This window comes from Typopeltis vanoorti, chromosome 9 (assembly GCF_054136105.1).
Source record: "Typopeltis vanoorti isolate ZY-2024b chromosome 9, IOZ_Tvanoo_1.0, whole genome shotgun sequence".
Classification (NCBI taxonomy): domain Eukaryota; kingdom Metazoa; phylum Arthropoda; class Arachnida; order Uropygi; family Thelyphonidae; genus Typopeltis; species Typopeltis vanoorti.
In genome coordinates, this window is record NC_143557.1 from 138,085,970 (window position 1) to 138,230,148 (window position 144,179).

Genomic DNA, 144,179 nt, shown 5'->3' on the forward strand with positions numbered 1-144,179 from the left:
CAGCAAAGTATTTCCTAAAAATGTTCTACACATCTCAATCCACTGGTGCAGCAAACTGCTGACTATGATGAAACGGATCTGTACAAACACAAAAAGCCTAAAGCCTTTTCAAGAAATGATCTATAATCCCCCTGTCCTCTCAGGGCGAGCATATTGCTCATAAACGTTTTCCTTCACTGTATCCATTTCAGACAGCGGGGAATATGAAAAGCATCTTGCTTCACCCTTGGCGTCAGTAAAGTTGAAGGAACGTGATGAAGGCCATTTTAAATGTATGAAAATTCATCGAAAGAGAAATTTATCGAACAGAAATCGCCGACAGTTTTCGATGAATCCCTGTAAAATCCAACAAAATAGTTATTTTGTTATGAAATACTATTTTAACATTTCTAAGAGTAGGTAATATTACCTAATATGCACCTGAGAAATTAGAGTTAGTAACTTCCGTGGGCCAATCATCGTTTGTAAACTTAGTAACATGATATTATGTGCTGAGTCTGACTTATATAAGCTCTTCATGAAATATTATAATGCTCAAAATCTTTATTAGTGACACGCTATGATCTAACAAATAAATAAAAATAAAAACAAGGAAAGAAACTATAATCATAAAAAATCGGATAATTATATTAAAAAAAAAGATGTTTTGTGATCGTATTCGTGTACAGAGATGTCATCAGTTTCACAAAATGTAAACATCGAGTCGGCTAACTTCATCATCATCATCATGCGTATCAAGGATTTAGGCATAGCGTGGCCTGTTCCGACCTTTGAAGTCATCGTTTAAGAGGACGTCCTGGTTTTCTTCTTCCTAATGGCTTGTACTTTAAGGCTTGTTTTGGTAATCTTTCTGTTTTCATTCTTTGAACGTGTTCCATCCATTTATGTTTATATTTTTTAATTTTTTCAATTACTGGTTCTTGGCTTAATTCTTTCATAATATCTTCGTTTCTTTTGTGATCAAATAGGGTATACTTTGCAGTTTTTCTCATAAACTTCATTTCTGCTGTTGTTAATCTTTGTTTGTCTTTTTTTTTTATTGTCCAGATTTCGCTTCCATACATTAAGACTGGTAGGGTTAATGTATTGTATACTTTTAGCCTGGTTTGTTTTTGAACTAGATTTGGTTTAAATATAGAGTTAATTACACCTGTTTTTTTAAATATTTTGCAATTTTTATGTTTATATCTTTTTCATATGTGATCTTACATCCTAGATAGTTGAATGAACTCACCTGTTCTAAGATCTTGTTATCTATTACTATTTTAGTTCTTGCTGGATCTTGTCCTTTATAGGCCATCCTCTTTGACTTTTCCGTTGATATTATCATACCATAATCTTTGGATATCTCATTTAGATCTAAAATAGCTTTCTGTGAGTTATCTTCATAATTTGTAATTATTATTTGGTCGTCGGCAAAGAGGAAAATGTTTAAGTTTACTGTAGGAGAAAGTTTAATTCCTTGATGTAAACTTTTATTCCATTTTATTATTATTTCATTTAAGTGAATATTAAAAAGAGTTGCTGAGAAGGGACATTCCTGTCGGACCCCTTGGTTTATTTCTCTCCTATATGATAGCTCGTGATTTAATGTCATTTGTATTTGATTATTTTCATACATACTTGTGATAGCTTTTAGGATATTATTTGGTATTTATCTTTCTTTTAATATGTTAATTAATATGTGTCTTTTAACTTTGTCAACTGCTTTCTCAAAGTCAATTATGTAAAACAGTCGGCTAACTTCACTTTGCCTTTATACATCACTGAGGTAGATTCTTCCAGAAGAGTGCCTTAATATTTAAATGACGATTAGATAAATTAACTGAATGTTAAATTTTCTCAGCTATCTGGATTCAGAACTTTGTCCAGTATTGGATGACAAAGGGATGGGAAAAGCCAGCATATTGAGATAGCTCCAAGATTATCTGAAAGATTCAAAAAATGGTAAGAAGGCAGCACTAGCAGTAACTCCACTCAAATATGGCGGACTTTTTTTTAAATATGTTTCTCGCATTCCTGGCAAGAATGTACTCTGAAACCCAAGCTTGCGGTTACGAGGTCTTCTTTGCTTGGGTCAAAGTCTCCAAGTACAATCACACAAGTCAGTGTATCTTCCAGCGCTTGTATAAGTGTTTCATAGCCAGACCGATGTCAGATTACACCACGTAGAAGGTTAAACTAAACAACGACTAGGCCGTGTAGGTCCCGAACTACGTCAATTGAGAAGTTATTGAAAGGAATTTCTAGGTTTATAATTTAGAAAGCCCTGTGGATATGGCGTTTGTTTCACAGAACTAGAGGCAATTCATGTTGGTTTGTTCTTCAGCCTATTCGGAGTTTGCACAAGCAAACTCCGAATAGGCTGAAGAACAAACCAACATGAATTACTGTTTTTTAATACGAAAGGTGTTTTTAATTCACAATATAAAATAATAATTTACCATAGAAATCAGACATTATACGTATATACCTGTTAGGGTTTAGAAGTACAATATGGCGGTACTTATTGACTTATCTATATCTATGAGCATTAGAGTTATATAAATTCTTTCGAATATGTAATTATTGTTTGTATCTGTTAACTTAACCCTGGTTATACTATGCAATAGAAATATACTGCAGCATCATTTGGTTTCATGAAATCATTTCTCAATATATTTTTAAATATATAATCCGTTTCAGATTTTATGTCTTCAGCTAAATCATTACAGTTGCTGGTGGTTATATAGCGAGAGGATTTGTGGAATATCTCTTCGTTTGCTTTGAGTATAAACCACACGATTCCTCCAATAGCACTGATCATAATCCACGTTATATTACATAGGAAATGTTTGCATGCTATCCTAACATTCGTAATGAGCTGTATATATGTGTAATTTCTTTAATTGTATGAGATATCAAGGATGGCATACAGTTTTTCGGTATGGTACTGCTGGATAGGAAATGAGAATTGCTCTTTATTATTATAATTATATTATTATCATTATATTTATTATTATAAAAATTAGAATCTATTTATTATTATTTATTTATTTATTTATTTATTTATTCACATAATTGATACACAATCAAAACAGGATATCATATAAACAACAGTTTGACTGGTGACAAAGAACAATTCAGATTCTACCCAAGAATCTAAGAATAGTCTGTCAGATAGTGTCGTAAAATATGGACTGTCCCAAGTAACGCTGTTTTTTGTAGGTCATATGGGGTCACTTCGTTGATGTTTAATTGCTGTAAATAGTTGGAGAGCTTCTTTGAAGTTGCACCAAGTGCACCGATAACCATTGGGATGACTTTGGTGTGTTTAAGCCACAGTCGGCCAACTTCGATTGCCAGAACTCGATATTTAGTAATTTTTTTCCCCAGTCCTTTGTTGTTGATGTTGCTATCACTGGGTACTGCGATATCGATAATCTAAACCTGTCGATGTTCGATAATTGTGATGTCAGGTCTATTGTGTTCCAAATGTCGATCAGTTTGTATTCTAAAGTCCCAGAGAATTTTTGTTGTTTCGTTTTCCAGTACGGTCTCTATTTTATGCTGCCACCAGTTATCAGAAGTAGGAAAGCCACATTTTTTGCATACATGCCGATGAATTATTTTGGACACTTGATCATGGCGGTATTTATAATCAATTTGAGCTGTTTTGCTGCAGGCAGTGAGTAGATGTTCTACACTCTCATCTTTCTGATCGCATAATCTGCATTTGCTGTTATTATTGATGTTCAAAATTTTTGCTTTCATTGGGTGATTAGGTTGTAATGCCTGTTCTTGAGCTGCTAGAATAAACCCTTCTGTTTATTTTTTAATATATCCATATTGTAGCCAATATGGATATACTGGCTACAATATGGATATATTAAAATATGGATATATAATATCCATAATACATCCATTACCACGTCTTGTTCACGTCAATTTTGTCCTCAGTATCTCGAAGAAATTGGCCATGCAAGGGGTGGTTTATTTTTCCAGATACGTTGTTGAATCATTTATTGAGCACTACTCTCAAGTCATGTCATTAAGTAGTCTATAAGCAGATTTTGAGCGATTCTTGAGCTGATCTATTTCCCTGTTCACTCCTATCAATGATATCAATGATACAGTGATTGATAGAAGTAAACAGAACTAAGGTAGTTTTCTTTTGCATATACGCATTTTCGGTCATAGTTATTGACAGAAAAGCAATAAAGCTTTTCTGTTATTATTGTATTGTTTTAAAAAAATTGTCATTAATCCAATATTTTTAGATGGGAGATGAATTTCGCGACTTGGTGTGATAAAATCACCCTGCTCATTGGAGGTATAAAAGTAGCCTGAAAAGTTTTTTGTTTGGCTTCTAGAGCAGAGTTTCTGGGCTAGCTAAAAATTAAATAAAAGTATAAAAAATATATAAAATTAATTTTAAAATAGGAAAAAAATAATAATATTACTCACGGTACTAACGTCCTATAGGTTTAATACTTTAAAACTTAAAATTTAATAAAGTAAATTTCAACTTCTTCGAACCTTATTGGTAAGTAAATATCTGAATTTTACGCTGTAGGAAACTTAAATAATTTAAGGCTGTTGAAACATCTTTTTCGCCTAAAATAAACCCTGGTTATGAATATTTACATGAAATTTTAGTTACAGTATTTCGAGCTTTGAGTTTAAATGAATGTTATAGGTCAAAATTTGTGCTTCTTTTGCCAGCTATTATTACATGATCTTGAGTTAGAGAACGAGAGGAATGTGATTTTGAGAAGTGAAGGAATTTTTGTGGAATTATAAGGCAACTGATTGTTTTGCAGACAAGGATGAATAAAACCATAGGTGGATTAAATAGATTCACCATAGATGAATAAAACATCGAAGATGGTCAGGCATATTTGCAGCAGAAGATTGAAGTATATTTAGGTGAAAAAGATTTATTAAAAAAATTTGAGGTGGAATTTCTCAGAAAAGAAAGCTTATGGGAAACATTAAAACGCATAAAGATTGGTATCAAATACATACAAGAAGATTATGAAATTCCAGTTATACATGGCTAGGTAACTGATAACCCACTCATACACGGATAGGTAAACCAAAGGTTTAACTTCGAAGCCTGTATTCATCAGATAGCAGAACTAAAAAAATTATACGAAAAAATAAAAGGTGTATTAATAAAACTCATAAAATATTGAGGAAATTTTCAAATATTTTGAAGAATTCAAATTAATTTGTAATTTTGTTACTAATTTATATTATATTATATATAATTTGCTCTTCGGCGTTAGATTTAATAACTTTTCATTGCAACCGAGAGTCTTGAATTTGTATAAATCTAATTTATGCTGTTCGAGGTGATTGATTACCCTTCTACGTAGTCTGTTCATTTTTAAACTAATCTAGGAATATATTTACAAAATTATCAAAAAGAAATATACAATTCAGAGATAGATAAAGTTTCGACAGCTTGGAATTAATTTCATAGGGGAAAAATTGAGGAATTTGATAAAACACTGGTTATGATGGGTCCCAGAGTTACATATGTTTCGGCTTTTGGATTCTACTGCGTACTCAAAAATTCATTAATTTTATATTATGGAAATACGTAATACAGAAAGAGTACCCACCATAGAACTCAAAATATTTCAAACAATATCAGTATTATAGTTTAGGATCACTAGATGGCGGCAATTAATCTCTCTCCCCGATGTATTCGAAATCATTAATAGCCATGGGCGCAGTCTCGATGATGGTTAAAGATGGAGCGTCCATCAAAAAGTGAGAGAAATTGTACAGCTGACAGAGAGACTACTTCTGCGAAATGAAAAAAAAAAAAAAAAAAAAACATTTATTTTTTAAAAATAAAATTTGCGTATATCATATTATAACAAAAGAAAATAATACTACCCCGAATTGTTCATACTTTAAAAATAATTACTAAAATTCCAAACACCTGTCATTTTTACGATTGAAGTAATACTGGCGATTCCTGGAAAACTGTGAAAAAAGGAGCTGATTCTATCGTTTGAACTTGTTTTATAAGAAACAGGCAAGACCACCGTGAGGGGAGTTCACAGAATTCAGAAATTAAAAAAGAAAAGAACATTACATTAAATTACTGAGGTTATTTAAAAAAAAAAAAAAGAAAGAAAGAATGAAAAACGTTACGAGCGCATCCAGTAAGCAGTATTGGATGTGCTCTGTAATTATCCATATTCATGTATACTTGATTAGATTATTGGTGTTCCGATGCATTCAAATAGAACATATACAAGTTTTTTTACTTAAATATCTCTTTTCTTCATCTGAACGACAGAATCATACACTCTTTGTCCAAAAAGAAACTTAAGTTTTCGAAAATAGAAGAAACTAGTGGCGCCACCTGTTGTATCTTTTTGTTGTCGAAAGCGGCAACCTTCATTAGTTTTGTGTCAACTGTTTATGACATTTGTTTCATTAGAAGCCGAGTTATAGTGCCAAGAGTGACAGTGTGTTTTGACAAACGATCTATCATCATGATATTCATGCCGTACGCGACGAATTCTCGCTATCTATCGCTTGAAAACTTCGAGATACAACTCACCATTGACCGTTTGGCCAGGTGGAACGAATTCTTTGCGGATAATGCCCTTGGAATCGTAGAAACAAATCAGCATTGTCTTTACTTTTGACTTCTCCAAGTGACTTCGGATGCCCCTCTTCTGGTGGTCTCCATTCAGCACGCTGGAGTTTTGTTTCAGGCTCATACTCAAAACACCACGTTTCGTCACCAGTAACGATCGTTTCAAGGAAATTTTAGTGTCCTTAAGAGCGGTTTTAATGAGGTCCTTGCAGTGCTCAACTCGATACATTTTTTGGTCGTCGGTCAATTTGTGGGGAACAAATCGCGAATTCAATTTACGAAGGCCAAAACTCTCTATGAAAATGTTGTGCACAGTTGATTTTGGAATCTCCAATTCATCTTCAATCAATCTCACGGATGATTTCGGATTTTCTTTGATGAAATCAGGCACTTTTAGGATGTTAACTTCGCTCAGTCCAGTTTTTGGACGGCCTGTCTTTTCATCGTCCTCAAGCGTCTCACGACCACTTTGAAATCGCTTAAACCACTCGTAGACTTGATTACGGGATAATCATTCATCACAGTATGCTTTCTGAAGCATTTGATGCGTTTCGGTAAAACTTTTGCCAAGTTTAACACAAAAGTTAATCGCAGCTCTCTGTTTGAAACTCATTTTCCGACCGTTCGTCAAAACACACTGTCACTCTTGGCTTATAACTCAGCTTCTAATGAAACAAATGTCATAAACAGTTGACACAACACTAATGAAGGTTGCCGCTTTCGACAACGAAAAGATACAACAGGTGGCGCCACTAGTTTCTTCTATTTTCTAAAAGTTCGCCTTTTTTTTGGACAGAAGGTGTATAAAGAAATAACACAAATGAAGAAGATTTTGACTTCAATAGAGATACCACTAAATTGTTAACACATTGTATTCTAGAAAGTCCAAATCTCAAAGAGCCTCTGTAACTCGGTCGGTATAGGCTAACGCTAACCCCTTTGGTTGAAAAGTCATGAGTTCGAATGTCATCTACGACGTGAAGGACCTTTATCATGGCTTTTCAACTGAAAGTGGGTTAGTCGGTCTCATGCGGGTGTGGTAGGGTTTCCTTAGGGAAATTCAGGTTTATCGTCTGACAATCAGGCAAACCAGCCAGTAGAATACATGCAATTTATATAAAGCTTGTAAGCATAGGACAAAGAATGCTTATAGGTATAGGGCTAATCAACTTATCCTGCAGTTATGGTTACGATTTTCAAGGATGCTTAAGGCCCTATTAGAACCACTGATGATGATGATGATGATGATGATGCAAGTCTCAGGTTGCAATCAGCTATTTAGCAATGCTCAACAGAAATTTGCCATTATTAATTGCTTTGCCAAATTTTCCAAAAAAAGTGGAAGGGAATTATTTGAGTTAGAGAAGGCAGATGACACAAAGAAAAAGATGATTCATATGAAAGATCCAGTAATTTCCCATGATGCTGTTTAGATCTCGCATAAGGACCATCTTTTTTCTTTTTCTTTGTATTATCTGCCTTCTGTAACTCAAAAAATTCCCTTATTACTTTATCCCTTATTTCCCTTATTACCTTATCATTCAACTAATTACTTAAATGAACGATTCTGTGACACCACAAATGAGCTTCAATGTCAGCTTTCCCCATTTTGTAATATGTCCTTTGTATAACCAATCTGGGTTCATTGTTTCATGGGGGTTCCAGCCAAATTCTCTGCCTATTGTCGGTACAGAACAAGGTTCACAAGCAACTCGTCCAACCACATGACTTTTTTTCCAGGCTTCCGGTATCCAGTCACTGTGTTCCTGACACCACTGTAGACGAACTTTCCGGTTCTTTGCAGAAATCAGTGGTTTCAGAGGATACACAATCTCAGTATTCAATGATTCATTTAAACATTTGCTCACGTCATTCTACATCAAATTTCCTGCAGTTCGATGTCTATCTTTGTGTTTATTGTCAATTACTATACCTACTCGCTTTTTGACAAAATCACCGTTTTTTGAATATAATAACTACACATACCGGTCACTGAATTAGAAACGTTTATTTAGTACCGTGTTGGACCACCTTTAGCCTGAATTACAGCCCCTATGCGGTTACCACAGATTCCACAAGGTATTGGATTGCCATCTACGTCTACAACATCCCAGGCAAAAAGTGGCTCAGATTTCATGCAAAAAGACTTTGCTCCCGGATCTGTTTTTCTAACATGTCCCATATATTCTCAATGAAGTTCAGATCCGTGTTTTATGGAAGAGAGTGGAAAAGTGGAAGTGGCTGGCCATGAAAGAGAGTGGAAGTCGCTGTCATGCTCGCTGAATTGTCGAACATTTTTTTGCGATGGGCAGTAGCATTGTAGCCACTGAAACACCAGTCACCTGCTTGATAAAAAGTCAACATTGCAGGATGGACTTGATCAGCAACAATGTTCTGATATTCCTTGGAGGACACCCGACCTTCCAGCGATATCAGGGGTTCCATTTCGTATCAACAGAACATGCCCCACACCATAACACCACCTTCAGAACCTTCAGTTGTGTTTACAAGGAAATCTGGGTTTATTGGGGTTCCCGCCAAGCTCTCTGCCTATCGTCGGTACAGAACAGGGTGCACAGTGACTCGTCGTACCACATGACTTTTTTCAAGGCTTCCGGTATCCAGTCACGGTGTGTCTGACACCACTGTAGACGAACTTTCAGCTTCTTCGCAGAAATCAGTGGTTTCAAAGGATCCTCTTCAATTTCCTCCATATAGTTCAGTGAGATATGAGTCAAGAACAGCCTTTATTCAATGCTTCGGTTCAATTTCTTCACACAGGAAGTTCTGTTTGTCCTTTTCAGACTACGGCGATTTCGTTCCTGACAGACTTATCTTAGGACCACAGTTACGCCTCTTAGACAAGCAAAGTGAGATATTTTTCGACTGATTAAACACCCGGGATATCTCACCTTTTAAGAAACCAGCCCTGTTGTTTTCAAAATCGTGGCTCGAGCGAGATGGCCCCCACAATAAGCCTTATATCGAACTCCGAAAGATTCTTTTCTTATTGTGATCAACACTATTGACGATTACTGGCTTTCTTAAATAGTTGCCTAGAACATGTGGTGATGCGCACGCACACGCACACACGCACACACGCACACAATGTGTGTACCTACATGTCTGAAATAGTGTCAGTTGTAATTCCTTTTTTTGAGTTCGGGGAATTAAATACCAGAGTTCTAGTATAAATAATTCAAGTGGATATAAGCCTTAATTGTCTTACATCCACTTCAATTTGTTACAATTTTTATATATATATATATTTTTTAAATGACCAACAGTATCTGTTTAGGAGTACGTGACGCACACTGTAGAGAGAATATAAGTTTAAAATGTTGAAAGCATTTTAAACTCATATTCTCATTACAGAGTGCGGTAATCATCGAAAAATTTGAAATATGTTTCATTTTTTGAAACAAGAAAACATGCTGTAATGCAATTTCATTATTTTATTGATCTAAACATAACTTATATAGATCTTGTTAGCTTAAAGCACAATCACTTCAAATGTATTTACAAAATGTCCATCAATACACAAATGCTAAAATCAATAAACATACTTCGATAATATATGAACAAAATTTCATTCTCTACATTATATTCGTCTGTTAACGGACATATGATTAAAATAGTTCAGTTAATTTATTCAAAATATTTTATAATGCTTGCAGAAGAACACCAGAGTTATAAAGTAAATTCTGAAAACTTGTGTGTTGAGGTTCATGTCTCTATGAAATGAATTTGTAATTTATTAAAATAATTTTTTTTCATGAGAAATTATGTCGGTGAAAGTATTTTCTGTGTGGTTTCTTTATGTTTTTATTTATCCATGACATAAGGATTACTGACATAAGGGGGTGAAGCAAAAGCTTTTCATATTCCCCGCTATCTTGAGAGAAACTATGAGTGGGGAAAGTTAATGAGCTAATTGCTCGCCCTGAGTGGGCTAGGAGATTAGTCCTCAGTGTTAAAGTTTAGGATGGCTTTAGGTCTTTCATGTTTAAAATAATCCATTGCGTCATAATCTGCAGCCAGTTGGATCAGTTTGTTAGGGTGCACAGATGCTTTTGAGAACAATTTGAATGCTATAGTCTGCATGAAAGTGTATATATAGGGGGATATCTGTGTCCTGTTGCAGCTGGACAGTTCGGATGAACCATGGAGCGCCCAGGATCATTCTGAGACATTTATTCTGGATACGTTGTAATTTGAGAATATTAGTATTTGAAGTATGACTCCAGGCCGGTGAAGCATAGATGAGTATTGGATGAGCCATCAGTTTGTATATGAGAAATTTGATTCTGGTGCTCAGCTTACTGTTTCTGTTAATTAGTTGGTAGAGCTGGGCTATGGTTTTTGATGTGGTTGCATAGAGAGTCTTGATATGGGAGCTGAATGTCAGTTTTCTGTCTAATATTACTCTAAGATATTTGATCTCAGTTTTCCACGGGATTTTAATGTTGAAAAGGAGGATATCTTCTTTAGGAAGCACTGATCTTCTAGAGAATAGGACGGCTACGCTCTTCAGGGGATTCACTTGGAGTCGCCATTTGGTGAAATATTGTTCGATTAGCAGTAGGGTTTCTTGCAGTTTCTTGATGGCTAGGTGCAGCTTTAAAGATCTGGCCAATATCGCTGTATCATCTGCGTACAGAGCTTTAATGAAGATAATGGGTTGTGCGGTATATCATACAAGTATAAGGAGAATAGGATTGGTGCTAAAGGATCCTTGTGGAACTCCAGCCAAGATGTGTTTTTGTGTCGAGACTATCCCACATATCCTGATTTGTATGTGCCTATCGTAGAGGTATGCCTTTATAAGATGAATGATTCCGATTGGTACACCAGATGATATCAGTTTATATAGCAAACCATAACAAAACTTCCAGACACTCGAAAAACTGTTTGAAACAAACTACCGACCTATATGTAATTTCAAGGTTTTTTTTTAATATACGAAACTCATATTCATAAAATGTATCATGATGATTCTCTTTTCACATATAAATTCTAAAAATTCTAAAAATGTGTAAAATTAATTCTTATTCTAGAAATAAATATAATAAATGTGTTTTTATTCAAAGAATCTAAAAAAAACGACAAAAAATTACACAAATACTGAAAACAATAACTGACACCGCACTGAAACATACTTCTATGAGTGAAAATATTAATAATTGCAGTTTAAGACTTGAAACAACAACAAAAACGTAGTTAGTCAACAGTAGCGCCATCATAAAACACTTAAAGCTTCACATAGTTATTAATCAGCATAACACCTGCAATGGTAACTATGGAAACCGACAGTAGTACTATTGTTTATAGGTTTTATAGCAGGTTATAGCGCCACCACCATAAACCAGTGAGTTAATCAAGCCAAGAACCTGAAAAGAAAAATAAACTCTATTAGGTTAAATATAATAATAATAATGATATAATATTTTTAACAATTTATTATCTTTCAAAAATTACATACATACACTGTAAAAAATTTACAACACAACTACATTTTATTCTAAGTGATTCACTACTGATTATTAGTAATTAACATAATAATTTAAGTAATGATGATGTAAGTCTTACGACGCACGAAACTTGTCGGGTTTTAATCGCTTATTTTTTAATAAACTCCTTATTTATATTACAATGTGGTCTCAATACCGAAAACTTCTCACAGAACTGCTTGCCTATTCTCCTGTAGGGAGCATGAAAGGACGATTTAGCCTTACCTAACTTTTCTAGACTGACAGGGGTAGTTTCAATCTCCACCAGTAGCAAATTAGAGATAGGTGGCACAATACTATCACTAATTAAAAATGGCATTTGATGAAGAGCCGACTAACAAGTGTTGCCATCTCGTGGTTCCTAATCCTAATACTACATTTATTGTCAGAAATAGTGTGGGTTCTATAGTCAATTTTCTTGAATTAGTTTTTTTCCAGTGTCCAGTCACTACGGTACAGCACTGTACACAAACTTTCCAGTTCGCAGAAATCATAGGTTTCCGTGCAAACTTTCTAATGACAATACTGATCCTCTTCAAATTCCCTGTGCATAGTTTGATGATGTGCCTTCATTAAATGCTTTGCTCAATTACTGCACAAGAAAGTTCTGTTTGTCCATGCGGGCCTTCTCACGCCGGCAAACTCATTCCAGACAGACTGTCCTTGGACCACAGTTACGACTTTTAGACAAGCAAAATGGGTTATTTTTCCACTGATTAAACACCCGCGATATCTTACCTTTTGAGAAGCCAGTCAGCTGTGCTGTTTTCAAAATCATGGCTTCAGCCAGACGGGCACCCACAATATACGCTTTATCGAACTTCGAAAGATCCTTTGTTTTTCTTATTGTGATGAACACCTGCCAATCACTGATCAGTTCTAGTTGCCTAGAACACGTGGTGATGCATGTCACCAAATATTTGGCATATATGCTGCATAAGTGACATACACCTGCATAAAGATTTATAATTCAGCGGTCAATATGTGAAAGTGTTGTAAAATTACTAATGTTTTAATATTCTAGAATTGTTTAGAGGTTTTCGACTATGTGGAAAATTGCTAAGTAGTTTCAGTATGAGATGCTTGCTTAGAGCTACACCCTATAAGTTGTTATTCTTCCTAGTTGTGTATGGGGATATGGTCATTCGTGTTATGCAATACGTTTCTGTTGTTAGAGTAAGTATTATTGAAATAAAATCTCAGTAATAGTAAATAGCAGCTTACATCTTTTTATGCTAGGATTTTGTGTTTTGCCATAGAGGATTAAGCCTCGAATGCACAGCATTAACTATTTTTCGAGTAGTTTTTTCTAAATTTAATTGGTAACTTTTAGCTATTTGCAAAAAATCAGCTAACCTTTTATTATAGGGAGTAGGCACCTTGCCGCTTTAGCACTATCTAAATTTTGGAGACTGAGGGGGAGGTCCAGTCTCCACCGGTAGCCAATCAGAGATAGCTGGCCCAGGACTATCACTAATTATACAAAGCACCAGTGACGTGATGCAGCCAGTTTGATTTCTATGGTCTAATTTCTTAAGTTTATGGGACGAAAAACCCGAGTTAAAAACTCTGCTTATCAGTTCCAGAGATCGACTAACTGGGAACCGGTGGAAAACGGCTTAGTAAAAGTTCTCTAGTCTGCGACTAGAATAGAATTTGCGATGCTTTTCCTTCTGGCGGTCTAGCACCGTGGATGGCACACGCCACTTCCACTGAGCTACATAGGCTTCGTTATATTGGCATAGAAAGTTATATCGTACCTGAATATTCTTTCAAAATTATGTGATTTATGAGTTTTTATTTATTTTTATTTCATATTAGTTTATTTAAAGTGGCTATTTATATAAAGACCGAGGTATTAAACATGTCATGGTTAAGGCAGTGGTAGATGACTGTATATCGTCAGTGATATTAGGTACATGCTTCTTAGGTTGTTTATAATTAGCATTTGCGTTTTAGTGTTATCTACTATAATTTGCTGTGGTAGAAGTGGATGATTATTTTGTTTAAATCATGTGCGTTGGGGAGAGCATTGTTAATATTCATGTGGACCGTTAGTAATGCAGCATCCTCTGCGTACTGATATATTTGATTGTGTGGCCAAGTTGTGAATGCTGTTTATGTATTCGTTGAACAGAGTTGGTGATAATATTGCTCCTTGAGGGACCCGTGTTGTATCACATATAGTTTATTTTATCTTTTTAATTATTTATTATTATCTTAAGAGTTCAATTACAGTTATCGTTTTGCCCCTATTCATATATGCATAATTAATCAGTTTTCATTATCGATTCTGACCCCCCCACACCCAGAGTATCGATTCTTTGAAGGATAAATGAGCAGTTAAATTAATTCCTTGCTAAGAAGATGAATGTTTACCAATGAACAGTGAAAAATCTAGAGTTCGGACAGGTTGGAAAACAACAAGTGAGGATTTCTTTATAAGATATTTGAAATGTGAAAACAATTACAACATATTAATTTGCAATATTATCACAGGCAAGTGGTAAAACAGAAAACGATTTCCGTAACATCCCTCATAAAACCATTCGCTCAGCAGCACTTTTTTTTTTTAAAAGGAGAGAAAAAACACGTGTCCTTAAACAGAGCATCCACTTTCCCTCTAAAAATAAAGTTATCCCACAGCTACAGTGGTTGGGGAATCGTGCTGACAAATGTCGACACGGTTTCCCAACCATATCGACATTAAAGTAACCTTGCCAAAATATAGGATAAAACATACATGCGTGCAGAGAAGAAAGAAAACTAAATAAATATCTTTTTATTTAAACAGAAATGCTGGTAACTAAATTGAGCACAACTCTTGCAACATACTCAACCAACCAATTATTATTTCATTGTGAAGTCTTCAAAATCATCGATAACCATAAACCTAACTGTCAGTGATGACTAGGGAGAGAAATGACTTATCCTCAACTTCCAAAAAGTTAATTAGAGCTGTTTACATCCATATCTAACAACCAACCTGCGAATATACGACTAGTTTTTCTTAATAGAAATTGAAATATCTGCTTCTCCAGTCATCATTCATCTCACTTTGCTCAATTACACTCTTGACTCTTCGTCTCAAATGCGACTTTGTGCATATGCTCTTTCTGATCGGATATCTCATGTCAGTAAGTGCTTGAGTTAGAGCCAGCTCTTTATCTTTTTTTTTTGTTGTTGTTAAAAATATGCTTATCGCCTTCCCTTGTTGAATACATATTGATCATTCTTCAAATACCACCAACTATTTATCTTTTCTTTAAATTCCTGCTTTTTGTTTTTTAATAGCAGAGCTGCCTACAGAATTTACGTTCATAATAACAAGTCATCAGTAGGAAATTATTTGGCATCTTTAACTATCTCACATCAAAATAAAAGTATATCCACAGATCCAGCAAAAAATTATATCATCAAAAAAATATCAACTTGAAATACCTTTTAATCTCCTCGTCGCGAATGACTATTCTAAGTATTTCAAAATATGGTTGTTGTTCTACACGTTTTGTATCCCTCAGAACTTTACACTTTCATATAATACAAATATTACGGGTAAAAAGATCCAATTTAAATGTGTCAGAGACAAAATATCGCAAAACACTGGGATTTATCAAAATAATTGAAATACCTACAATGTTTTTGGAGAATTTTTATTAATAAGCTGTAGGCCCACCTGGGGCTGTTAAAGCCCCTTGAATTCGACATGGAATAGACTGATACAAGTTATGTACATAAGATAATGGAATTCGGAACCATTCCTCCTGAAAAATATATCCCAACTGTGCCAGTGATGTTGCAGGCGAAAAATTGGATCGATCCTTGGAGAACCGATTGGAGACAACGCCTTGCACACCCTGTCATAATCTTCTATACCAAGGTTTCCCAAACTTACTTTTTTTCCCGTGGCCGGGTTATTTTAATCCTTCATCTTCGTGACACACTAAAATTTTTATGGCCAATAGGTAAAATAAACAGATTTGAATGTTCATAGAGTTTTCATTTATTTTTATTGTTATAATAAAGAAGCATTTACTCTTACAAAAATATAAAGAAATTAAACTAAAGTCAAGTAATTTATTAATGAGAAGTGTGATGCTGTTGTTTGTTAACGTAAGAAACTCCAGGTTTGGAAGAAAGATGATAACATTATTCTTAAATCCGGTTCGACTTCCAATCGGTTTCTATATTTATTTTTTAGAAAAATCAGTGTTGAAAAGCCTGTCTCACACTTCTTGGTTGTGACAAAAGGCATTAGAAATTTTATCGCTTTTTCTGCTAAAACTGGGTACTCCTGACGGAAAGACAGCCAAAAATCCATCAGGGGTATTGTGTTGAAGATGTGTTTGAGTGCCGTATCACACGACAGTTCAATTACAGATTCAATATCTGAATCTGGCAATTCTCTCTCAGATTCTGGGTTCACTGTAACTTTACCGCGAACAAAGAGACTGTGAAATGGCGACGCAGACGTGGACGGAGCGTTTTTCGTCTTTATTAATTAAATTATTTATTTATTAGTCCCGATTAAACGCTATTTACTTGTATTTTAGAGTTTCGTGAAAAAAAGAAAACCCCAAAACGAAACACATAGGTTTCGAGAGTTTTTTTTTAGGAGACAGGGCATTTATTATTGTTCTCCACGTTTCGTATCCATCAGACTTCCATATAAACAATTCTTACAAGTAAATCGAGCCCAATTAGATGTGTCGGAGACAAAAACCTCAAAAATTTCACGCGTATCAGAAATGTAGATGATGCTGTTTCCATCTCCTCGACAAAGGATACTTCCATTTATAATCATCATTCCACACTATTTATTTATTTTTTTAACTGAAGCTCAACCAGTTTTAACTCCCTTCACCGCTCATTATTTTTTTGTTAGCATCATTAATTAATCTCATAAATACATAATGCTTATAGATCGAGTAATCCTGGATATGCTTTTGAGATGGTGAAATTTAGCAGAGCTGAAAAAAAAAAAATTTGCATGCTTCGCCTGTCTTTATTAGTTATACAGAACCATCCAGAGCTTCATTAAAATTTCAAAATTTAATATTTTTGAAAATCTCAAATCCCAAATCCCAGTCGCTTGCAATGTCTGGGATTTCAAAAATGTTAAATTTCCTGTCGTTATTGTGATTTCGCTGTCTGTGTTGAGCACTGGAATGGCCATGCTATCATTTATGGTGTACAAAATTAAATTCCTTTTGCATTCTTAACGTTCTCAACAGAAGAAATGTTTGCATGCACTGTGACTTTATTCTTAACATGGAAGTTAATTTTGTTCGCTGTTAAGAAGGATTACAAGCTAGATTTTTCTCTTGCGGAGTAGTGAGTGAGTGGAACAGTTTGCAGTTGACGTGGTGAGTGCATCTATCAACCTCTGTCATTGAGTTCTTGACTCCCTGGAGATCTCAGATACTACTTCTACCATTACTGCTGGTAATAATAATAATACTTTAGTTTTAAATGGATTTATATAATAAATATACATTATAAAAGGGATGTGTATCTTTGTGGAAATGATGTTTGCATCCATAGCACTAGGCCATCCAAAATGAAATCATTCGAAGTTCGAGTCTAGTCGCCAAATAAAGAAACATTTTAAAGCCTTTATTAGATTGGTTCCCGAGTTAGTCGATTTCTTACATGTACATGTGGACGTTTTCCACCGGAAACTCGGGTTTTTTCAATCTGCAAACTCAACAAAATGGACTACACAACTCATGATTTCAGACAATTATATACGGTGGTGCCATTTGTCTGCAGTACTCTTCTCCCAGGATGCCAATCAAAATCGCCAATAGTCTCAGCTGGGCTATTCTGTGATTGGCTAAGGGTGGAGGACTTTTATCCCCCCTAATTCCTTGAGGAAATAAAATGCATTAGCTAATTTATTAATTATTTATTTTTATAGAAATAAATTTATTGTTCATCACAAATAAAGTTGTTGCTTTTGTAATTAATAGACGACTCTGAATAGTTGCAGCTGAAAATCAAGAGAATACCATCACTGACGTTGGAAAATCCTTGAGAAATATTCGTTAACGATGAAAACTAAAATGCCAATCATCCTCACATTGCAAACCTTGTATTGATGATACATTCCAAGCGCTGAGATCTTCCACCACTTATGCCTTAAACACTGATCTCCTTGTCATTCTACAATAGAATGTTAAAAACTTTTCCATCTTCACTGCTTCCAAAACGCGGTTTTGTATTATTTCTAATAATAAACATCATACTTTCGTGAATTATTAATAATATCGAGATGTCCAGACTTTTTGGCTTGAAGTTTAAGATTGTTGCTTTTATTATTATTATTGCTATTGCATTAATCATGAAAGCTGCCACTTTTCCTAAATCACAACCGTAACACACACTAAATACTTTGGTTTATACATTGACAATCACTTTAAATGGGATAAACACATGGAATACTTTCATAACAAACTATGCAGTATTGCTGCAAACATCATATCTTTGTCCCCAGGAGGGACAAAGATATAATGCCGACCAAAGTAACAAAACTCATGCATCATGGAATTTATGAAGCAATATTAAGGTACGGCATAACTGTCTATGCAAACTAGCAAACAGTTACTTATCAAATTTAGAAAAACTTCATCGAAGAATCGTTTCAACGGTGTTTTGGAGACCCAATACACACCACGAAATAACCGAACCCCTAAAAACACAACACAGAATCCTGAGTATAAATAATCTAAGACACTACGTACTATTACTATGGCACCATTTCAATAACGCTTACCATAATAACAAAGAAATATATCGCATAACCACAGACCAAACACAACTCTCTACACAACTAGACGCTATATTAATTTGTATGGAGGGGCCAGGAGGGACCATCTTATACCCACACTACTCAACAACTTCTCATATAATGTAAATCATCTGAGCAATTACAAAACATGAAAACACAAACTGTCGAAATTGTTTTACAGCATGCTTAGTACTGCAAAGGTTTCCATACGTGTCTCAAAATAGGTAATCGTTAATCGCACTAAAGTCTTGAATTTTAAATGCAAGACCTTAGCTTCAAAGTCAGTGGGATTACTCAGCCTCCATCCATTTACTGCTAAATATTAGCACCCAACTCATTTTCATAAATACAGTCTGTCAAAAAATGCATACACGCTTTAACAGATATCATCTGTGGACGTTTTTCGAAGTTGGATCGAATTATGTTAGCGATGTGTAGTATGATGTTCTCTCAAAAGATGTCGTTACTCACATGAATACTAGCATCAACACGTGATCGGTAGAACAGTCAAACAAAATGGCCGAGGCACGATTGTCATTCAAGGAATGCAAAGAGCATTTTAAAGTGGCATTTCAAATTTGAGAATGTTGGTGAAGTTCATCGACTATGAAGGCGTGAGTTTGCAACACAATCTCTAAGCCTGATAATTGCACGTATTCGTTTGTGTTTACTCAAGAAAATCCGAGCGTTCATGTGGACAAGTCAGTAAATTTACCAGGGCTCAATGTCTGGTGTGGATTGTCATCTAGGGGGTTTAATAGGATCATTCTTGAAGGTACTCTTACTGGTCGACCTAGACATGATATTTGCATCTATTTTACTTGCATTCATGCACTTTATGGGAATGATCAATTTCCCTTCCAACCAGATGGCACACCACCACCACCACACTACCATTGAGACTCGAGAGCTTACCTCTATGAGAGTTTGCAGAAACAATGGATAGGACTAAGAGGTGCAGTTGAGGTCCCCACATTCTTATAACACCTTTGGTCTTCTACCTATGGGGACTCTAAAGGATATAGTGTATCGTAGAAAACCAGCTACACTGGTGGCCCTTCTGAAAGAAATTGAAACGGCGTGCGCAGCAATCCCAGTGCACATTTTGGCCAGCGTTGCCCAAGCAGTAGTTCGCCGTAATAATAAGTGTCTGGACGTTAACGGCAGCCACTTTGAGTACCTCGTAATTGAAGTCAAAGGTAACTTGTATTCATCCCTTGATGTCTGTATTAATTTTATACACGGTTTTTTTTTGCTAAAGTGTATACATTTTTTTGAAGGGCTCTGTGTATTATTTCCATTCCTTTGGGTTATCCTATGCATATGACACACACACACACACACACACACACACACACACACACACACACACACACACACACACACACACACACACACACACACACACACACACACACACACACACACACACACACACACACACACACACACAAAAATATTCTTAATTCCTCAAATAAAGTTCATAATCTTTTATAAACCTTATTTGAAATGAACAAAAAAAAACACGATTTATTGCAAAAAACATAATTAAATTAATACTAGTATTAAAATTACTAAATGCAATGTAATAATATCATTATGTAATATATGAATATTACTATGTATTACACTTTCTTAAACTTTGAAAAAAAAATGCGAACTGCAACATGTAATAATATTATTTATCTTCGGTACCTATAAATTATATAATTGCAAATTATTATTGCTATTATTAATAATAATACACGAATGATTATTTTATACAATTACATATTATACAAATTATATGGATATTATTTAAAATTGTACGGAACAACATTCAATAAAATTTAATATTGTTGTCTAAACTGTACAGGGTATATGCATGTCATTTAGTTGAGATAAGTTGTAGGTGTTGGAGACGGAGAACTGTGGAGCAGGTGCCCTCCCTCGATGAGTCTTTGGACTCCCTGGAGGTATCACATAATAATAATAATAAAATAATAATAATAATAATAATAATAATAAAGTGTGTATTATTATTAAAAAATATCATAAAAAATGAGCTGATTCCTTTTGTTCCTGGATGGGGAGTAGGCGTTTTCGTCCTATCTAAATTTTGGACACTGAGGGGACAGTTCAATCTCTACCGATAACCAATCAGAGATAGTGGGCCCAAAACTATCAATAATTATACATGGCGTCTGGTGAAGAGAGGCAACTCTCAAGTGTCACCATTTTGTGGTCCCTAATTCTAACACACTATGTTTACTGTCGGAAAATAGTGTAGGTTCTAGGGTCGATTTTCTTGAGTTTACGGGAGGAGAAACCCAGGTTTTCAGGAGAAAAACCTCCCCGATTACCCGTGCTAGAGATCGTCTATCTCGGGGGCTGGTAGAAAAAAGGCTTCGTAAAAGTTCTGTAATAATTTACATCTAATGCATTATTGTAATAACTTCTTTATTCTTTATAGCAGTGTGCTTTTGCTTTCGTAACCTTACTTACTTATTCTATTGCATACTATGCTTATCCACCTTTCGTATTTACTGGTCATATGCTTATGAACACTGGAAAATTTATTTGTTAAGACTGCACCACCAGTATTTCTATATCGACATAAAACTCAGTAAAAAGTCCAGTAGATCTCTCTCTCTCTCTCTCTCTCTCTCTCTCTCTATCCACTATCCATCCATCCATCTATCTATCTGTAAAATAAAAGATTAGGCGCCACTCAATTGACATATAATTAAAACACGTTTATTTACATTAACAACAAAGTACATTAATTAAACGATAGGGAAGTTACTCTCTCTACCTATCCGCTAGGCTTTTAGCATAAAGAAACAAACTTTCCCTTTTCAATATTAAATGACTATACAATATATTTACTCAATTACCTCTCTGCTTATTAAATGAAATTATTGAAACTCTAATTTACTCACAAAGAGGTTAGCTAGCTATGCCAAGTTAGCTCCCAAGTTACATTTCAATTAATAACAAATCAGAGGACTGTCTTATAGATACGTCTTATTACTATTTCTTATCAGTCCATCTATAATGTATCTCCTGGATTACAAAAGGAATCTACACTAAAAGATGGAACAAACTTACAGAGGCTCTGTGTCGCACACTCATCCAAAGGTCCTGCACTCAAGTCCCTATGCTTTTCCTTTCATCTCGGGCTTTAGACTTCCGTCTGGAGAGTCTTGCTTCAGGGGGCGATTCGTCGGGATTTTGACGAACTTGGGACTGCAATTTTTCCGGTACGCGAAAAGCTCAAGTAAGAGGTTTCAGCATATGGGCTTGAAGATCGCTCTGTGGCTTTTGGCTTCGGTTGACCTCCCGTGGCAAAAGGACATCCGACCAACACTTGGCTCGAGAATTTACATCGGCTGTTCTCTCGTCATTCCCATTCTTCTCTTCTGGCATAGGTTCGCCATAACGTCCGGTCCTCTGGATCCTATTTCTGGAACTTCTGCCTCTAACTGCGGAATCCGATAACTCTGACTGCTGATGACTCTGACTGCCGATTGCCTCTGTTACTAACTGCCCCTCGATGTTCGGCTCAGTCCCTTTTATTTCGCGTTCTCCAGGACCTTGCATCAAGGGTTGTAACCATCGAAGAATTCGGCACGACTCCTTGATCTTCTGTTAAGACCGACCCATTCTTTCTTCTCCTCCTTTAATCCTATCTTGTTGGGCAGCAGAAACTTGTCTGAACGTTGCTGAGTGTTTATACGCAGAGCTCGCAACCAACTTTCTCATACACTTAAATCGTAAACAACTTTCTTGTGGCCTTATACATAGCTAGTATACAAAGTTCCAGTGGCAAAGCATTGCCTTTGTTTTTTACATTCTAAAAGTTTGATTAAAGCAGTAAGTACAGTCAATTCCCATAGGGTTATTTACAGTAATATTTAGCATAAAACATATAGAGACAAACAAGGTTATTTTTGTAACATTCTCATGGGACTTGACCTCTGTAAAAATCGATGTAAAGCGTTTTGGTACTTCCAAGCTACATCGAGTTTTACAGTTCCTCTAGTCGTCGACTAGAATTGAACTTACGACTCTCTTTCTTCGGCTGATCTGGCGTCATGGACGGCACTTCCACTTCCACTGAGCTGTCAGTAATTTTATTTTTATACTGTATCTTTGTAATGATAGAAAAACGTAAAAATAATATTTTAATTGTATATATGAAAGTATACTGTATAATCATAAATTTTGATACTGATTGAAAAAAAAAATATTGGAAAAACAGGAAGATGGTTTCAGACAACCAGAGGCACAAGATAGGAGGAGGCAAAATCTGTGGAAAAGAACAACGAATGTAATTAAGAAAAATATGAGGAGAATTCAGTTTGAGGTATAAGATTTACAGATGATCCAGTAATTATTCAAGAAGATGAAGAAGAAGTAGAAAAGCAGTGCTGAAGTTAAATTAGATATAGCTTGATAATGAGCACTGAAAAAACTAAAAGAATGGTATTTGGAGAGTAGAGGATGAAGAAATGATTAAAGGTCGATGAACATGAGGTGAGAAGAGGTTACAAACTTCACATACCTAGCGAGAAAAATGACTGACGATTTAGAGTGCAAAAAGGAGATAAAATCTCGGATAACAGAAGTGAAAGTAAGCCTACAAGCAATGGATAAGATATGGAAAAGGAAAGCCCGAGCCTTGACAAAAGATTCCACGAATGGGATGGACGCAAAATGTAACGAAACAAAGAACTCTTATAGAAACGTAAATTGGAAAGAGAATCTAAAGCAGAAAATAATTAGAAGGGAACAACCTTTTTTTGAGCATACCTGGATGATGGATAATAGCAGAAAGACCAAAATCTTATTTATTTTTTTATTTTTTGGTATAATGAACGGTAAACGTTTCAGCCGCGTATGGAATTGCTAACTTCGACTTCAATTGAAAAAAGTTCATATAAAGATTCATTTCCTCAGGAGTTTCGAACTAAGGTCTTTTGTTGTTCTAACTGTGCTACGATGACGCATCGTTATTTAAGTAATAGTTAAACAAATGACTAAAGAAATTTGGTTTTTGTTTAAATGTAATCATACGGAATTTTAAATAGAAAATTAACTCTTACAAAAACTGCATACAATATTATAAATGCAAAGGATTAATGATTAATCAAAGACATAGAGAAAACAGATTGGAGGATTAAAAAAAATAAGTGGCTATAAAATTTACGAAAATGACAATATGTGAAATATTACTAAAATGCTCTTTTTATACTGATTAAAAAATGTTAGTTTTAAATTAATACATTAAAAATTGCATTAAATAAATGGCAAAGGAAAACTTAAAAGCATTTTTAAACACCTTTATTATTATTATTTATTTATTTATTTTTTTTTATTATTATTCGTAGTAACCGGATTTTTTCTGTAAATAAATCCGCACGCAGACAGAAAAAATTTTAGGATTATTATTATTTATTTATTTTATTCTATTATATTTTTTACATTTCTCTAGTTCGATTAACATAAAAAAAATGAAAACAAGGAAGTAATTAAAATTGTTTTGCAAATGACGAAATAACTAAGGAACGAAGGTGGCGAATATAAATAGTGCAGCGCCATCTTTTTTTTTTTTTTTTCTCTTCTTCTTTTTTTAATTTTATTGTTGACGACTTCCAGCAAATGCATCGAATGCAGGAAGTAGGATTACTGTGGAGAATGTAACTTTGTTGCTAGCCTTGAAGTAAAGGTCGTGTTGCGACATAGTGGCTTCCATGGAATTGAGGGCTTGGTTTTGGTAAATGTAGCTGCATATAAATTACTATCATGTTACAAACTGACCTCCATATAATTATTGTAATAAGCCAGAAAAACAGCTGGCCTACGTTACGTCAGTTTCTGTTTTTATTGGTACAGATGCGCTATCCAAGGAAGTCGCGAACAAGTTGTTTTTAAAAAAAAATATGACAGCTGCTTTCGTTATTTTCTTTTAAAGAATATATACATATATTTAAATAATATTATTTTTAGAGCTTCTTGAACTACTACAACTTAGATAAAGTGTTTATTGATTGCTTCTGGTTTTTGAGTTTCAGATAATAATGCCTAGTTATCGATTGATATTTCCTGGTTTCTAAATTTATACTAATACGAGTATGTTTATTTTCTTCATATCATACCATGCAACAGCCAATCTTTTTTCGTTATACTTGTCACATGTTTTTCTATCCAATCATATGCCTTATTTGTTAGGCAAAGTAACTCCATTTTAAATTATTCATTTAAAATTTACTTTTAAATACGGTTAACGTATATAATATATGTTTTATATGTACTGAGCATATTTATGGATAAATAATATTTAATATACATCGAAAAAATCATTATTTAAAAGAATCTAAAGCTTATATAGAATTCAAATAAAACTTATATTCTTAGAACCTCGCGTATTGGTAAACGAACTTCCTAGTATTTCTCGAAAGTCATGATCTGTGAAGATCGTGTTTCCTTATGTAAGCTTTAAAAATTCATTTCTGTTATACATAATTACATAACATGTATTATTTAATATGTTACTTAAAACTGAAAATTGAAACTTTTAAATAGTTTCAAATATTTTATAAAATTTCAAAAATATGCGATACACCTTTAATTCTTTAATATCATAATATTACAACAATTTTATGAAATTTTTTTAAGATGTGGATATGGTAGTGATGCTGTCATTGTGTCAATGGAAGCTCGCATTGCACTGGAACTAACACAGTTCGTGACCTACTATCTCCCCCTCTGTATGAAATATGCAGAGGTCTAATGGCTGGCAGGTCCCATCCGCAATGAGGACCAGTGGTGGTTGAATGGTTTTTTAGGGAGGTAGGTCGCTGCGCTGTGTCCAAGTAAGTTCCCGAAACTCCTTTTTCCTCGTTTTTAGAATAATCACATATAACAAACTAACTTTTTGCTGGTAGACGCTTACTCTAAGCTGTCTACGGGATTTGCTAGTAGACTCCCAGTCTACAGGATTACCCGGGAAATTGCTATTTTCTCTCAGTCCAAACTATGGACTCTCCATACGATGAACTTGATTTCAAGCAGCTATTGGCAATCTTTAAGCATGTAGGAGGTCAACTACAAAGGAAATGGCCAGGAAAGGTGGCAATCCACCAAATAGAAGAGGTTGAAATAGAGGACTGTCAATCCCCTGATCCTCTCCCCAGCACTTCTCAGGATAACACTAGAGAGATTATGTCACCGGTTAACGACCAGCCCATAGTGGACCCAGATAACTCTACAGACTGTCAGGTTGCCAGCAGAAAGAAGCGTAAGAGGGGTTCGCCAGCAGCAGATCCTGAAATAATACATCAACCCTTGGAAAAAAACAACTCCAATGGACTTAACAGCACAACCTGATGAAAGAATAGAGACTGACTCCAGGGCACAACCCAAAGAGAGGATTCCACCTGTAATTTTAAGAACAAAAGAAAAATGGTCTTCTATTACAGCGACGATGAAGAACGCAAACATCAAATTTACATCAGCCAAGAGTACAGATGAAGGAATCCAGATTCAACCAGAAGGAATTTCGGACTACCGCCAGCTCACCAGACTTATGGATGAAACTAAAAGTCTCATATCATACGTTTCAGCCTAAAAGCGAAAAAAATTTAAAGGTGGTAATCAGAGGGCTGGCTGAGACCATACCAGCAGAAGAAATAGCTACTGACCTCAGATCACAAGGCCTTGAGCCGATTAAGATATCGCGCATGTACCGAGCAGACAAACGCCCCATGCCTCTAGTCTTGGTCGAGATCAGTAAAGTCCACAGAGAAATTTACGACCTTAAAATAGTTTGCAGCTTAATCATCAAGACCGAACTTCTCAGAAGAAAGGCTTCAGCTGTCAATGCTATTGCTGCCAAAAGTATGGGCATGCGCAGAAACTCTGTAGGGCGGAATACAAATGTGTGAAGTGCGGAAATGATCATCCCTTGCACACATGTGCCAAACCAAGAACCACTCCTGCTAAGTGTGCCAATTGTGGCCGCCCACATCCAGCTAATTACAAGGGCTGTTCACTCCACCCATCTAACCTGACAAGGACTAGGGGGGGGTAGTAACCCCGCCCACTCAGAAGCGAGTCACACACCTTAAATCGGAAATTAAAGTGCGGAATACTACACCTGATAAATCATATACCTCTAGTTTCCTCATGCAACAAACCGGCAGAATCCACACCAAGCAGCCAAAACTGCTGCAATGCTTGCTGCCACTTTGGGAGAAATGCTATCAGCTTTTAGCAAATCAAATCCAAACCAGGATGACACAAATAGATTTCTTAAAAATACCCAAGTCATATTCTCGTTGATTAATGGATAATTCGGCCATCATAATAAATTCTATACAGGTTGCATTTTGGAATGCTAATGGACTCAGCAACAACATTCTAGAACTCCATGAATTTGTTACTCACTACAAAATTGATATCATGTTAGTTAATGAGACCCATCTGCGGCCATGTGATAATTCCAAACTAAGAAATTACTCGTTAATTAGAAACGACAGACCTAATGCCAGAGGTGGAGGTATGCAATCTTTATCAAAAAAAACATCCGCTATAATGAGATAAAAAAGATTCCTACAACTAATCTTTTTTAAGTTGCCTGCATTAATGGCATAGAAAATTACACCATTAATGCAGGCAACTTAAAAATATATTCTCTTTATAACCCTCCAGGCGGAACTCTGTTATCCTCTGATCTTTCTCAGTTGCTTGACACTACTGAAGCAACAATAGTAGCAGGTGATCTAAACTCAAAACACCCCTTATGGAATTGCAGGTGTACCAATTACAACGGAAAAATCCTTTCCAATTTTGCTAAGTTGAGAAATATTATCATCGCAGGCCCGATTGAACCAATGCACTATGGATCACATGGCAGGCCAGATGTATTAGATATAGCCATATTCAAAAACACATCTCATAAATTCCAGCTGCAAGTAGTTAACGACCTCAGTTCGGACTACAGCCCGGTACTTCTAAAACTGGGTGAGGATCCGGAACTTATTCCCAGTCAGTCATTTACTAATTTCATAAAATTCAAGGCTACAATCAACACTATCATGGATTCAGTGCAGAATATCTCCACTTGTGAAGAAATTGACGCAGCAGTCAACAACCTGGAAAGAAAAATTCAATCTAGCTTAACTGCAGCCTCTTCTATCTCCACTCCAGCTCAAATAAACCAATTTCCAGAAGAAATCCTTGCTCTAATCAAAAACAAAAATAAAATCAAGCGTCGCTTTCATAACACGCTGTCTCCTCAAGATCGCCAAGAGCTGAACAGATCATCAAACTTACTTCGCTGTGCACTAAAAGATCACAGAAATTTGCAATGGGAAAGAAAACTTTGTTCCCTGAAAACTGAAGATAATTCCTTGTGGAAGTTGGCAAAGGCTATCCGTACGGACCGTTCCAACATCCACTCCATTCACTGAGAAAGAGGTATAGTTTATAGGGACGATGAAAAAAGCAGAAGCCCTTGCTGAAGCTCTTCAACTTCAGTGCAGTCCTAATTATGCGCATGGAGATTTGGTCTTCATAAAGAAAATTCACCGTCGAGTCCGTACTGCGCTCCACCAGCCTAACAACTGCGAAAATATCTGTCCCACTTCACCTAAAGAGGTCCTCAATCATTAGGAAGCTCAACAACAAAAAAGCCCCTCGCCCAGATGAAATTAACAACAAAACAATCAAAGCCCCTCCGCACAAAGCTCTCATGCAATGCTCAGACTAAACTATTTTCCAACCCGATGGAAACAAGCAGATATAGTTCTCATTCATAAGCCGGGAAAAGCACCTCAGTTGCCGCAAAATTACAGACCCATCAGTCTCCTTTCATGCTTGGGAAAAATTGCAGAAAAAATCGTCCTCAATCGACTTCAGGATGTGGTGAATGATAACAACACAGTACCGAAGGAGCAGTTTGGGTTTAGAACCGGACATAGTACTACACATAAAGTTCACAGACTGGTTGAATTCATCACTACTGGATTCAATTGGAGACAACATACAGGTGCTGTTTTTCTGGATGTAGCAAAAGCCTTTGACAAGGTTTGGCACAAAGGCCTCATCTATAAATTATTTATGGCCAACGTTCCGCTCCACCTTATCAAACTTATCGATTCCTTTCTAAAAAACCGGAAATTTCAGGTCAAGTTGAGAGGACTCAAATCCTCTTTGAAAAGAATCACTGCAGGTGTTCCTCAAGGCTCGTTGCTCTCCCCCACTGCTTTTTAACATCTTCGTTGCTGACGCTCCTATCACGACGTCAACCACCACAGCTTGCTATGTGGATGACATGGCAATTTTGAGTAGATCTCTCAGGCCATACTTAGCTACACAGCGCTTGCAGACTGCAGCAGCAAACCTGGAAAGATATCTCAGGAAATGGAGAATATCTGTGAATGCTGACAAAAGTATTGCCATTCTCTTCACAAGAAGGAAGGCATCACAATACGGAGAAGTCAAACTTTTCAACACAACTATTCCATGGAAATCCAGCACCAAGTATTTAGGTATTCAACTAGACAGCCGCCTCAACTTTAACTCTCACATCTCTCATGCCTGCAACAAAGCAAACTCAGCAATTGCTCAACTCTCCTCTACTCAACCGTAAAAGCAAAGTCTGCCCAGAAAACAAATTAAGAATATACAAGGCAATCATCAGACCCATACTGTCCTATGGTTCACCAGCGTGGAGCCACACCTCTCCTAGCAACATCAAAAAATTACAACTAATCCAAACTAAATGCCTCCGAATGATCTTCGATGCCCCGTGGTTTGTAAGGAACACCTTCCTCCATGAAGACGGAAACCTGTCAGACATACCTACATTTCTCCTCCAGATAGCAACCAAGTACTTTACTCAAGCATCACTCCATCCCAACCTACTCATTCGTGAGTTATCAGATTACGATGAAAAAGACAGATGGAAACATAAACGCCCAAAGGCGGCCCTGGTCACTGATTGAAGTCTTTCAACACAGCCCTAAATAGGGAGAGCCAAGTGCTCAAAACTTTCTTCCTTTAAACCGAGAATCATTCATAGTGATGAAGGGATCAATGTCCACGGGACTGATATTCATCGAAACCACATCAGTTAACAGTTTTTAAGGTGTGTGTCTACATCTTATTCAGGTATATTTACTTACTTGGGTAGAGAGAGTTTATGGCGATTTATGGCGATATAGAACATAGAACAGAGTTTGAAATGTAAAGAAATAAAAGATATATAATTATAATACAAGACGATATGAATGCAAAAATCGGAAGAGAGGAATATATTATTGGACTATATGGATTGGGAGTGAGAAATGAAAGAGGAGATATACTGTTGGATTTCTGTAGAAAACGTGATTCAGCAGTTATGAATACTTGGTTTAAGAAACATCCAAGAAGATTCTATACATGGTAAACCCCAGGGGAGGATATAAATAGTAGAAGAAATCAGATAGATTATGTTTTGATAAACAAAAGATATAGAAACATTATTAAAGATGTGACAACATATCCAGGAGCAGAGCGTGATACAGATCATATATTGCTGTCAAGTAAGATGAGAGATCTAAAAAATGCAACTGCAGGGAAACGGAACAAACGTGGAACGGCTGAAGATACCAAGTACGGCGAATGAATTCGAAAAGAAAGTAGAGGAAGAAATGAATGAGAGAAATATACAAAAAAGTGACGATGTAAGTCCAAAATGGATGATTCTGAACGAAATGCTACAGAGTTACATTTAGCCAAAAAAGAAGAGGAAAGAGAGAAAAGAAAGAAACCATGGATGACGGAAAATATTTTGAGGAAAATAACAGAAAGAAGAAAGTTAGTTAACAGTAAAAAAAAGGAGGAAAAAAAGCAGTATAAAGATTTGAGTAGGGAGATACAAAGAGAGATAAGAAGGAAGAGTGGTTAGACGAAATAAGTAGATACAAACAACAAAGGCAGAAAGAATTGACATAAAAGGTGTTCATAAAAACATTAATATGATGACAGGAAAGAGAAACATGCAAAGAACTGGAGCGGTGAAATTCTGTTAGAAAAAGAGAAGATATTACAGAGATGGGAAGAATGTGTAAGTAAACTTTATGAAGAAGAGAAAGAGGAGAAATTCAAATGAAAGAACATCGTGGGAAGAGGCTGTACATCATGAGGGAGGAATTGAATCTAGCAATTCAAAAGATGAAAGAAGGAAAATCCCCAGGAATAGATGGTATACAGAACTTATAAGGAATATTGGTGAAAAGGTATGGAAGTGTTATGGCAAATTATTAACAGAATTTATGAGGGACAGGAATTACCAGAGGAATTTAGAAGATCAATTTTTATCCCCATTCCAAAAAAAAAAAAAAAAAAAGGGAGTTTTAGACTGTAACAATTTTAGAACGATAAGTCTTATAACTGACACAGCAAAAATTCTGGCGCAAATAATTTTAGAGAGAATTAGGAATAAAATAGAAAAAGAAACGAATGAGGAACAGTTTGGATTCAGAACCAACAGAGGAACTAGAGAAGCTATAACTTGTCTGAGAATTATTGGGGAGAAAACACTAAACCATGGAAAGTTGTTTTGGGGATTTCTAGATTTTGAAAAGGTATTTAATACAGTGAGATATAAAAGGCTTTTTGACATTCGAGAAAATATTAATATTGACGCTTATGACTTGGAAATGTTAAAGAGATTATATTGGGCACAAACAGCGTGTATGTGTAAATGGAGAGGAAACAGGAGAATTTCCGGTGGAGAGAGAGAGGAGTTAGACAAGGATGCAAGTTATCATCATTATTGTTTAACCTTTATAGTGAAGATGCTTAGAGAAGCACTTGAGAATGTAGAAGGAATAAAAATAAATGGAAGAATCATTAATAACTTAAGATATGCGGATGATGTAGTGGTGATGGCAGAAAGTGAAAATGGATTACAACAAATTGTTCAAAGAATTGAAAAACTCTTGTAAAGAGTACGGACTAAGCATTAACACAAAGAAGACCAAGATAATGATAATGGGCAGGAAAATAGAAGATAATGTAAAGGAAAGAGTTTAGAAGACGTGAATAGATTTCAATATTTACGCAGCTGGATCTCAGAGAAAGGAACTTCAGAGTTTGACATTAGAAACAGAATAGGCAAAGCTAAATCGGCATTTATGGAAATGAAGAAAATTTTAATAAACAAGAATATTAAAATAGGTGTTAGAGTTGGAATAGTTCAAGCAACAGTTTGGAGTATTGCTAGTTTATGAAAGTGAGCCATGGACACTCAGAAAGAGAGATAAGGAAAGAATTAATGCATTGGAAATGTGGTGTTATAGAAGGATGGAAAATATTAGCTATACAGAGAGAATATCAAATCAAGAATTTTTAAGAAGAGTTGGGATGGAAAAAACACTGCTCAAGAATATTATGCAAAGGAAGACCAGATTTTCCAGGACATCTTCGGAGAGGTTCTTCGGGACACCTGACAAGAACTATATTACAAGGGAAAGTTGAGGGGAAGAGACCAACTAGAGTGTGGTTCAGTGACATCGCGGAATGGACTGGTTTAAGAATGACGGAGGCGACAAACAGAGAGAAATGGAGAAGAGCTGCTCATCTGCTGCAATCCTCTTGCTGGAGGATGCTACCCGATGACGACCACGACGATCTACATCTGCGTTTTTAACATATTACTAGCACTGTTATTTCGAAATTTGTATTTTTCTCTAATTTCAGACCTGAAATAATATTGAATTGTGTTAATCTGTTATATCCTATCAAATTTATTGCGGTAATTTAATTAAAAAAATTAACGTATTTATTTGCTATAGGACTTATGGTCTCTCGTGTATGGAATCTCGTTATGTCGTCACCATTTGGTGGGTGACGCACGTAAGAATAAACCGATTACTGATTATGATCTCTTCTTTTTACAGCGTTCCATTCATTCACCTCGTGTCTTTATTTTATTATTAACATTTTCGTATTTTATTTTAAAGTTTACAAAAGATCGTATAATATACCAGTTGCATACGTGAGTAATTGTTTAAGGTAAAAGAAAGAACCTTTGGATGTGCTTCTCGAAGAGGTCGTGATCATTGATAAAAGTGTGTGGAATGCTCTTCCATAGAACAGGAGTAAGTGGAATATGGAGGTCGGCAAGTAGCTGCTTCTGCTTTTAGAGAAACTCGCCCATTTCTTTTTGAGATTGACCAACACACTTTTTAGCTGAAAAGCTTCCATGAAGGCTTTTTCGCGTTTTAGGCGGAATTTGAACCAAAGTCTTTTCAAACAAAAGACGTCATCGTTACCGACTAAGCTACGGAGTTTCTTCCTGGAAGAAACACCCCATCTTCACACGAGACATGATTATTTGCCTTCAGTTTAAAAACAACTAAATAAAGATTCCTTGAGGCCTAGACGGCAGTTGAATGAATATTTCCACTCAGAGGGGGGTGCTGAGGCTTCGCCAGCGGAAGATTTTGTTGTTAAAATGCAAAAAAGTAAATGAATTAAAAAATCGAAATTAAATATGGCATTTACTGCTGAAAATGTTAACTAATTTCTTTGTATAAGTGATCAATATTGTTTCCAAAATGGCCTTGTAAGCTACTTAAAGACGTTGTACAGATTCGTGTTTAGGTATAATCCATCTGCTCCAGTACATTACCTTCTCTTTTAGAGTTTCGATGCAGCAGAAGATGAGTGTTAGTTGCTCAACATCTGCTTCAAGCCGCTGAATTATCACTTGGCCATAAGTTGGTAACATCAACTAATTTGAGAAGATGGTACATTTACAGTTGAGGCGAATTAAAATTTTAGAGAAGAATCAACCATTTGTTTTTAACCCCGCTTTATTAAAACAGAAATGTGAAACAATGAGAGGGGGAGAGAGAGAGAGAGATGAAATACTTACTCCAGCAGCGATCTTTGCATTGTAGCCCTTCTCTGTAACGTAAGACATATGTTTGTTTCTTTGCACCACCAAAACAATCAGAGAAATGCTCACAGTAAAATACAGAAGGCAGGACAGCGCAGTGTATAAGAGTTCCTGGAGGAAATAAAAAAAAAAAAAGAAGATTTATTAGATTCCTACTGAATGTACACAGAAATTGGTTATCATACTTGGTTACTATAACATAATGGATACTTCATTGGCAACATAAGTCTAAGATAAAATATAAAGTAGACTAAATCCAAAGAGTAGAGCTTCAAAAAGATGCATCGCATAGATAATATGCATCATACTAATTGCTGTAACGCGAGTGCAGCATTTGTGACTCTGCCTTCCCATTTGCAGACTCGATTCAAATCTCATCACTGGCATGGATATATACGAAAGTGGTATAGATGATTAGCAGAAGACTGCTTTCATCCTAATGAAAAAATCGCCATCTTCTTTGTTGGATCTAAGTGGTTTGAAATGAATTTCCACCTTTGATCTCTAGAATTGAGTTTCTCGATTATTTAACCCACTCTACTAAGGCGCTATAGGTTTATAACCTTTCGTGGGATTGAAATTCTAAGCTGCCGTCCATCCGATAACAATCTGTCATTCTCGCTTCTCCTTACAGTAGCTTAAACCTAAAAAAAGGTGGATGACTGGAAACTGCTACTTTGGAGCGACGAATCTTTCGCTACGCTTCGGGTTAGGGAACGAGAAACTGAATCCGCGGAAACCCAACGAACGAAGAAGCGGGATTGCACTGGCTCAGCTTGGTGACGAACACCATGTTGGTGTGGAAGTTTTTGGTATGAAATGTATCCACTAGTTTGGTCGAATGTTTTCCTCGAAGAATGAAGTCTGCTGTGATTTCGTTTGAGGAAACAAGGAACCTTCAGTAGATTGGCTATTCCAGAGCTCTGATCTAAACACAAAGAATAAGAATCATGACCGAGGACTTGCTGGTATGACCAGTGACACCAAATAGCCTTTCTTTGCAGGATTCTCTTTTACATTATAAATTTTCGCTCTTGTTAGAAGTACGTAGAAAGATTCTCAAGGACTAATTTCTGTAATACAGAAACAGCAAGAAATAACATTTCCAAAAGCCGAAAATGTTATGTTCCAGGCCGCTGGTGTTTCAAGACCAATTTCGCATTCTTAGATGTGAGGGAATCGCTATCAAACAAATGGACAGCCGCTGCTCAGGATGTTGATACAAGTAGTTGCGTCAGTGAAGTCATGCGAAGAAATAAAAGAGATATTTCTAAAGCTTGTTACAACATTCAATATTTAATCAGTATAAAGTTCTAATGCGTTTCGAGGGTAGTGAGAATAGAAGGTCCGTATTGCAGACCCTACTTTGCCAAAGCCTTCGTACTCCAGAAACAACAGACTGGTCGGTAATGAGATCCCTCTCTTATGAAAGTCCCTTTTAGGTGGTCCGATTTCTCCCTTTCCACTTATTCGGGACCTTTCCAGTTGCTGTACTTTCATTGAACAACCAACTAAGTTAACTCCTTATCTCATTTAAAACACGATGTGCGACCTTTCGTTCCATCCTATTTCTTAACTGATATCGCAGACACTTTCCACATACCAAACACATTCTTTTGCTTCCAATGCTGTCATCATCTTCTTCTTCTTGTATACTCGCTCCCGATTCCAACATATTCTCTCTAACATGAAACACGCTCACAAATTGGTGATAAAATGTTTCTTCTGTTGTATTCGCGTTGTTCATCTTCTTAGTGATTCTTGTGTAAGTCACTCTTTCTTTTACTGGATTACACAAGGATTGAGTCTCCGTAGCTCAGTCGGTATAGACGAAGCCCTTTGGTCGGAAACACCTCGGTTCGATTCTCGTCAGTGACGTGAGGAACCTTGATCTGGTCTCTTTCGACTAAAGGTGAGTTAGCCGGTCTCAGTGGGTTTTTCTCGCGGAAATTCGGGTTCCCCCCCCCAGAACAGGCAAACTGTCCCCGTGAACACACACGAATCTACAATCATAAAATACATACTTAGAAGGGCACAACCTCAACCTTCTCCCTTAGGGAACCGATGGGGAAAATTAGAAGGGGGGGGGGAAGAACCGCAACAACGAACATTACTCAAGGATTCCACCGTTACACTCCTTTCATATTCTAATTTGCTCTTTCTTACTAGACGTGTCCCTTTCCCAGCCTGTCCTTTTTATATTTACGTTGCTGACCCGCTTCCTGTCGCTTCCAGTAATGCATTTTGTTGTTATAAGGTTCCCGCCGAATTTCATTAATCATCTCTTTGCATTCACTCTGTTCACCCTCCTAAATCTCGTATCCGTGGGCAGTTTTTCAAGCACTAGGAATTTCCTTTCCAACAAGTACCTCATGCCATCGAATGTTATCAAGTTGTTTCCTGAGTCTCTCATAGTTTCCTGCTCTGTCCTAATTGTAACAGACATGCGCCTCCCTCTTCCCCCAATTCCACGCCATCACTCCCTTATCAAAGGCGGCACGGAAATTCCATTCACTATCACATTTTGCGATATATTCACTAAGCCTGATACACGAGATCGTAGTATTCCCTTCCATGCATACTGGGTTCAATGGGAGGTTTCAGCGCCGAAGAAACCTATTTTTCCTTCTGTCTCACGTGATCTAAATCAATGCTTCTGCAATAAAAATTTCTCATCGTTGTATTTCAATGTTGCATCTTTTACCTTCACTTCATTCCGTATAAAGCAAATAGAAACAAGTCATCTGCCCATTAATGCGAGCATTACTGACTGCATTGTTAGGACCTCCTTGAAATCTGTAGACAGATGAAGATGCGAAAAGTAATCCTTCACAGAAAGCGCGGATTTATAGCTGCATAGAACTGTTACGTGCTTCCGAATGGTGATCTGCCATTGAAGATTCAACACTCAGGTAATAACAATACTGAAAACTTGTGCAAAATAATATAGGGTGGCCATAAAATAACTTCCCTTCTTTGCAGGCATCTGTAAACCAATAAACAGAATGAGACCAAATTTTATATTGAGACTTTTGAAGGCATGGAGAGGTGAATTCCGCGAAAAAAAGATTTAGTACCAAAAGTCGCCTATAGAGGAAATTTTGGCGCTGGCGGAGCCATAAACAAGGCGGATAATTACATTAGAGGCAGATAGAACGGAATAATAACATTTCGAACAGACACAGAAATTAATATAGTGATTGAACTCACAGGAAATAATGTTTTATTCATCAGAATCAGGGTCTCCTGGACCACATACACGATTTTCAATGTGCTGACCTTTCTTGTGTACAACAAATTGCATCCAGTGTGCAACATGCTCTACAGCTCAGCATAAGGAGTCAGATTGGATGTTCATAACAGCCCGTTTAAAATTCGCATAGTCCTTTTTACCTGCCTTTACTGCAAATATTTGACAGCTTTCGGCTCCACCAGCGCCAAAATTTCCCCTGTCGGCAACTTTTGGTACTAAATCTTTTTTTCGTGGAAATCATCTCCTCATGCCTTCAAAAGTCTCAATATAAAATTTGGTCTCATTTCGTTTATTGGTTTTAGCTACAGATGCCTCCAAAGAGGAAAATTATTTTATGGCCGCCCTGTATATACGTAAACACCACCCACCCACAAAGATATATTAATGTCATGCGACTACTTACGAACAATGATTTGGCTAGTATAGATGAGGTAGAGTCTTGCGCTATCGAAGAAACCAACATCAGAAAAGTGGTCAACATGCATCCGTACGATACCAGGAAGAAGGCCGCATCCACATGAAGCAAAGCTACTCCAATACTTTTTCCTGATGCGTCTGTTACACTGGAATAGTGTACAATGAGGGCCAAGCAGATGACGTTCAGAATCTACGGAATAATAAAAGAGCAGGCTTTCATTTGGAGGTAGTTTGAAAAGCAAAGTTTCTAAACATAAAAACGAAATCCTGGGTTTTAAATTTAAGTATTTTTTTCTCTTAACGAAAAATAACTTAAATATTAATGAATTTTACAAGCGACGAATTTTAAAATGAGATATAAAGTAGAACATTTATTTATGCGCGCTAAATAACGAATAAAAAAATCAAGGTAGATTATATTGTTCTATCGTTTATAACCCTTTCTCCGCTTTAATTGTTTTAGGTGCGTTTCGCAGTATTATGTATGCTGCTTTCACATTTTTTTTGCGTACACCGCAGTTCATTTTGACTGGACGAATTTTAATGAAATTTAGTTATATCTGCAATTTGTGGAGTCATCTCAAGTTTTATACCTCTTTTGGATAGCACAGGGTGGTCCGCTATCACATTTTCAAGCACTAAGGAGGCAGTGCTTGAAAATGTGATAGTGGAGGAAAACGACTTTATCCACCATCCGATTATATCCGATGAGGCTCTAGCTAAGGTCCCCCCAAAATTAGGGCCAATTTAAGGGCCCCAAACAATGAGGGGAAGGGCCTAGGAGCACTCTAGTGCCTCGGGAAAAGTGTATGGGGGTTACCTGAAGGAAAAGGTGTATGTGAACAACCCACCCGACAATCCAACAGCTGAAGGAAAACATTTGTGCAGAAATGAGGGCGCTGCAGTCAGAAACATTAACAGTTGTCATCGAACAGGACCCATCTTTGTGAAGCCGAAAATGGAAAGCGTTTACGTGATGTGGTTTTTTATGACTAATAAAGATCTCCAAATTCTGTGTTTCATCATAACAAAAAAAAAAAAAAGATAATAAAATAATTAATAAAGAAAAGTTATTAAATGTCTCAACCCTTCCTGACTTACGGGCCACCCCGTGTACGTTTCGTTTATTTGTTATTTGTAACATGACTCTAACCCTGTTGACATTTGATTAGCTCAAAGAGGCATTCACCTTGATACGAAAATACAACTAACTTATTGTATGGGTCAAGTTTACTCAGACAACAACCACCTTTCGTCGAAAAAAAAAAAAAAATCCCACTTGAATTTCATTATTGATTCCTCTGAATGGAATCTGGTTCAGGTTAGAGCTAGAAATCGTCATTAATTGTCCCAAGCGAGTGTTGAAGTTATATGAGAGATATTTTTAAAATTAATTATTTGAATTTTGTTATTTCGCAAAATAAAATCAGCTTTAGATCATAAATCTGGTAAAAATCGGATGAATTGGATGTTTCATCTGCAATCGGTGGAGCATCGACAACAGCAAATCAATAAGCAACGACGTGGAGCAATTCATGATTGGCTAGAGTGCTAACATGAATCCAATTCGATTCAAAAGACTTGAAGAATCGAAACCAAACTCCAATAAAGAGTTCCTTTTATGAGGACTCAAAAACTTCATTACGACAATCTATTTGCATTTTAATATTGCGTTGAATGTTTCGTTGAGATCCATCGGTTACAGCATGTGCATTTATATTAATCTATTACATTTTATTAATTTCAAAATGAATGCCATTTTTGAATTAATTATGTCCACCCATCCACAATTGAACACGCCCAGTTTATCACATTATAAAGGTACATATAACACCACACCAGCATTACGTAGATGGGTACGTGTTGTACCAACTTCATTGTTCAAGTGGACATCATGAGAAAATATGACGATTTTACGGAGTTCCCAAAGAGCGTGATCCTCGGGGGGGGGGGGAACCGTGCACGCCTCTGTTTTGGATATGTGAGCAACCTACTATTGTCGGTTGCACGCCAAGCAAGTAAAACAACCCCCACAAGCAAAACAGAAGCACAGAAAGTGGATGAAGGGGTGCATTTCCTCTCAAGGGATGTACTAATACAGTATAATGCAATATCAGTTGGTGGAAAACGTTATAATGCAGCAAGAAAGATGTCGGAACGATACCAAAGGCTAACAACGCATCTTCTCCCCATCTTCATCGAAAGCTGCTACTGTGATATTAGCAGACAACTCCTTGAACACTGCAGGAATGGAAACAGATGTGAAAATAGACGTCAAAGCATAGGTAACAAACAGCGCAAGTAGATGGACGTCTCATGCATAGCTTCCGCCATTCCATGGTTCTAGGTCAATGGATGTGGTGTAGAACGAAGCATGCTTTGCTGTTAAGAATGCTCACCACTGATGCCAGTTAACTAACTATAAAACAGTAACCACAAATTATTTGCAAAAATAGTTGTGCATCTTTCATAAGACAGTGTGAAATGTTAGTGAAGCAACTTTCTTCTCCACTAGGTCCATGACTAAATCCTGCAGGTGGAATTAAATTTGTGTGTACAGTGGTATCTGTGTCATATACAACAAGTTCGGTTGGATGTGTTTTTCGTAAGGGAATATCCTAATAACTTCAGAGGTCTTGGAATTTAAATAAGTGATGCCAAGGAAGCAATACGATGAATTTTAGCAGTTGAACCAATAATGGATTGTGCTCCTTGAAGAGTTGGTTTTAGCACCGACTTTTAGAAGCAAGACTTTGAGTATTCAAGCCCATCACTCAGGCAAGACAATGAGATGAGATGAAAGTCGGATAAAAGAATCACTTTTCTATTCTGTCATGTTAGATGATGCATAAAAAGAACAAAGCAGATATTCTTCACTACTGCACTACTCAATGTATGTAGATACAACGCGCCATATTCTGATCTGTTTTTTGAAGGAAGCACTGTCCCAATATCCTTCTTTTAATGAAAATAAAAACACAGATATAACATCGCGCTCAGAATGTTGGCTTCCCCTTAATTATCCAAATGTTGTAAAACTGTTGTACATGGTTTAGAGTGCTAAGATGTGCATTTACGAGCTCCTACGCAACAAGGAAGTTGCTAAAACTCTGACGTACTTAAATCCAAGGTCGTTCATTTCCTACAGATGAGTTTCATTTTTTCTAATTTTTAACGTAAACTAAATTACATTAAAATTTTAACCCAATGAATTTTAGGCCAATAAGAGATAGCGGGATTATTTTTAAATAAATGGCCGAGCCTTTGGTTGTTAAGTAATTTTAATTTTTAGCTTTAAAGAAACATTCTTCTTACCGTTTGGACCGCTTTTAATAATCCGGGAAGTGAGTTCTGCACACCCATATTCCCACTCGCTCTGATGCACTGTTGTGGAGATGCGTCTCTTGATGGGGTGGGGTTCGATGTCAGCTAAAAGGAACAAGAGTCCCGCTATAGGAACAAGGTATTGACTTGACGCACAGCTCCGCACTATCCTTCTGACAATCTTGGGTTAAACATCAAAAGGTTCTTCTTGCGCTGTGAATTAATCTTCTCATTTGACAAATCCAACAGTTCATCTGGATGCAGGAGGAACGCCTACACTGGCCTTGGTTATAATTAGCACTCTCCTTACCGAGAAGCCATAGGCTTTCCTCGGATGAAGGGTCTGCTCTTAAATAGTGCTGGCAGAATTAATGGTGACGTCTAAACCTTCAGCCAATCAACAACTTCTTCCCCTCTCTTTTTCTTGTGATTTAATGCTGGTCAGAGGATAAATACACAGAATAATGTTATCTGACGAATGCCAACACAGGAAACTGAAGCTACGCTTTCAAAAATACGTAAAACGTAGGATTGACATTTCCAAGAAATAATCGGTATCAACACTTCCACCAGGAAGTCCTGAGGAAACACATTTTAGTAGAGATGTGCATTGGATGCAATTATTTAATGATAGACATATTCAGTCTGTTTTTAACGAAATTAGTGGTGTTATCATTTTAAAAATGATCACATCAGAAATTTGAATGTACCGTATTAATTGCTGTAATCTTGCTTTCTCTTATAAATTCAATGCTGTTTATTTTTGTCACATGATGGCTAATGTTATACGTTTATTAATTAATTGCATGTTTTTAAGTGGGAGATACAATGGAATTTCAAGAGAAAACAAGAGGTAAACATTTTAAAATAAATGTCTGTGGCTCCATCTCTTGGACGTTATTGGAAATAGTGTTTTTTTTTTTTTCCTCCTAGGGATTAATAAGAGTATGGCTTTATTACTACTGTATTGCAATCTTTACTTCCCATGAATATTTGTTCTAAAAGACATTGAAAAATTATGAACAAAATTCTTTATTTTCTCTTTATATACAATATATATGGAAATCATGCGAATAACTGTACGTCTCACGTGATGTGAAGTTATATGGTATAAGGCCGACATTTTTTTTAATATAATAATAATAATAATAATAATAATAATTTTTTTTTAAAACATTTTATTATGTCTCAGTATAAATTACATACAATAATAATATTTACAATATTTACAATAAGGTTTATACAGAATTTTTGAATTTAGAATATAATAATAATAATAATAATAATAATAATAATTATTATTATTTTATTTTTATTATTTTTATTTTTTTTATATTTTATAAACGACTTATTTGTTTTTACAATGAAAATGATAAGGTTTACTATCACACAAAGTATCTGCACACACACAATGAAAAGCATATTATCTTTTCTGTACAGTACGAAAATTCGATATACAAAATGCAGAGTACATTTTATAAATATGAATATACATTTTTTTAAACTAGCTAAATATGGATTGGCACCAATGTGCACACAATTCACGATGCAATGCAGTAATGCAGCATACACACACTATTCAATAATAATAATAATAATTTTTTTTTTTTTTTTTTACATTTTATTATGTCTCAATATAAGTTACATACAATAATAATATTTACAGTATTTACAATAAGGATTATACAGAATTTTTTTTTTTTTTTTTTTATGTCTCAGATGAATTGCATACATTGTTGCTGTAGTAATTATATGTATATAATATTTATAACGCATTACAAGTGTGTATAACAGATACTTGCAAGTTAGTAATTTTCTTCCTCGAAGCTTAGCAGAGCTTATCTGAGGAAGATAATAGATGACAGAGGGTGGTGGTTTCATGGTTGTCTTCCTATAGTGGTTCCTATAATTTTTTTTTTATGTCTCAGTATAAATTACATACAATAATAATATTTACAATATTTAAAATAAGGTTTATACAGAATTTTTGAATTTAGAATATAATAATAATAATTTTTTTTTTTTTTTATAAACGACTTATTTGTTTTTGTTTTTACAATGAAAATGATAAGGTTTACTATCACACAGAGTATCTGCACACACACAATGAAAAACATATTATCTTTTCTGTACAGTACGAAAATTTGATATACAAAATGCAGTGTACATTTTATAAATATGAGTATACATTTTTTTTTTAAACTAGCTAAATATGGATTGGCATCAATGTGCACTCAATTCACGATACAATGCAGTAATGCAGCATACACTCACAATTCAATAGTAATAATAATAATACTTTTTTTTTTACATTTCATTATGTCTCAGTATAAGTCACATACAATAATAATATTTACAGTATTTACAATATGGATTATATACATTTTTTTTTTTTTTTTTTTTTATGTCTCAGATGAATTGCATACATAGTTGCTGTAGTAATTATATGTATATAATATTTATAACGCATTACAAGTGTGTATAACAGATACTTGCAAGTTAGTAATTTTCTTCCTCGAAGCTTAGCAGAGCTTATCTGAGGAAGATAATAGATGACAGAGGGTGGTGGTTTTATGGTTGTGTTCCTATAGTGGTCACAAGCCAGGTGTTGATTTTACTGTTTGTTGGTACATGCTTAAGACTTGGACTGCTATTACAGTTTTACTTTTTTTTTTTTTTTTTTTTTTTTGTGAAAATAGGGTTGGATTTAGACATGGTGTGTTTGTTGCTTTGTGTTCTTGTAGTGATAGTTTTTGGAGAGGGGGGGGTTGTCATAGGTTTTTTTTTGTGTGTGTGTGTGTGTGTGTGTGTGTGTGTGTGTGTGTGTGTGTGTGTGTGGTGGGGGAGAGAGAAACAGGAATTGCTCTAATTTTCATTCTCACTATAATATTTATATAGTGCCTGTTTCAGCTCTCTGTATGTTCCTAGGTTTCTGTTGTCGAACGGCAGTTTGTTTATCATGTCAGGTACGTAGAAGTTTCGGGTGGCTTTGCCGTGATGATTGTTATACTTATATGTTATGTAGTTTGTTGACTGTGGTCTTGTTATTTGATATGTTGTTTTGGTTACTCTATATGTTGGACTGTAGTAGTGTTTTAACATGACTGTGTAGTGGCGTAATTGTTTCACCTTAAATATTTTGTGTTTTGTCCGTGCTTCGTGCATAAGAGTGGGTTGTTCCCAGAATATCAGTTTTATCATTTTATCTTGCAACCATTGTAGCCTGTTAAGTCTGTAGTCTGCGCAGAATGCGTATGATGTGATTGCATATCTTAAAATGTTTTCACATAATGCTTTATAGATTAGTATTTTTATGTGGGTTGGGGCAATGTCTTTTAATCTGTATAGTTTGCTTGCTATTATCCTAAGCTTGGTATGTAGGTAGTTTGTATGGCTATTCCAACTTTGATCAGCATCGAAGTGAAGTCCGCGATAGCGTGTTGTTTTCACCTGCGTGATGGTTGTGATTTTACGGTCTGCACTTTGTGTATAGGAGGATGAATGTTTGATAGTGAGATATTTTGTTTCTATGGGCAGGGTTTGGGGGTTTTTGAATATCATTAGCTTTGTTTTTCCAGGGTTTATATATATGCCGTTTTCGGTTAACCAGTTAGTGATTTGATTGATGTCGTGTTGCATATTTTTGTAAGCGATTTTTGCAGTGTTGTGAATGGATACTATGGCAGTGTCGTCTGCATACTGGAAGATTTTACTTTTTAGGGGGAGTTGGCTTATGTCGTGTGTGTATATGTTAAATAGAATGGGAGATAGGACAGCTCCTTGCGGTACTCCACAGGTTACTTGTACCTCTTTGCTGTGTGCTGATCCTATACGTGTGATGTGCTTTCTGTTTTTCGTGTATGCTTTAAACCACTGGAGTAGACGACCTCCAATTCCGATATGGGTAAGTTTCGTTAACAAGGTTTTATGTGTTAGTGTGTCAAATGCTTTTGTTAGGTCAATGAATACCACTAATGTTATTCTGTTTTTATCCAATGCAGAGTTTATTAGATCTGTGAAATCTTCCAGGAGTGTTGCTGTTCCTTTTTGAAAGCCATATTGTGTTTTGGGTATGATTTGAAATTTTTCAACGTATGTGGAGAGTTTCTGATGTACAATGCGCTCCATGATTTGGTTGATTACAGGCAGCGTGGCGATAGGTCTGTAATTACTTATTATGTTTCTTTTTCCCTGTTTGTGTATGGGTGTGATTAGTGCAGTCTTCAGTGTTTCAGGTATGTGTCCCGTTTCGAAGATTTTATTTAACAGTTTTTGTATAACTGGGAGTAGAATTATTAATAATAATAATAATAATAATAATAATAATAATAATAATAATAATAATAAAACTAAATAAAAATAATAATAATAAAACATAATAATAATAATAATAATAATATTTTTTTTTATTGATCTCTCAAATATTTACATATGTATAATTATCATCTTGAGTAAAATTCAGTATATTATTTTACAAGATTCATCACTGAGTGCTACATATAATGAGATTTCGATAATATTGATGATAACATAGTATTTGCTATTTTTTAAAATTATTACAGTAATAATTTACAATTATATAGTTACAGAGTTACACAAGTTAAATAATATTACATGTTGTAGTTTACTTTTTTTTTTCTAAGTTTGAGAATGTGATTATACACAGCATTTACACATATGCAATTAAAATATTATATTTCCTAATTCTCACAAATGTATAATGTATAACTCATTATTTACATAATTTTTTAATAATAATAATAATGTTTTATTACATTATTTTTCTTGTTACATAGTAATATTATATTAATGATGTTATCACACAATAATATGTGATAATATTGTGTTTCATTAAGTTTGTATGGTATTTTGGGTGCGTGTTTCTTGTTCGTAGTATGTCCTTAGAGCTCTTTTCAGGCTATTGTAGTTTGTAAGGTTTCTGTATTCAAAAGGTAATTTGATTATCATGTCTGGGATGTAGAAGTTTCGCGTGGCCTTTCCGTAGTGATTATTGTATTTATATGTGATATAATTAGTAGTCTGAGTTCTTGTTATACGGTATGTATTTCTGACTGTCCTGTAGTTGGCATCGAAATAATGTTTTAGCAAGGCTGCATAGTACTGACAGCAATGTTTTGCTGTCAGTATTTTGTGTTCTGCCATTGCAATGTCTATAAGGCCGTGATTTTCTCTTTGTTCCCAAAAGATCAGTTTTGTCATTTTGTACTGTAGCGACATTAATCCATTTGATTTGTAGGGTGCACAAAAAGCATACGTTGTTATAGCGTATCTTAGTATATTTTGGCATAGTGCTTTGTATATTAGTGTTTTTAGGCGTATGGGAACTATGTCTTTTAACCTGTAGAACTTGCCACTTATTGTTCGGAGTTTGTTGTGTAGATGGTTTATGTGGCTCTTCCAGTTCATATCTGCATCGAAGTAAACTCCAAGGTATCGTATTGTTTCCACCTGAGTGATTGTAGTGGTTTTGCTGTTCTGTGTGTTTTTTATGTTGGAAAGTGGATGTTGGATGGTTATGTATTTGTTATCAACTGGTCGGGTCAGTAGATTTCTGAATATCATTAATTTTGTCTTTTCTGAGTTTAGGTGTATGGAGTTTTTCGTGAGCCAGTCGATGATCAGATTTATATCATGTTGCATATTTGTTTGGGCTATGCTTGCGTTATTGTGAATGGATATTATTGCTGTATCGTCTGCGTATTGGAATATTTACCTTTGAATGGTAACTGATTAATATCATGCGTGTAAATGCTGAATAGAGTTGGGGAGAGTAGCTCCCTGTGGCACTCCACAGGTTACTGGTAGCTCTCTGCTTCGGTTTGACCCGATACGTGTGATATGCTTTCTATTTTTGAAGGTAGTTTGTAAACCACCTGTGAAGAGGCCCGACTATTCCAACATGCCTCAGCTTTTCTAACAAGGTTTCATGTGTAAGTGTATCGAATGCTTTAGTTAGATCAATAAAGACTACCATGGCAATTTTGTTTTTGTCTAAGGCTGTATTAATTACGTCTGTAAAGTCTTCCAAGAGAGATGTTGTTCCCTTATTTTTCTGAAAACTATATTGTGTTTTGGGGATAATATGAAAGATCTCAGTGTATGCTGTGAGTTTCTTCAGTATGATCCGCTCCATAATTTGATTGATAATTAGTAGTGTTGCTATGGGTCTGTAATTGCTGATTAAATTTCTTTTTCCATGTTTGTATATGCGTGTGATTATGGCGGTCTTTAGCATACTTGGTATCTGTCCTGTTTTAAATATTTTATTTATTAGTTTTAGTAGGATAGGACTTAAACTAGTTGCAATAAAAAAAAAATAATAATTTTTTGATAATATTTATTGATTGCTAAAATGTTTATACATACAATAGACATCTTGAGTGACATTGCATCTTATAAATTTACAGAGTTCAGCACTAAGTGCTACAATTCCTACATGAGATTTCAATTAAAAATTTTAATTATACTTTTTTGCCATTATATATTATGTATTTACAACACATGTTCTTCTAATATTAACCATGAAGATTCTATAGAATTTTTTGTATAATTTTTTATTTTATTTTTATTTATTATTATTATTATTATTATTATTATTATTATTATTATTATTATTATTATTATTATTATTATTATTATTATCTGACATGATAAACAAATTACCTTTTGAATACAGAAACCTTACAAACCACAATAGTCTGAAAAGAGCTCTAAGGACATACTATGAACAAGAAACACGCACCCAAAATACCTTACAAACTTAATGAAACACAATATATTCGCTCAGTCTTCCAGTTCAGCGACGCATCAGTACATTCCAATTTATTGTGTGGGGGGGGGTTGCGCGCACGCGTGTGTGTGTGCGTGCGTGTGTGTGCGTTTGAGTGCGCGCGCGCGAATTTCTCAATCATAGATTCCGTAGCATCTTAACACAGCAAAAAAAAAAAAAAAAAAACAATACATAATAACCAACTGGTGTCATCCTCAGATAAGCTTACATTTAAGCTTCGAGGATGAAAGGGAAAAAAAAATTAGTTCTCATCCAAGATGTATCATATGTAACCAAATACATGTAATGTACGTATCACAAGAAAACCAATGTATGTATTATATGTAAACCAATGTACGTAATGTAAATATCACATGTAAACAAATGTAAAGTAATGTATCATATGTAAACAAATGAATATAATGTATATAATAACTGTAACAAATGTATGCAATACACAAATGTAAAATAATATACTGAATAGATGATCATTGTACATATGTAAATATCTGAAAGAGCAATAAAAAAATTATTATTATTTTTATTTTTATTTATTTTATTTTTTATGTTTGAGAAAGAATGATTATACATACAAATTTCTGCATTTGCTTATAAGTATTATTTGTAGATGAGTGAGGCAAGTTAATCCCACCTACTTCGAAGCTTGGGTTAGCTTTTATGAAGAGAGTGGGCTTTAGCCTTCACTGTTTGTGTTGTTGCTACTGTTTATGTATGGAATGTAGACATTGGATGCTATTGATTTGTGATGTGTATATTAGTGTTAATGGTTTCTTAACTGTGTTGGTATATTTTCCAGAGTTCGTTTTTTTAATGTTCTGTAGTTATCTACGTGTTTTAACTTTCTTGGTAGGTTGTTGAATTGCGTGGGTATATGATGTGATCTCACAAAAGAACCGTATGTGTTGTTGAAGGGTGTGGGGATGTAGAGAGTTGTTGTAGGTCGTGTTATACGATATGTTTTTCTGTTGTTTCGATAGATGATGTTGAAGTAATTCCTTGTTATGTAGTGTTTCAGGTTTTTAATGCTCAGAATTTTGTGTATCGCCATGTACTTGTCGGATATTGGTTGTTGCGTGTAAGGTGTCCAGATCACTGTTGACACGATTTTCCTGTGTAGTGTTTCTAATTTTGTTAGGTGGCTGTTTGATGTATTTGTATACTGTTATTCCTTATCTGAGTAGGGATTCGCAGATACCGTGATATAGGAGTTTTTTTTATGTTTGGTGGAATAATGTCTTTAACTTGGAAGAGTTTTGCTGCGATGATCCGCAGTTTGGTGTGTAGGTATTCTATATGTTTTGTCCATTTAAGGTGGGAATCTATATAGAGACCGAGGTATTTTGCGTGTGTTGCAGGTTTGATTTCGGAACATTGGCAGGTATTTTTGTTGTTAATGCAGCGGTATGTGTGACAATGTATCGATAGTGATGCGGGTCGTATGATTCTTGGGTTGTGTATTATCAACATCTGTGTTTTGGTACCGTTGATTAGAACTGCGTTTTGGTGGAAGTATGTTGTGATTTCGTTTAGGTCTTGTTGTTGTGCTTTGCAGAGAGCTGTGTTTATGTCTGTGTGGACTGCTAGTAGTGCAGTGTCATCTGCGTATTGAAATATTTGACTTCTTATGGATATGTTATGAACATCGTTAATGTATATGTTGAATAGAGTGGGTGATAATATGGCACCTTGAGGTACACCGTGTTTTACTTGTATACTCCGACTGTGACATGTACCTATTTTTGTTACTTGTGTTCTGTTTGAGAGATAGTTCTTGAACCATGTATGCAGTGTTCCTCTTATACCTATTGAGTATAGTTTGGTGAGTAGTATGTCATGTTCAAGTGTATCAAATGCTTTGGTTAAGTCAAGCAGTATAAGGACGGCGTACTTGTTTTTATCGAGAGCTTTGTTTATTGTGTCGGCGATGTCTTCTAATAAAGTAATGGTGCTTTTTGTTTTCTGAAAGCCATATTGGTTTTGTGAGATGATGTTGTACTTCTGTAAATAGTTCTGTAGTCTGGTGAGTGTTATTTTTTCTAGAATTTTTGAGATGACTGGTAGTGTAGCTATTGGTCTGTAGTTCTGAGTATCGTTTCTATTGCCGTGTTTGTATATTGGCGTAATTACTGCAGTTTTTAGTTGTTGTGGAATAATGCCTGTATCGAATATTATGTTCACGAGTTTCAAAAGTATTGGATTTATTTGTTCAAAGTGTGTTATAAGGTCTGTGAGTCTTATTTTGTCTATTCCTGGAGTGGTCTTTGGTTTTAGTTGTAGAATTGCTTCTTTCAGTTCCTGTTTTGTTACTGGTGGAAGATGTATAGTTTGTTGTTGACTTTGTGTCGGTAATATTTTGTTGATCGTTGGTAGTTTGTCTTTTTTGAGTTGTGTGATGTTTGTGAAAGCATGGCTGAATGAGTCTGCTAGATCCTCTTGGTTTGTGTCCTGACCGAAGCTTTTTGCAATAAAATCTTGTGCTGAAGTTTTCTTTTTTCGGGTTACTAATTCGTTCAGTGTAGCCCATGTTTGCTTAATGTTGTCGTTATATGCCATGAATTTTTGGAAGTAATAGCGTCTTTTTGCCCTACGAATTTTTGTTGTTAGTTGATTTCTTGTGTTTTTGTATAAGGTTTATAAATGTGTGTTACTGGGTGACTTTTTAAGTTTTTTCCATAGATTTTCTTTTTCAGTAATAGTATTTAGTATGTTGTCATTTATCCATGGATTGTTGTCTGTTTGTTGCCTCGTTTGTGTAGGATTTGTTGTTTTTTTGTATATTTCTGTGAACTTTAGTTGAAAATTCTCGTATAATGTTACAGGATCGTTTATTTTAAGTAGGGAATTCCAGTCTGTATTTTTTACTTGGTTATCGACAATGCTCTTTAGTATGATCGAGTTTTGCCGACTTTTGTGGTGGTGGAAGGGGGGGGGGGGTAGGAAGCGTAATAAAACGAAGTTGAGACAAAGTAGTGATCGGCAATTTTTACGTTAATTACTGATGATGTATATGTATGGATGGGAGCCCGTATGTTGATATGATCAATGCATGATTGTGTTAGTGAGTTATTGAGTATTTCTTCTCGTGTTGGGGAATTAATGGTAGGGTTTATGTTGTACTGACTTAGTATATCAAGATATGTGTTAGTGGTTGAAGAAACGTGGTCAAGTGTATTTATGTTAATGTCTCCTATTACGATGAGCCTGTGTGTTGTACGCGGTTCGATGCCGCTTAGTCAAGTTTCTAACTCGTGAAGTAAACTGAGTGGATTATTATCTGGGGGTTTGTATATTGTGTTTATTGTGTATTTGATACTATTGTGGCTATTTGTGAGTTCCAAAATTAGTGTTTCCGCATGTTCGAAAGTTTGTTTTTCTGTCACATTGTATTTTTCTTTGATAAATGCCACCTCCTCGTTTGTTTGGTCTGCATAAGTTGTAGGTTTGATAATTATTTATGTTGTATACGTAAATTTCTGTGTCGTTTATTGGAACTTCGGTTAGTATTAGCCAATCTATGTTTATCATGGTATAATTGAGCTGTGTTATCAATGTAAGCCAGTGTTTTTTTATACTTCTTATGTTTGTGTGTATGATAGTGAAGTTGGTGTTGGTGGAAATGTTGTCTGACCATTTCTTCAAAGAGTCAAAGACGTTGAAGTTTATGTTGTCTGACTGGATATGTTCGCCGATGGTTGAAATCTCCATTATGTAGTTTTTAAATGAGTTCTAGTCTTATTCTTAAGGATGTAAAGAGTTAGTGTATATATAATAATAATAATTATTATATAATAATAATAATTATTATATAATAATAATAATAATAAAAATAAAAATAATTATAAAAAAGTATATAATAATAATAAAAATAATAATAATTATAAAAAAGTATATAATAATAATAATAATAATAATAATAATAATAATAATAATATCTTGTAATGTATTATAATATCATAGACGTTACCTAGAGTCATGTAAGTCACCACGCAGGTCTGAAATTATAGAATTTTTATCTCTGAAGCTGGTATCTTTAACCTAGCGATTAAAATATTTACTGGAATTTACAGCATTTCATGTAGTAATAATAGTTATGTTTATGAACACGAGATGGTGGAAGTTGTTTACAAATCGTTCGTAGAAATGGAAAAAACCAACTACCAGTGATTGTGAGGGTGGAACCTTTTGCTTACCAATTTCCAAATGATAGATAGATAGAGCCAATAGATTTGCACCAACTTTCTTTGCGGAATAAAAAGGCGTTATACAAGTTTTTTATTTTCTGATAATAAAAATACTTAATAAGTACATTAGGTTGTATTTACTGCAATCACGTTGGGCTTACAGAATTTGAATTTAAAAATAATATTAACTGAGGATTCAATAAGCCATATTTAGTTATAAAAGTCATCTGTGCATTTATAAATTATTATTGTTATTATAGACATAATAAAATGTTAAAATTATTGTTACTATACTCTATATTGCATTCGAAATTATAAAGCTTATGAAATTCTTTTTAATTTAAAAAATTTTAAAGTACCTGTACCTTAGGTACTTTAAAATTCAAGTTTTTATTGCATCTGGCATAAACTGGTCAGAAAACTTTTTTTTTTTTTTTTTACTGGCTTTTCCACTTGTCAGCAGCTGTTCTCTGGCTCTCTGTAACCCCTAGAGGGCGCGTCCTTCTGGTGAAGGACGGTGGTCCGAATGCATTGAATAAGGATCCTTGGACCAACAAGTGAAACAGATGGCTATCGACTGGAAAGAAAGTGAAGTGGGTTTCCCATGGTTATCAAGCTGGGTCTGGTCTTAATCTGACACCGAGCGACAGATGACTTTAAGAAATATTTACGCTCTAGCGGAATTCATTCCCCCATAGGCTGTTAGCAGAAGGGTGGATACGCCATTCACTTGGCAATCCAGGCTATCACACGATGTGACACCCGATACTGTGAAGAAACGGAATGATAAGACAAGCTGAAGGTTTTAATAGTTTCTTATTTTATAATTTTATAGAAATTCAATAATTTTTCAATCTGTGGTCAGAGGGAAAGAAAGAAAGAGAGAGAGAGAGAGAGATACTGATTTTTCTTGTAATGAATGAGTCGCAGAGACCTTCTTTTCAATGTTCCTTCCATCGCAGACATGCTATGAGATAGAACGGACTTCCGTAAGGAGTCCTAATATTTAATTTTTAACGCGTATTTAAAGTCTCAAACACATTCACTGATTTTCCCTTAAATTATGTAGAGCCATCAAATAGTAGTTCTTAATATTAATTATCATAACAGAACATAATTATAATTTAAATTGTATTCTCCTAGTAAGATGTAAGCAAGTATACTTGAAAAGAATTGTGGAAGAAAAGCTTGGTGAAGAACAAGCTGGATTCGGGCCAAATAGATGCTGTCAGGATCAGATCTTCACTTTACAACAAATAGTCGAGAAAGCGTGGGAATATAACAGAGATCTGTATTTAAGTTTTGTCGATTTGGAAAAGGCATATGACAAAGTGCCAAGAGAGAAGCTATTCAATACGCTGCAGTTATATGGTGTCAATGGGGCATTATATCAAGCAATACTTAGTCTTGATTTGAGTTGTAAGTCAGCAGTTAGAATTGAAGGAAGTACAGGGATCATAAGAAACCCTGTACTTATGATCCCTGTACTTCCTATGATCGTAAGATAATACGAAGTACAGGGATCATAATAAAGATGGAAATGGAGCGCAAGAAGCTGGATATATTGGGAATAAGTGAACATAGATGGACAGGAATGGCCCATTTTCAGTCAGGGGACTATATGGTGTATTACTCAGGTAATACACCATATAGTCTGAGTAAAAAATATCCTGAGTAAGAAAGATACTCCATTTGTAAAAATGGAGAATCTTTCTTAAGGTTTATGCGCGTACTACAGAGGCACCAGAAGAAGACATTGAAGAATTTTATGGCAAGTTACAAGAAGTGATAGATGCAACACCAAAGTATGATTTATGGCTACTTATCGGAAATTGGAATGCAAATGTGGGAAAGACTGAGGAACAAGGAATAACAGGTCGTTTTGGTTTAGGTATTCGTAACACTAATTGAGGAAAGAGACTAGTTGAGTTTTGTGCAGAGAATTCTTTATTCGTTGCTAACACCTGTTTTAAACAGCACAAAAGAAGATTGTACACGTGGATATCGCCTGATTGACAATACAGAAATCAAATTGACTATATACTTGGACAAAGAAGATGGAGAAGTGCAATTCAGTCTCTCAAGACTCTTCCAAGTGCAGACCGTGGAACAGACCATGAGTTATTAGTGGCTACGATACATGTGAAACTACGGAAACTGAAAACAACACAAATGTCTATCAGATATGATCTTGGAAACATATCAGCTGAATACAGTATTAGAACAGGTAGGTATTCAAAAATCCGGCAACCTCTGGACCTGAAGGGTGTCGGATTTTTGAAAATTCCGGATTTCGGATGGTTATATACGCTGTATATTTTTAACAGAAAATGACTACCTGTACAGTCCATTAAAGAAAGAAAATTCAACACTAAATGAAAAACTTATGAAATTTTAATGTTCACCAACTAAATATAACGGTTCTACAGAATTTTAGTTCAACTGAATAAAATAGTTCCTCAGGATTTTAAATAATAAAATGTTGATGGTGGTGACAGCACATCTGGTTGACTTGAAGTTAATGGCAGTGGATTATCAAGTGTGGACACCACTGCTGCTTCTTCCTGCTTCCTAGCTATTTTCTTGAATATATCGTGCAGTGTCTGCTGCTTCATATATCTGCTTCATATAAACTTATTTCTCTAATAAGTTTATCTTGGAGCAAGTAAACATTCATGATTTCTTGTTCACTTACAAAACTTCGTTGCTCAAGTCCAGCCTGCAGTTCAATTGTCAACGTAATTAACCTGTCAATAGAGATTCTTTCTCTCACATTTTCCTCATTTTCGTCGCTGCTTTCATCTTCATCACTATCTGTAGAGCCATTGTACACTTGTTCAGGACTTAAATCTTTATCACTAACTAACTTTGCAAATTCATCTACACATGCATTAGCAGCATCTTTGTCTGCTGAACCTTTTCCCCCCACACACGGCACGAAACTGTAAGCCATGTCGCGACTTGAAACGATGCAGCCAACCTTCTGAATATTCACACTTGTGTTGCAATCCCAGCTCTTCATGAAACATTTTGGCTTCTTCCTTTTAATAAATCACCCAGAAATTTCCACACCTTCACTTACACGAAAATTAAACCAGGATGAGAACTTGATCCAGTTCTGAACTTTTTCCCTCCCTCATTGACTTCCTTACAAACATTTGCTTTTTTTTAATACACTGTCAGAAAAGAACTTTAACAGTTTTTTTATGTTTTTTAATATCTTCATTAATGTCGTATGTTTCAAAAATGGTTCGCACAGATACGCCGCTATCAAGTTTTTTTTAGCACTTCCACTCTCTCTGCGAGCGACAACGCACGACGTTTGCGTTTTACGCCACCTCTCCTTTCTTTGCTGAATCCATAATGGGGCTATACAGCAGCAAATAAATGATAAAATGAGAAGGAATAAGCAGGTTATCGCAATGCTTATCGACTACAGCGCCATCAAAACATAAACATAAACAGAAAACAATGGCGCGCCAACGCGGTAAATTTGAAAATGAGCGCTCCGAAATCCATGCTGGAGATCTGAAGGAACCGGATTATCGATGGCCGGATTTTTGAATGCCTACCTCTTTACAGAACAGATTCAAAACAATTCAAAGCAAGTAAAGTCGTACTTAAGGTCATTCAGAAAAGACTGGAACCATTCATGAAGAGAGAATGCCAGATGAACAGGCAGGATTTCGAAAAGGCAGAGGAACAAGAGATCAAATTGCTAATGTGAGATGGATAATAGAAAGAGCACACGAATATCAAAAGAGTGTTTAGCTTTGTTTCCTTGACTATAGCAAGGATTTTGACTCTGTAGATCATGTGAAACTGTGGAATATTTTAAGAACAATGGGAGTCCCAGAGCATTTCATTATCCTTCTGAGGAATCTTTATTATGAACAAGAAGCTACTGTCTGAACAGATCTTAGAGAAACTGAGTATTTCACGATGGGTAAAGGGGTGCGACAAGAATGTATTTTATCTCTGCGCCTGTTTAACTTGTACAGCGAATACATTTTAAGAATGGCAGGGCTGGAGGAGTCTTCAGTTGGAATTAAAATTGGTGGAAGAAATATTAATAATTTGAGGTATGCAGATGATACCAACTTGCTAGTAGAACGCAAAGAAGATTTGGAGGAACTTATTATGAAAGTTAAAGAAGAAAGTGCTAAATATGGTCTTAAACTTAACCTCAAAAAGACAAAAGTTATGGCAAAAGTGAACTTAATGATTTTGAAGTAGATGGGGAGAAAATGGAAGCAGTTAACAATTTTGTGTTCCTAGGATCCCAAATTGATCAAGATGGTTATTGTATTGAAGAAGTTAGAAGAAGATTATTACTCGGAAAGAAAGCGATGACAAATTTAAGCAAGATCTTTAAAGATTTAAAGATAAAGATATCAGCCTCGCAACAAAAATCAGAATCGTGAAAGCAATGGTATGTGAAAATTGACCCTGAGAAAGAGTGAAAGAAGGAAGATAGATGCATTTGAATGATGGATTTGGAGACGCTTACTAAGAATACCATGGCCTGCAAAGCAAACAAATAAATCAGTGAGAGACAGAATAAAGCAAGATTGCTTCCTCGAAGCTATGATCATCAAGCAAAATTGCCATCCTTCGGACATATTATGCGAGCAAATGACAGTCTGGAGAAGATGATGATGCTTGCTAAAGTTGATGGAAGCAGGAGAAGAGGAAGACCAAGAATTAGATGGGTGGATGGAGTTAAAGAAGCAACTGGAATGCGCTTGGAAATTCTGAACGATATGACCAAGGACTGATCTGAGTGGAGAGTGTATGTTCATGGAGTCCCCAGGAGTCGAAAACGACTCGATGGAACATAACAACAAACAAAAGGGAGGTGGTTTAATGTTAAATCTGGTGTCAGACAATGATGTACATTATCCCATCTGTTATTCATTATCTGTATCGATCACATTATAAAAGAAATAAACCTGATATTTGTCAAAATTGGAGGTGTTAATCTCGGTTCTTTGCTTTATGCGGATGATGTTATACTTCTAAATAAATCTGCTACAAGTTTGCCAAATTCCCTGACTAAATTGAATAACTGTTGTAATAGATATTGTATGAAGGTCAGCAATAAAAAGACACAGACAATGAAAATAGGTAGAATTGTTGAAAATGTCAACTGCATTGTGAACGGAGAACCTGTGGAACAAGTAAAACATTTCAGCTACTTAGGCACAATTTTTACTGAAGATGGTAAACTAAATATAGAAATAGACAACAGAATCAACAAAGCTGGTATGGTGGGAAGTCAATTGAATAAATTCATATGGAATAAGAGAGAAATTAGTCAGAATACTAAAGCTGTATACAAGACAGTGTTCAAACCAGTTTTAACTTATGGATCCGAGTGCTGGATCAGAAGTAAAACACTTGACCAAAGACTAGAGACCGCAGATATGCGAGTTCTGAGAAAGATTAGAGGCGTGAAGAGATGGCATCAATGGCAATATCATATTAAAAATGAGGATATTAGGAAAGAACTTGACATTGTCAGCATCCAGGAATGCGTTAGCAGAGCTAATCTCAGATGGTATGGTCACTTAAATAGAATGGGAGAGGAAAGATTAGCAAAACAAGTGTTCTCTGCTAACGACCCAGAGGAAGACCAAGATATAGGTGGATTGATACGGTACAAAGTGCCTTAGACGATAGAAATATAAGATCTGATAATGTTGGAGTCTTGACAAGTAACAGACTGATTTGGAGGAAAATTGTAGATAGGAAGTTAGTTATGATGTAAAATTTTCATGTAGTACTATCATTATTATCATAACATCCTGTACATTCCTTGAGGGAACATGGCAGGAATTGATGATGATGATGTTATTCTCCAAAGTATTCGGTATTTCACCAAAGATATGGTGATAAGGTATAAAGTTAATTTCATTTTTTTTTTTTTTTTGGTTATGGAAGTTCTTCTAATAGTAATCAATTAAGACAATGAGAAGGATTTATGGCTAAACCTGTTGACTTAACCAAATGCATTTAAGACATAGTGCATTCTTAGAACAAGTATTGTAGCGAGCCTAGTACTCTTATTACAAGAATAATGCCCTACTCTCCTTATAAGTCAAATATTACTTTTATTCCACAGGTTATTCGCGTGCTAAATGCAGTCAGTGAAAAATTTAGACCTACGTTGTGTTATATGTGTACCGTAATTTGCTGGATTAACTAATAACACGTATAAACGCATAGTATGATAGCAAGGATAAATGATAAAGCTACGCATATTGCGTATCAGCGTTGGGTATGAATCACTGCAAAATTCGCACAGTTAGATTCACCTTGCTTCACGTGACGCACTTCGCTTGTTTTTGTTACAACCCATTTAATAACTTCGTGTGCTATTTTTAGATAGAATAACACGCGCTGTTACCAGAATTCGAGAAACCAAGCGCAGATTTCATGAATAATAAGAACGGACTGCAAATTTTTGTAGAATACCTACTCATGTCTCCCTTTAAAGAACTGTTTGTAGGTTTTAATTTTTTTTTTTTTTTTGTTAGCTTAAAATTGTGATTATTCATCTTTAGTGGGGTGAATCATAATTTGGCTCTTAGGTTGCCTAAGACGAATTTTATTCTGTCCTAGAGACTGAAACTTGGTTGCTTTGAGGTTGTTTTGAGTCATACTTGTTTACCTGTATTGACTGTAATAAGAGCATCGTGCAGAAATCACGACTTATACGAATAGGGCAGTTCTCGTTTTTTTTTTTTTTTTTTTTCGTGCTTGATTGTAAAGAACACATTGACGTCACTTCGCCATCAAACAAAAGGGAAAAAATACCATAAAAAGCAACAAATTAATTAACGATAACAAAACATAAATGTCTATATGTTTTGTTATCGTTAATAATCTCGTAGAAAATATTCACTCCCACGATGTCTAGTGTGTGAATGATGGATCTCCCACGATGAGTCTTCCGATTCCATGGAGATACCTGCAGAATAATAATGATAATTCTCCACGGCGTTCGCATTCCCAGTTCCATTGTCCATCTCTGGTAGTCGATGGCCGGACAATGAGTGGATTCAGTAATTCATTATAAGGCCGTTGTAAACTGGATGAATTCATTGAAATTAACAACAAAACTTTGGCCTAATTAAACAGCATAATGAGAAGGAAGCTGTGTCACACCATTTCCGAAATAAATAATAGAAGTTTCATTTACCATACAAACTGGCATGTTGTCGACCACTGCTGTAAATGCAACTGTCCTTATTTTGTAATTAAAACATTATCAAATCATGAACTAAAACTAGTTTTCCCCTCCACTCCGTTACTGGAGGGTGGGGGAAAAACAAATTCGTGAAACTGTTTAGTTAAGTCGCAACCTACGGGCGTGTCCATGCGATTCTTGAGTTCAAAAAACTATTCGTATCTTTCTTTGCTGTTAATGTGAATGGCTGCAACTGAAATAATGATATTTTTCAACGAATACGTTCAGTTCCATGTATGCTGATAACCTACACATTAAACTAGCGAGTGAACTTCACAATTATCATAATTAAAGAAAATACAAAAATTAATGTGTATCTTCTGCTTATTATTATTATTATAAGCAAAAGATTGCATTAATAAGTCAACCTGGTTAGAATCCCAACGCGAGAAAGTATAAAATAAAGTACAGAATTGTTCAAGTAATTCTTAAAATTTTACACATATTGAAAAATAATATCAATTTTTCTTATTAGCATTAATCTATTAATTAATATATTAATGTTTATATTAGCATTATTCTAGCACAAATTAATAAAATATTTTTATGTATAGTTCAAAGTGATATTTACTCATAATCGAGAACAAGTGAGAACAGCACACATTACTTGTTAAGTTTTGATAAATCATTAAAAGGTATTTTTAAAATAAAATATTCTAACTTGGATATACTATTATATCCAAGTTATTATTATTATTTATTATTTTTGACACATTTTTTCACTTTAAGAATGAGCTGACAAACAACCAAATAAAACGCTCCTTACTTTAATAACACCACAATAATACTTTTATAAGAGTTTTATATAAAAGTTACATTTTAAAAGCAAAGATATCATGTTTCATGTTGGCAATTAGCAGTCTCTTTTATTATCGGAAGGACTTGTAGCAGAACACAGCGCCAATAGCGTAAGCTATAGAATTGAGGAAACCAAGACCCTAAAGAAATGAAAGGAATGAAATAAGGATGTTAAATACATAAAAAAAATCGAAAGCAATGTTTTGCCATTACAAATACAATATTTAGCATTAAACACCATCATTATATAATGTAATATCATTAATGAGATGACATTTAGAGTACTGTAGCAGTATCTTTGCAATTAAGGAAAAAACTGAGATTCATTCTACACTCAAGAATTTAATTCCAGCCACTATCTTAAACTCTGCGTAAGCACTAAAAAGATTTCTCACCAGGAAATTCAGACCTAAACACATTTGACTATTTCCCCGGACATGCAAATGTTCCTATACTTCCTTCGTTTCTTTGCACAGGATTCCCTGGGATAGATTTTCTCCAACTTTATCCATCCTCACGCTATTAAAATCGCTGCTATCAATTCTTCTTCACTGTCTAAATGTTCTCCACAGGGAAAGTTGGGGAGAAAATGAGAGAGACTGGGTTGTGTCGTTACTCCTGCCCATATCTTTGACAGCTTTTATGCTATCGGAATCTCTATTAGAATATAGTCTGTGAGAATATCCTAACGGAAGATGCGTGTTGGCTAACGTTTTCTCCATTGATTTTATTTCTTTAGTAAACACCTCAAGTCACCTTGCTACATATCACGCTAAATAAATCCCAAATGTACCCTAAAATGCTTGATTCTGAGAGGAGAGAGCAATACGGTTAAATGATTCCTGTACTTAATTCTTCCTTCTATTCGCTAAATAGAGAAAGATCTCTTTGGCCTTCTCGTCTTGCTTCGTCTCATAATCTGTTTTGGCCTTCCTTACCCTACTGGACACTCTGGGCTTTTGTACTCTCCACGAGTTTGCTGTATATGTTTATATGTTCTCAACAACTTTTTATTTTTCTTCAGTTCCTGCTTGATGATGCTAATCTATCCAACGTGGTACGTCTTCCTAACTTCTGGGTATGCAAATCTGATATACTTTCTGCAAAACACTCCTTCACATCCAAAATGCCTCATAGCCTGAGTTGCTTCGGCCGTAAATGGAACTTTCAGAATGTAATCTCAGCTTGAAAAAAAACTGCGAAAACAAAATCGCAAACACATCAACAGATACTAACAAATAAAAATTTATTTGTTCAAGTCATTGGCCTTTTGATCATAAAAGTGACGCTGAGATTCAGCAGAAAGAGAGAGAGAGAGAGAGAGAGAGAGAGAGAGAGAGAGAGAGAGAGAGAGAGAGAGAGAGAGAGAGAGAGAAGAGGACTCAGTTGACCTCAGGTTTAGCTGTTCGCCCACCGAATACTTCTAAAACGGCCGTTTTCACTCATGAAAGGAAAAGTCCCAAAAAAGGAAAAATACACTTAAAACCTAACATGAGTAAACCGACAAAAACAACATTAAGAATACTATAAAAATCAGGTGAAACCTAATAAACGGATAAAAACAACATAAACAAGTGAACAAATTGGGGAGATCCCGCCCTAAAATGGCTCAGGACCACCTCAATGTTGACTTTCCTGCCCATATATGTTACAAATCTATGCACACTTGAATTCTTCCCTGTGTAATCTCACATATGGATGGTAGACCACACCATCTCCTTAGGAACCGTTCTTCGCCCAAGAAGTATTTTTCCTGCTCAAGAAATCGAGGGAGATAGGCGGAGAAGCAGTTCCTAATTCGATGGCAGATTCTGTCTTCCTCTGTGAGGAGATGTTTTTTACATATTTTCCATATGTGATATTTTATAACATTCATGAAAAAAATCAGGTATTTTTTTATTTTTTCTCACCAGTGTGGGAAATTGCAATAGTACCCCGTCATCGAAAGTGAGCAACGGGGTCCTAAGCATTTCGCTAAATGTGCTGCACTGGTAGAAGAGGTTCCCTACAGTTTCAGTTACATAGAATGCAATACTTCGCAAAAGGTCGGGGGGGCGATATCGTGATTTCACTTGTTTCACCGGGGGTCGCCTTAAGCGATTCACCAAGCCAAATCCCGGTGAAAAGGTTGTCCCCAGCTGTTTTTGATATTCGTAAAGAGCACCTCTTCATTTGTGCCCGGATGAAGCGTCTCAAAACCAAAGAAATCGAAAAGTTTCCAAAACAGCTGCTTTGGGCTAAGCTGAAGCACCCGAACTCCATCTGTAACAAATTTCGTTAGTGTTTTACATATTGTTTAGTACCATTCTGGTACCATCTCCGTACATGGTCCAGCGGTCCCCAAACAGGGTAGGAAATATCTAATAAAATATTTAATTAGATTGCCAGATACAATACTAACTAATAATATATAACACCTATCTAGACATCAAATTTCAACCATTAAAAATTTTATAACATCAATTAATAGAAATTATAATATGGTTTGCTAATTTTACTAAATCAGCAAACCATTAATCTGTATGGTCTCCCCAAGATTCACAAAACTAACTGCCCACTCAGACCTACAGTTGAGGGCACACACTCTCCTACTTATAATCTCTCCAAATACCTCGCGAGTTTTCTAAGAAATCTTTCTGGAATTTCCTCTTCACATATTAAAAACTCTGCAGATTTTGTTTCTAAAATCAAGGACATCAAACTTAATAAAACAGATTTAATGGCCAGTTTGATATTGTTTCTCTCTTTACAAATGTACCTGGTCAAGAAGTCCTCGATCTTCTCAAGAACAAATTATCAAAAAAAAAATCTTTGCTCTTCTCTCCCATTGCATAAAGTCAGGATACTTCAAATATGATAATAAGATCTACTTACAAAACTCAGGTCTGGCTATGGGCAGCCCACTCTCTCCGATTCTCGCGGATATATTTCTCAACGATTTTGAAGAAAAAGCCATTAACTCCTTTCACTTTAAACCAAAAGTCTGGTACCGCTACATTGATGATATTTTCCTCATCTGGGAAGACGGTGTCAATAACCTCTATTTATTTTTGGACCACCTAAACAAGTGCCATGAAAAAATCTCTTTCACCCTCGAACTGGAATCGGATGACTGTCTTCCCTTTTTAGACCTGAAACTTACCAGATGTGCTGAGAGCATTAAAATCTCAATTTTTAAAAAGCCTACTCATACTGACAGATACCTTCATGCTTCCTGCCATCACTATCGCCACAAAAATGTGGTATTATTTCCACCTTAGCTCACCGAGCCAAATCATTACATACAGAAGAAACAGAAATTGAAAATCAACTCCTTTTTCTTAAAAAAACTTTTATTAATAATGGTTTCTCTCCAAAGAAAATTGACAAATTTCTTCCCCCCCCTGGCACTCAACTACTTCTGAAGATCCCTCTTCCCCAAGAGCCTTCATCTCCTTGCCTTACATCAGCTCTCTTTCACCAAAACTGGCCAAGATTCTCAAGAAATTTAAATTCAAAACTAGCTTCACTACGCTTCCAAAACTTCGTTCATTACTTAGCAAACATAAACAGAAACATCTTCCTACTCAGTTTCCAGGAGTGTACAAGATTTTGTGTGATTGTGGAAAGCCATACTATGGGCAGACTGCTAAATCCATCCTTCTACGTTTGGATGAACACCGTAGAGATATCTCCTATAACAGGACTAGAGCCAGCGCTCTCTCTAGCCACGTTCTCTTTTCAGTTAACTCAGACGAAGAGTATAAGAAATGTAATTTTATTATTATTATTTTTTTTAAATTTTAATTTTAGGGTAGAAAAACATGTGAAATTGCCTTCACCCAGCAGTTATAGAAGTATTGAATTATGTATCTTTAGAGACGGTATTAGAATATTTATAATGGTTGTATAATTTAGTAGTATTGAACTCGGTACTGCTGCGTGTCTGTGTATAAATATGCGTGGAAAACATTAACATCTAAAAAAAATTAAAAAAAGTGAAGGAATAAATGAATGAGAAGATAGATGAGTGAATATACTCAAACCTTAGTATATGGTTTACTTGCTGTTCCTTGCTTATTTATTTATTATTTCATCATCCAGCTCTCAGGTAGATTAGTTCCTTCCCCCCCCCCTCCCCCGAATTCTTTGGGTACAAACATAAAGCTGACCTCAGACATATTTGATATTAGTACTTACATTTACTGGCGTGTATATCCTACTGGAAGGCTAATAATAATTAATATTATTATCTTCTAATCATTACTTATTTATCAATAGGTGTCAGTTAACCGATATTTTGACATTAATTAAAGCTATCATAATTTCAACTGTATCTTTCATTTTATATTAAATTATATTCAAATTAAAATCATAAACGAAGTCAGTATTTGAATATTGCAAAAAGGAAACGATTTCAACCAAACGAACAAAGTAAAGATGACTGATAAATAAAAAAGCAGCGCCATCTTGCGGTTTAAGTATTGGAAAAATACTGCATATTAAATATTGTAAAAATTGGTATAGTTATTCTGTTTAAAATGTATATTTATGTATAAAAGTAAACAATACAAATTGATAGTTGTAATGTTTTAAATGAAATATTAAATAAATATCTTCTCTAAATACAAATATTCGGCTTTATTGTATATTCCATAATATATTAAGAATATAATAGGAATACTAATAAGTCATTTATTTCTTTGACATGCGAAGTAGGATCTGGAACGAGACCCTGTTTTTCCAGTATAGGGGCACAAAATTAATAAAGCATCTTGTACCAAGGTGGACCAAACTGGAATTCACGCTATCAGAGAATATGGATTATTGTTCTTCTTGACTAAAATGCAACATGAAAACAAGGAAGTATTTAAATTTTTAGCTTAACGTGACTAAAAGATTAAGCCCGTGAATAACAATACAGATTACAAAACCTTTCTCATGATTGTTGACAAGTTAGTAAATGAATCTCATGTAGAAACAAGGATTAGGGCAAACATAATTTCCTGAATGTCCTTGAAAGAGGGCGGTCGTCCTTGGGATATGCAAAATTGAGGGTTTGGTCTGGCAGATGTCTGCTGCATGTGCCTAACAATTTATATGACCATAAACTCTCTCCTTTATTATGTAATAACTAGTTGTAAACACCGTTTGGCATAAATGAGGTATTTTTCTGTGCTTTATTGTCTTTTACTTGATTATGAAGAAACCAGATGGTGTAGAAAACATACAATTCACACTGCTACTATTGTTTTTGTTTTCGCGGCCTAGACAACATCGGGAAACAAAAAGACTTGGAGGAAGAGCAATATTTTAATCCAAAACTGAGTTTAGACTCGCAAAAAAAAAAAAAAAAAAAAAAAAAAAAAAAGATTTTTAAAATAACCAAAAATCAGTTGATTATGTGATCACACTCACAGAAGATAGAAAACATATATAGCGTATTTTTGAGTTTATTTTCGAGGCCCAAAACAACTTTTTGGTCTCGAGAATAAACAACGGGATTCGAACCCATAGTCTCTTTGTTGGAAATTTTTGTATAATATTTCTGTATAATTGCTTTGAACTTTGATGTACGGGCATTTAACACAGAGTTAAATTATGTATTTTGATACCCACTGGCGTATTTTTGTGTTAAATCTGAGGTTTTTGTTGCTAGTCGACTTCATTTTTTTACGGTATAGAAAAAAACAGACCTGATCCTGTCTTTTATAAGTAGTGGGTAGTGGGTTGGGAAAGGAGAAACTTGTTTATATTTGATTTAAAAGCCTGCATGTTGTATTCCTCGGGAAATGCCTCATGAAGGGAAGACTGTTCCACAATACAACAGTAGCAGGGATGAAGGAGGAGGAAAAGAAACCTGTTCTGTTGGTTCCAAGATGCACTATGAAGGGATGTTGAGAAGCAGCTGCACGTATTCCAACGAGCTTAGTACTAAGTGGGTGAATTATTGATGCTATTTCAGATGAACATTTCCCATGGAAATATTTGTAGAATACACATATTGCAGAAACCAAACGTCTGTGCAAAAGTGGGGAGAGTGAGTTGGTAAGAGATGAGTCATTAATATGCTGTCATCTGCAAAACTGTGTACTGGGTTGGAGGTCAACTGAAGTAGGTCATTGATACATAGAAGAAAGAATTTGGTGAGAGAGCAGAAGCTTTGACGGATTACTTCAAGTTGTCTTCAAAAATGCTCCTTGATCTGTTTGGGCGAATGTGGAGTCAGGTCAAGCACGCATGCGCGATTGGGGAGAAAGTGTCCTTGAACTTGTCATTAATCGCTGTTATTAGTTCAGATGTGCTTGTCGCAAGTCACTTTCAAAGTTGAAAGTGACTTTCTTGTATTTGTGGGTCTTCCAAACGATGACACCTGACGGTGTTTCTACAATCAAAGTTGCTTTTTCCTGCTAATTTGCTGATGCCATCTTTTAGTGATTCACTATTTTCTGTTAGAAAGTTTAGGACTTCTTCTCTGGTAGACAGAAGAAGAAGAAGAAGACTCATCTCTGGTGGACTGATTTTTATTTGCATTCTTTCGTTATGTTCTATTCTCCTGTGTCACTTTCTTCCTATAACTTCTTTCAAATCTCCAGAACTTTATTGTTGGTCAGTTGATTAAAATATTGAGCCATATTAGCTGTTCTTGTGTGGATTATTAAAAAAGAAGATTCGTCATGAAAGTATGGACTTTGAATGAGTACGCGACTATCAACAACACACACACACACACACACACACACACACACACACACACACACACACACACACACACACACACACACACACACACACACACACACACACACACACACACACACACACACACACACACACACACACACACACACACACAAAATGAAAAGTTTCATCTACTTACCCCAGCAGCAAGCCTTGAATGGTAAAATGATTTATTTACTACAATACTGTCTTTGTATCTGTGCACAGTGAGAGCAAGCAAAGAAATACTCAAGCAGAAGTAGAGTAAGCAACAAAGTACAGTATATAACAGTTCCTGGGGAGAGAAAAGAAATTGATTAAGATTTTCATACCACATATTTAAATCGAAATTCATGGAGTACACAGGATGATAAAAGAACATCCACAAAAATATTTATTTTATTCCAATTAAAATAAAGTCAGCGTTTATAAGACTATTACACTTTTTTATAAAATCTTTATCAAGTAGCTTTATTTTTATCCTCCTACATGTTTCGCCAATCTGTTTCTATTGGCATCCTCAGGGAATACAAATCAGTAAGCACAAAATGAAGGTTACAGACTAGGTTATAACCGATGGTTCTAAATCATACAAAAAATTGGTATTATGCGTGACAATGTGCGTGTCTCGTTAACGTGATTTATTCGTGATGACTCATGACGTAATTGTTATGAAAGTTCATTTCTTTGATGTTTAATGATCTGATAAAAGTTTTTGAAAAGTGTTATAGTCTTATGAATAATTGTCAAGAAAAAATTCAACATAAAGTCAGCGTTTATTTTCAACATTCTCTTTACTCAAAGGATGGAGAATATGTAGACAATCTTAAACGAGTCTATAATTTGGCTTTTGTGCTGACTTCCACCCAATCAAGTAAGAGACGGCCAATATCTAGTGTAGCATGTGTTATTTCAGACATCAAAGAACAGATACTACACTAGATGTTGGCTAGGAGGTAGAGCCTCACTAAAAAAAGTCATATTCATATAAAAGAACAAAACAACAACAAAAAAACATTACCTAAGAATTTTAATATTACAAATATTTATCAAAGGATTTATATATATATACAGGGTGTTCGGGATAAATTTGACAGTTTCGTAAGGAAAAAGAAAATCTTCTTTGTATCTATTAAATTTAATGAATTGACAAAAAAACATTACAGGCAGAGTTAATTACAATACTATCAACAAGATTTACTCAAAATAACCACCATTAGCATCGATCACAGCTTCAATTCTGCTTCGGAACCTCGAACAAGCTGATGCTACAGTCTCCCTGGGAAGGGCCGCAAAAACTGTTTTAATTTTATCCATTAACTGGGCTTTTGTATTACTGGAAGTGCGATTGGTGTCTTTTTCAACTGCGCCCCATACAAAATAATCCATGGGGTTAAGGTCTGGGGAGTTTGGAGGCCAAACATTTGGACTGGTGAAGTCGTAGAAATTTTCAGACAACCATTTTTGACTTTTCCCAGAGGTGTGGCAAGGGGCCGAATCCTGCTGCCATACATACGGCCTACCATTGCCTACCCTTGTTATCCAGGGCTTGACTACAGTTAGCAACTCCACGAACAAAGCCCGAATTCCAATGCCAGGGTTCTTCAACACCTGTTCCTGCAGATTTGCGAGGAATTCTGCTGTACGAACGCAATCAGATCGTCTGCTAGGGATCTTTCTTCTTGCTACATCCTCGTAGTCACCATTGCAAGTCTCTAGTTCATGCCTGATTGTTTTTACTGTATTCAGGGAGCATTGGGCAGCAGTCGTAATATCCTTATTTTGATGGCGGGCACGAATCATCATGATACAAGTTATTCTCTTCCATGATTCAGGTGGGTTCCAGCTATCCATCCTTTCTGACATCTTGTATGTGAATGAAGAAGGGTCCAAACTTTTAAATGAAGAGAAGTGTGTGTTAATACATGTAACTTACGGGAAAATATAATTAATTATAAATATGTCAAATTTATCCCGAACACCCTGTATATATATATATATATATATATATATATATATATATATATATATATATATATATATATATATATATATATATATATATATATATATATATATATATATATATATAAACTCCCTTTCCTTATATATATAAGGAAAGGGAGTTTTGTGAGATTTACGATTGCTCTCTGGGGACAGTTGTATTAGTTATGATCAGTTGGGAGTAGAATAGCCTTTGGTCTTTTGTATTTGTAGTACTCTGTTTCATTTTAATTCACAGCTTGTATGATCAGCTGGTTTGAATGAGAGTTTGACTTGACAAAGAATTTTTCTGCGAATGTCGGTTTCTCGATGAATCTGTGAATTTCTGATAACCCATTGGGCATCTAGAATCATCCTTAGGCATATTTATTTTGGATCCTTTGTAGTTTTGAAATGTTTAATTGTGAAATGTGACTCCATGCTGGTGAGGCGTAGGTAATAACTGGACGTATAACCGTCCGGTAAAGTAGTAATTTGTTTGTAAGTTCAGTTTATTCTTGCGGTTGATCATTGGGCAGAGTTGAGTTGTTACTTTGGATATCTTAGAGCAATGAGATTGATGTACTTGCTAAAAAGGAGTTTTTTTATCCAGTAGTACCCCAAGATATTTAGTCTCTGATTGGCATGGGATCTTTTGACCAGAGAGCAGGATGTCATCTTTAGTGCAGACCTTTTTTCTAGGGAATACCATGGCTGAGCCTTTGAGGGGGGGGGGAGAGTTAACTTGAATCCTCCAGTTGGTGAACCAGTTTTCTAGCGCATTGATACTTACTTGGAGTCAACTGATTGCCTGGCGAGGGCTGAGAGGCCTTGCTAGAATAGTCGTGGGCATAAAGGGCCGTAATGGTTGTTCTTGAATTTAGAGGGATGTCTGATACGTAAATTGCGAACAATAGTGGGGTCAGAAGGGAACCTTGAGGTACACCAGCTAGAATTCTGCGCCTTGATGAAACAATTCCGTTAAGCTTTACTTGTACGTATCTTTCGCTAAGGTATGAGTTAATAAGTTTTACTAGCTTAATTGGGATGTTGTTTTCGAAAACGTATCGATGCCCGACTTTATCAAAGGCCTTGGCAACGTCCAATAACACAACAGCAGTGTGGAGGTGCTAGTTGAAACCAAACCATGGATGATGTGTTCTGTTAATCGGTGAATTTGTTGAACTGTGCTGTGAGCCTTGCGAAAACCAAATTGCTCATTTTGGGATTATTACAGTCTTTTTTTTTTTTTTTTTTTTTGGCTAGATGGGTGAAGCAAGAATGCTTTTCATATTCCCGGTTATCTGTAGAAGAAAATCTGTGGATTGGGTGTTTTCGAACTATAAGCTGTGGTCAGTAGCCAATGAAGTTAAAACTTCATTGGCTACTGAATAAGTAAAGCCATCTCTAAAAATTAGGACGATCCCTAGACCACTCCATAGTGGTCGAAAGACCATCCAACTCAGCGTTGGCTCTACTTAGTGACGGACTTCCCCACCGCCGAGCAGAACCGCTCATATTCCAGGGAAAAGCATCCACCGACACAGCCCCACACCGGGCCGTGCCAAAGAACATCCTCCCTGGAGACTCAAAATGCAAACCCAGAGATCTAAGCCCCCCTCCCTCAACGGGAGCGAAATTTCGGAAAGTTCCACTCAGTGATGGCCTTCCTTCCACCACCAAACAGAACCGCTCATATTCTATTCCGAAGAAAAGCATTCATCGACAAAGTCCCTCACCGGGCCGTGCCAGAAAACACTTTCCCCAGAGACTCAAATTGCTCCCTTAAGGCAAAAACCTTAAGAGAGCGAACCAAAAACTCTCGAATCTCTGCATCCCAGGGAGTTGTTACTCCCTGGGATGCAGAGATTCGAGAATTTGAGTTGATATTGTTACTGTATCCCAGGGAGTTGTTACTCCCTGGGATACAGTAACAACAATAGCCGAGCCTCAGTTAGAACTTCATTGGCTACAGCATTGCCATCCATTACCCTCCAAGAGTTTGTCATATACATCCAGTCATTCTGAAAATGCAAAATTGTTAGTCCTTATATCCTTATAACGACTGGCTTAAAGGGGTGAAGCAAGAATGCTTTTCATCTTCCCCGTTATCTATAGAGTCAGTGTAGGAATAAGATGTTATTGAGCTATTAAAGCTCTGATCATGGCAGGAGGGTAACAGCAATAGCTGAGCCTCAGTTAAAACTTCATTGGCTAAAGCATTGCCATTTGTTACCCTGGAAGTCCATTTGTTACCAAGAAAAGTTCTAAAAAGGATTTTTCTTGCAAAATTGTTTACCATTAACCATTAACATTACTGACAGAATGGGTGAAGCACTGGTGCTTTTCATATCCCCCTTTATCTGTAATGAGAGTTGTTTGGGAATGGAGATTTGTGAGCAATTAAGCTCGCCATCTGAGGGCAGTAGTGTTAGCTATGATCGGTTGAGAGAAGAATAGCCTTCGGTCTTTTGTGTTTGTAGTAATCAGTCTCATTGTAATTGACAGCTTGCCCGATTAGTGGGTTTGAATGTGAACTTGACTTCACAAAGAATTTTTCTGCAAGATCACGAAGAAGGGAGGAGATGTATGGAGTGCCGGTTTCTCTGTGAATTTGTGAATTTCTGATGAACCACGGTGCATCCAGGATCATCCTAAGGCATTTGTTTTGGATTCTCTGTAATTTTGAAATGTTTGATCTTGAAGTGTGACTCCATGCTGGTGAGGCGTAGGTAATGACTGGACGTATTACCATCCGGTAAAGAAGCAATTTATTATGTAGGTTCAATTTGCTCGTGCGGTTGATCAATGGGTAGAGCTGAGCTATGACTTTGGAAGATTTGGAACAAATGAGATTGATGTGTTTGTTGAAAAGGAGTTTCTTGTCCATCAATAACCCAAGATATTTGGTCTCTGAATGCCATGGGATCTTTTGACCAGAGAGCAGGATATCTTCTTTGTTGCAGATCTTTCTTCTTGAAAACATTATGGCTGAGCTTTTGAGGGGGTTCACTTGAATCCTCCAGTTGGTGAACCAGTTTGCTAGCTCATTGATACTTCCTTGAAGTCTAGTGATTGCCAGGTGAGGGCTGAGCGATCTAGCTAGAATAGCGGTGTCGTCGGCATAAAGGGCCGTAGTAGTTGTTCTTGGGTTGAGAGGAATATCTGCCATATAAGTTGTGAAAAGTATTGGGGCCAGAAGAGAACCTTGAGGTACTCCCGCCAGGATTTTGCGCCTTGAAGAAACAATTCCGTTGAGTTTTACTTGCATGTATCTTTCATTGATATATGAATATATGAGTTTCACTAGTTTAATTGGGATATTGTTTTCAATTAGTTTGAAGATAAGACCTTGATGCCAGACCTTATCAAAGGCCTTGGCAACATCCAAAAATACAGCAGCAGTATGAAGGTGCCAGTTAAAGCCATGAGTGATATGTTCTGTTAGTCGGTGAATTTGTTGCACCGTTTTGTGAGCCTTGCGAAACCCAAATTGCTCATTTGGGATTATTTTCTGTTGGTTCACTGCTGATTGTAGTCTTGATAGGATGACCTTTTCTATTACTTTGCCAAGACAGGAAAGAAGACTGATGGGCCTGTAGCTTTGGGGAAGTTGTGGGTTATTACCCGGCTTTTTCAGAGGTATAATGTCCGTGATTTTCCAATCAGAGGGAAAGTACTGGAATCTTAAAATGGAATTGGTAATATTAACTAGATGAATTATGGCTTTCCGTGGGAGTAGCTTTATTATTCTATTGATAATGCCGTCAGGGCCGGGGGCCTTTTTTTTCTTCAGATGGGAAATGATATTTATTATTTCTGTTGGAGATGTCGGGGTGATGGTTTCTGAATCATCCTTAGGCTGACTTAGTGCATTTCTAACTTTACGATGAACCTTGTAAATAAGATTGATATTTAAGTTTGCATAAGATGGGCTGCATTGATTTTCCAGATTGTCAATTAGGGCTTCTACTTTTTCTTCATCTGTGTGTGCAACTCCAAGATTGGTCTTTAAAGGGGGAAGTGGTTGTCTTTTGGTACGAAGAGATTTTACAAACTTCCACAAGGAGTTATCTTCTGGGTTGATTTCCTTCAGTTTGGTTTCCCATTTGGAGTTCCTGTGGACCTGGAGGGCTTCTCGAACCTGTCTGTTCAAAGTGTTCAAGGTTGCTTTGTCCTGCGGGGCTCTGGTGTTGTGATATCGCTTTCTGGCCCTAATCAGGTCCATTATCTCTTCTGGGATCCAGTTAGGAGCGTGGAAGACAGTGGTTTGATTGATTGATTGATGCTATTGCTGTGTTGATTCGCCTAGTTAAATTGTTTACAGCTTGATCTATTTCTTTTTTTTTACGAATGACAGGGGGAGGACCGATGTGAACTGGAAGAACCTTAGAGAGCTTGTCCCATGGTCAAAATCAAAATTGTTACATTGTGAAAATTTTATTCTAATATTTTGGTACAAAAGTGAAAAAGGTGTGTATAATAATTTAGAGTTTTAAAGAAAACATATAATAAAAATTGATAATTTAGAGGGTTTTTATATAGATATATATAGTATCCTTATTTATTTATATAAAATACTAAAAATAAGGAATATTACTTAAATGGATATTCCTCTCATAGTTCTAGGCAGCGCATTTCAAAATGAAGGCAAATCTATGCTTATTTTCAAAATCTATCGTCATATGACAATTAATAAATATTCAGGTTGCCCAAGTTTTAAAAAAAAATCGATTAATAAATACACCATAAAATATAAACATTTTAATACTTACGAATAATGTTTTGGGCAGCATGCTAGAAGACTCGTGAGCAATATAGCAGAAAAGCAACAGCGCAGTGGTCATCATACAGCCGTATGACATCAGCAAAAAGCCTGTATCAACATCGCTCAATCCTAGTGCATATATTGATACACCGGTTTTTGAATAGTGTACAATGAGCGAAAAGCAGATGACGTTCAAAATCTGTTGTAAAATCATACTTTGAATTTAAAATAAAAACTGTTTAGCCTACAGACTATGAAATTATACAGAGATTATAAACAGTAATAATGATAAGCTGAAAATAACGCCATCTATCAGCAGACGTTGAACTCATTATTATTATTATTATTATTATTATTATTATTATTATTATTATTATTATTATTATTATTATTATTAACTTGCCTTGCTCATCTACAAGTAATCCTTATAAGCAGATGCAGAAATTTATGAATAATCACTCTTTCTCAAACTTTAAAGGTAAAAAGTAAAAAATATATATAAATGAAAATTAATGAGAAATAATAATTGTAATTATTACTATTATTAATTGTTATTATTACAAATGAGAAATAATAAAATGTTAAAAAATTTTTTAAAAAAATTTTAATTAATAATTAAAAACATCTGTAATAATCATCATTATGAATATTATAATAATATACGTTATAAACAGTTATTGTTATTATTATTTAAAAAAACTTTATGTACGAGAAAGTATTTGTTATGCAAAGTTGTGTTCATATAATGTATGTAATTTATATGAAAAAAAAAATGTAATTTTTATATTTTTCTTAATTTCTATAATTTTATAATGTAATTATTATATGTATGCAAGACATAATAAAGTATTAAAAATTATTATTATTATTATTATTATTATTATTATTATTATTATTATTATTATTTATAGAACATTTGGAATAATGGAATCCAAAACTAAACTTGTATTCTGAGATGGAATAATTTATCTTACATTACATTACATTCGATGTTTTATATAAGCAGTATAAATTTGCAATTTACGCAATTTACAGATGTGATGCATCCCTAACCTTCGTTGCTTAGGAGTGGTTCCAAATGAGCGGTCATTTAAAATATTTATGCTATTAATATTATGTAAAACATTGCATAATGGATATGGCTAATTTAACTAATGATAAAAGGTCAAATATCTTATTTTCTCTCTCTCAAAAAAAAAAAAAAAAACTTTATTTTCATACCTATGATAGTTTAGATTGGGACAATATTAAGTTTCACTAGACGATATTCTCTCCTCAACAATTGCTCCCTCTATAAAAATTTCAGTATCCTTACTTTAAAATATTCCCAATTTTGAGATATTTCATTAAAACATCTCTCCTAAATTCTACGATTGTAATCCTGTTGTTAAGCATATAATTTACATAATAGATTGATCGGGAAAGAGAGGCAGGGTTTTTTTTTTTTTTTTTTTTTTTTTTTTTCTGACAGTAGATCTCAAGCGCATCACGTTACCCCTCTTTATTAAATGACGAGAAGGGATTCGTCAAATGCAAAAAAAAAAAAAAACAGTGTTATTTCGTAATTTATAGATGAGCCCTTATCGTCTCAACCCACGTATTTCTCCAACATACTTTAATGGGGATTGTGAATCGGAACTATTAATAAAAATGAATCCATTCCAACCAGATTCTTCATCCAGCCAAGGAGAGTTGTTACAAAACAGAACAACAACAACCTTGACTCTTATTGTGTCCTTGTAGATGGTCTGATTAAAATAGGAATTGAGATGGGTTTTCAAATTTTGGATGTTACCAAATATGAAATTCGAATGATTGAATATAAAATTTAATATTAAATTTAATTTAATATTTTAAATTTAATTCTATGTTAAATTTAACATCTGCCCTCCAGCCATTTGAATAAAAGAAAAACAAAGGTGGTTCCTGAATGTTCATAAGTATTCTTTTCTGTATCTTTTCTTGCATGATGAGTTAAACGATGAATGACTGACCATAATAAAATATTTTAATAAATAACTGATATTAATTATTGTAAGAATTTAAATAGATTATTACATGCTCACCATGGGAGTCGATTCTATATGCTGTACTTGGAAATTTTCTTTAAAAATAGCAAATTCTTTTGGGTATGCTATTGTTGACCAATTAGACTGGAGTTTGAGGAAGAAAAACCATTAAACTGATTCCATTGTAGTTACTGAATCTAAAGATTGATTCAAATACGTCGAGGACATATTCATCGTTTGGCCCAGCTCTGTTACCTATCTAATCTTTAACCTGCTCATGATGTACAATAGCTTTACAACCTATCATGGGTGGGATTCATATAAAACTGCCAACTTACTCCACTCTTCCAGTTCAATCGAGAATTCCCGTCCCAGCCACGTCTTTTCGGTTGTTATTCTCTCAACATCGGGATGGTCTTTCAATAGATTACCTTTCATTGGGCTCATCTTGAGCTCTTGTTTAGCCATTCGCTATCTCCTCATCAGCCATTCTTTCTAAGCCATCTCAGTCTGCAAGCTTTGAGTTCATCAGTTAATAGAAGGAATCTATACAGTTAGTATAGCCTTTGATTTTGTTTTCTATCCCGTTGTCTTTCAGGTCCAAAGACTTCTTTCCCCTAATGACTCTATTTTCAATTATTTGTAAGTTTTTATTATTTTCCCCCAGGTTTTCGCTCCAAATAAAACAATAGGTAACACTAATTGCTTTAAATCTTTCTATTTTAGTTCTGTTTGTTTCCGAGCATTTTAGAATGATACATGGGGTAGCGAATTATAATGTTTGTTTGTGCTTGTATTCTGGTTTTGTATCTCTGCATTTCTGTATGAATTTTATTACGTGTAGTTAGTCCAACTTATTTTTAAATTTCCACCGTTGTTATAAACTGGTGAACCGAGTGATTAGCATATCTGCTTCTGTCCCACCAACAGTCTGCTGGTTCAGATCACGCTCAGGGCAATCTTCCCGCAATGTAAGAGAGACCTTGACCCAGCAGTGGAAAGGATGCAAGCTCAATATCATCATTATAAACTGGATATCTCGCCATTTAACAGAATGTCTAAAAACCCTGCAGAATCTATTCGAAAGATTCTTTGAGCAATACTTAAACTTAAGATACATTATAATAAATATCTTTGAATTAGTTCACATTGCCAAGCTATTACATTACATGCTAATACGCCTAAATAATCTTTATTGCTTTAATTATAATAATTCATAATACTTTTATTATTAAATTAACTAATATTTTTATTTTATATTACGAAACGAGTTGTTAAAATATTATTTGCTTTTTATAAAAATAAATAAATAAATCCGCTAACTCCTTTTATTCCCTTTAGGGAGCAGACGAAGCCGTGTTAGCCCTAACTTTTGGAGACTAAGTGGCAAGTCAATCTCCACAGGTACCCGATCAGAGATAATTGGCCCGAGACTGTCGCTAATTTTAAGCGGCATCCGATGAAGAGTGGCAAAGAAGTCCGCCATCTTGTAGTTTCGATCCCTAGCACAGTATATTATTTATTTGAAAGAGTAAGGTTTCTACGGTCGATTTTCTTGAGTTTACAGGACGATAAAACCCGAGTTTTCAGGAGAAAAAAAACGAAAACGCACTTTCCCTTGCTCGAGATCGACTAAGTCGGGAAATGGTCGAAGAAAAGGTTAGAATAAGTTCTTCTATTAGATTCGAACTGTAAACGGCTTTCTTCAAGAGGCCTAGCGCTGTGGTTGCAAACGTTATTTACACAGGCCTTTTTACTTATCTTGTAATTATGAAAGGACTGCATGTTTCTTGCATACTCGTTCATGGATAGGTGGTCGATAAATCATCATCATCATCATCATCATCATCAGTGGTTTCAACAGGCACTTAAGCACCTACGATCATCCAAATACCCTTGGATATTGTACCCATAATTTTAAGATAAGGTGGTTAGTTCTATGCCTATAAGTATTCCTTTTATGTAAATTACGTGTTGATCTGCCAAATTTGTCTGATTACGGGATGAAAAATTCTTCCACCACCGTAGAAGACACTGCTAATCCAGCTTCAGCTGGAAAGCACTGAAGGTATATTCTGTTCTTAAAGAATTTTAAAAAATATATTTTTAGTAAAGTTCAAAAGTAAGTTCTTAATTTTAAATAACTTATATAATGCATTAACATTTAAAAAAAATAAATGACTATCATTAATAAATTATTTAAAAGTAGTATTTAATTGAAAGGGGGATGAAAAATCCCGTTCTATTTTATAGCCGGGTTCGAAACACGGATCGAAATCCATCGAGTTTCATGCCGAAAAAACTATCGGCGGGCCCAAGTGTAAATGATCACTTAGGCAGTACAACACCAGGGCAACTCCTTGCAAAGGTGGAGCAAGCTCCGTCACTAACTTTAATATTCTCACATAACGTAAAACCCAGCTTCTAAGATATATATATTAGGATAACCAAGTAATTTTATAAACTTGGCTATTTTAACTCCTAATCCCAAGTATGCAAATAATTAAGTTTGCGCCTGAAACAAAGTTCAAGTCTAAAGATGGTACAACACCAGCGCAACTCATTGTAAAGGTGGGTGAACTCTGATCACTATTCTTAGTATTTTCCCATAATGTAAAGCACATCTCACTAGAAGATGTATACTGCAATGCATTATGGATGGGGTCACTACCCAGACCGGTTTCAACCTTTTCTGAGGTCTCCTCAGTGAGTAGCTAGACCCTAAATACCAAGGTTATAGTAATACGGAGCCTTATCAACTTTACCTATAGAAGTTGCAACAAGGTGTTTTTATTTTTAATAAAAATCTCTGGAGGAGATATAGATGTAATAAATTTTTTAACTTCGGGATATTGTATATTTAGGGTCTAGCTACTCACTGAGGAGACCTCAAAAAAGGTTGAAACCGGTCTGGGTAGTGACCTCTTCTCATAATGTAAAACAATATATATATATATATATATATATATAATAAATTTTTTAACTTGGGGATATTGTATAACCAAGTAATTTTATAAACTTGGCTATTTTAACTCCTAATCCCAAGTATGCAAATAATTAAGTTTGCGCCTGAAACAAAGTTCAAGTCTAAAGATGGTACAACACCAGGGCAACTCATTGTAAAGGTGGATAAAGATTTGATCACTGAGGAGACCTCAAAAAAGGTTGAAACCGGTCTGGGTAGTGACCACACCCATAATGCATTGTAGTATACATCTTCTAGTGAGATGTGTTTTACATTATGGGAAAATACTAAGAATAGTGATCAGAGCTTTACCCACCTTTACAATGAGTTGCCCTGGTGTTGTACCATCTTTAGACTTGAACTTTGTTTCAGGCGCAAACTTAATTATTTGCATACTTGGGATTAGGAGTTAAAATAGCCAAGTTTATAAAATTACTTGGTTATACAATATCCCCAAGTTAAAAAATTTATTATATATATATATATATATATATATATATATATTATATATATATATATATATATATATATATATATATATATATATATATATATATATATATATATATATATATATATATATATATATATATATATATATATATATATATATATATATATATATATATATATATATATATATATATTGTTTTACATTATGAGAAGAGGTCACTACCCAGACCGGTTTCAACCTTTTTTGAGGTCTCATCAGTGAGTAGCTAGACCTGGAATATCATCAAGGTTTTTAAGTGAACATGAACTTACATACCTCTACTATCAAATTGCCAAAGTGGTGTACTCCTATATTGTTAATTATTATTAATTACTAAGATAATAAAACAAAAGGTTATTTTACCGGCGAATTTGTTGATTGAAACGGGGATGAAAAATCCCGTTCTATTTTATAGCCGGGTCTGAAACTCGGATCGAATTCCATAGAGTTTCATGCCGAAAAATAAAATAGAAATAAAAAATAAAACCCAAAATAAAAATAAAAATAATACCCGGCTATAGAATAGAACGGTATTTTTCATCCCCCTTTCAATTAACAAATTCGCCGGTAAAATAACCTTTTGTTTTATTATCTTAGCAATTAATAATAATTAACAATATAGGAGTACACCACTTTGGCAATTCGATAGTAGAGGTATGTAAGTTCATGTTCACTTAAAAACCTTGATGAGAACCGAATAGTCCTTTTTAGGACTTCCAGGGTAACAATTAGCAATGCTGAACCAAGGAAGTAAACTGAGGTTCGGCTGTTGCTGTTATCCTGGGTGATGAGTTTTTGAGTTCGCTCCCTTGGGGTTTTTGCCTTAAGGGAGCACTTTGAGTCTCCGGGGAAGGTGTTCTCCGGCACGGCCCGCTGAGGGGTTCTTGCCGGTGAATTACTTTCCTCGGATTTTGAGCGGTTCTGCTCAGTGATCGGGGAGCCCGTCACTGAGTGGAACCAACGCTGAGATATGGACGGTCTTTCGCCCACTATGGAGTGGCCTAGAGATCGTCCGATTTTTTGAGATTTTACCCTTTACTTACTAATCAGGGTAACAAATGGCAATGCTGTAGCTAATGAAGTTTTAACTGAGGCTCGGCTATTGCCGTTACCCAGCCATGACTAGAGCTTTTTAGCTCAATAACACTCCATCCACAGAGATTTACTTCATTCAGATGACGGGATAAAGAGTCAAGGACTCAGTCCATCGCCCAGTTCTTTTAAGAACTTTAAGAAAACCTTGATGATGGATATGCGGTGATTAATACCCTTGGAGGGTAATGGATGGTAATGCTGTAGCCAATGAAGTACTAACTGAGACTCGGCTATTGCTGTTACTCTCCTGCCATGATCAGAGCTCAATAGCACCCTATCCCTGCACTATCCTCTACAGATAACGGGGAAGATGAAAAGCATTCTTGCTTCGCCCCTTTAAGCCAGTCCTTATAAGGACTATAAGGAAACCTTGATGATATTCCAGGTCTACCTACTCACTGATGAAACCTCAAATATATATATATATATATATATAGTGACCTCTTCTCATAATGTAAAACAATATATATATACATCTCTTAATCTCTTAGAAGCTGGGTTTTACATTATGAGAGAATATTAAAGTTAGTGACGGATCTTGCTCTACCTTTGCATGGAGTTGCCCTGGTGTTGTACTACCCAAGTGATCATTTACACTTGGGCCTGCCGATAGTTTTTTCGGCATGAAACTCGATGGATTTCGATCCGAATTTCGGACCCGGCTATAAAATAGAACCGGATTTTTCATCTCCCTTTCAATCAACAAATTCGCCGGTAAAATAGCCTTTTGGTTTATTATCTTAGTAATTAAAGTAGTATTGATTTACACTTGTGCTCAACCAAATACGAAATACTTTATACTCGATACAGGTATTATCGATAGATTACTTAGACATTTTCATAGCAAATAATTAAATGGGTCTTACCGTTTGTACTACTTTTATTAGTATTTCTGGAACTGAAGCCATATTTTTAATCACCTTTTAATTCGGAACTTAACCTAAGATAAGTATGGACTCGGTCTGGTAATGGATACTATCACAGATGTAAAATGACTGCCTTTTTAAGCACGTTTCGGAGGGGAGGGATCTACGACATATCAAAGTGTTATCGCTGATACCCAGAGAATGTTGTTTCACTCACAGCAGCAACCACAAAAGTGGATGTCAATGCAGCAGATAAACCCGAACATAGATTACAATTATCACTCTTTTCACAATGGATTTTTATATCTGGCTCATGACGTCACGCCTTTTGCCCAATCGACTTATTCCTTGTTGTTGATATCAGAGCGCTTGCAAAGGCAGTGGCGTTTCGTGGTTTGAAATCTTAGGGGTGTTGCAACTTTCGAAATATACATTGTAAGTACAGTGTACACATACTTGTTTGGATAAAATATCAAAAATATGGTAAAAATTAAAAAGAAATTAAACATGAAAAAAATATTATAATAAATTTAGTTTAATCCTTTATCCAAGTGTGAGCAAACAAAGTTTGAAAATATCTTCGGTAAGGTAGTACAACACTGGGAAGCTCACAGCAAAGGTGGATCAAGCTCTCAACTCCTTGTCTCAGTATCTCCCATAATGCACAGCACATCTCTTTGCGGACATGTATACTGCTATGCATTAAAGGAAAGGATAGTTAAGGATGACCTGTCCTATTGCTTCTGCCTTAGTATCTCCACTCTGGGCCTGACTCCCACTGACGAGACCTCAATAAAGGTCGAAACCGTTATGGGTATGTCCCTTCTCTTAATGCATAGCAGTATACGTGTCCGCAAGGAGATGTGCTGTGCATTATGGGAGATACTGAGACAAGGAGTTGAGAGCTTGATCTACCTTCGCTGCGAGTTTCCCGGTGTTGTACTACCTTACCTCAACCTGAAGATATTTTCAGGCGCAAACTTTGTTTACTCACACTTGGATAAAGGATTAAACTAAATTTATTATAGTCTAACGAAGTGAAAAATAAACTTTCAAACATGAAAAAATATTGTTTATTATCGATAAAATTATACAGTTTAGTTAATTCAAATTACTTAAAAAATAAAACCCATTATCATAACCCCAATAATGTCCTAAAATAAAAACTATAACAAATGTTACGTCTTTAATTGTAATGGCTAATTATTTAAAGAGACGGAGTAAACACGATAAGCACTACGAACACTCTACTACTGGCGCAAACTGCATATAAACAACAGTGGAACTGCGCGACGGACAGTGCCGCATTACGCTAATAGCTCGCATCTCACTATGATATGCTTGCGCGCGTAGCAATATGACGCTGAGGTAAACACAGTGCTGCTGGCGTCCTTCGCCCTCCTAAGTGCTACAAGATGGATTTTTATTATTTTTTATACAAAATAAGAGAATTGTATGGGATTGTTGATGATAAAATTAAATATTACAATAAAATATAAAGTTCCGCAGTGCCTATGCAACAAGCCGCCCCTGTGCAAAGGATAACTAAAGAAGTTGATTATGTTCATTTGTTTCGATTTTCTCAATTTCACAAAAATGAAATCCATACAAAAGTTACACGCTATTCTTTGTTGCACGCAGTGTCCGGGAATCCACGTCAAAGTGACTTAAATCACTTAAATAGAAACATAATGCATTACAATAAATAAATAAAGCAGTACTTGTAATCTACCCCAGTCATATGACCCATTAGGTTCCAAACCACCGTCGAATAGCTGCCTTCCCCCCCAGTTGTAAATGCATGTAATGGTTTGATTGCGTTTTACGCAGTCGTATATGTAAATGAGGTAAATAAAGCACTTATTTATGCCACATACGCAAACAAAAAATTTAGAATAATTTTCGTAAACGTAAGCTTGGCTTAAATGAATACTATGCCAACCAGTTTGGTCATCAATCTACACGATTAAATTTTTTTAATATCTCGTCAGTAAGACTGTCACTTTAATACAGCACTTTTCACTTCGCTAAAAATGTTATCGTTGTTTTTAACAACAGAAGTGTGAAGCTTATATTGCAGCTTCTCTCCAGTATTCGATACACCATCATCTCAGCATCTAATGTAATAGATTTACGCATTTTCTTTTTTACTGGAAGCAACGACATCCTTGTTTGATATTTATTTGTCGTTATTAATAGCAATAAAATTCAAATAATAAGCAGTTTATAATTCACAGCCAAATAACAAAACACAGAGCTATAGCCAGCTACGACGTCGTAAACAAACATACAAAAACTGCGCATGGTTGGATTCACGGAAGCGTTATGTCGCTAAAAATCGTTGTATGAGTGAAAGAAGGTCGTATAAATGGGTGTTGGTTACTTGAAAACCGTCGTAAGATGAGCCATTACTGTACTAGTTCTTAAATATTTCCCCAGTGGAATATGGAAACAAGAAGCCACACTAAACTTCCTGTTACTTGAAAACATAAAAATAAAACATTAACATGTTAGCTCTTTCAGCTTTACTTAACTTTTGGAAATCGATAAGCAGCTGGTCTCCATCCTCAGACATCGTAGCAAGCCGAGCCCATGACTATTAATGATTTTAAACACATCGGTGTCCGAGTACTGCAGACAGCTGCTGCCATCTTGTGATCTAAGACCATACCATTGCTAATGTTGTCAGTAATATTATGATTTCTAAAATTCTAAAAAAAATTCATAAAAATCAACAACGGTTGATTTTTCTGAAATTTCCTAGCTAAAGGTCGACTAATTCTGAAACATGCTAAAAAAAGCTTAGAAAAAGTTCCTGTAGTCACAACTGAACTCAAATTATGGCATTTTTTCTTCCTGAGATGATGTATTATGGCACAAGAAACCTTGCTAGAAAGCTGCGGAGATACTTGCACCAATTGGTCCGTAGTTCGCTCGACAGGCTAAGATGAAATAATTTTATAATTTCGGTAGAATATCTTGATCCTTCTATTACACCTGCTACGTGACTGGCAATTTATATCGACGCATAAGTTTTGAGCATCTTAAATTGACCTTTGTATATAAGTTTCCTTGAAATGGGATGGTTCTCAATGTCCCAACAATCATGAAGTGCCAAGAAGACTCGAGTGCTGCCAGCAGGACTGAAAGTTGTCCAACCACTACTTTATAACACTGATAAATAAGTGAATTCATGAACATAATTTTTATCGAAATGTTAATAATAACCGTATAGTGGATTTTAAGAATATTGTTTTAAAAATTGAACAACATTCTAAAAATGGTTTTATTATTTATTTATGACAGTCTAATCCACCTGTTATGCAATAGTACTGTGAGTGACGTAAGGATTACCTTACATCGGGGAACTTCGATTTGTAGAATGGAACTGTAGATTATATATTTGACAAATTTGTAAATAAAATATACACCGCTTGGGAAGAAGTCAACGGACATCATAGTATGAGGAACAAACAGCCATGTCGCCCAACGTAATAAGATGTAGGACCTCCCTTTAGTAATCCTATGGGGCATACTTGCCACAAGCGTGCGATAGCGATCAGTGGGAATTTTGGAGAGTTTTTCATGTTGGCATGTAATGAGGTCCCCTGGATTTTGTGAGAGGAGATGTCCCTTGACGTCACCCAACGCTCCGGTTCATCCTAGAGATGTTCCATAGGTTTGAGATCAGGGTTCTGTGGGTGCCCATCAAATGAGGTGACGTTCATGTCCACAAACTCGGCAGTTAGAGCAGCAGGCTTATGACACAGTGTACAGTCTTGTTGACAGAGACAATGGTCAATTCCGTAGAAACGCCACAAAGAAAGAAGCATTGCGTTGTCCAGAATGTTCAACTGCCTTTCAGAGTTCAATGTTCGTGGCACCATAAACAGGGATGACAGGCACCCTACGGTCACGTGAGGTGAGTGTGGTGAGTCGTCCACTTGCAGTTGACTCCGTGCTCGTATCCATCTTAGTACGGTATCAGTGTTTGTTGACCTGGGATGCCCCATTTTGCGAACAATGTGCCGAACAACGCTTCTTTTAAACTCTGTCATTTATATCGGCTACAAACACGTGATTCGTTGCATGGCACGATGCACTTTGCACAAGGGGATTGTCTGCTGACTTCTTTTTAAGCAGTATATATACCTATCGTCAGTGGGAAACATAAAAATTATATTAATATTTAAAATAATATTTATTTAAGTATTTATTTATTAATTCGATAATATTGCAACGTGGAGTTATTGATAGGAACACTATGTTTCTGGTTATGCATAATTCTTGCGTCTACTCAGAACAGGTCGTGGTATATGATCATGATTTTAAGTTGTTTCCAGCCGAAAGAACTAAAACTATGAAATCAAAGTTTGATGTTTGGCAATCACGTGTGATCTTCTAGCAGGTTTGCTTATTTAGCGAGATGAAAAAACCAGAGTTTCTAGAATACGAACATCATCACTTTTTAGAAACCAGCTGACTTATATTGAGGTTAAAGTTCTTACAAACGGAAGTGGTGGATAGAAAATGATTCAAAATCATTTTCTGGACGAGCCGATATAGCTCTTTGAGTTTATGGGCTTGTCTTAAAAATAATAAAAAAAAAAAAATTAGAATTCTTCCTCTTTGACTGAATCTGCGTTTTTATTTTACTTTTTAATCACTTGTATTGTGCTCGGCTCAGAGTAGTGCCGATATCACTGATGGGGAATGAGGAAGAGTAAACAACGCTATCGATTTACTGATAGCGTTGAAGAGGCCGCGAGCAACAAGTTTCATTTTAGCTATTTCTTTCAGAAGTCATTCGCACACTTGCGATATAAACTTTGACTAACATGCCACCTTAGTAGATAGTAATAAATATGAGATTAATAAGAATTCTATTTATACAGCGATTCCAATTATCTCTAGGTAACAAAGTCCTATTTGAAAATCTCAATCATTACCCGGAAATAGAAATCCATTCATTATTATTATTATTATTATTATTATTATTATTATTATTATTATTGGCAAGTATCCCATGGAGAACCTCAAAATCAAAAACAGAACAGTTTGGCTAAAAAACATCAAACTGTTCACTAATATAAAAGGAAATACACGAATGGTCTATTTTCGCTACACTATAAAGTTATGAAATAATATTGCATTATCTATTTAGTGCATCAGCCTAAACATCGCTTAAAAGGTAAGTAATGTAATACCGTTCTTGTATAATGACGTCACTCGTGATGTCATCCTGGATGGTGTCACTTTAAAAAAATGCTATTGCAGACTCTATTGTAATTTCCAAACGGATTTATCTGATTTATTGTTTAAAAATGGTCTGATTTAAACCACAATTAAGGGGGAGAGACTACAAAACTTTGAGAAAAAAGTCTTGAATTCTCAATTCTATTTATTTTATTTTATTTATTATTATTTTTTTTTCGAACTGAAAACAGGCCTGGCTCTACACAAGAGTTATATATACTCAGACAAATGGATAGATAAACCGAATCTAATTTTCTGTAAAGGTACTTATTTATTATGATTATTATTATTATCAATTTTATTTTTAATTTCGTGTGTGCGTGTGTGTGTGTGTGCGTGTGTGTGTGTGCGTGCGTGTGTGTTTCAACCTCATGATCACACACATACTGGTTACTGAATGAGAAATCTTTATATGCAAAATACTTGGTCACATGCATCACCATATGTTCTAAGCAACTATCGTTCAATAGTGTTGATCCCATTTGAAAAACAAAGGATCTTTCGGTGTTCGATAAAGGACTTATAGTGGTTGCCCATCTGGCTGGAACTACGATTTTGAAAACTGCAGAGCTTACTGGTTTCTCAAAATGTGAGATCTCCTGGGTGTTTAATCAGTGGAAAAATAACCCACTTTGCTTGTGAGAGGCGTAACTCTTAGACAATCTGTCAGGAACGAAATTGCCTTCATCTGAGAAGGTTACGGACAGACGGAGCTTCTTGTGTGCAGCAATTGACTGAAGCATTCAATGAAGGATGTTCCCAATCTATATCTCACCGAACTATTCGCAGGGAATTGAACTGCTAATACAGATCCTGTTCAATGCCTATATGGAAACCACTGTTTTCTGTGAAGAACCGAAGCGTTCGTCTACAGTGGTGTCAGGAATACCGTGACTGGAAACTGGAAAAAAAAGTCACGTGGTCCGACCAGTCACGGTGATTATTATTCTTTACCGACGTCAGGAAGATAGTGTGGAGGCGGCCCCCCCCATGAAGCAATGAATCCAGCTTTCCTTGTAAACAAACTCTAGGTTCTGGAGGTGGTGACATGATGTGAGGTATGTTCTGTTGGTACGAAACGGGTCCTCTGATATTGCAGGAAGGTTGGGTGTCCTCCAAGTAATAGATGAACATTGTAGCTGATCAAGTCCATACTGCAGTGTTGACTGTTTATCAACTTTAGCGGGTGATGTTGTTTCATGGACGACAGTGTTTCTGTCCATCGCACAAGAACTGTTCAACAGTGGTTTAGCGAACAAGATAGCGACTTCCAACCATCTCTCTCTCTCTGCCACCACAAATCCCAGATCTGAACCCCGTTGAGCATTATGGAACATGTTGGGAAAACAGATCAAGGAGTAAAGTCTTCCGAAAATGCGAAGCAGATAAAGGACTGTCTGGTAAATGCTTAGTATGTTGTAGATGTAGAGGCTATCAAATGGAATTCATGCCAAACCGCTTATGTGTTGTAATTCAGACTAAAGGAGGTCCAATACGGTATTAAATAAAAGCTTCTAATTTTAGTGGTCGGTATGTGTAGCAAGTGGATATCCTCGTGTTTCTAGGTTTTTCATTCTGCATACAGGCAAATCGACCAGAGAGCACACGCATTTTACAGACAAAAATATCCTTAGTAAGCGGTACAGATTCTTCGATCCCTTGGCCGAGGGAACCGAAGAACCTGCTCTTCCAGCCAGGGGATATCGTCGGAACCGATCAATATACGAAAGCTGTGCAGTCAGATGGAGATGTAAGAAGTTTTTGAGTTAAAACTAACTTAAAAAAATTAGAGAATTTTGTTTCCTCCATCAAAAATGAAGAACTATTCTGGGAGTATTCAGAGCAGTCCTAATTTCACTAAATTTGGCCACAGGAAACTCCAAATGATTTCCGAGACTGTCGTCATATGCTAAAAGCAAAAACAATGACCACCTTTGACCGTACATAGGAGAAAAAGTCAAAATATTAGGACAATACACTGAATATTTTATGTTCTCACTCATTTCTCTACTGGGGTGGAATCAACATTTGCTTATTTGTTGTGTGTTATAAACCATTGAACTTTCAGGATTGGAGACCTGAGAGATGACAAAAGTTTAATGTCTGGTCTCTACTGGCGAATTTCGAGGTTATTTAATGCACTGGAAACAAAAAAGAAAAAGAAAAAAAAAGAGGAAAAAAAACGTTTAGTGAAATAATATTTAGAATAAACCGTTACGTTTATTTATAAGTAAAAATGTAAAAGTGGTTTAAAGAAATGTACAGAACAAATCCGAAAAAGTCGAATTTTCGTAAAGTGTTTGGGTTCTGTTCACAGTAATTTTCATTAGGAGCCATTGTAGCTCAGTGGATGTGGAGTTTGTACACCACGGCGCTTGACCGCACGAAGGAAGACTTGCTTTAGAATCTAGTTGGTGACTAGAGGAAGTTTTTCTAAGCCTTATTTCGACATATTCCCGAGTTAGTCGATCTTTGGCACGGGCAAGCGGGTTTTTTCTCCCGGAAACTCTGGTTTTTCGTTCCGTAAACTCAAGAAAATCGATCGTAGAGCCCACACTATTTCAGACATTAAAAATATATTGTGTTAGGGTTAGGGTCCACGAGGTAACTGCACTTGTTGAGCCATCTCTCTTCACTGCATGCCGAGAGCAAGGCCATCACTTAATTAGTAACAGCCTTGGGCCAGCTATCTCTGATTGGGTACCAGTGGAGATTGAACTGCCCACGCAGTCTCCAAAAATTAGATAGGGCTAAAACGCCTCGCCTACTCCCTATACGGGAATAAAAAGGGGTTAGCTGGTTTATTTATTTATTATTTTTTTATAATTTTTGTTTCGGTTTTGGTTCAGTATTTTGGTTGAATGCTACGCGTTTTAACTGTCTCTACGATGTTTATTAATAGTGTTAACAAGTTGACATTTGTAAAGCGATAAAATGGATACAAAAGTGTTCAAAAATATGTACTCTTTCTCAGCACAAATCCATGACTGAATTACCGATGAGTGTGGTGTTGGTTTGCGTACTGTTAACAATTGTAAAGAGGTTCAGGAAGACAGGTATCTTTTCTCCTGACACAAATGGAAAACGTGGGCGACAAAGGAAAACTACACTTACTCAAGATCTTTTACTAATAAGGAAAAGAAAAATGAATCCAAGATTGTCTGCTGTTCACTTAAATAGAGACTTGGCAGCTAATGCGATTAATGTTTCTGACATTAATAATATTAGGTTAGCCTTATTAATAATATATAATAATAATAATAATAATATTGGGTTAGCCTTATTAATAATAAGGCTAACCCAAACTTCGATGGACATGATAGTCCATCGAAGATTGTTGGAAGCAGGGAGAACTGCCCACAGACCAAAAAAGAAACAACTTTTAACAGAAAATGAGCCACCATCGGGCAAAACTGTACAAAGATTGGATTGTTGAGAAGTGGAAGAAGGTTATATTCTCAGGTGAGAGCCATTTCTTCGTTCAAGGAGAGCAAGTACCTTATGTTCGCAAATCAGCAGCTAAGAAGACTTCTCTCGCCCACCTTCAACAAGGTACTAAACACCCAGCAAAAAGATGAACATACACAAGATCCAGGATCAATTGGGTCTGTTGACAGTATGATGAAAAGTGACCAATACATAAAAATATTGGAGAAAAGAGTGCTTCCACAGATCCAGAAAGACAAACAACTCATCTTTCAAGGATCTCACACATCCCACAGTTTAAAAAAAGTGAAAGAGTTCCCAAAAATCACAACATCCAATTGCTTCGGTGCCAGTTAACTCTATTGACATTAACCCAATAGAAAATCTGTGGGCCATAGGGAAAACGAGATTTGGAAAATTAAATTCTGATACAAAGGATAACTAAATGCAATCCATTATAAAAGTGGTTTCGAGATGAAGAAATAAGAAAAATGTGTTTTACATTTGTAGAATCCATACCTAAGCGAATTAATGAACTTAGGAACAGAAGAGCACATATATAAATTATTAGGTAAAATTGTTGTTTAATTTTTGTACTTATTTTCTTGAGAAATTAAAATTTTTCTTTAAAATGTGAGTGTTTGGATTAATTTGTTCGCTACTGTAAATGTTTAACGTAAAGAAATGATTTCTCATAAAGAAATTAAATTGCCTACTTTAGATGAAAATAAGTTCAGGCTTATATTTGAGAGTGATTATTCTGAGCCAAATTTCATCAAAATCAGTCAACAGTTAAAAGCAACAACACATATAAGGGTTTACTGTGTATTTGCTATCCGCATTAAAATATTGTTTGAGTTCGTAAAATATGTTCATTTAGCATGTATTCACATTTAAAGAAAATTCATATTTAAAAAAAAAAAAACTTTAACAAAAAAAAAAAAAAAATCAGGATAAAGTTCTGTTAAAGCGAACATACACTGAGAATTACAAAGATGACACACGTTTTTATTGGATGAACGTTTTGTAGCAGAAATAGGTGCCGCCACCGTAGACAATGGAATTTATAAAGCCCAGAACCTAAAGAGAAAAATAAAATAATTTAATACATAACTTCATTTAGTAGTAACCCTGCACAAATTGTCATAAATTTTATGCACTTGAAAATAATTATATAAATTCTTTATAATAAGAAATATTAATTTTAATTTTTTAAAAATATAAAATTATGTTTAATCATAATTTTATAAATAAAATTTAATATTTTAAAATATCTTTTTATTATAAAACGATTTTTATAGTTGTATTTATAATTATCATTAGCAAAACAAAATTGTGCTCTTTAATAACTTGCACTCAATAATGTGTATTAAAATTTTCAACAAGAACAACAACAACAACAACAACAAATAAAATAAAATAAAAATCTGTCTTTTACATCGATTTTATCAAAAGCGGTCGTGGTAGAAAATACCCTGTTAAATATTTAATATATATATATATATATATATATATATATATATATATATATATATATATATATATATATATATATATATATATATATATATAAAACTTCGTTTAGTATGGAAAGAAAAAATCTCAAAATTAATGTCGCTTATGTAAATTTTATCAACTCAGGTGAAATTTTGATTTTTTTTAGTTTCCCAATATACCTTTAGGAGTACATGTCAACAGTTTTGTATGCTTCTACATTAAAAAAAAAAAAAAAAAAAGACGAGGGGGAATAGCTAAAAAAGTTTCTATTTTTCTTTAGAATATAAATGAGCAAGAAATATTTTCCACCAATTCCTAAATTTTGTCCTAAATTGTAACGAATTAAAAATTGTGAATTAAATGATGCACAATGCAAACATTATGTCGACCGTAAATGACTTTAAACGTTTAAAAATGCCGCAAACTTCCAAGAATTAATATTTCGTTTATAAGCATCACGCAAGTAAAAATATTCGTTTTCTGTCTTTTGCTATTTCATTGAGGTTTCACTCATACGCCCCCTGGTGTTTATCGAGTTTTACGGAAATCACAATTTGCCGTTTGATAAAAAGGATATTTGACTGAACAAAAAACCGGAGTCAGATTTTAATTTTTTTTTATTATATTATTTATAAACGTTTAATTACCCTTTTATAATTGTTTGATATTTCGAAAAAAAAAATACAGTATTTTAAATCCTTTCTAAGCAATGATTCTATGCATTGGTATTGGCAAAAATAGAGTATTTTTTCAGTTTTATTTACGTGGCTTTTACAATATACGTCACAACACAATTTGTTTCTTTGCTAAATATTTCAGTAAAGGAACACATCCTTTAAGATGCATTGATTTGATTTTTATTTGCCATACGATTAAAGTTTTATTTAAATAACATATACATCTTTACTTTTTTATATTACAAGCGATTTAAAATTTTTCAAAGTACTTTATCTGTGATTTTAAAAAATCATTTATATTTCAACTTCAAGCTATCGATATGAAAATAAGGATTCATTTTTCAATTTTTCAGTCTATTCATTGCTAGCGCTTTATTTCAAATGAAACATGGAATTTTTGGAATACTTAACATTTCCTTTGTATAATTTATATTTATATACGAATGATTTGTACCGACATGTGGTTGATTATAGAAGTAAACATAGAATTCCGAACTCAATGTCATCTTACGTTTAGGGCATAATAGACTTACCCCTGCCGAAATCTTTGCTTCATAACCTGGTTCCACAAAACCGGGCGTTATCAAATTGGCGTTTCTGTCTGAAACTAAAGCGATCAAGCAGATGCTTGTGATAAAGTAGAGGAGACATGAAAGTGAGGTGTATATCAGTTCCTGGAGGGAATCAAAGAACAAGAATTAACAACAATAACAAAAATCGAGTGCCTGAATTCCCATAAGAACAAGCTACATTCTATCATATATTTACCATTTTTTTTAAAAAAATAAAAACCAATTAAAATAACTCTGAAAGTAGGTTAATGTTACAAATTGTGCTTATGTATAAGGTATAAAATATTGATCTAAATGTAGTCATCTTATCCAAAAAAATAAATAAATAAAAACTGAGCTACAGATGATTTTAATTTCCCGGTGTGACGCCACTCACCACAGAGCACGTTGATTGAATCCACACAGAAAGCAATAGATATTGAACTCTTTTGGATGGATGGAGATTAAAAATTGGTCAATTAATTTAGAAATTCAAACTGTTAATTAAATAATCTACTAAAATTCATCTTTGGGATTTTTTTTTTTTTTTTGTCTTTCTTGTTGATAACTCATTTGATGGAAAGGGAAATCCAAGATATTTTTGAAAACTTTGGGATATAACACGAAAACTCGTAGAGGCTATCTAGGCTAACACAAGGAAACCTGAGTGCGGTATAAGGGGATTGAATCTGATGGGTGTAGAACTACTTCTTGCTGCAATGGGTATGTGTGCATGTATGTGACGAATTTGGCTAGGTTCGAAGGCTGGTGAATATCTAAGTCGTGTTCCGTATAACAGTTGGTTAATCCTTATCTCGTTGTAGGGAAGATATACGTCCTGCTTACGTGTATATAGAAAGATTTTTCGTTGCAAAATCACCTTCTTCTAAATCAGCCATCACAGGAAACCCTGTGTATATCCCAATAAGAGTAAGTTTTGCTCCTTTTACCCAAATTGACTTTTTGAAGATAGGTCGGCAGCCAGTCTTCCAGTTTGAAGCCTTTACTGATAATGAGCCTAAGACAGCTCTTCCCAAACTGTGGGCCGCGGTCCCCTTGGGGGCCGTAGGTTTTGTTGAGGGAGGCCGTGAAATAATGAAAACAAATTTAAAATGTTTTAAGACTAAGTATATTTTTTTTATTTTAAAAGAAACGTATTTAACTTTTATTATTTCTTTTTTGTTATTTTTATATTTTAATGGAAAAATTTACACATTAGTGTTGGTTCACAAACTTTGCTTCCTGCGTATTTCGGCGCTTAACGAATATTAGTAAATATTGCTTATTCATATGTTTCATTTCAAAGCAGTGGTTAATTGTATTTACTTCGAATGCTCTCCAGGGAAGTTCCAAATCTTTCTGTCCCTTTCATAACGCGTTCGTAATCAGGGACTGTTGATATTGACTTTATATACATATCAAAACTCATTTTATATTATCACTGTCATCCGAGCTATACTTCACATGTTTCGCATATACTTCACACATGAAAAAAAGCTTAAACAAGTTCATGTGGGGAGATAGTAACTCGCTTGCAGTGGTAAACAACACGCCCTCCATAAGATCCACTATACTGCAGAGGCAATAAAAATAAGTACTTTTATTATGCCAGTGAATAAGGTATGAGGAGTCTGTGTAATATATTTCTCAACAAATAGTGCAATTAGAGACAACTGGGGTAAAAACACACTAATTAATGAATCACATGTCCCCTTATACAGAAACTATGCTGTATATATAGACTGAAACAAAACCATATGTTGCATGGGCAAACACAGTATCTAACGAAAAACTATTGTTATTAATTAGATGTATGTGAGTTCGATTTCCCAAGGCAGCAATAAAATTCAACCGAACGTGTTAAAATTCGTAAAAGTGTTAAAACTAAGTAATATATATATATATATATATATATATATATATATATATATATATATATATATATATATATATATATATATATATATATATATATATATATATATATATATATATATATATATATATATATATATATATATATATATAATGAATGTTATGGCAGTTTCACATATGGCATTCGGTTGAAGAGAGTTAGCATTTCAACTCAATTGTTAGCTATGCTTTTATCTTTCGGTTGCGCGATCTTTTGTTAATACCGCACCAATCATATGCACGTTTAAATAACCTGCCTTTGCTGTCTGTTTCGCGTTAGGCTTAATTACCGTAAAGGGAGAAAAGTCACAAAAGAGAAAAACGTTCATGGTCCGGGATTCCCTTATTCAGGTAATATTCACTAATTTCATGTTATCAGTCTGTGGTGTGCCAGTATCGCTTAGTGGTGATATTATTTGATCTATTCTACGTTAAAAAATTTAACCCTGAGATGGATAAGTGGTTGGTAAAAAATAAAAAAAATAAAAAAATCCCGCGAACAATCAGAAGAAGCAGAAACAGACTAAAAAAAAAAGGACAGTATTTCATATTTTACCAGAACAGCCCGCATCGTCTTCAGAACCAAACGGTAAGAGGCAAAAAATGTAATATATGCATTTGATTTTTGCAATATTCGCTGTGTATGTTTTGTATTGAATATAAATACAATAAATATTATAATAATATATCTCTATTACGATTTTTTTTTTCGAGGGGGGCCGTGAAATATTTTAATTTTTGCAAAGGGGGCCTTGACATCCAGAAGTTTTGTAAGCACTGGCCTAAGATATCAAAAATATGAATGCCTTTTCAGAGAGAGAGAGAGAGGCTGTATAGTTCTTAGTGTAATATAACCCGCTTTAACACATGCCCAGATGAAGGCATCAAATAAAAATATTATAATAACCTAATGGTATAAGTTGAGCAGCCCAATATGCCTCGTTCATCTGCGTTCAGAATGCCACTCAAATTAATGTTATCTTTGTCTTCCACCAGGAGCCTTGAATGCACAGTAACTTTCAGTTACTTTAAAAAAGTGCTTCACAGTTCATTCATATTTTTAAGAAAAGTGGAGCACCCGTAGAAAAACGAACCTCAAGTACTAGCTAACAGCATTGTGCAATACAAGCGAAACACGTGATCATCTTCCTTAATTCTTAATACGATAATGCGCCTCCTCACAATTGTAATGTCATCCTCGCATTCCCTCTCATCCTTTGATTATTTCCGTATCTTTTTTTTTTTTATGTGACTCACAGCCCCGACAGTTTATGAACCTACCGTACATTTGCACCGTGGGCTTAAGGATTTTTTTCTGTTTTCATTCCTTTAAATAGACTCGGAAAAAAAGCAATTGTGATTCCTATCTTTAAAAAAGGTAGTAGAGACTACCCTAAAAACTATAGAGGTATAAACATAGTAAATTCCTGCTACAAAATGTATAGCAGAATTTTAAATAGCAAACTAATGAAATATTCCGAAAACTTTATTTTAGAAGTACAGAATGGATTTAGAAAAGGACGATCATATATAGACCCGGCCTTTTGCCTAAAATTAATAATAAAGAAAAGAAGAGAATACAATTTAGAAACACATATTGCATTTATTGATTTTGAAAAAGCATTTGATAAAGTTAAAATAAGTATTTTATTTAACATAATAATAGAAAGACAAATACCAAATAATATCCTGAAAGTTATCTCAAGTATATATGAAAATAATCAAATACAAATAAGATTAAATCACGAGCTATCATATACGAGAGAGATAAACCAAGGGGTCCGACAAGGATGTCCCCTCTCAGCAACTCTTTTTAATATTTATCTAAATGAAATAATAATAAAATAGCATAAAAATTTCCATCAAGGTATTAAACTTTCTCCTACTGTGAACTTAAACACTCTCCTTTTTGCCGACGACCAAATAATAATTACAAATTCTGAAGATAACTTACAGAAAGCTATTTTAGATCTAAATGATAATATCAACAGAAAAATCAAAAACTATGGCCTTTAAAGGACAAGCTCCAGCAAGAACTAAAATAGTAATAGATAACAAGATCTTAGAACAGGTGAATTCATTTAACTACCTAGGATGTATGATCACATATGAAAATGAAAAAAAGATATAAACGTAAAAATAACAGGTGTAATTAGCTTTATATTTAAACCAAACCTAGTTCATAAACAAACCAGACTAAAAGTATACAATACATTAGCCTTACCGGTCTTAATGTATGGAAGCGAAATCTGGACATGATCAAATAGGGTATACTTTGCAGTTTATGAGAAAAACTGCAAAGTATACCCTATTCGATCACAAAAGAAACGAAGAAATTATGAAAGAATTAAACCAAGAACCAGTAATTGAAAAAATTAAAACATATAAACATAAATGGATGGAACACTAAGAATGAAAACAGAAAGATTACCAAAACAAGCCTTAAAGTACAAGCCATTAGGAAAAAGAAAACCAGGACGTCCTCTTAAACGATTCATCGATGACTTCTAAGCCACGCTAGGCCTAAATCCTTGATATGCATGATGATGATGATGATGATGATGATTGCTTTAAAATGTATTTTTTTAAAAATTTATTTTTACATAGTCCGGAAACCCTTTTCCAGAGACCAGATATGGAACTTTTTCAAGCCACTTCAGGTCTCCAGTAATCAGGACAATGATGACCGAGGGATGATTTTTAAGATTTTCCTGAATCACCGAGTTAAAAAATTTCCCCACTAAGACAACAAACAAAGAAATATACAAGCGATTCGTAAAAAAATGAAAATAAATAAATAAAATATAAAAAAAGCAGGCGTCAGCTACTTACGAACAGAGTCTTCGGTAGTAGGACGGAAGTAGAAGTATGGAAAACTGAGCTGATGAGTAAAAGAAACGTCATCACCATGCAGCTGTAGGAAACCAAGAAGAAAGACGCATCGGACTGCGGTTGGATGACGCCGACGCTCTTTCCAATGATCAATGTTGCTCGGGTGTAGTGGGTTATGAGGGCGAAGCAGATGACATTGAGTATCTGTGGAATAATCGCACACTTGTTTAGAGGGGAAGCCGAAATTTAAATTTGTTTAACATGCACGTTTTCATCAATTAAATACCTTACTCTAATCACGGATTTGTAAATAGGGAATCTCCATATTAAAAATAATATATACATTCATATATATAATTTTAATAAAATGCTTATTATTTAATAACTATATATAATTTTTTATAAAATGTTTATTTAATATTTAATAACCATATATACATTTTTATAAAAATGTTTATTTAATAACTATAAAATTGTCCTAAACTTATTATATTTAATAACTACACCTAAACCTCTTTTTATGCGAATTTGTTTTACGCGAATTGAGATTTCAAAAATAATTTTTTTTGCGCGATTTTTATTCACTTTTTTACGCCACCAACCTAAAGTCTAAGTTGGGAAAAAATCCGTAATTCAAGAAAATTCTGAGAATTTTGTAGAATTGCATTCTCGTTTCAATTAAGAAAATTCTAAATTCTTACGAATATCATTTATTGGGAATTCCCGAATTATATAACTGACTGCGCATAAAAAAGCAGTTCTTAGCACTTTGAATTTGGTGTTTGAGTCGACAACACAGTTACCGCATTTTCTGCATTTGCATTTTTTAAGTGAAATCAAAATAAAAATCGCGTTATGAAATTGATAATTTTGACAAGAAATAATAAATGGCAAGCTATGTGTAATTTTCAAACTTTCATTTCATTAACCGAAGATTTTCAGTTAATTTTCAGAAAGCCCTCACATGATGTTGCCGATAACAAAAAAAAAAAAAAAAAAAAAAAAAAGCCGCTTCCTTGGATATAAAAATTCAAATTTTAGATCGTCTTCAAACTGGGGAAGGTGGGACGGCTGTGGGTGAGCATTTTGGAGTCCGTGAATCAACTGTCAGAGCTATAAAGAAAAATAAAGAGTCTATTAGAAAAGCGGTATGTTCTAGCACAGAATCGAGGGAGAATTGATCATCATACACAAGAAATGTTGTTCTTAGAAAAGGCCGAAAAAGCCTTTAGTGATGTGGATAGAAGATAATGTACAAAAACGAATGCCAGTTGACGGAAATTCCATCAAGCAATCAGCATTGGGATTTTATGAACAGATTAAAAAACTGCAGCCATATACTTCACCTCAATCGAGGAAAAAATATGAATTTCATGCAAGCAATGGTTGGCTGGCTAAGTTTATTAAAAGACTTGCTCTTCATAATCTAAAAATTAAAGGTGAAGCAGCTTCTGCTGATGAAACAGCTGCTAAAGCATTTCCACAAAAACTTGCTATAATCATTGAAGATGGAGGTTTCACTCGTGAACTGGTTTGGAATATGGATGAAACCGGCCTTTTCTGGAAAAAAAAAATGCCAAATAGAACTTACGTATCAAAAATGCAAAAAACGGTTGGTGGGTTCAAAGCAGCAAAGAATCGCATAACACTCCTATTTTGTTCGAACGCTTTCGGAGATCGGATGTTAAAACCACTGCTCATAAATCGATCATTAAGACCACGGCCAATGAAAGGCGTAGATTTTCAAAAATTGCCCGTTCATTGGATGGCCAACAAAAAAGCTTGGGTGACCCTTGATATTTTCACTGAATGGTTCCACAAACATTTTTTGCCAAAGTTTGACGCTATTTGAATGACAAGGGTCTCGAATTTAAAGTGCTTTTGATTCTTGATAATGCACCCGGTCATCCTGCCATACAACACCCAAATGGACAGATTAAACATATTATGTCAGATGAACATTTCAGTACGTTTTGAACAAGCTAAATGATGATGAAACACTGTCAGTTATGGATGTGTGGAAAATTTTTCAATTATGGATTGTATTGATCAGGTTCGATTATCGTTATCCGAATTGAGACCAGAAACTATGAATGCATGCTGGAAAGTTATTTGGCCCGCATGTGTTAAAGAGAATGCTTCTGTTCCCTTCAATCATACTACAGAATTCCCCCAATATAATAAGTTTGGCATGTGAAGGCGGAGAAGGATTCGATGATCTTACGTCTGCAGATATCGAAGAATTGTTAATTGATAAACCTCTTAGCGAAGACGAAATAGTGAGGATTGTTTCTGAGACTTCTGAAAGCGAAGACGTTAACGATAATGATCAAGATAATCCTACTTTTACTGCTGATATAATTAAAAAAGGTCTTAAACTGGCCAGTAATTTAGGCAATTATTTTGCCCGACATGATCCAAATGAAGAACGTGCTGGGAAGTTTTCACGTGAGCTTAAGTTGTTAATGTCTTCATAGAGAGAATTATATCGCCACTTATCTAAAGCATCAACAAAGCGATTAATAACTGAGTTCATGCCTACTAAAACTACTGAAACAACCAGTGGTACTTTTGTTCAAGACATGAACAAAAGTACGTCAGATGACGATAATACCATTACTATTACAGTCTCACGAAAACGAAAGCTTTCGCTTTTATTGTCAGAAACTGATAGCGAATAACATAATTTTTTAATAGAATCCTTAGCAAACAATTGAAATGAATAAGTTAAAGAGCCACGAGGCTATTTTTCCAGCGGCATAAAATAAGTTCAGGGAATAATTTAGGCCGCCGGAAAAATAGCCTCGTGGCTCTTTATTCGTAGTAATAATAATATATGGGTACACCGCTCTGGCAATTGGTTAGTGGGGGTTTATGTAAGTTCGGTTCACTTTAAACCTTGGTATTCCAGGTCGACCTACTCACTGATGAGACCTCAATAAAGGTCGAAACCGGTCTGGCTAGTGACCTCTCCCCATAACGTAAAACCGTAATAATACATCTCCTAGGAGCCTTCGTTTTACATTATGAGAAAATATTAAGGATAGTGACGGAGCTTGCTCCACCTTCGCAACGAGTTGCCCTAGTGTTGAACTACCTAGGTGATCACTTACGCCTGGACTCGCCGATAGTTCTTCGGCATGAAACTCTTAGATTTCGATCTCCGAGTTTCGTATCCGGCTTTAAAATAAAATAATGAGGGATTTATTATCCCCTTAACTGAAATTAATATGTTTTTTTATTTTAAGTTATTAAAATTCATTATATGTGTATTCTCCATGAAATGTAAATAAAAATCTTATGATTCTCAAGAATTTAATGTTTTTTTTTTTTTTTTTCATTATTTTGCTTATATTTCAGGTTTCGAACCAATCTTCACTTTTTCTATGGAATCAGTAGTTCTTTTTACGCGAATTCTATTTACACCTAATTTTTAGGAACGTATCTATCGCGAAAAAAGAGGTTTAGGTGTATATATAATATTTCATAAGTGTTTATTTAATAACTATAAAATTGTCTTAAATTTATTATTTTTTTATGAAGTTAACGGACTGCTTCTTAGGAGTAAAAAAATTCCAAAACAAGAATCTTTCGAAAAAGGCTCTCAGATTTTTTTAGAGGCGTTCAGTCCTTATAAGGACTGGCTTAAAGGGGCGAAGCAAGAATGCTTTTCATTTTCCCCGTTATCTGTAGAGGAGAGTATAGGGATAAGGTGTTATTGAGCAGTTAAAGCTCTGATCATGGCAGGAGGGTAACAGCAATAGCCGAGCCTCAATTAGAACTTCAGTAGCTACAGCATTGCCATCCATTACTCTCCAAGGGTATTGGATTGAATTAATCAGTCACCGTATCTCACGGTCAATTGATTCACAATCTATCTTCCTTAACCAGAGGCGTTCAGTTCTTAAAAGAACTGGACGATGGACTGAGTCCTTGACTCTTTATCCCGTCATCTGAATGAAGAAAATCTGTGTGGAGGGTTTCTTGAGCTAAAAGCTCTAGTCATGGCTGGGTAACGGCAATAGCTGAGCCTCAGTTAAAACTTCATTAGCTACAGCATTGCCATTTGTTACCCTGATTAGTAAGTAAAGGGTAAAATCTCAAAAAATCGGACGATCTCTAGGCCACTCCATAGTGGGCGAAAGACCGTCCATATCTCAGCGTTGGTTCCACTCAGTGACGGGCTCCCCGACCACTGAGCAGAACCGCTCAAATTCCGAGGAAAATAATTCACCGGCAAGAACCCCTCAGCGGGCCGTGCCGGAGAACACCTTCCCCGGAGACTCAAAGTGCTCCCTAAAGGCAAAAACCTTAAGAGAGCGAACTCAAAAACTCATCACCCAGGATAACAGCAACAGCCGAACCTCAGTTTACTTCCTCGGTTCAGCATTGCCATTCGTTACCCTGGAAGTCCTAAAAAGGACTCATTATCGGGAGTCTAATTTTTTCATCTCAGAGGCGTTCAGAGTCCTTGTAGTTCTTATAAGGACTGGCTTGAAAGGGCGAAGCAAGAATGCTTTTCATCTTCCCCGTTATCTGTAGAGGACAGTGTACGGATAAGGTGTTATTGAGCTATTAAAGCTCTGATCATGGCAGGAGGGTAACAGCAATAGCCGAGCCTCAGTTAGAACTTCATTCGCTACAGCATTGCCATCCATTATCCTCCAAGGGTATTGGATTGAAAAAGGTCTGTGAAATAATTGTAGAAACGATATGGAAGAAACTAAATGGTTAACAAGTTAACAAAATGTTATAATAAAATTATAACATTTTGAAAAATTACATTTTTGATTTGAAAATAATAATTATTATTGTGAGGATATTATAGTTCCAGTCATATTTTATAGAAAGCTACACACACCATTTTTAAAAATTTGCCAGACAGCATATTGAGTTGTCTTGGTTGCAACACTTTAGCTCTGCCCAGAATTCCTTAGGTTTGTCTTACTCATTATAAATGAGACTCAGTGAAATCTAATTTAAGCACTAATAAAAAGCAAACATACGGGCTTCTGGACAGGACTTTTTATTTTATTTTATTTTATTTTTTAAGTAATGCAACCAAGGCAACTCCAGTTTGGAAAAGTTTTATTCTCATAAGCTCCCTGGTAAATTTTAATTTTATTTCTACATTTGGCTATAAAATATTGCTGAATCTATAATATACTTTAATAACTACAACTGCCAAACTAAAGCCGTTTTAGCTATGTATTTGAGTATAATGTAAATAATCAATCAAACGTTTGTGATTGGGTGACTTGCTGATGACCATATAAGGGCTAGTATATAAAAATCGACCGTGAGATGCAGTGATTAATACCCTTGGAGGGTAATGGATGGTAATGCTGTAGCCAATGAAGTTTAACTGAGGTTCGGCTGTTGCCGTTTCCCCCTGGGGCGCAGAGATTCGAGATTTTGAGTACGTTCTCTTAAGGTTTTTGCCTTAAGGGAGCAATTTGAGTCTTCGGGGGAAGTGTTCTCCCGCCCGCTGAGGGGCTTTGTCGGTGAATGCTTTTCTTCGGAATATGAGCGGTTCTGCTCGGTGGTGGTGGTGTGTGGGTGGAAGGCCATCACTGAGTGGAGTCAACGCTGAGATGGACGGTCTTTCGCCCAATTGAGTGGCCTAGAGATCGTCCGAAATTTTAGAGACGGCTTTACCTTTAAATATGGAGGGTAATGGATGGCAATGCTGTAGCCAATGAAGTTCTAACTGAGGCTCGGCTATTGCTGTTACCCTCCTGCCATGATCACAGCTTTAATAGCTCAATAACACCTTATCCCTACACTGTCCTCTACAGATAACGGGGAAGATGAAAGCATTCTTGCTTCGCCCCTTCAAGCCAGTCCTTATAAGAACTATGATTTTTAATTTTCACACAGTATTTTAAAAGTTTACATTTTATGGAATGTTTTAATGATTTTTTTAAAATTCTAATGATACAGCATCTCTTGGAAAAACACCACAGCAAATTCATGTTGCAGTCTCCATGCATGACTACAACATTCAGAGATTCCATCATGCAAAGCCTTTTTTATTATTACAATAATTTTCACGTTTTTTCATCTCTCTCGATGACTCATGAAGACATAGAATTGGTCATTCCATCAGTTAGAACAGCAAGGAAGCAAAAAAAAAAAAAAATTGTAAATGAGCAGACTGATGAAATCCAGACACAGTTTTCGTTGTTGTTTTCGTATGTCATTTAACGATGGACAAACAGCAGCTACCAAAGATGAAAGAAAAAGTATGAAGCAACTCAGACAGAACAATGTGGGTATTGAATTAACTACAGAAATATATAAACTGATAAATATAATATGGGAAAACAAAGAAATTCCTCAGGAAATTTAAAGAATAATCACTAATTATATCAACGTATAAAAAAGATGAAAACCCAGGTTTGCAAATCAAATAGGATAAAGCGGAATGTGTAAACATATACAGAAACAAAGAAACAACCAAGGGGGGGGGGTGAATGACTCTTGATAATCAGAAATTTAAAAAATGCCACTTCCTTCTTGAATCTTATAATGGTAATAAGATTAATACGGAAATACGAGGTAGAATGCATGCCTCCAATAGAGGTTACCATTCACTACTTCATTTATTATCTTTCAGAATTCTGTTCAATAGAGTTTAAAACACAAATATACAAAACAACAGACCAGTTAAGCCCATTCATTTTGTCATAAACGATGAAAAGTTTAAATAGGTGTGCACTTCAATGCCACATCAAGATCGATCCAACTCGTTTGTTGATAATTATGTATTTGAGCAAGTAGATACATTTGAAAGATATATAAGATTTTAAATAAATTTTAATAAAAAAAAGAAGAATATTAAATTATCATTATAAACTTTCATTGATTTATTACAATTTTGGAATTTTTTAAATTACAACTCTTATGATAGGGATACACCATGTTTTCCTACAATACAACTGAAGAAATAAATTATTCTAAAAATGAAACATTAAATTGGAAGGGGGAAGGGATAGAGTCCTTTTTTAGGACTTCCAGGGTAGCGGATGACAATGCTGTAGCCAATGAAGTTTCAACTATTGCCGTTACCCAACCATGACTAGAGCTTTTAGCTCAATAACACTCCATCCACACAGATTTTCTTCACTCAGATGACGGGATAAAGAGTCAAGGACTCAGTCCATCGTCCAGTTCTTTTAAGGACTTAAAGACTAAACATTAAATTAATAGGAAGAAGAGATCTGGACTTCACTAAGTCCTTTTTAGAACTTCCAGGGTAACAAATGGTAATGCTGTAGCCAATGAAGGTCTAATTGAGGCTCGGCTATTGCCGTTACCCAGCCATGACTAGAGCTTTTAGCTCAATAACACTTTATCCACACAGATTTAGTTCATTCAGATGACGGGATAAAGAGTCAAGGACTCAGTCCATCGCCCAGTTCTTTTAAGAACTAAACATTAAATTGGTTAGTGGGGGGATCAAGATGACGGAAGATGAATACCGGCATGATGGTTGTTGTTGCGAATAATGTTTTTGATTTCAGTGGTGATTAGTGAGTTTTAGATTTTGTGAATTTTCTTTGATAGCGGAATACAAGGTAAGACTTTGACTTTTGATGCAATTTTCCGGCCTTTGCCCATTCTCTTCGCCATTATAAATATTTCTCTGGTAAGCATATTTGAATACTTTTAAACATGAACAGTTCAAGTCCCGACGACTTTGTACAATCTCTCGATAAGAAGGATAAGGAGCTGGTGCTTGACCTCCTCAAAACAAATGTGGAAGAAATTTGAGGTAGAGTGGCCAGGGTTTCTAAACCTACATTCAACGACAGATGACTCCACAGAAGGGGACAACTCAACACCAGGGGAAGAAGGGAAGATGAACCTGATAATCTCTGCTCCCACACCAAAAGACGATACTGAAACTCACGCTCGAAAAAAGCGAAAAACACGGGAGACTCAGATAAAATAGGGAATGGAAGAAGATGCCCCCAACACTGACCTCCCCACACCCAACAATGAAAAAGTTCCTCCAATTGTACTACGGGAAAAAGAACGATGGACGGCCCTCAGGCCTTTTATGCAAAACCACCAAATTGCCTATTCATGGGCAAAAAACGTAGACGACGGAGTTAAAATCCAGCTGCCATAGTAGGCGACTACAGACACCTCACAAAAACCATGGATGAGTTAGATATTAAATATCATACTTACTCACTGAAGTCAGAGAAAAACCTATACGTTGTACTCAGGGGAGTAACAGAAAACATCTGCACAGATGAAATAACTGAAGAAAGACCTCCGCCTCTACGATTTCCTACCTGTCGAGGTCAGTAGTATGTTACGGACCGACAAGAGTCCAATGCTCCTAGTACTCGTAGAGATACCCAACACACACAAGAACATATACAACATAACAACCATCTGTGGTCTGAAAATCACAACTGAGCCACTAAGGAAAAGAGCCTCGTCTGGCCAGTGCCACAGATGTCAGAAGTACGGACACGCACAGGAGCTTTGCAGAGCAGACTACAAATGCCTCAAATGTGGACGAAACCACCCCACAGCAACCTGCTCAAAACCCAGGACATCACCAGCCAAATGTGAGAATTGCCGAGGCACCACACGACAAACTACAGAGGCTGCAGTCGCTACCCTAAGAATAAAACAGACAACAAAAGGAAACAGATCTCAACCCTTCCCACAGGCACCAGAGTCGACAGCTCCTCAGTTGCCTGACACTCAACAAAAGACAACAAAATACCAGATATCACAAATGGAAAATACCAACAGTTTGGAAAGCCACCGTCGAAGCAGGACATATGCTGAAGTAGCCCGCTCATCCAAAAAAGATATCTAGCAGGATCAAATTCTTCCAAACATGACAACAGTCATCACAGCCTCATTGGCAAACATGCTTCAAGACTTCAGTAAGTCAAACCCTTCACCAAACTCCACAAAAAGATTTCTAAAAGAAACTCAAACCATCTTATCAATGCTTGTTAATGAATAAAACTAGATTACTCCCAGACTCACTACAGATCGCCGCTTGGAACGCCAATAGCCTAAAAAAACAAGACACTGGAGCTTCAAGAATTCTCTCACAGATACAACCCTGACGTCATCCTAATTAATGAAACTCATCTAAGACCTGCAGACAATCCAAAACTGAGAGGCTACACACTATATAGAAATGACCGACTGGACTACATAGCCTGTGGTAAAGGCATATTTATCAGGAACTGCATCAGGCACAATGGAATACTCACCCCTCCCAACCTCCAGCCTAGAACTCACCGGTGTCGAAGTCCACACAAACTCAACTGGAAGATCTACGCCGCCTACAACTCCACCGCTAGGACCCTGCTATTTTCTGACTTCGATGCTGTACTAGGCATAAATGAATCCATCATCATCGCTAGGGATTTTAACTCCAAACGTTCCTGCTGGAAACGCAGAACCACAAATAAAAATGGCCGTATCCTCTTTAGCTACACAGGATTAAATAACGCTGTCGTAACAGGACCCATGGAACCAACCCACCACAGCCCAACTGGCACAACCGACATCCTAGACATTGCCATCCTACACAACATCAAATACCAGCACAGCATTCAAGCACTGAGCGAATTATGATCAGACCACAACCCAATCCTACTTCACTTAGGGAACAAAGACCAGTCACCTCCCTCCCAAACCTCCATTCTGGGAGAAACGTAGGAAAGTGCTACCAGAACACATTGGTCCGGTTACCCATATGAACGCCAAGGAAGAAATAGACATGGCAATAAAGAACCTCACCAATCAAATCAATAAAGCCATAACAGCAGCCACACTATCCACGATTACCCACAAACAAAATCGTCTCCCGGAAGAAATCATGGACTTAATAAGAGAAAAAAACAGACAAAGAAAAAGATATCACAACACTCGTGCTCCCCAGGACAAAACAGCCCTCAACAGATTAAACAAATCTGTCCGAGAAGCTCTTCAGAACCACAGGAACCAACAATGGGACAACAAGCTCACCTCATATCCACAGCAGATCAATCCATATGGAAATTCCTAAAATACCTCAGGAACAAGCGCAAATCCCCCCCCCCCTCTGCAAGCAGAACAGCACCTTGCATACACAGATGCTGAAAAAGCCGAAGCCATAGCAAGAAACCTAGTGAAACAATGCAGTACGGCATATGAGAACCTATACATCAGCTATGTATAGAAGATCCATCGTAATGTCAGATTCACAGTAAATCATTCCGATGTCAATCCAAGCACTATAATGCCTACCTCACCTACCAAAATAATCGGCATCATCAACCATCTCAGGATCAAAAAAGCTCCAGGTACTGACGGCATCACTAACAAAGTCTTCAAGGCACTACCACGCAAAGCCATAGCACATCTGGCAAACATCATAAACTCAATCCTCAAATGGCAGCACTTCCCCCAGTAATGAAAAATAGCTGACATCATCCCAATTCACAAACCAGGTAAAGACTCACACCTACCTGAAAATTTCCGTCCCAACAGCCTGCTGTCCAACTTACAAAAAAGAGCAGAGAAAATCATCTTCGTCAGACTTCAAGATCATGTCAACTAACTCAATATCATTCCACAAGAACAATTTGGCTTCCGTCAAAATGACAGCACCACCCAACAGATCCATAGACTGGTAGAATACATCACCACAGGATTTAATTGGAATCAGCACACTAGAGCCGTCTTCCTAGACATCTCAAAGGCTTTCGATAAGATCTGGCACCAAGGCCTTCTCTACAAATTTATCATCGCAAACCTTCCACTAAACATGATACACCTGATTAAATGATACTACTCAAACAGGAGGATGCAAGTCAAAATCAATGAAACAGTCTCAATCAAACGGAAAATCCTCGCTGGAGTTCCTCAAGGATCACTGCTAGTTACAATGCTGTTCAACATCTATATGGCAGATATCCCTCAAAATCCTCTCACATCCACCATCGCCCTTTATGCAAATGTGACGGCTATGCTATCCAGATCCCGCCAACCACATCTCGTAACCAAAAAACTACAAGACACCATCCTGAATCTAGAAAAATGGTTTAGAGACTGGCGACTACAATTAAACCCCCAGAAAAGCAAAACGATACTCTTCACAATAAGACGAGCATCCCCCAAAGGAGACATCACCCTGTTCAACTCTAAAATTCCCTGGAAAACTGAAGCAAAATACCTCGGAATACTTCTCGATAAGCGATTATGCTTCAACAGCCACATCAAGAGCACATGCACCAAAGCTTCAAAAGTTATCGCCCAGTTGTACCCCTTGATCAACAGACACAGCAAACTAAGCACAAGAAACAAAATTCTACTCTACAAGACAGTGATCCGTCCTAGAATTATATCCGCCTCCCCAGCCTGGAGCCATACCTCCAAGACAAACATCCTCAAGCTACAAAGACTACAGAACAAATGCATGCGAATGATTCTGGACTCCCCGTGGTTCATCAGGAACGCCCAGATCCACCGGGACATAAATATCCCCTACATCTCTCCAGTAATACGCTCGCTAGCAGAAAAATTCTTTATGAAGACATCTACGCATCCAAACCAACTAATACAGCAAGCTGGAAACTATGACGATAATGACCACTGGAAACATAAAAGACTGAAAGCCATCCTAACACTCAACGACGAATAACCACTTCTGCTCACTCAGGGCGAGCTAAAATAGCTCACAAATCTCTCCCATCACTGCTCCCGAAACAGACAACGGGGAATATAAAGAGCGTCAAGCTTCACCCTCTGAGCCATATGTCCTGCGTCCTAAACATTAAATGGCGAGAGGTAGGATTTTGAAATTAAACCAAGCTTACTTGGAGGGTAATGGATAGCAATGCTGTAGCCAATGAAGTTCTAACTGAGGCTCGGCTATTGCTCTTACCCTCCTGCCATGATCAGAGCTTTAATAGCTCAATACAACCTTATCTCTACACTGTCCTCTACAGATAACGGGGAAGATAAAAAGCATTCTTGCTTCTCCCGTTTAAGCCAGTCCTTATAAGAACTATAAACATTAAATTAAATGGAAAAGTGGTTTTCTAGTCGTTCTGATCAGACGTATTCCATTAGACTCTACCTAGTTGAATTTTATATAAGGTGAAACGGGAAGCTCGCATTGCACTGGAACTAACACAGTTCGAGACCTACTATCTCTCCCTCTGTATGAAATATGCAGTGGTCTAATGGCCGGCAGGCCCCACCCGCAATGAGGACCAGTGGTGGATGAATGGTATTTTAGGGAGGAAGGTCTCTGCACTGTGTCCAAGTAAGTTCCCGAAACTCCTTTTTCCTTGATTTTAGGATAGTCACCTATAATAAACTAACTTTTTGCTGGTAGACACTTACTCTAAGCTGTCTACGGGATTAGCTAGTAGATTCTCGAAGTCTACAGGATCACTCGCAAACTACTCTGAAAACCATAGGAACCGCTATTTTCTCTTAGGCCAAATTATGGACTCTCCATATGATGAGCTCGACTTTAAGCAGCTATTGGCAATCTCAAAAATTGTAGGAGGCCTGCTGCAAAGGAAATGGCCAAGAAAGGTAGCAATCCATCAAATAGAAGAGGTTGAATCAGAGGACTGCCAATCCCCTGATCCTGTTCAAGATTCCAGCAAAGAAAATACCACATTAGCTGATATTCACACACTAGAGCAGGGGTCGCCAAAGTTATTTGTCCGTCGATCCCTTCAAGAGTTTCTTGACTTGTTATCGACCTCCTATATTTTACTATTACGTAATTATAAGACAAGCAAAAAAAGACGCTTATGTGAATTTTTAGATTGTTTATTTTATAGTTACAGTGTTTATTGTATGTATAATATAGTATATATTATTATATTACTATTACTACTACTATTACTATGACTAGTAATATCACTGGTATTACTAGTGATATTAATAAACTGCTGGTATTAATATCACTGGTATTACTGCCAATCCTGCTCAATTCTTCAACATAGAGAAGTTTAGTTCGTGAATGAATAACGATTGAATTATAATATGTATGTTGATGAATTTTAGAAGATTAACGCTCACTTGTATGTCGATGCGCAAAAATGAGACTGGGATCGAATACTTTGTAAGTATCAGTAAATAAGAACCACGCACGTGTTGCAATCTCGCTCCCACTGCGCCGGCCGGCAGGAAGCACCAACCGTTTATTGGTAAATACGTCATTTTGGCCTACTTGATTGGCCTCAGTAACTATTTTCATGACCTTACTCCATCTTACAGGTCCTATTCATGGACCTGTAAGATGGAGGTACTGATCCCACGATTCACTCTTAATTGCGTTGTCATTACCTCCATGTCTTTTGTCATGGAGGTAATCCAAGTTAACCGAATTAAATATTACCCATACAATGATGTCTTATATTTTTCTGTCTACCCCCAATCGACCCCTGAGCCCGAATCTACCCCTAACAATGTCATATCGACCCCTTTGGCGATCACTGCACTAGAGGATAATGACGACTTTCAAACAGTCAGTAGGAAGAAGCGAAAGAGGGGTCTCTAGCTGCAGAACCTGAAATGCTGCCTCAGACTTCAGAGAGGGTAGCACCAATGGACACCACAGCACAAACTGAAAGAATAATAGAGACGGATACAGTAGCACAGCCTAAAGAGAGAATTCCACCAGTGATCTTACGATCCAAAGAAAAATGGTCATCAATCACTGAGTTGATGAAAAACAACAATATTAATTTCAATTCAGCAAAGAACACCGATGAATGAGTCCGGATTCAGTCTGAAGGTGCATCGGACTACCGTCTGCTCACCAGACATTTAGATTAATTGAAAGGGCCATATCACACTTTTCAGCTTAAAAGCGAAACAAACCTCAAGGTGGTCATCAGAGGTTTGATAGAAACCATACCATCTGAAGAAATAGCCACTGATCTCAAATCGCAAGGATTAACACCAATAAAAATATCACGCATGTACAGAGCGGATAAGCGGCCCATGCCTCTGGTCTTGGTGGAGATCAGTAAAGACCAACGAGAGATTTATGACCTTAAGACTGTCTGTAACTTGGTTATCAGGACTGAACCCCTCAAAAGGAAGACATCCGCCGGACAATGCCATCGCTGTCAAAAATATGATCATGCGCAGAAGCTTTGTAGGGCGGAATACAAATGTGTAAGGTGCGGAAATAATCATCCCTCGCACACATGTGCCAAGCCAAGAACTACTCCTGCTAAGTGTGCCAACTGTGGTGCCCACATCCAGCTAACTACAAGGGCTGTTCGCTACACTCATCTAACCTGACAAGGACTAAGGAGGCAGTAGCCCCCCTCCACTCAGAAGCGAGTCACACATCTTGAATCGGAAATTAAAGTGCGGGCTATTACACCTGATAAATCGTATGCCTCTGTAGTTTCCTCACACAACAAATCGGCAGAAACCATACCAAGCAGCCAAAACTCTGCTGCAATGTTTGCTGCCACTTTGGGAGAAATGCTATCAGCTTTTAGCAAATCAAATCCAAACCAGGCTGACCCAAACAGATTTCTTAAAAATACCCAAGTCATATTCTTGTTGATTAATGGATAATCCGGCCATTACAATAAATTCTATACAGGTCGCATTCTGGATGCTAATGGACTCAGCAACAACATTCTAGAACTCCAAAAATTTGCTGCCCACTACAAAATTGATATCCTGTTAGTTAATGAGACCCATCTGCGACCATGTGATAATCCCAAGCTAAGAAATTACTCTTTAGTTAGAAATGATAGACCTAATGCCAGAGATGGAGGTACCGCAATCTTTATCAAGAAAAACATCCGCTACAATGAGATAAAAAAGATTCCTACAACTAATTTGGAAAAAACTGGCATAGAAATTTACACCATTAATGCAGGCATCTTAAAAATATATTCCGTTTATTACCCTCCAGGCAGAACTCTGTTATCCTCTGATCTTTCTCAGCTGCTTGACACTATGGAAGCAATAATAGTAGCAGGTGATCTAAACTTAAAACATCCTTTATGGAATAGCAGGTGTGCCAATTACAACGAAAAAATCCTTCACAATTTTGCTAAGCTGAGAAATATTATCATCGAAGGCCCGATTGAACCAACACACTATGGAACACATGGCAGGCCCGATGTATTAGATATAGCCATATTCAAAAACACATCTCATCAATTCCAGCTACAAGTGGTTAACGACCTCAGTTCGGATCACAACCCAGTACTTCTAAAACTGGGAGAGGATCCGGAACTTATTCCCAGTCAGTCATTTACTAATTTCACAAAATTCAAGGCTACAATCAACACTATCATAGATTCAGTACCAAATATCTCCACTTGTGAAGAAATTGACGCAGCAGTCAACAACCTGGAAAGAAAAATTCAAACTAGCCTAACTGCAGCCTCTTCTATTTCCACTCCAGCTCAAGTAAACCTACTTCCAGAAGAAATCCTTTCTCTAATCAGCAAGAAAAATAAAGTCAGACGTTGCTTTCATAACACGCTATCTCCTCAAGACCGCTAAGAGCTGAACAGAGTATCAAACTTACTTCGCTATGCACTAAAAGATCACAGAAATCAACAATGGGAAAGAAAACTTTGTTCCCTGAAAACTGAAGATAAATCCATGTGGAAGTTGGCAAAGGCTATCCGAACCGACCATTCGAACATCTACTCCATTAACGGAGAAAGAGGTAGTTTATAGGGACGATGAAAAGTCAGAAGCCCTTGCTGAAGCTCTTCAACTTCAGTGCAGTCCTAATTATGCGAATGCGGATTTGGTCTTCATAGAGAAAATTCACCGTCGAGTCCGTACTGCGCCCCAGCAGCCTAACAACCGTGAAAATATCTGTCCCACTTCACCTAAAGAGTTCTACTCAATCATTAGGAAGCTCAACAACAAACAAGCCCCTGGCCCAGATAAAATTAACAACAAAACAATCAAGGCCCTTCCGCACAAAGCTGTGATGAATTTGATAGCAATCATAAATGCAATACTCAGACTAAACTATTTTCCAACCCGATGGAAACAAGCAGATATAATCCTCATTCATAAGCTGGGAAAAACGCCTCAGTTACCGCAAAGTTACAGACGCATCAGTCTCCTTTCATGCTTGGGAAAAATTGCAGAAAAAATCGTCCTCAATCGACTTCAAGATGTGGTGAACAAAAATGACACAATACCGAAAGAGCAGTTTGGGTTTCGAACTGGGCACAATACTACACAACAAGTTCACAGACTGGTCGAATTCATCACTACTCGATTCAAAAACATACAAGAGCTGTTTTTCTGGAAGTAGCAAAAGCCTTTGATAAGGTTTGGCACAAAGGCCTCATCTATAAATTATTTATGGCCAACGTTCCGCTCTACCTTATCAAACTTATCCACTCCTTTCTAAAAAACCGGAAATTTCAGGTCAAGTTGAGAGGACTCAAATCCTCTTTGAAAAGAATCACTGCAGGTGTTCCTCAAGGCTCGTTACTCTCTCCGCTGCTTTTTAAGATCTTCGTTGCTGACGCCCCTAACACGACATCAACCACTACAGCTTGTTATGAGGATGACATGGCAATTTTGAGTAGATCTCTCAGGCCGAACTTAGCTACACAGCGCTTACAAACCGCAGCAACAAACCTAGAAAAATGGCTCAGGAAATGGAGAATAGCTGTGAATGCTGACAAAAGTATTGCCATTCTCTTCACAAGATGGAAGGCATCCCACTACGGAGAACTTTTCAACACAAATATTCCATGGAAATCCAGCACCAAATATTTAGGTATTCAACTGGACAACCGCCTCAACTTTAACTCTCACATAGACTAGGCCTGCAGCAAGGAAAACTCCGCAATTATGCAAATTTACTCTCTTCTCAACCGAAGAAGCCGTGTCAGCTCCGAAAACAAACTACGGATCTAGAAAACAATCATTAGATCCACATTAACTTATGGATCACCGGCTTGGGGTCACACCCCTCCTGGTAACATCAAAAAGCTACAGGTCATCCAGAACAAATGTCTCCGTATGATATTCAATGCTCCTTGGTTTGTCAGGAATGCTCTCCTCCACCGAGATGCTGACATTCCTGATATTCACATTTTCTCCGTGATACTGCCATTACATATTTCACCAAAGCAGCTAATCATCCCAATCAACTCATTCGAGAGTCATCTAACTACGATGAAAACGATGTGGAAACACAAGCGTCCGAAAGCGGCTCTGCTCATCGGTATAGACGCTCCCACACTGCCCTAAAATGAGTGAGCCAGGTGCTCGATAAATCCTCATTAATTTAAACCATTTTTCATAGAGATGAAAGGATTATAGTCCAAGTGATTGAGGTCCATCCAGCCACAAAGGTTAAAAGTTAAAGGTAAACATTAAATGGGTGGTTACAAATGGACAATCGACCGTGAGATGCGGTGATTAATACCCTTGGAGGGTAATGGATGGCAATGCTGTAGCCAATGAAGTTCTAACTGAGACTCGGCTATTGCTGTTACCCCCTGCCATGATCAGAGCTTTAATAGCTCAATAACGATAACGGGGAAGATGAAAAGCATTCTTGCTTCGCCCCTTTAAGCCACTCCTTATATGGATAAGGACTAAAAATTAAATAGGTGGTTGTTGAGGAATCGACCGTGAGATGCGGTGATTAATACCCTTGGAGGGTAATGGATAGCAATGCTGTAGCCAATGAAGTTCTAACTGAGGCTTGGCTATTGCCGTTACCCCCCTCCCATGATCAGAGTTTTCATAGCTCAATAACACCTTATCCCTACACTGTCCTCTACAGATAACGTGGAAGATGAAAAGCATTCTTGCTTCGCCCCTTTAAGCCAGTCCTTATAAGGACTAAACATTAAATACCGGATTGAGCTAAGCAGAGTTTACACATCGCAGCAACAAATCTAGAAAAATGGTTCAGAAAATGGAGGAAAACTGTAAATGCTGACAAAAGCACTGCCATTATTTTTCCAAGACGGAAAGCATTCCACTACGGAGAGGTCAAACGTTTCAACACAGCTATTCCATGGAAATCCAAAACCAAATATCTAGGTATACAGCTAGATAACTGCCTCAATTTTAACCCTGACATCGACTATGCCTGCAACAAATCAAATTGCGCTGTCCAGATCTACTCTCTTCTCAACCGAAGAAGCCAAGTGAGCACAGAAAACAAGCCAGGCTACGGATCTGCACAACAATCATTAGACCTACATTAACGTACGGATCACCGACTTGGGATCACACTTCTCCCAGCAACAAAAAAACTGCAAGTTATCCAAAACAAATGTCTCTGCATGATATTTGATGCTCCGTGGTTTGTAAGGAATGCTCTCCTTCATTAAGATGCTAACATTCAAGATATTCTCACATTTCTCCATGTCACTGCCTCTGCATATTTCACGAAAGCAGCTATTCACCCCAATCAACGCATTCAAGAGTCATCTAACTATGATGAAAACGACAGGTGGAAACACAAGCGCACGAAAGCAGCTCTGCTTATCGATACAAGCGCTCCCACACCCTAATTCGGGCGAGCCAAGTGCTCGATAATCTCTTATTAAATTAACCCAACTTCTATGAGATGAAGGGATTATAATCCAAGGGATTGAGATCCATCCAGCCATAAAAATCAACAGTAAACATTAAATAACCCCGTGTGGTGGCCGGGATAAAAATAGCCCCAATGTAGCCCATGCATGTCGTACTAGGCGACTAAAATGGGTACCCAGGGAGGGTAATGGATGACAATGCTGTAGACAATGAAGTTTTAACTGAGGCGCGGTTATTGCTGTAACCCTCCTGCCATGATCAGAGCTATAAGCTCTGATCATGGCAGGAGGGTTACAGAATATGAAAAGCATTTTTGCTTCACCCATCTAGCCAAAAATAAATAAATAAAATAAAAATAATAATACAATAAAAAATATATTAAATATTTTTCTAATAAAAGAGATGTCCTGGAAATAATTTAGGAATAATGCTTAAAAAATAAATGATTGAAAATAATGTTTTCAATTAAAGAACTTTCAGTTGCAAATTACGTCATGCTAAATCGGCATGATGCAATTCTAGTGATCTATTACATACTGAAATAGCGTGTAATACTTTTTAAGTAAAATATATTTTCGTCCATCTCATTGATTCATAAAAAGGCAAAGCGCATCTTTGAACAGTTCCAAGTCATTACTTATAGTGTTCATTTATCACCTTACTTTGTTATATTTTCAATGCATAACAACTGGAAAATGCATGATCATAAGAATGATCCCAAATATACAGCAACCACTGCTTAAATATGAGAAAAAAAATCGCGTTTACTTCTATTCAAGTAATTAATAAATCGAATACATAATGGAATATAACAATGACTTCGTTAAGAAAGAAATCAAGCTCATAAAACTCAATCTTTTAATTGTAGCATTTTTAAACGTGAAGGAAATGTTGGTGAGTGCTTTCTTACCGTTTGGACCACTTTTATTAATCCGACAGGCGACATGAGGAAGTTTGTGTTTAGAGTTACGTTTCCACATATTGCCGTACTGGTCACAGTTCTGCTGATAACACACTGAGGCATGGGTGGGTGTAGAGGTTACGCAATATTGTCAAACAGATCGAACAGACGTCCCTTATTTAGTTGAGGCCCTCTCTAAGAAAGCTTCTACACAGTCAAGGATCGATCCACTGACATTCACATGAACAGAGAGTCAACGTACGAATAAAATCGTCTACATTTTCTTCTTCTAGCACACCCACTTTCTTCACTACGGAAGTCACCGACATCCTGTGGGCGAACATTCGCCTTCTAAATAATCGTGAGCGGCTTTCCTGTGATGTCATCACTCCATAACCAATCGGTTCTCTTTCGTGGCTCTCCTTCCGTCTCGTTTGCTCACTGTGGCTTCTCCTGGAGCTAATAGAGATGCTAATTTAAGAGTGGAGAGCAAAGAGCATCAGGGAGAGAGGAATGTGCTGCATTTTGAGACAAAAACAAATAATCACTAAAAGAGGCTCCGTAGTAAGTCATCAGTGGAGTAACTTCCATGTTTCTAGATTAAGGAATTTAATTGTTAGCATGCCGATAAACCTGGTACTAGTAACACTGACACTTGTCTTTATTGAGTTCCCGTTAATCAAATGGTCGAAAGTTTACAAAGTGGGCTATCAACATTACGTGAAACTAGTCTAAAACCCTTCTTGGTCTTCTTCTCAACAACCCAAATCTACTTTACTAACTACTGGTAATTCATGTTCGGTAAACTTAAGTTCAAAATATATATCAACTGATTAGTGTATGCAATATTTATATGATATTTTACTGGGTAATATTTCTTTGTCTTGAATGATCGGAGAAACCATCCTCAAGGCTGCCATCTTTGCCGCAAGCACCCTACTCAACTCAATACTGACATCGACATATGTCTATCCGTCGCCGACACTGGGTGCATTGGCACGATATTCCTTAATGGATGCTTTCTGGAAAGAATTAATATTTATTTGTATGTACTGTATTATAAAAAAAGAGTGGGATAATGTTAACATTTTTGAACGGAATAAAGGTCATTTTCTCTTTCAGAACAATTTATGAATGTGGCTTCACAAACATGGAGAGTATGGAGAGTCGTTATCTGAAACCATTCTTCAAGTTCGATGCACGCAAGTCTTTCGATAATATTATTGTGTTCCAAACACTTCAAAATTATTAAAGGCGATATCCACGTAGCGACTGGCTTTATTCTGTTTACATTAAGTCTTACCGTGTAGGAAAGAGATTATGTCTTGATCTCATGGTCATAAATTTGTAATTATTATTATTATTATTATTATTATTTTTTTTTTTAAGTTACAAAAGTTTTCGGGAATCATCGACAATAATAAATGACTTCTTAGGGACGTTGAAGTCCATTCTAGTAATATTTAAAAGAATAAGAAAGGCAAAAATCTACAGAGTCATTATTGAGAATTCAATATTTCGAATTATTACTTCCTTTTCCTTTTTATAATTTAATTTCTGACCTCCTGTATACAATAAACATACTTGACTTTACCGGAATTAGGAAGTGATACTAGCGCCACTAAACGGACATACGATATTTCCATGATTACCATCAGTGCTTTTTATTTTTTTTTGGCGTAACCCACCGGAACGGCATTCCGTCACCTATTTGTTTTACAGTTTTTTTTTACTTTTTGAAATAATATTCGCCCGTACATAACTGCTATCGATGCTAATCGATGCTAATCGATGCACTATCGATGCTAATGGCGTGCGCATGCATGTTATCAGGCGATGACTAGTAACACGCATGCGCACGCCATTAGCACTACGTTTGTGGCTGTATGGTCGTGTGATTGACAACACGAAAGATTTCGGTAGAACACTTATTTATCTAAAAAATATCTTTATTGAATTGACGTAAATCATTATTTTCAATCCTTTTAGCATTTTTTTTTTAATTTTTAGTGTAAAAGTCTGACCCCAAGTTTGAAAATGAAAAAGATTTCCAAATACTTCTCTCAACCACAGGACCCATTAATAAAAAGCCCAGAATAATAACAGACATGACGTCAAAAAATATGGAATATCAAGCTAATCTTGGGGAGCAAGGCTAAACTGAAAATGATTGGCCGAATTGCTGGACGTTAGATAAAAAAAAAATAAAAAAAATAAATGAATTTTGCTCGAAAAATATTTGCAAAAAGAAACTTGGCTGTACGCCTTGCAGAAAAGTTAGAACTCTTGGAACTGAAACAAAAATGGGATTGAAATTTTCTAAAGAATGGGCCAACAATGAGATTACATATTCTGGCAAAGATAGGAAGCTACAGATGAGCTCATTTCGAAAAAACAAGTTCGATCACAGAGAATCTGCTGCACGCAAAGCAGCGTTAAAAATTGTTTCTGAAGTAAAAAAAAAGACCCTTGAAAATGTTTTTTTTTTTTTTTAATCATTATCGCGTGAAAAAGAAATAACCGCAAAAATTTTTCGAACTGCATATAAAGTAAAGGAAAACCAATCATGACATAATTTTGAAAGTGAAATTGGTCTGCAAGAACTGAACGGAATTGAAATGGGTCGTATTCTTCATTCAACAAATGCATGTATTAATATTGTGAATCATGTAAGTGAAGGAATGAGAAAAAATGTGTTTAAAGAAATCGTTCAATCCAAAATTATAATTTCATTGATAATTGATGAATCAACAACAATCTCACAGTCCTTATAAGGACTGGCTTAAAGGGGCGAAGCAAGAATGCTTTTCATCTTCCCCGTTATCTGTAGAGGACAGTGTAGGGATAAGGTGTTATTAAGCTATTAAAGCTCTGGTCATGGCAGGAGGGTAACAGCAATAGCCGAGCCTCGGTTAGAACTTCATTGGCTACAGCATTGCCATCCGTTACCCTCCAAGGGTATTTTGGATTGAATGAATCAATCACCGACTATGTAAGTAAAGGTGAAATCTCAAAAATACGGACGATCTCTAGGCCACTCCATAGTGGGCGAAAGACCGTCCTAATCTCAGCGTTGGTTCCACTCAGTGACGGGCTCCCCGACCACTGAGCAGAACCGCTCATATTCCGAGGAAAATAATTCACCGGCAAGTACCCCTCAGCGGGCCGTGCCGGAGAACACTTTCCCCGGAGACTCAAAGTGCTCCCTTAGGGCAAAACCTAAGAGAGCGAACTCATTTACCCAGGATAACAGCAACAGCCGAACCTCAGTTAAACTTCATTAGTTCAGCATTGCCATCCGTTACCCTATATGGGCATCTCATATAAAATCAATCACCGCATCTCACAGTCGATTGATTCCCCACTCCTCAACAATAAGCAATAAAACACACTCTTTATAGTGTGTATTCGATGCTGTATAATGGTGTTGGAATTAATTCACCGATAAATTTATTTTTGGATTTGATCGAACTTGAAAACGTAACGGCAAAAAGTGTATTTAATTCTTTACTCCAATGTCTTAACTATTATGGGATGACAGAAGATTATTTTTAAAAAAAAATTTAGTTTCTCTAGCATGCGATGGTGCTGCTGTAATGTTAGCGTGTAAAAGGGGAGTGAAAAAATTGCTGTCAGAAAAATTTCCTTCTATTATAGTTTGGCATTGTGCTAATCACAGACTAGAATTATCAGTAAGTGATGTTGTAAAGGAAATTTTAGAAATCAATAGATTCAAATCATTTATTGATAAACTTTATGTCCTATACCATGCTTAGCCAAAAAACAGTAGAGTGCAAAATCACTTGAGGTTGAGCTGCTGAAAATTGGAAGAATTTTAAGTACTCAATGGGTGTCATCTAGTTTCCGTTCAGTTTTGGTTCTGTGGAATAATTTTGAATCTCTAAGTGCATCATGTTGAAGATGCAATGCATGATCCTAGGAGAGATAAAAATGATAAATGTACTTCTGATGGCTTAAGAAGAAAAATAACATCTACAGACTTTTTATTGGGTTTAGGATTGATGTGTGACTCTCCAAGAATTGTCTGAATTAAGTTTGCACCTGCAAGACAGTGACATGAACCTTTACAAGACAAATCAAAAAATAAATGCACTTGTACAATTTTTGAAGAAAGAAAGAATTGAGAATTTTGGACCCTATTATAGATGTGCTACAGCTGCTGTACGCGATCTGCGCTTTCGTGGAGTTTTACTTCACGAAAAAGCTCCAAAAAATAATCCTCCTATTGACCCAAAAACATTTTATACCAAATTGAAAGAGTCAATTGATTGGCTTGATAGCGAAGATGTTGAACTAGCACTTTGGGCTCGCGTGCTTGACCAAAAACATTGGCCTGAAGATATTGATGCTCAGCTAACATTCGGAGAGGCGGGAATTAGAAATTTGTCAATCCGACTGCGACTCAATGAAAGAGAAATGATTCGTGGATTCCGCGAATACATTCTCGATAAGACATACCCAGAAAAACGGTTGGGTTTGGTACATGCTCTGAATACCATTCTCATTTCAGCAAGTGAATGTGAACGCGGATTTTCGAAAATGGATTTAATGATCACCCCAACAAGAACTTCGTTGAAGAGTAAAACAGTTTCTGCACTTTAGTTCATCAAACTCGTTGGACCACTTTTAAGCCTTTTCGATCCTTCAAAGTATGTTGATCTGTGGTTACTTAGAGGACGACATTCGGCCTTAGATACTAACAGCAAAGAAAGGAGTCGAGACGATTTGTTCGACGAGAATTGGACAAAACTTTGGAAAACACTTTTTGAACTTCTCTTAAATTATATAATGTTTCTACAAATTTACTTTTGCTTTTATATTTAGTTTTTGGTTGTATATTTTAATTTGTTTGTTTAATTTTACATTTGGTCATCTCTAAAATAAAAAATACTGAAGATAAATTACATTTAATTCATTTATGCGACTCCGTAACAGCAACAGCTGCTTTATATTTCATTTAAATTAAGATTTGAATATCATTTTCTTTAATAAAAAGCTTAGCAAGATGCGAGTTCCGGCACCCCCCCCCCCAAAAAAAGCACTGATTACCACACTGTAACAATGCAAATACCCGAAGAACTAAAATATAGAATCGGTTTCGGACAGTTGATTTAAAATCATATATCATAATTAGAAGAAAATAATAATAATAATTTTTTTATAATAATAATAATAATAACTACTACAACAATAATAATAACTAATACAATAATAATAATAATAATATTGTATTAGTTATAATACAATATTATTAACTGCTAGCTAATAGAATAATAATAATAATAATATGAAAATAATATTCAAAATGGAAATTTGTTTAATGTTCAATTGCTTTAACAAAGATCTCTTTCACTTTATTATCGACTACTGTATTTAAGTCCGGTAAAATATAATCCATCATTAATCGATATATATAATTAATTTGAAATTATAATAAAATATATATTATAATTAAGTCATGATTTTAAAATTTGAAAGGTTTAAATTTTTTATAAACATCTATGATATCTAAAAATAATCGGTATACTATTATTTATTTTATATGCTAATATTACAATTAAAACTAATATTATGATAATATAATATTGACAAAAGATTAACGTTCAACCCACACATCAAAGCCTTATGCACGAAGGCATCTAAAACCATCGCACAACTTTATCCTCTAATAAATAGAAAAAGCAAACTAAATACCAGAATCAAAGTGCTCCTCTACCTGCTGACGATCCGCCCCATGGTGACATATGCATCTCCAGCCTGGAGCCACACATCCAACACCAACATCCTCAGGCTGCAGAGAGTGCAAAATAGGTGTTTGCGCATGATATTGGATGCACCGTGGTTTGTAAGGAACGTCCAACTGCATACAGATACAAACATCCCTTACATCTACTCCTTCCTACTAACTACAACAGAAAAATTCTTCTCAAAGATCTCTACACACCCCAATGATCTAGTTAAACAGGCAGCAAACTGTGATAAAACTGATCTCTTCAAATACAACAGGCCAAAATTCTATCCTAAATACTTGCAACAATGACTAATCTCCGTGTCCCCCCCCCAGGGCGAGCTCTCAGCTCATAAATCTTTCCTTCAATTCATCCTCCCTATCAGACAACGGGGAATCAAAAAGCATCTTGCTTCACCCTTCTGGTCAATGATGTTATGTTATGTTATAATACTATATCATATATTATAGACCGGATAGTTTGAACTGTTATAGAAACTGGAAAAATACCGGGTAGTGTGAGCATCAGAGGTGTATAAATGTTAGGTTAATTGCCAATGAAAAAAAAATTAAGCTGTCCGAAATAGTAAAATTCTCTTGATATCTGCTGAATTAAAAAGGCCTCTGTAATTAATAGAATAAAAGAAAAATATATAATATTTTTATTCTTTTTATACTATTCTAACCTATGGGAGTTGAAATATCTGCTGTATGTATATGTTTTAAAGATAAACTCCTCACTTCGTATTTTGAGACAAACAATGGAAGTTGTTTGTCGCGAAAAAAAGAGGAAGATGACAGTAAACGGTCATCTTCCTCTTTGGAAGATATCTTTGTGAGATCTTCCAAAGCAAGCCTAAAAGAAGATGCGATAGTAAAATGAAGTTTTTATACTCGACACTTCCACAACTGCCATCGATGGAAGTAATAGGATATCAGGGACTAACATTGGAATAACTGTGGTGATTTCAAGGCAGTACTTGCATTGATAATGATATGCAAGGAGACCAAAATCTTGCTTCGTTGTTTTTGTGCATACAAGAAACATGCTAACCGAAAAGTAGGTCCAGAAAAGGTGGCCTCCCGAATAGACAAATTAATAGAAATGTCAAAAGCCAAACGTAACTTTGATCTCGGATTAGGAAAGGATTAAAATACGATCAATCCCAAACAGTCACATTTAATTATAGCCAAAAGATTGGAAATAGTCCAGAGACATTGTTGAAAGTTTTTTTTTTTGGGGGGGGGCAACAGCGAAATCTAAAGATGGCAAAGCATCGCAAGATGTGAGGGAGAGGAAGGATACAACTGAAGATAGACTTCATTGACATTCTCCTTTCCCTTAAAGCGCTTACCGCTTTCAATATTGTAATGATATAGCTACAATGTAATGATACTGATGTGTCCGGAAGCCAAGATTTGTCGACCAGTGAGTGATGTGTGGGCGGGCCCAAACCCAAGCGTCTATTTGTCTGGACTTTTGGCCGAATACTCTTCCTTGGTCGCTTCGAAACCTGACAGTAAAAGTTGTCCTTCACAGTTTGACCGTGGGTGAGGAATTACTTGTAGACAATGCTTTGGGTATATATATATATATATATATATATATATATATAAAATCAAACAACGCGGTCTCTTAGCTGTCGTTATGCTGATTCACCAAGAGTATTGGTCGTCCTTTATATTACAACCAGTTCGAGCACTATTCATTTCTCCAAACTTTTGGGTTAATACGTTTTCTCATAGTGCCTTGTATATAAGTATTTTTCTGTAGGTTGGACCTGTCTTTTAGTGTGTAGCTTGCTTGCTAAAACGGTTTCATGTATGAATGTATCAAATGCTTTAATAAAGACAACCAGAACAGTCTGGTTAAATCCTGCCAGGAGATTTTACAGGTCTAACTTGCTACATGTTCAGAAATGTTTCTGAACACGTAGCAAGTAAGATCTGTCGAATTTCTCTCCCTTGTTTGTATTTAATAGTGATTTGTTTGCTTATGGTCAAAGTGGAGGGTCACGCTTTCATGACCGAAGGGATTTTTTACAGTTGTAGAGTTGGGACTACAAACTATTGGTTAAAGTCATTTCCTACCTGTTGGAAAGGTTTGAATTTTTTATATCTGCATTGTAACGTTGTTCATTTTTTTTTTATTCCCAGAAGAACTCAAATGTGCATTCTCTTTTGTGATTTCAAAGGATTTTAGCTTGTTTTTGTTCTTTTTTATTTTATTTTTGTTGTAGTATTCTTACATGCAATATTTGCCAATGTTAGTTTCAGATTTGAGTCTAAAATATCTCCAGAATGCGTAGTTCCATTTGTTTCCCATATGTATTTTCTTATTTCTTGGTTAACTATTTCTTCCTCTATTATTTTTTCGTAGTGCTTTTCAGATTAAGAGCATGTCAAGGATTCCGAGGTAGTATGCAACTACAGAGCCGTGAAGTAATGATCAGTGAGTTCGCTTTCAAACGAACACGTTTCTCAACACGTGGCAGAATGCCAAAAATGTGTGTGTGTGTGTGTGTGTGTGTGTGTGTGTGTGTGTGTGTGTGTGTGTGTGTGTGTGTGTGTGTGTGTGTGTGTGTGTGCGCGCGCGTGTGTGTGTGTGTGTGTGTGTGAGAGAGAGAGAGAGAGAGAGAGAGAGAGAGAGACGTGGGTCTGTGCCAGAAGAGTGAAGTGGTAAGAAGATATTTTAATGGTTATATTAATTTATCTACAAGAACGCGGAACTTTAAAAATCACGCATACTCAAAGAAAACTGGAAAGAGAAAATTTTCGTAATCGTTTCATTTTGTGAATTAGAACACGCTTTGAGAAATATTCAAAAGATGTATGATTAGGCTGACCATACGTATCGTTTTGAATGGGATAGTACCGCTTTTTTTTTTTTTTTTCATATTTCCCGGCCTTCCCGTCGATTTAATAAAATTATCAATTTTGTCCAGTTTTAAATAAAAACTATAAATATACTTTAATATTGGTCGATCATAAGTTATTATTCATAACCTATAATCGTACATTAATATCATGCATACCAGTAATTTGTATAACCATGGAGTCGCATTGTTCAATACTAAATATCGATATCTGCAGGGATTTATTCAGAGAAAATAAAAAATGCACGCTGGCAACACTTGCGCGTCTCAGACGAGGCGTCTGTTCTGCTGTAGCGTTAGTTTTTGTTTCACCTGTATGCTAACCGGTGGCTTTGCTATTCAATGCCGGTGGTTTAAATTTAATATTTTTAAAAGTTTTAAGTCTTATGTTTTAAAGCATTAAGTCTTCCTTGCAATGTCAACGAAGCGAAACTGCAGTTTTAATGACAATCTTCAGAAAGAATTCAAATTTATTTAACTGGACAAGCTGTGTATTGATGGAACAAAAGTACAGATTTTTTCTGAAATGAACGAAAAACGCCTAGACCTTCAAGACTTTTGTAACGTTGTGAAGTTTATTCTTTGTCTTCCAGGAAGTACAGCACCTATTGAGAGAATGTTTTGTCATGAATAGCATGAGATCCAAAAAGAAACCTAGATTAAGTGTTGAGACAATGTGGGCTATGTTAGTTGGAAGACAAAATTATGTCATGGAGTGTGAAAAGTTTTATGATAAGGTATTGGAAGATTAAAACTTGCTGCGTAAGATCACCTCATCGAAGAAATATTCATGGTACGATCGTGGTGAAATACAGACCTTTCTACGTTTACCTAAATTTTTCTATGGGTTCTGTCATTGAAGAATACTGGTATGTTTATGTAATAAAACCTTTTTTATCGTCTTACTTTTTCATGAATACAGAAGATTACATAATTCCTGTTCCGTTTTGCCATCCCAATGTCTCGCTTTTGTCTCAAGAAAATATGGTCAGCTTATACATAATAAATAAACTCTATACACTATTATTTCTATTCAAGTCGACAAGACGTGCGAACAAATGATTGAAACATTGCACAATAGATATTAATTCCACCATGATAATATTCCCGCTCACTCTGGTTTGTTCATGTTTAGTATGAGATATTTTGCAAATATTTGAGCACAGCACTTAATGAACCTGCTTGAGCTATTCTTCTAATGCAAACAAAATGAGTACTTTTATTTCTACTTGTAAAGCAATCACAAGCCATCCGTATAGGAATCGACATATTATGGCGATGCATTTATTTATGTTAATAAAGTTAATCGAATAAAATATAAATCAAACTTATGCAACTTTCTTAAACAGTTAAAAGTAAGTGAAAGTTATCAAACAATATTTTCAGTTAGGAAATTATTTTGCTTTTCTAATAATCGTCTTCTTTTTTTTATACCAAAAAGCCAACGAAAATACCACATAATATTTGAATATTAATATCTCTATTAATATTGATATCTATGCATAGCTTCGATTCTATTTTGTGATCGAAAGCGCAATCTATGAGTTTTTACTAGAAACACCGAGTAGTATTTTTGTGTTCGCATCGTTTGGTTTAAGAGCTTCAGCAAACGCATGCGCATCAACTTTGCTTTTTTATTATTATTATCCGAAAGTTCAGATTGAAAGTGTGTTGCATTATATTTTATACCTACTTTAGTTATCTAGTTACGTTCCACTCTTACAGTTACACAACATTTGTGTAGTGGAGCTTTCGTTTTTATTACGCTTTTGTGGCATGACAAGCACTGTTTACACACCATAAAGGAAGTCGTATAGATGATTATGATGTCATAGGTTTAAGATGTCAGATATTACCGCCATCTATTGAGCAAATTTAAAACTATATACGAAAAACATATTTGGAATTTTAATATATTTTGATTTAAATATGGACGACATAAACAAAAGATTAATAATGAAAAAGCGGGTGTGATATGATAATAGGATATCACTTGCACACAATTTCTGAGTATTTTTCTCATTTTGCAAACATAAAAAAAAAAAATAGTTTGACCAAGCCAGCGAATGGTCGTAGATTTTCCTATTTATTTCTGTAGTCTTGTTTGTTTAAGACAGATGTTAAGTTATTTTTCCATGGAAACATAGGTTCTCCTAGTGTACACTAGGTGGCAGTAGACAGAGTCAGTGTCAATTCTTGTCGATTATACAAAGTAGAAGATGGTGGTCGGAAATAAATGCATATTAATGCCGCTTTCCTATTTTAGCTTAGCTCTGTTGCCACATTCCTTCCTCGTTTTATTCGTTACCGGTCTTGACTTCCTGCTGGGTCCATAGAAATGCCTCTCGTGACCGTGTCAAGTGATACAAAACAATGATGCAACTGACGTAACCTGTACTAAAGAATTCAACTTGAAACGAGCTACGGTTCACTATTTCATACTGGAGTGTTTATTTCTAACCGGAGAACATCATTAATTTTGATTGAACTATGGAGGCTCCCTTTTTTTCTTATATTATTTATTTTAAATATTTATAACATTTTCCCCTTTTTTTGTATTTTGTTAACATGATAAAAGAAAGGCAAATTATTAAAATTGAGACCATGCATTATTTCTTTACTTAATATACAAAATTACTTTTACTCATTTAAATTTAAAAAAAAAGCGTTTTTTGGCATCCTATTTGAAGTGTTGTCTGGCGATATAAACAACACGCTAGAGGAGTACAAACATGTGGGAATATCAAATAACTGGAGTAGTAGAAGGCAGATGTCACTCTTGCAATAGCAACAAATCAAAATAAGACGATCACATTGGCTATGGTTCAAATACGTAGAATATTTGGTTATTGATAAATCCAGCAAATATAATAAATGATTTTTTCATCAACATTAATCATAAAGGACTCTTTTCTATACTAAAGGGCTTGATAGGTTCGTATTTCCTTTAAGATAAGATTTTGGTTTCATGTACTATTCGTCATAAGCAGTGGTGGCTCGTGGCTTAAAAATAAAATATATTCTTATTGTTTTGTTTCATAAAAAAATATTGTTTATTATCGATAAAATTATACATTTCAGTACAGTTTACTTAATTATACCGTTTACTTAAAAATAAAATCCATTATCATAACCCCGATAATGTTCTAAAATAAAAACTATAACAAATGCTATGTCTTCAATTGTAATGTCCAAATATTTAAAGAGACGGAGTAAACACGATAAGCACTCCGAACACTCTACTACTGGCGCAAACGGCATATAAACAACAGTGGAACTGCGCGACGAACAGTGCCGCATTACGCTAATAGCTCGCATCTCACTACGACGTGCACATGCGTGCGCGCGTAGCAATATGACACTGTGGTAAACACAGTGCTGCTAGCGCCCTACTGAGTGCTACAAGATGGATTTTTATTATTTTTTATACAAAATAAGAGAATCGTATAGGATTGTTGATGATAAAATTAAATATTTCAAGCAAATATAAATAAATGAATAAATATATTTATGTATCGAGAAAAATTGGGAGTGCTGCAGTTCCGCGGTGCCTATGCGCGAGCCGCCCCTGGTCATAAGGATTATTTTAGAGTTTCAGAACTAGAAAATTGTATCCTACAGCTGAATATGCAGTTTTTTATTTTTTATTTTATATTTTATTTATTTATTTATTTTTTTCTTACTGAGGAGATGATCAGAGAAATGTTTTGGTTATTTGAACATCGTAAATTCTAAAAAAAAAAAAAAAAAGAAGCAAGAAAGGATGCATAAAATAATGGATAGAGTACATGTATATAATCTCGTGTATATATTCATAGATGACGGAATACAGTGGTTAATGCTTATTCCCATAGTATCATATGTCTGTATGTTGCGTGTTCTCCTGACTGGTGTCTGTTTTGAGGGACGAAAAACCCGGGTTTCCAAGAGAGAAAAAACCCTCCAACTTCACATGACACCGGCTAACTTACTATTTGATTGAAAACACCTGATAAAGGTTGCTCATGTCACAGGCGGAGGGGGAGGGATTCGAACCCGGATTTTTTTCTTAACAGCTCACTCATCTAAACCAACTGAGTTAAGGAAGCTCTTATGCCGACTTAGCCTTTTGAATACGACCGCAGCCGAGACAGTGCATGCCACAGGTCCAGTTCAATGGAAAAATGTCCCGCTAACGAACTTTGCCATAAATCCTACCCGTACCGTGAAAGGACATTTTTTAAAATGGATGGAAATTCTCTGTAGGCCAGATCCGGTTTTGAAAATTTTCTCTTCCACAAACATGAAAATGTGCTTCTTTATTCTATCGGAAGTTCTAAGGTCAATCTTCGTCCACCTCTGTTTGTGTCTTCAATGTGAACGCAAGCGTTTATCGGACGCTAGCCTCTCTCATTTGCAACTCTTCGCTATGACTGAGTTTATACGGTTAACATCGTAAAACTTTATGTAAAGTTCTCCCTAGTATTGTGTATCGCAAATCTAATTGTCTTGCTACAGTATTCTCATTTGACTGCCTGCAATTGCAATAGCTTTCATTTGAGGAATTTCAAATCGACGAGCCATGAGGGCTCCGCATTTGGTGTTGGTCGGGCTTTTCGCAAAGTCTTAAGGCCCTTGAAGTGTTGCTGCAGTATTTTCTTCGTTCCTATAGAAAAACTCGACAAGCAAGGCACGTTCAGGCAAAATGAAATTCATTGCCCAAGTCGAATAAGTTCAGAATCGATCTCACTTCGTTGATACCGTCTTACGACTCGTGATATGCACTTTTTTTTGTTCTCAAAATCAAAGAAACAAAATTATTTTTATTCTATATTTTTGCTTCTATTCTTCTGTGTTCTGTAAAGTACAATTCTGATCAATTCTCAGTTTAGAGAAGTACTTTGTAGTATTCATAGTACCATATACAGTAAAAGGCTCCACGTGATTCTTAGTGCAGACTTTTTTTTTCCCGAGGCTCGCACAAGGTAGGATAATTTTTTTATTCATCACGAGAATTGGTGAAGCGAGGTATTCTATCACTTTTCGAACAAACAAACTCCCCGTCCATCCCACAATATTGTTAGTTTCCTTACTTTCACTGTCGGCTGGTGTAACCTACGATCATACCATTTTCGAAGTCTATTAGATTACGTCCTTGCCAACGTTGATCAGAAACTCTCTCTCTCTGCTTGGAAAGATATCAAAGGACATCACAGTGTGAGGAACACACATCCATGGCAACCACCTTAATAAGATGTAGGACTTTCTTTCGCAGTAGATCCAAAACGCACTCGCATGAAAATTTCTGAACAGTGCTTGGAGCGTTTTAACAAGAATAAAACTGATTTTGCGCGTCGATTTGTCACTATGGATGAGGCTTAGATTCACCATTACCCACCAGAATCCAAACAGCAGCCAAAACAGTGGACAGAAGCTGGTTGTTCAGCGCCAAAGACAAAGTCGGTTCCATCAGCAGGAAAGGTCATGGAATCGGTGTTTTAGGATGCTAAAGAGCATTTTGTTTATTGACAATAAACGTGGAATATCACTCCGATCTTTTACACAGAGTAGGCGAAAAAATTCATGAGAAAAAACTGGCTTGCCGAAGAAACAAATCAATTTTCATCAGGCTAATCTACCTGCACACAAAGGTGTTTTGGAATAGGGAAAATTAAGGGATCTGCACTATGAATTGTTGGAACATCCACCCTGTTTCACGGATTTGGCTACCTCTGACTTCTGTCGCTTCCCAAAACAAACTCTTCCTCGCTGGTCATTGCAGCTGTAGAGGGGTATTTTGCAGATCTTGCTGAGAACCACTACAAGGACGGGATAATGACGCTGGGGCATCGCTGAAATAAATGTATTAGTCTTAAGGGAATTATGTTGAAAAATAAAAATAATTTTGAAATTATAAGTATGCATATGCAATTTTTCATGGAAAATATATCCTACACGTCCTTTCGAAATGCCTACAGTCTCTGCAATTTCACGCACTCTGACTCGCCGGTCATCCAATACCATATCGTGCACTTGATTGTTGATTTCTGGTGTTGTTACACTTTTTGGACATCCTTCACGTGGATCATCTTCAAGGCTGGTACGGCCACGTTTAAACTCAGCAGCCCATTTCTTAATTGTCGAAAATGAAGGAGAAGAATGCCCATAAACTTTTATGAACTTCGAACGAATTTTTTTTTTTGGGCGTTAAGCTTTCTTTTACTTAGAATTTTATAACTGCGCGATACCCAATTTTATCCATTTCAAAGGATACACACAACACTTTTGCTTCAGACAGCTGTATGAAATAAACTGCTTGATAGCATGACTAATAGTTTCACACGGATGCTTATGACAGATGTACCAACTTAGAAAAAAAAAATCTTGCCGATAGTGTTGCCGATCTATGGTCGAAGCCGGGAAATTTTCAGACCACCCTCGTATTCGGATTTCACAAACTAAATCGCTAATAACAAAATCATTCGAAATCCTGATGACGAGGAATAACATTTCTGGCGAGTTGGGTGAAGCAAAAATGTTTTTCATATTCCCCTTTGTCTGTAAAGGAAGAACTTTGAATGAAGTATTTGTGAGCTATAAGCTCGCACAGTGAGGGCAGTGAAATTAGCTGTGTTCAGCTGGACGTAAGATTGACTTGAGCCTTTTATATTTGTAGCTTTTCGCTTCATTATATTCCGAAGCTTCCTCGATCGACGGATTTGGGTAGTTACTTGTCTTGATAAAGAACTTTCCAACTAGATCTAGGAGAAGGGAGGAGATGTAAGGAATGTTGACTTCTTTATGGATCTAGGAGTTTCTAATAAACCAAGGGGCATCTAGAATCATCCTCAGGCACTTGTTCGGTAAACGATGTACTTTTTGATATTTGTATTCGCGGTGTGACTCCATGCGGAGGATGCTTAAGTGAGAACTCGTCGTATTACCATCTTGTAAATTATTAACTTTGTTTGTGTATCCAGTTTGCTTAATATGTTGATCACAGGGTAGAGCTGTGCAACAATTACTGTGGATGTCTTCGAGACTATGTATCTTATTATGATTGCTGAATTGGAGTTTTTTTTTATCATGTATCACTCCAAGATATTTGACTTCAGTCTGCCATACAACCTTAACTCCTGAAAGATGAATGCCCTCCATACTATGGATTTTCTTTCTAGAAAACAGTATGGCTGAGCTCTTTTGGAGTTCACTTGGATCATGCGGTCTACTAACCATTTTTCTAGTATATGTGTACTGCTTTGAAGTCTTCTAGTTGCCAGTTTTGGGCTCAGAGATCTTGCCATTAATGCAGTGTCATCTGTATAATGCAGTGAATGTTGTTCTCAGGTTCAGATAGATGTTTGCTACATAGATTGAGAACAGGAGAGGGCCAGAAGAGAGTTCTGAGATACGCTTGCCAAGATCCTGGGTCTGGGCGAAACCGTTTCGCCACCCTGACCTGCATAAATTTATCTTTCAGGTATGAGTGGATTATTTTTATTAACTTGATTGGCAAGTTAAATTTTATGAGTTTGTAAAGAAGGCCTTGATGCCATACTTTGTCAAATGCCTTCGCCGCATTGATGAAGATGGCAGCTGTATTGAGTTTCCAGTTGAAGCCTTAAGTAATGATTTCTACTAGCCGGTGTACTTGTTGAACTGTACTATGGGCCTTGCGGAAGCCGAACTGTTCGTTAGGCAAAATTCCTAAAACTTATCCGTTTCTGCTTGGAATCTTGTGAGGGTCACTTCCTCTGTCACCTTTCCGAGGCTGGACGACAGGCTGATAGGTCTGTAGCTTTTGGGGAGTTGAGGGTTTTTTCCTGATTTTTCAATGGCATGATGGTGGCCGTCTTCCAAGCAGTGGGAAAATGCTGGTATCTAAAAATGATATTTAACGTTGACGAGATGGACTATGAGTTAAGATATTTATTATTTCTGCCGGAATAGTAGCAGTGAATTTTGAATTATCAATATGCTGTCGTAAAGTTGTCCTAACATGACGGTGAATCTTGTATATACAAGGTTAATATTTAGATTTGCATAAGATGATTGCACTGTGATTCTAGATTATCTATTAGTGTTCAGTTTTTTCTTTATCTGTATGAAAATCCCTTTCTTGGTTTGTATAGGGGGTATGAGTTGCTTTTTGGTGTAGATGGCTCTTAAGAATTTCCAGACGGAGTGATCTTCAGCATTGATATTAGCCAATTTGGCTTCCCATTGATGGATTCTCTGTTTTTGAAGAGCTTCAAGAACTTGTCTGTTTAGGTTGTTCGGTATTGTTTTGTCTTGTAGGGCTCTTGTATTATGGAATCTTTTTCTGGCTCTGTTTTTTGCTCTAATTAGGTTCATGATTTCCTCTGGGATACGATTGGTTGGGTGGAAGACAGTGATTTGCCTGACTGATTCTATTGCTTTCTGAATTTGGATGGTTAAGTTATTTACTGCTGAGTCTATCTCTTCCTTTTTACTGATGTTGGTCAGAGGAACAGTATAATCCGGAAGAACCTTGACTAACTTGTATGATGATCTAATGAACCTAGATTAAGCACTATGGGACTTTGGTCAGAAGATAATTCATTAACTATTCCGAATTTATATTGGTATCTTATATATTTAAAAATAACGATGTCTAGCACATCCGAGCTGCCTGATAGGCTGAAGTGGGTGGGCTCAGTAGGTCCGGCCAGTACCTACTGAGTTGAGCATTGCGTAGTTGAATAGCGTGTAGCCTTTGGTGTTAATTGAAGAGCTGTACCAAACTTCTCCTTCTATTATTATGGAATCATTTGATCCGAGTATGGAGTCCAGATATGTTGTCAGCAGAGGAATGCTCGAAGGATTATAAGCAGCATAGATCTTGAGACTGAGAGGGTTTGTGGTATGAACCTCCACGCCAATCACCTCCAGGTTCAGGGGTTGGGTATTGTATTATGATTCAGGTAACTCTTGATATATACGGCTGTGCCTCCAGATCTTGCGCAAAGTCTATCATTTCTGTAGATAGTGTAGCCACTGATTCTAGGGTTATTAGCTGATCTTAGGTGTGTTTCACCAATCAAGATGATATCAGCACTGAAACGAGTCGCAAATTCTTGAAGTTCCATGACCTTGTTCATCAATCAATTTGCATTCCATGCTACCATCATGAGTGACTTTGGTTTCAATTTTTTATTCATGACAGATGGCTGTTATAATGGTTTGAGTGCTAGGCAGAAATCTCTTTCTGAAAGATGGTGAAGAGCTTGCTTTGCTGAATTCCTGCAGTATGGTGGCAAGCGAGGCAGTTAGAACTGATGTTAGGTTGGAGCTTGCTTGCTCGAGAGATGTAGGGATCTTAGTTCGTGCAGCCTTGGCATAAGTTTTGGTCGTGGTTGTGGAACATGTTCCTTCCTGTGTGGTTGAAGGTGAGGTATTTCGGACTGGGGGGACGATATACTTGGTTGTTTATAGCGTCGTTACGAGATGGAACAAAATTGACTCTTGCTGACCCTTGATTTTTTGGATTGAAAAGTTCGCACAGCAGGCAGGAGTAGATCATGGCTTGGTGCAGGTGTTGGTCTGATGTCCCTCGCAGCACTTCAAGCACCTGTAGGCTGCCTTATATAATTTTTGCGTATATGACACTGTCCTGCTGATGCTTTTTTTCCTGAGCAGCTCAGTTGATATTTTGAGTCCACATACAACTGTCAGTTCATAGATTTGCTTTTGTGAATCGCTGATTTCGACCATCACCAAAGATGTCTTTAATCTGACCTAAACATCCTGCCCACTTTAACTGAGGACAGGCCCTGTTTGGTAAGGTCAGTGATCACATCTTCAGGGGTTATACTTTCGGCAACCCCACGAAGAACCACCTTCAGGTTCTTTTCTCTGGGAAAGCAAAGTTGTGGTATGGGAGATTTGCATTGTCCATAAATCTAGTCATTTGTCTATAGTCCATGACCATGGCAAGTTGAATTTTAACTCCTTCATCCGAGTTTTTGGCTAATGAGAATGTGACGTTTTGTTCACTGAAGGCTGACGAGAGAGGAATCCATTTTTCTTTACCCCTTAAGTGAATGGTGGTACCTTTTCTTTAGGTAAATTGCTGATTCCATCCCTGTTGTTTTGGGTTCCTCTGTGGTGCTATAGATTTGTCTCTTCTTTTTGACCGTTTGGAATTCTGTATGTGTTTCCAAGGTCTGACAGATGCTGTCTTCTGATCTCATTGCGTCTGTGTAATGAACTCGTCTCTTATGTCATCCATTTTGTCTTCTGTGCCTGCTGAGGGGGGGGGGGATGTATAAAAAAAAAGTAACTTTTCTACGGCAGTTTCACTCAGTAGCTTTCCTATTCTGAAGAATTCCTTATATAACTCCTCAAATCTGGCCTCCTTCAGAGGTTTTGCTATGATTAGTAATAAGTGATAAATGTGTAAAGACACAGAGAAAGAATAAAGATCACTCAGGTGTCTCGAGCAAATTACAGATAATCCTTTGGACTTTTGAGGGTCCACTGGTAAATCCCTTTGACACACACAGGTGTCTACCAGCAAAACAATATATTAAAGTTTAAAATGTCCTAAAAACAGAGGAAAGGAGTGTCAAGAACTACTTGGCCACAGGGCAGAAACCTACCTCCCTAAAGTGCCATTCACCCACCACTAGTCCTTGTTGCGGGTGGGGCCTACGCGGCCATCAGACCTTGTGCATTTTTCATGCATGGGGGGAAGAGTTAACGCCAGTACAATGTGAGCTTCCCGAACACAGTTTCAGACTGTGTTAACGCCAGTACAATATGAGCTTCCCGAAAAACGTTGTATAACATCTAATCAGGCTCACTCTAAAAATAACATAACACGTCTGATCTCAATCACACTCTACCATATCTATCATCGCATCAGAATTACTCTTCCAAAATTCCTTGGTCCTTAAAAGGGCGAAGCAAGAATGCTTTTTATATTCCCCGTTATCTGTAGAGGACAGTGCAAGGATGTAACGCTAAGGTGTTATTGAGCTATATATAAAGCTCCATTCGGGATTCGAAAATCCCATTTCTAACCACAAAAGAAATTAAAATTTTATTGAAATAATCTAAAAGTGTTTTGAGTATTTTAAGATTTGCTAAAAAAGAATAAAAAGTTTTCTAAAATTAAAAAAAATAATAAAAATTTAATGTATCTTTATAAAATATTCAAGAAGAAAAATACTTCTGAATATACTTTTCATTTAATTGTATATATAAATATATATATATATACATATATATATATATATATATATTCAGTCAATGATATTTTACGTTCTCTGATTTACTTGTATTAGAGAAATAGAAAAGATCGGAATATATTTCAGTTGCCATTTAAAGTTAACCGAACTGGCGATGAATTTCGACTTCCTAATTCGATTCGTTTCTGACTGATTGCAGAAAGTGAGTTTGTAAAACGAATTGCACTTCGTTAACAAAATCTGTTTCTCTTTGGCGCTGTTGGTTTGTTCTCCACTCCTTGTGAAGAAAACCCAATTGTTGATTCCTGTTTCTCTAAAAAACGCAGGACATATATGGCGCAGAGGGTGAAGCTTGACGCTTTTTATATTCTATGTTGTCTGTTTAGGGAGCAGTGATGGGAGAGATTTGTGAGCTATTTTAGCTGACCCAGAGTGGGCAAAAGTGGTTACACGTCGTTGAGTGTTAGGATGGCTTTCGGTCTTTTATGTTTCCAGTGGTCATTACCGTCATAGTTTCCAGCTTGCTGTATTAGTTGGTTTGGATGCGTAGATGTCTTCATAAAGAATTTTTCTGCTAGGGAGCGTAGTAGTGGAGAGATGTAGGGGATATTTATGTCCCGGTGGATCTGGGCATTCCTGATGAACCACGGGGCGTCCAGAATCATACGCAGGCATTTGTTCTGTAGTCGTTGCAGCTTGAGGATGTTTGTCTTGGAGGTATGGTTCCAGGCTGGGGAAGCGTATATGACTGTGGGACGGATCACTGTCTTGTAGAGTAGAATTTTGTTTCTTGTGCTTAGTTTGCTGTGTCTGTTAATAAACGGGTATAGCTGGGCGATAACTTTTGAAGCTTTGGTGCATGTGCTCTTGATGTGGCTGTCGAAGTATAATCGTTTGTTGAGAAGTATTCCGAGGTATTTGGCTTCAGTTTTCCAGGGAATTTTAGAGTTGAACAGGGTGATGTCTCCTTTGGGGGATGCTCGTCTTTTTGTGAAGAGTATCGTTGTGCATTTCTGGGAGTTTAATTGTAGTCGCCAGTCTGTAAACCATTTTTCTAGATTCAGGATGGTGTCTTGTAGTTTTTTGATTACGAGATGTGGTTGGCGGGATCTGGATAGTATAGCCGTCACATCTACATAAAGGGCGATGGTGGATGTGAGAGGATTTTGAGGGATGTCTGCCATATAGATGTTGAACAGGATCGGGGCTAGCAGTGATCCTTAAGGAACTCCAGCGAGGATTTTCCGTTGGGTTGAGACAGTTTCGTTGATTTTGACTTGCACCCTCCTGTTTGAGAGGTATGATTTGATCAGGTGTATCATGTTTAGTGGAAGGTTAGCGATGATAAGTTTGTAGAGGAGGCTTTGGTGCCAGATCTTATCGAAGGCCTTTGAGATGTCTAGGAAGACGGCTCCAGTGTGTTGATTCCAATTAAATCCTGTGGTAATGTATTCTACCAGTCTATGGATCTGTTGGGTGGCGCTGCGATTTTGACGGAAGCCAAATTGTTCTTGTGGAATGATATTTAGTTGGTTGACATGATCTTGGAGTCTGACGAGGATGATTTTCTCTGCTATTTTTCCTAAGTTGGATAGCAGGCTGATGGGAGACAGTAATTTTCAGGTAGGTGTGGGTCTTTGCCTGGTTTGTGAATTGGGATGATGTCAGTTATTTTCCATGACTTGGGGAAGTGCTGCCATTTCAGGATGGAGTTTATGATGTTTGCCAGATGTGCTATGGCTTTGCGTGGTAGTGCCTTGATGACTTTGTTAGTGATGCCATCAGGACTTGGGCCTTTTTCGATATTGAGGTGGTTGATGATGCCGATTATTTCGGTAGGTGAGGTAGGCATAATAGGGCTTGGATTGTCATCGGGACGATTTACTGTGAATCTGACTTTACGATGGATCTTGTATACATGGCTGATGTTTAGGTTCTCATATGCAGGACAACATTGTTTCTCTAGGTTTCTTTCTATGGCTTCAGCTTTGTCAGCATCTGTGTATGCAAGGTTCTGTTCAGCTTGGAGAGGGGGAAGGGATTTACACTTCTTCCTGAGATTGTTTAAAATTTCCATATGGAATGATCTGCTGTGGAGATGGAAGTGAGCTTGTTGTCCCATTGTTGATTTCTGTGGTTATGGAGTTCTTCTCAGACAGATTTGTTTAGTCTGTTGAGAGCTGTTCTGTCCTGGGGAGCACGTGTGTTGTGGTATCTTTTTCTTTGTCTATTTTTTTCCCTTATTAAGTCCATGATTTCTTCCAGGAGACGGATTTGTTTGTATGCTGTTATGGCTTTATTGATTTGATTGGTGAGGTTTTTTATTGCCGTGTCTATTTCTTCCCCAGCTTTTATATGAGGAACCGGACCAATGTGTTCTGGTAGCACTTTTCCAAGTTTCACCCAGACAATTGAGGTTTGAGGAGAATGTGACTGGTCTTTGTTCCCTAACTGAAGTAGGATTGGGTTGTGATCTGATGATATTTCGTTCAGTACTTGAATGCTGTGCTGTATTTGATGTTGTGTAGGATGGCGATGTCTAGGATGTCGGCTGTGACAGTTGGGCTGTGGTGGGTTGGGTCCTGTTACGACAGCGTTGTTAAATCCTGTGTAGCTGAAGAGGATACGGCCATTTTTATTTGTGTTTCTGCTGTTCCAGGAGGGATGTTTGGAGGGATATAAGTCCCCAGCGACGATGATGGATTCATTTATGCCCAGTACAGCATCCAAGTCAGAAAATAGCAGGGTCTTAGCGGGGAGTTGTAGGCGGCGTAGATTTTAAGTCTTCCAGTTGAGTTTGTGTGGACTTCGACACCGGTGAGTTCTAGGTTGGAGGTTGGGGGGGGGCGGTTGAGTATTCCATTGTGCCTGATGCAGTTCCTGATAAATATGGCTGTACCACCACCTCTGTAGTCCAATCGGTCATTTCTATATAGTGTGTAGCCTCTCAATTTTGGATTGTCTGCAGAACTTAGATGAGTTTCATTAATTAGGATGATGTCGGGGTTGTATCTCTCAGAGAATTCTTGAAGCTCCAGTGTCTTGTTTTTTAGGCCATTGGCGTACCAAGCGGCGACCTGTAGTGAGTCTGGGAGTAATCTAGTTTTGTTCATTAACAAGCATTGATAAGATGGTTTGAGTTTCTTTTAGAAATCTTTGTGGAGTTTGGTGAAGGGTGTGACTTACTGAAGTCTTGAAGCATGTTTGTCAATGAGGCTGTGATGACTGTTGTCATGTTTGGAAAAATTTGGTCCTGCTGGATATCTTTGGAAGAGCGGGCTGGTTTGACGGTGGCTTTCCAGGCTGTTGGTATTTTCGATTTGTGAGAGCTGGTGTTTTGTTGTCTTTTGTTGGGTGTCAGGCAACTGTGGAGCCGTCGACTCTGGTGCCTGTGGACAGGGTTGGGAGATCTGTTTCCTTTTATTGTCGGCTTTGTTCTTAGGGTAGTGACTGCAGCCTCTGTAATTTGCCGGTTGGGGGCCCCCGCAGTTCTCGCATTTGGGTGGTGATGTCTTGGGTTTTGAGCAGGTTGCTGTGCGGTGGTTTTGTCCACATTTGAGGCATTTGTAGTCTCCTCTGCAGAGTTTCTGTGCGTGTCCGTACTTCTGACATCTGTGGCACTGGCCCGACGAGGCTCTTTTCCTTAGTGGGTCAGTTGTGCTTTTCAGACCACAGATCGTTGTTATGTTGTATATGTTCTTGTGTGTGTTAGGTATCTCTACGAGTACTAGGGGCACTGAACTCTTGTCGGTCCGTAACATTCTGCTGACCTTCACAGGTGGGAAGTCGTAGAGGCGGAGGGCTTTCTTCAGTTATTTCATCTGTGCAGATGTTTTCTGTTACTCCCCTGAGTACAACGTATAGGTTTTTCTCTGACTTCAGTGAGTAAGTATGATATTTAATATCTAACTCATCCATGGTTTTTGTGAGGTGTCTGTAGTTGCCTACTGTGGCAGGCTGGATTTTAGCTCCGTCATCTACGTTTTTTCCATGAATAGGCAATTTGGTGGTTTTGCATAATAGGCCTGAGGGCCGTCCATCGTTTTTTCCACATTACAATTGGAGGAATTTTAGGTCTGGGGAAGTCAGTGTTGGGGGCATCTTCTTCCATCTCCTCGTTTACCCGAGTCTCTCTCCGCTGTTTTACGGGCATGGGTTTCTGTATGGTCTTTTGGTGTGGGAGCAGAGATTATCAGGTTCATCTTCCCTTCTTGCCCTGGTGTTGAGTTGTCCCCTTTTGTAGAGTCATCTGTCGCTGAATATAGGTTTAGAAACCCTGGCCACTCTACCTCAAATTTCAACAGTTTTTTGAGGAGGTCGAGCGCCAGCTTCTTATCCAGAGATTGAACAAAGTCGTCGGGACTTAAACTGTTTATGTTTAAAAGTATTCAAATATGCTTACCTGAGAAATATTTATAATGGCGAAGAGAACTGACAGGGACCGGAAAATTGTATCAAAATTCAAAGTCTTATCTTGTATTCCGCTATCAAAAAGATTCACAAAATCTAAAACTCACTGAAATCAAAAACATTCTTGAACAACAACCATCATGCCGGTCTCTACATCAAAACCCATTTTCTAATAGTTCTAATAAGAACTGGGCGATGGACTGAGTCCTTGACTCTTTATCCAGTCATCTGAATGAAGAAAATCTGTGTGGATGGGGTGTTATTGAGCTAAAAGCTCTAGTCATGGCTGGGTAACGGCAATAGCGTGACCTCAGTTAAAACTTCATTGGTACAGCATTACCATTTGTTTACTCTGGAAGTCCTAAAAAGGACTTTCTACACTTCTCATATATCAAAGGAAACTAATCTTAGCATTTCTAAAATAGTATTTCCTTGTTATAAAAACTAAAAGGTGTTTTAATATATTCGTTAATTTTTTTTATAAATTTTAAGAGAATCTTTTAAATATACATTATTTAGATTTTATAATATAGATACATTATGTTTTTAAATTATTTGATTTTATTTAAGAAATACTTACACTGTATTTTTATTTCACTTTACTAAGGTTTTTATGTGTGTTTACGTATTTTATTTTCATCCTTTTGTCTTTCTGTGAGTAATGGTTATTTTCGACCTCGAAGGTTAAGTTTTGTATTTCAAAAAAAAAAAAATTGTTGAATCATATTTATTGTTATTATTTATTTATTTTTTTAAACCGGATCATTTGCAAGGACATAAAAAGAAATCAAATGCGTATAAATTATGCAATTTATAGAAATAGCTTGAATTTTGATTTAAATTATACAGTTTTAGGTTAAACAGAAGTATATTACTTTAAACTTTATCTAAGAATTAATGCATTTTGATAATATATTCTTTAATAAACCTTTATTTAAAATATGTATTTATTACCACAATGTCCTAAATATTTCACAACTGCAATAACACGTTTTAGGACATTGTGGTAATATTCCGTATCTTTTCTTAGTTGCTCCTGCAACTGTGTGTCAATAACAGACTTATTTTCTTTACGTGTTAACCATACCAACAATGATTTCTTATGTTCGTTAGAATTTTCGTGACTTTCTAAACATGGTCCTATATGTTTCCAGTCAGAGAATCCGGTTGTGTATTGAGAAGAGATTTCAGAGAAAAGTTTGCACACGAGACAAAAAAAAAAAAAAAACACTTCCCATACTGGTAGAATAGCACAACCAAGACCTTTCCAGTAATTGACCATTTTTAATTTTTTTTCGCAAAGAAGTTATTTGAGAATGATCTGTTTAGTTCTTTGTAATACCTTGTTGAAACTGGATATATATTTTTTGGATCTTTATTTTGGAAATAAGTCATTTCATGTGAGAGACAGTGGTTAATAAAATTATCATTTAGCTGTGTAGGCCACACGCCTACGTCAACATATTTAGCAAGCAACTCTGCATTTTTTAAAGCCTCTTCTGCCTCTTTATCACTATCTTCTTGCAAAACAGCAACATAGGCTTCAGAGAGCTGGTCATCGTCTAGGTCTTGTATATTTTTATCTGATACTGAATGTCCGTCAACATTGTTTTTAGAGGTTCTCGCTTGTGATTTTAGTCCTAGTAATTCTTCGTTATTGTTATATATGTTACCGCTAAAGTGCGAAAACCGTTAATGTGAACATTACCTAGCTAATCTGCAGATTAACTGATTTGCTCCGTTAACGTGCGGAATCAAGAGTTTTCCGCATTTTACCTAGGTAATGTGCACGGCTTCCGTATCGTTAAAGTTCAAAAGTTTCTTTCTCTCATTTCCTTTCCCTACTCCTTCCCCCCTCTCCCTCCACTTTTAGTTTGGTTTTTTAATAAGTAAACATAATTTTATCATATGTTTTTTTCCTTAATTGTAATAATATTTTAAACCGTTTGATTCCTTGTATTATATTAATTGATTGATGATTGATTCTATCAACTAATTTGTTGATTGTTTGATTGTATTAACTTGATTCTTTAGATATCAAAAAATAAATAAATAACATTATCTTAATTTAAACATACAGAAACGTTGCTGTTGTTCCAGCAAAGATCTTATTTTCACTTTAACGAGTGCCTAGTAGGTAATGTGCAGATTACCTAGGTAATTTGAGAAATGAAACAATTTTCCGCACATTAACGGATCACCGTAGTTAATCTGCACAATACCTAGATAATCTGCAGAATAACTGATTTCTGCACTTTAGCGGTAACATATACATTTTGTTGTTTTTTCTGTTTCTCTTCGATTAACTTATTCTCTCTTTCGCTTATTACTGCACCTCTATCGTTTAGATTTTCATTTTTATTTTCCAATACAAAAAAATTTGAAATTTTGGCACATTTACTTCTTTCGTTTTCTCTATTTAATTGTATTTTTCGTATTTCAGCTCCGCTTTTATATTTTCTACCAGAAATTTTTTAGGTTTTTATTTAATCTGAAAAGAAATAAAAAAAAACTAAAAAAAATCCACCACCATATTAGGTTGTTTAACGTTGAATATATATTTATTTAGTATTTAGTAAACTTTGCCGATACTTACCAGTGAAGAAACGAAACACCTCAACAGTACACTTCACCGAACAAATGCTATTTAATATTCAACTGTACTGTACTATACATGACCTCAAATGTCAAACGGTGAGAGCGGAAATATATATGTGAGAGCTACGCTAAGCTAACAAGCTTTAGATGAGCTGGATGAGCTAGACTTGCACTCCCATTCCAACGTTGCTATATTATTTGCATAATTGACAAATGACAAAGTATATTTTGATTTTACCGACTACCGACAGAGGCGATAGAAGAAGGAGCCATGTTTACTATTTACTGTCATTTAAAACATTGATATTTGATATTTAATTCAAATCCAATAATGTTGCAAATTAACGATTTTAACGTTACCTAGGTACGAAAAAGTTTTGTATATTTATTTTTTCTTAAATTTGTAATTTAAATTGTTTTTATTTTTATTTTTTTGACCGCGAATGGGGCCCTTTGATTGCACGGGGTCCGGGGATGAAGCCCATAAAGCCCATGCCTAAGTCCGCCCCTGGCCTTGTTTGTTTTCTAAAAGAGCATTTAGATTAGTAATGGGTCTTCCCATTGTGTCTGAAATATGTATTATAGGGATTGCTATCTGGGAAGTGTGCTGGCCACTCAATTAGATTAATGTCCTCAGGCTCCAGAAGTATCTCCACTACTTATGTACGATGTGGTGTGGCACTGTCATCCGTAAAAATGAATTTTTCTCCTACGACATCATGGAACAATCGTACACGACGTTGAAGAATTTCGTTGGGATATCGTTCACCAGTCATAATCTCTTTTTCCAGCACTTATAGCTAGGTGGGTCCCTTAAGCATAATGCCTCCCCGCACCATGACTCCTACACCGCCATATCTACCCTTTTCCAGAACATTCTTGCGATGGCAAGCAGTACCAATTTCACGGCAGATGAAGTGTCGGCTAGAATCGGAGCGTTACGTTTGTCTTCTGACCGGCAATTCGAATGATCATCACTCATC

The 144,179-nt window shown here is 36.1% G+C and overlaps 3 protein-coding genes across 4 annotated transcripts; all 3 read right to left on the bottom strand.

Moving 5' to 3' along the window:
- Positions 1 to 10,044: 10,044 nt before the first annotated feature.
- On the bottom strand, positions 10,045 to 41,162 carry LOC150103604 (uncharacterized). Its single transcript, XM_090397943.1, has 4 exons — positions 40,825 to 41,162; positions 37,496 to 37,699; positions 33,816 to 33,950; positions 10,045 to 11,994 (listed from the first exon to the last, which is right to left on the bottom strand). The coding sequence occupies exons 1-4, from the start codon at positions 40,870 to 40,872 to the stop codon at positions 11,923 to 11,925; spliced, it is 459 nt and encodes a 152-aa protein (XP_090254069.1). The 5' UTR covers positions 40,873 to 41,162; the 3' UTR covers positions 10,045 to 11,922.
- Positions 41,163 to 59,828: 18,666 nt separating this feature from the next.
- LOC150103605 (protein singles bar-like) lies at positions 59,829 to 80,990 on the bottom strand. Its single transcript, XM_090398237.1, has 4 exons — positions 80,754 to 80,990; positions 73,333 to 73,524; positions 66,735 to 66,869; positions 59,829 to 60,015 (listed from the first exon to the last, which is right to left on the bottom strand). Exons 1-4 carry the CDS (start codon positions 80,793 to 80,795, stop codon positions 59,947 to 59,949), a joined length of 438 nt encoding a protein of 145 aa, XP_090254363.1. The 5' UTR covers positions 80,796 to 80,990; the 3' UTR covers positions 59,829 to 59,946.
- A 9,432-nt stretch (positions 80,991 to 90,422) lies between these two features.
- LOC150103606 (uncharacterized) lies at positions 90,423 to 116,673 on the bottom strand. Of its 2 annotated transcripts, XM_090398420.1 has the most exons (4): positions 116,381 to 116,673; positions 96,907 to 97,110; positions 92,143 to 92,283; positions 90,423 to 90,515 (listed from the first exon to the last, which is right to left on the bottom strand). In XM_090398420.1, exons 1-4 carry the CDS (start codon positions 116,492 to 116,494, stop codon positions 90,444 to 90,446), a joined length of 531 nt encoding a protein of 176 aa, XP_090254546.1. In that variant the 5' UTR covers positions 116,495 to 116,673; the 3' UTR covers positions 90,423 to 90,443. The 2 variants fall into 2 exon arrangements, with proteins under 2 accessions (XP_090254546.1, XP_090254547.1); XM_090398421.1 differs by lacking the exon at positions 96,907 to 97,110.
- Between the last annotated feature and the right edge of the window lie 27,506 nt (positions 116,674 to 144,179).

Bases quoted from the DNA above. Each gene is read 5' to 3' on its own strand.
- LOC150103604 (XM_090397943.1), bottom strand. From the start codon at position 40,872: ATGGGTGTGCAGAACTCACTTCCCGGATTATTAAAAGCGGTCCAAACG. The intron at 37,700-40,824 runs GTAAGAAGAATG...ATTATTCCGTAG, and splicing joins TATTAAAAGCGGTCCAAACG to ATTCTGAACGTCATCTGCTT. The intron at 33,951-37,495 runs GTAAGTAGTCGC...TATTTCCTCCAG, and splicing joins TACTAGCCAAATCATTGTTC to GAACTCTTATACACTGCGCT.
- LOC150103605 (XM_090398237.1), bottom strand. From the start codon at position 80,795: ATGGCTTCAGTTCCAGAAATACTAATAAAAGTAGTACAAACG. The intron at 73,525-80,753 runs GTAAGACCCATT...ATTTTACAACAG, and splicing joins TAATAAAAGTAGTACAAACG to ATTTTGAACGTCATCTGCTT. The intron at 60,016-66,734 runs GTAAGTAGATGA...TCATTTCTTTAG, and splicing joins ATTCAAGGCTTGCTGCTGGG to GGTCTTGGTTTCCTCAATTC.
- LOC150103606 (XM_090398420.1), bottom strand. From the start codon at position 116,494: ATGCCTCAGTGTGTTATCAGCAGAACTGTGACCAGTACGGCAATATGT. The intron at 97,111-116,380 runs GTAAGAAAGCAC...ATTATTCCACAG, and splicing joins TAATAAAAGTGGTCCAAACG to ATACTCAATGTCATCTGCTT. The intron at 92,284-96,906 runs GTAAGTAGCTGA...GATTCCCTCCAG, and splicing joins TACTACCGAAGACTCTGTTC to GAACTGATATACACCTCACT.